Source organism: Dermacentor variabilis, chromosome 2, assembly GCF_050947875.1.
Source record: "Dermacentor variabilis isolate Ectoservices chromosome 2, ASM5094787v1, whole genome shotgun sequence".
In the NCBI taxonomy this organism is placed as follows: Eukaryota; Metazoa; Arthropoda; class Arachnida; order Ixodida; family Ixodidae; genus Dermacentor; species Dermacentor variabilis.
Window position 1 is genome coordinate 219,753,298 of NC_134569.1, and position 144,179 is coordinate 219,897,476.

At 47.9% G+C, this 144,179-nt stretch overlaps 2 protein-coding genes across 3 annotated transcripts; both read left to right on the plus strand.

The window, feature by feature from the left end:
• Positions 1 to 46,995: 46,995 nt before the first annotated feature.
• Positions 46,996 to 53,453, plus strand: LOC142570695 (endothelin-converting enzyme 1-like). Its single transcript, XM_075679043.1, has 4 exons — positions 46,996 to 47,090; positions 51,760 to 51,969; positions 53,043 to 53,255; positions 53,430 to 53,453. Exons 1-4 carry the CDS (start codon positions 47,055 to 47,057, stop codon positions 53,451 to 53,453), a joined length of 483 nt encoding a protein of 160 aa, XP_075535158.1. The 5' UTR covers positions 46,996 to 47,054.
• Positions 53,454 to 54,728: 1,275 nt separating this feature from the next.
• Positions 54,729 to 116,397, plus strand: LOC142571185 (endothelin-converting enzyme 1-like). 2 transcript variants are annotated; one of them, XM_075679457.1, is made up of 7 exons: positions 54,729 to 55,041; positions 76,897 to 77,075; positions 91,117 to 91,313; positions 93,972 to 94,282; positions 98,336 to 98,575; positions 106,699 to 106,989; positions 115,665 to 116,397. In XM_075679457.1, exons 1-7 carry the CDS (start codon positions 54,778 to 54,780, stop codon positions 115,776 to 115,778), a joined length of 1,596 nt encoding a protein of 531 aa, XP_075535572.1. In that variant the 5' UTR covers positions 54,729 to 54,777; the 3' UTR covers positions 115,779 to 116,397. The 2 variants fall into 2 exon arrangements, with proteins under 2 accessions (XP_075535572.1, XP_075535573.1); XM_075679458.1 differs by lacking the exon at positions 106,699 to 106,989.
• The last annotated feature ends 27,782 nt before the right edge of the window (positions 116,398 to 144,179 follow it).

Sequence of the window (144,179 nt, forward strand, 5' to 3'; positions counted from 1 at the left end):
GGTTGGAAGAAAGCATTTAACATAATCCTAGCTGTCTTGTGCAGCCTACCTTTGCTCATATGCCCATGCCCTCGAAAATTCATGCGTATATCAGCGGATACAAGTAGACGCGATATAAGGGCCAAGAACACTTCTACATTAAAACACGTGAGAGTATATTGTGTTTATTCATAGAACCACTGTTGAAATACTTATTGAAATAGCAGTATCTATACAATGCTGGCTGCGTTTTGCGGCAATGCTATCCATCATGCGCCCGTGCTCGACCTGAAGATGTACTTGGTGGATCGGCCCCCGATAACTGGCTCTCGTGCACTTTCAGCCCTCCTCCACTAAAGCATGACGTCATCCTGCGTTCATGCATCATCTGATCAGGCAGCTCGCTTTCCTCCTTCTCCCCTTATGACCTGTGTTGTTTATTCTGCCTCTGCATTTTATTCAGCAATATATGAAATACATATGTTAAAAAATGGAGCACGCTTATGCTTCGCGTTTAAGAGTGGCACGTGACAGCATTCAAAGATCCCTGACTGCTTCTCACACTTCCCGGCAACTGCAGCATTTGTACCTGTGATGTTTACCGGGAAACGTCGGCTGCGAACGCTAGCCACGAAGGGGGGCTTGCTGGAAGAAATGGTGCTTCCAGCGTGCGGCCCGATGCGGCGTAGGCGAGCGCCATCTGGAGGCATTGCAAGGAACTGGGCGCACCACTCCGTCGCGCCCGAGATACTCACGAGACGACGCCTGCAAATGGCGGACTCCGTTGGCGGTCCATCAATGGTGAAGCGCTGGGAAAGGCGTTTCTTTGAGTTTTCGCGTAACATAGTTATATTATCTCGTATTGTAAAATTAGAATCCGCCACTATCATGTCTGTCCGTTTGTGTGTATGTCATACGTTACGATTTTTCGGCGTATTTCAGATTGAGGCATTCAATTAAGTCGCCTTCTTGCGCCAAATGGAGGACCTTCCCAGGTAGCACAAAAGAGATACGTAACGTTTTCGTAGCGTTTATCCAAGACGATAAAAACGGGTTAAAGAAGACACGAATGAGAGAACTTCGGCGGGAAAACGTCGGATATCTCTGCTAATGTCCGGCTTAATTACTTTCTTGAGACGATCTAGAGCAGGTCATCAAGACGTATTCGAAAAGCTGGTCTAGAAATAGGATTGGGAAAGACACAAGTAATCCCTTTGCTAAAACTATTCGTAACCAATTTCTAAACGTTTTTAGGACGTTATCAAAAAGCTGGTCTAGAAGCGGTCTTGAAAGGTTTACGATCATCTGAAGCTAATTTTCGCGGGTGACGGGCGCGATCAGACATCGTTGTTCAAAACACGCGTTTAGTTTCGCGTCACGCGACTGGCCTATGCCGCGCAGACGTCGTCAGCCGCACCCGTTGGCACGGCCTAGGCCAATCGCGTGAGGTGAAACTGATCGGGCGTTTCGAACAACGATCTCCAATCGCGCCCCAGATGAGTAGAAGCGTCGGTGTCGACTGTAAGAGTCATGGCGCAGTGCCAAGTACTGTTCCCCGCATGGCCGGCGCATCCTCTACCAAGTCGCACGAAAATGAGCCTGTTAGGAATAATAAATCCTTAATACCGCCTTTTGTAAGCTACGATGCTTACAACCACAATGGGAATGACATCCTGCAAAGAACAAATGGCCACGTCTTGGCAGGTGGCTAGATCAAGCCCTTCATGCCAAGAGTGCATGAAATTAGAACATTGTGACAAAGCAAGAACACTTTATTAAAATGTAATGCTTATGCAAGGTTCGAACAAACTGTGTGAGAAATGTAAATAGAAATAAAAGCACATCAACAATGACGAAAGTCGCAGAAAGGATTCGTAATGAACTCGAAAGTGAACATTCACTAGCACATAAACAAAATTCCAAGTACACATACAAAAATGAACAGAAAAACCTGGAGTGTACTAAAGAGTCTAATTTATCATAGTAAAGTACGCGTGCTATTAGATGGACTAGAGTTATGCAGAAGTGACATCGGAGCGAATGGAAGAAGTAGACTGAAAAATGCAAGAGCATGAATTGGATGGTAACTGCCTCCAAGCAATGTTACCAATCATCTAGAAGCTTGAAAAGATCACAAAAAGAAATACCACCGCATACCATCATAAAGCAGTCCTGTGACAGAAATTAAAAAAAAATGGGAACAATGCAAAATTGGAAATATTGCCTTTAGGATATATCAAAGAAGGTAATGGCGAGAAAAAATAACCATACAACAAAAAAGCAATAAAGTGAAATTAGTACAGAATACTTAAACGGGGGATTCAGTGTAACAAGTGAACACTACTGTAGTACAGCGAACGATGAGACAGTTATGCTGCATCTTGCCACTCCAGAACGTAGAAATGAATATGCAAGCCTCATATTAGAAACTTACATAAACATGGAAATAAACTGGAATGCACTGGAAGCTGCGTTTGTGTAACAAAGGAAGCAATGGTCATAATAAATAGTAAGTGTTTTATCTAAAAAGCCCTTTACAAGAGGCAAAGTTTTACCTCTCTGGCAAAAATAAAGTTGCAATGAATAATTTGCAAACCAGCAAATACATTAATTAGCACACTGACATGTCACACTTTGCGCACATCTCCAGTCTCCTAAAGTAAAAAGAAAGCACTCAGATTGAGAAAAACGTTTAACACATGTAGCCCAGAGCAAATTCTTTGCCAGTTCACTCACACTTTCACATCCAAAAACATTTGCCACAAAGTCCAGGCACAGTTCCACTGATGTTTACCAATTCACCCCCACTTTCACGTCCAAAAATATTTGGCACACAGTCCAGGCAGAGCTTCATAGATAAACAGCTTGAGAGCACCCTACTGATTATTGTGCAGTCCCGCTGCTGGAAATAGAACTGCCGCACATGCTGGTAGTGGTTTCAATCTAGACACACTTGCTGCCCTGGACAGGTATGTTCAGATATCTGCACTGGTGCTCTATTTTGTCGAAGTAGACACATTGATGCACTACGCTGGTAATTGAAATGTTTTGAATGCACAAGTATTGGCTTCACCAGAAAGACTTGCCCACATACCGCCACTGGCATATATATGCACTTGCTCTTCACTCAGTAGCATTGAACTTAAAGTGTTCCCTATGTGGGAGCCATGTGTAAAACCGGTGTCACACGACCACTCTCGATCGCGATCAAGCCCGATCCGGATCGAAATTATCGATGCGACTGGCTCACTCTCGTAGCTTGCGCAGAGGAGCCATCACGACCGAGAAATTCGATTTGTAACGGACTGGATAGCGGCTAAAAGAGCCCCGTGTGAAACCGGTACCAAATAATGCACAGACGTACGCTAGGAAAATGTGTTGCACAAGGACACAGAACTGCGACATGCCCTGTTGTGCGAAGCGCGCCAACAGAACACATGTATATATATATTAAAAAAAAACTGCGAGAGCGCTTCGCGAACTCCATGCGCACACATGGCACCCGCACGAACTCGGCAGGCCGCCGTAAAGCGCGAAGGGCGCACAGCGTACATTCCGACACATGTCCCAAACTGCAAACAATCGTACTACCTAAAGCATACAAGTTATTTTATACCAAGGGTATACTCGACTCACGTATGCAGTATGCACAAGCGAGTTATGCAGCGTACATGCTATATCCATTCGCCAAATAGTAAAATTGATAACAAGCACAAAGCTACAAGGGACTCAATACATTACTACCATTTGAGGCGTCAAATAAAATCGAATTTGGCCGTTTCATATATTGGACACAATATATGGACACATGTGGTACATGGTAATACCATGAAATACCCATCACGTGGCTAAAGGGGGCGAAAACACAATTGAGCACCTGAAGCGCAAACGATAAAAGCACGGTATGGTGCACGCAAAATTCTGTCAGTGCGCTGTAGCGCGAGGGAAGAAAATAGGGTGAGCACTTGACCTCACCTTTTGGGATACCGCACTAGTAGTGAATCATTAAAAAAAAGCCTGTTTGAACCAGTTCCCTTGTCTGCAACACTCTTGCTGAACGGGAGACTAAAATACCACGATGATGGCTCTATTGCGGAGATCGGCAAGGTGCGCACAGACAGAAATTTTGCCGCCTTTCTTCGCATTCTGCAAAATGCTTTCTTGTTAGGATCACGCATAGCGGCCGACCCCGACGCTAGGCACACACGCACGATTTCGTCCCTCTAACTTTCGTCCTTATACTGCCCTTAACGCCTTAATTACAGCGTCAGTGAAAAGGCGCCTCACATAACATGACAATGAACTTGAAGAGGTGATTAGTGCCCTCCACTCCGCGCCCTCCAATTGAAAACACTACTGATTTCCAAATTAAACTACACAAACAAATCGCACAACCCAAACTAATCACAGAACGTCGTTTTCTTGACAGCAAAGCACTGCAACACTTACATGACAAAGGGCAGCGGCAGCACATTCAGAACAGTCGCAAACAGACCATAGTGCCATGCGAGTGCGATAAGGTAACTATGCCCGGCTTCACGAATAACGTGGCCGCCTTGATCACATAACAATTGAAAACACTACTGATTTCCAAATTAAAACCACACAAACATATCGCACAACCCAAACTGATCACAGAATATCGTTTTCGTGACAGCAAAACACTGCAACACTTACATAGCAAAGGGCAGCGGCAGCACGTTCAGAACAGCCGCAAACACACCACAGCGCAATGCGGGTGCGGTGACGTGACGACGCCATGACGACGCGACTATGCCCCGGCTCGCCCGGCTGCCCGGCATCACGAATCACGTGGCCACCTTGGTCACATGATTTGACGACGGTATCGCCACCTTGCGCAAGGTTGGATCGCGTTGTTGGGTTGTTGAATATTGTAGAAGCCGCTAAAGAGGCTGACGCGCCGTGGCGTGGCGGTGGCGTTTTGAGTCGTTTGCAAAACGTATTCACCCCTCGTTTTTAAGCTGTCTGGCTTCCAACGTTATCAAAACGTATTCACCCCTCGTTTTTAAGCTATCTTGTTTGGAACGTCTTTGATGCGTCGATTTTGGTCAAAAATCCGTTTCAGACGTTGAATCCCTTAATACGACGTTTTCAAGACTTTGTGTGCTACCTGGGTTAGTATGGCTGGTTTGAAAATCGTTTTGTCGACAACGACGTCCGACGCCGGCTTCAGACACCATATTTTGGGGGACACCGGGCCCTTAAAGGGACACTAAAGGTTACCAGAAACTCAAGTTAAAGTGGTAGAGCAATGTTCTAGAACGTCTAAGGCGTCAATATAATCGCGAACAGAGCTTTAGTAACCGAGAAATTGAGGTAAATGCATGACACGATTTGAGACCCCCCAGCGACATTCCGGTACTAGCCCGATGACGAAAGGTCTCCTCATAATTTGTGTTACTAATACTCAACTACTCGTATTAAAAATATCATTTCATTCGATTATAAGCCGGAAAAAATGCTACTTGTCTACGTCTATTCGATTCTAGGAAAAAATAACATTTTGACGTTACCCTTCAGTAATATGGGTGTTCGAAAGGTTTCGTTTTCGCTCGACTCTGCGCCGCGCACGCTTTGGAGTTTCAGTAGTTTCGCTATCGCGTCGTGCTGTGAGGGTTCTGCTCGCGAAACTTTCATTTGGAACAAGCAGCGAGAATGCCACGTCCATGTGATGTCGTGGGAAGCCCTCGTTGCTTTCCCGCTCCGGAGAGCCGGTGTCGAGGCCGCCGTCGTAGTACGCAACGAAGCCGGCAGTGCGAGCCCTCAGAAGCAGGTCGCGCTCGTCGGTGCTCAAATCGCTGAAGTTCAGCCCACCATCGCGAGCCAATCTGTCGGTGTCAGGGTCCATTGCGACGAGCGTCGAAGTTAGCGTCATAGAATGAAGTACCAGCTTATGGGCGTCTTGCGCTGGAGTGTGAGGTATAGTAGCGGCGCCTGGTGGCGGTGCGGGAAACGACATCTGGGTCGTGCCAGCTTGGGTCGTATTGAGCCCTGGCTGTGGCGAAGCACGTTTCTAGGCCGAGTTTTGCGTCGATTCGCACATTTTTATGCCCTGTTGCGAGTGCGAAAAGGCTCGTCGCTTCTCATAGACCACGCCGACCACGCTGCGAGCTCGCTGCAGCCTATAGTTTAACGAAAACGGACTCTCCGTGTGCCGTGGGACGTAACGTGGGACGTAATTCGTTTCTCCTTCCGCTAGCCACCATACTCCCGCTTTCGCTCTGCTGTCGGCTCTGTCTTGGCTCTGTTTCTGGCCGCGCGTTCGCGTTTTGCGCAGAAAAGCCGTAGCGCCGTCTGCGGACGCCGTTCTACTCACCGATGGCGCAACGTCACTATGAGACCATGATGTCAGTTCTCCTCGATCGGAGGGCGGGCGATTTGAACTGCGCTAGAGGTACGCGGACGCTTCAGAACGCATTTTCTCTTAAAATAAGTCTCTCCTTGGCACGAAACAAGCGTTTCGAGGTTTCTGGGATGGTATTTCAACAGTCCACGTTGACTTAATAGTAACCTTTAGTGTCCCTTTAACGCTATCGCATTAAAGTTGGCTCCAGCAGCTTGTTAGGAGTACGTATACCTGGCGTAAACGTGGCACATTATTTATCGACGACTGGTCATGAATTGGACCATTCCTATATCGCATACTGAACGAGTATGTTGTAGTTCGAACACGTTCACAGTTCCTCAAGTCGTCTACGTGTCCATATTGCAACAGGCAGAAAATTGACAATTTTGGCACATACCAAGAGTCTCTTGCGCTATTCTCGTCGATACCACAACCAGCAGATACCCAATGGTCAAAGTTGAATCGCCTCCAGTTTGAAATTGTGATCGGTAGGCTGACGATCATTGAAACTAGGCGAAATTGGTAAATAAAGGCTACACTTCATCACCGAATGTACACCGAGCTATCGTTTCAGAGTTTGACTTTGGTCTTAGCCAGACAAAACTGACATCAGGCGCGAAAGAAAACAGTGAATGGATTGCGGTATGGGCCGCCTAAACTGTATAGTCATTTTGTATAGAATTTTTTTTCACTGATACATAGGGTGGCATTAATCAACTTACAATGTTCCTACACCGGCTAGCAGTCGACTTTTTTTTTTCTAAGCGTCTGAAGTACACAAACATTTCAACGAAAGGTTTTCTTCACGGCACCCATAGTCCCCATGTTTATATACACCGATATTTGTCCCCAATATATAGACCTTTAAGCTATATAAAATATCGTTCCTTGTTCTCGTTATCGTGGACATCAAGCGTAGCTTCACGGTTAAAAGAAGGACATGTTTTGGGGATAAAAAGAAAAAAAGAAGAGGCACTGGTGGCGATTTTTTGCCGCAACCTCCGCTACTGTTACGGCAACGCCGGTATTTTTTGGTGGGGATTAATTTAGGCGTGAATTGCCAGACATACCACTCAGGTCTACGACCGAATGGGTTATGTCAGCAACCACAGAGCGTCATGCTTCTAGCCACTTTAAGCTGGTTTGAAGAATGACGCAGCGGAGTTAGCAGCGCCCCCCAAGTGCACATCCCACGAATCGGAGCCATGCTCCGGGCAGGGGAGACACTTGTACCCTTTATGCGGTGGGTCTCCGCCGGCGGTGGGATTCGAACCCGCCACCTCCCGAAGCCGAGGCAGGCGCCCTAACCACTGCGCCACGACTTCGGTGACATTTCGAATGTTAACATCGTGTTTTGTGTGCGGGAACGCTTTCTCCCCCTTACCTACTCCGGAATCCTTTCGTTCCCTTCTCGCCTGAGGCAAATCTGCCCTTTTCATGGTGCGACGGCGCATGCGCCCAGGCCTAGCGGGTTAGTCGCGAAACATCTTGGAAGGGTCGTGCGCAAACCCGCGTGCCGGGAAGTCCCCTGTAAAAGAAAAGAAAAAAAGTAAGCGCTCGAACGCACGCTGGTACAAGCGCTCGTGTCAGGTATTGCCTTGAAACTCCACTGGTAGCTCGTCAGCGCGGTGCCGAAAATATGTGTAGCTTAAGACTGCAAGTCAACTTTTAAACAGAAAGCGACTAGGTTGTCGTATGGACTGCGCCGTGAGGCTACGTTGTTGCCGCCCTTCTTTGATGGCTGGCCAATTCATTAAGCAAAAGCCCTTGTGTTACACTTGGGCAACGCTTTAACATATCACGTTGAGGACGAAGTCTTGTTGCAAGGTCGGCCCTCACATGCTGGTGGTGGCAGCGCGCGCGTGGCTTCACGTACTCATTCAAGGCGCGGTAAGACTGGGTCGATACGAAACCGACAAGACGCTCACGTCAACGAGTGACCAACTGTTCAGTACAATGCGTCACTGAAAGCACACTATCATATCAGGCCGAACACGACGCAGCCGACGAGCGCGATTTGCCGCACGGCGACGGGCTTTCTTGCCAACAGCACCGCGAAAATCACTGCGCCGGCCAACGAAGCCTAAGCGATCGGCTATCAAACTGACGACGCGAAATGGCGACAGCGCCTTCGCTTGTGTATCTAATCAATCGCCGTCAAAGTGTGGAAAAACGTGCCTAAAAGTTGAAATGGACAAGATTCAACCCTCCCACGCCATCCGTGCACATGAAGTTTGAGTCAATGCTGATGCTGTTCAACGAATGTTAAGCCTAATGCCGTCGTGCTCGTGCACACACTTTTGGTGGTCTTGAGCTGAAAGGGAAGAAGTTAGAACGAATGAAAGCTTTTATAGCTCAGTGCTGTCGTTCGCGATTAGAAATGACTACACTCCACTTCGCAAGGCGCGTATACACTATAAGCGGCAAGCGGTGACACAGCGTTGTGCCAAAATCTGTACGCCACCGTTGCCGTATGTGTCCGTCCGCATTCGCTACGTAGATCGTTGGGGCAATATTTGCAGCTAAGCCGACACATTAGTCAATTCCAGAGATGCATTGTTTGCCTCTGCGTCAAGCGAGAAACAAGAGCAGGTGCATTTGGTTTACACCAGAAGAAACAACTGCCTCTCTCAGTTGTACTGCCTGTGTCAGCGATGGCGTCCAACTTTACGCGAGAGAACGACACGGTCTGTAAATGAGCACCTAATTTATGCGAACACAGTTTTCTCAAAAACGTTTCCTGGTACGCGCAAATTCCTGAGTATGATGGAGTTCAAAAAAGCGATAATCAGAAATAAATTAGCAGCCCGTAATATGTTATCTGGATCACAGTTGTCATTGTTGAAGTGGCTCGGCAGCTCATATTGTCGCGTCTACGGGTGGTAGAACTCGGCACATATGCGCAGCTATGTATGTTTTGCTACGTTCAGAGATTATTTCATATCAGCGATGCACCTTTTACAGAATATCTGACGCTCAACGATCTGCGCCTGCAGATGTCTATGCAAACAAGTTTACCGCTTCGATAAATCAGGCGTAGAAGGCTGCGCTCGAATACCTTTTGAATATGGGAAATGTGATAATAATGTTTAACAAAAATACCAAATGCGAGATTCAAGTCTAAAATGAGCGACCTCAAACTCCAAGGGAGCCTTGTCGGCAAAGGGAACTTCACGTGCCTTTATCGGTCGCACCGTTTGCACAACAGCGCACACAGGCCCCCTCACCCAGTAGTCATTGACGGCTTCGTGGCTTCCACGAACGACATTCTGCCCGGAGAAAACATTATTAATGATTATCGATCCGCGAAACGCACACATGAAGCGCACTCACCGTGGGCGCAGGTACACAAATGAACCGGCGAAAGCCCCGACGCCCTTCGAAAATGTTTCCAGCTGTTTGCGGCAGAGGGCAGCACAGGAAAATGAAACGCAATGGGTAATTAATATACAACGATTTCTAAACGCTTCTGGCCCGGTAGTTCTGAAGGAACACTTTCGCTGGCGTACCGACGGCCTTTCACAACTGTGAATACATGCTCGTCAACCACAGGAGTACAAATCGAAGCACGCCAAAACGAATATAAGCGCAAATGTAGAAGAAATAAATGGACGCCACCTGCGACCTTTTCTTTTTTTTCTATTCTTTTGTTTGCTTGATGAAAATCTGTATTGGAACATTGCAACTGTTGTCGTTACGTTATTTGCATAGGCACTAATATGCTTGGAAAGCTTCCCAATCATATTAAAGTGGATCGATGTGTGCATTTTTTAATATCGCGGTGATGTACATACTCTTAATACATGTTTGGACTGTTGATCTACAAGGCGGTAAGAATTGCTCCTCAAATTACAGCGTAGTTGACCATTTCTGGGCACAATCGATCACGTAAAAGCAACGCACAGGCAAAAGCACGTAACTTGCTAGTAATTACGAAACTTTCTTCAATTTACTTCGTGACACACTATCCGCATACCGAATATAAGGCGACGAGCACTACTAATGCTTATTTATGTATATCTCTTAACCGCTACATCTCTTTTATGCGGCTTTGCTGAAGGCGTCCTTATGCACTAGTCTTGCGCAACATTATTTCATCAGCGCAAGAAACAAGTGCAATAGGCAAACACTCAACAAGGTTGGAAGAAAGCATTTAACATAATCCTAGCTGTCTTGTGCAGCCTACCTTTGCTCATATGCCCATGCCCTCGAAAATTCATGCGTATATCAGCGGATACAAGTAGACGCGATATAAGGGCCAAGAACACTTCTACATTAAAACACGTGAGAGTATATTGTGTTTATTCATAGAACCACTGTTGAAATACTTATTGAAATAGCAGTATCTATACAATGCTGGCTGCGTTTTGCGGCAATGCTATCCATGATGCGCCCGTGCTCGACCTGAAGATGTACTTGGTGGATCGGCCCCCGATAACTGGCTCTCGTGCACTTTCAGCCCTCCTCCACTAAAGCATGACGTCATCCTGCGTTCATGCATCATCTGATCAGGCAGCTCGCTTTCCTCCTTCTCCCCTTATGACCTGTGTTGTTTATTCTGCCTCTGCATTTTATTCAGCAATATATGAAATACATATGTTAAAAAATGGAGCACGCTTATGCTTCGCGTTTAAGAGTGGCACGCGACAGCATTCAAAGATCCCTGACTGCTTCTCACACTTCCCGGCAACTGCAGCATTTGTACCTGTGATGTTTACCGGGAAACGTCGGCTGCGAACGCTAGCCACGAAGGGGGGCTTGCTGGAAGAAATGGTGCTTCCAGCGTGCGGCCCGATGCGGCGTAGGCGAGCGCCATCTGGAGGCATTGCAAGGAACTGGGCGCACCACTCCGTCGCGCCCGAGATACTCACGAGACGACGCCTGCAAATGGCGGACTCCGTTGGCGGTCCATCAATGGTGAAGCGCTGGGAAAGGCGTTTCTTTGAGTTTTCGCGTAACATAGTTATATTATCTCGTATTGTAAAATTACAATCCGTCACTTCATGTCTGTCGGTTTGTGTGTATGTCATACGTTACGATTTTTCGGCGTATTTCAGATTGAGGCATTCAATTAAGTCGCCTTCTTGCGCCAAATGGAGGACCTTCCCAGGTAGCACAAAAGAGATACGTAACGTTTTCGTAGCGTTTATCCAAGACGATAAAAACGGGTTAAAGAAGACACGAATGAGAGAACTTCGGCGGGAAAACGTCGGATATCTCTGCTAATGTCCGGCTTAATTACTTTCTTGTGACGATCTAGAGCAGGTCATCAAGACGTATTCGAAAAGCTGGTCTAGAAATAGGATTGGGAAAGACAGAAGTAATCCCTTTGCTAAAACTATTCGTAACCAATTTCTAAACGTTTTTAGGACGTTATCAAAAAGCTGGTCTAGAAGCGGTCTTGAAAGGTTTACGATCATCTGAAGCTAATTTTCGCGGGTGACGGGCGCGATCAGACATCGTTGTTCAAAACACGCGTTTAGTTTCGCGTCACGCGACTGGCCTATGCCGCGCAGACGTCGTCAGCCGCACCCGTTGGCACGGCCTAGGCCAATCGCGTGAGGTGAAACTGATCGGGCGTTTCGAACAACGATCTCCAATCGCGCCCCAGATGAGTAGAAGCGTCGGTGTCGACTGTAAGAGTCATGGCGCAGTGCCAAGTACTGTTCCCCGCATGGCCGGCGCATCCTCTACCAAGTCGCACGAAAATGAGCCTGTTAGGAATAATAAATCCTTAATACCGCCTTTTGTAAGCTACGATGCTTACAACCACAATGGGAATGACATCCTGCAAAGAACAAATGGCCACGTCTTGGCAGGTGGCTAGACCAAGCCCTTCATGCCAAGAGTGCATGAAATTAGAACATTGTGACAAAGCAAGAACACTTTATTAAAATGTAATGCTTATGCAAGGTTCGAACAAACTGTGTGAGAAATGTAAATAGAAATAAAAGCACATCAACAATGACGAAAGTCGCAGAAAGGATTCGTAATGAACTCGAAAGTGAACATTCACTAGCACATAAACAAAATTCCAAGTACACATACAAAAATGAACAGAAAAACCTGGAGTGTACTAAAGAGTCTAATTTATCATAGTAAAGTACGCGTGCTATTAGATGGACTAGAGTTATGCAGAAGTGACATCGGAGCGAATGGAAGAAGTAGACTGAAAAATGCAAGAGCATGAATTGGATGGTAACTGCCTCCAAGCAATGTTACCAATCATCTAGAAGCTTGAAAAGATCACAAAAAGAAATACCACCGCATACCATCATAAAGCAGTCCTGTGACAGAAATAAAAAAAAATGGGAACAATGCAAAATTGGAAATATTGCCTTTAGGATATATCAAAGAAGGTAATGGCGAGAAAAAATAACCATACAACAAAAAAGCAATAAAGTGAAATTAGTACAGAATACTTAAACGGGGGATTCAGTGTAACAAGTGAACACTACTGTAGTACAGCGAACGATGAGACAGTTATGCTGCATCTTGCCACTCCAGAACGTAGAAATGAATATGCAAGCCTCATATTAGAAACTTACATAAACATGGAAATAAACTGGAATGCACTGGAAGCTGCGTTTGTGTAACAAAGGAAGCAATGGTCATAATAAATAGTAAGTGTTTTATCTAAAAAGCCCTTTACAAGAGGCAAAGTTGTACCTCTCTGGCAAAAATAAAGTTGCAATGAATAATTTGCAAACCAGCAAATACATTAATTAGCACACTGACATGTCACACTTTGCGCACATCTCCAGTCTCCTAAAGTAAAAAGAAAGCACTCAGAATGAGAAAAACGTTGAACACATGTAGCCCAGAGCAAATTCTTTGCCAGTTCACTCACACTTTCACATCCAAAAACATTTGCCACAAAGTCCAGGCACAGTTCCACTGATGTTTACCAATTCACCCCCACTTTCACGTCCAAAAATATTTGGCACACAGTCCAGGCAGAGCTTCATAGATAAACAGCTTGAGAGCACCCTACTGATTATTGTGCAGTCCCGCTGCTGGAAATAGAACTGCCGCACATGCTGGTAGTGGTTTCAATCTAGACACACTTGCTGCCCTGGACAGGTATGTTCAGATATCTGCACTGGTGCTCTATTTTGTCGAAGTAGACACATTGATGCACTACGCTGGTAATTGAAATGTTTTGAATGCACAAGTATTGGCTTCACCAGAAAGACTTGCCCACATACCGCCACTGGCATATATATGCACTTGCTCTTCACTCAGTAGCATTGAACTTAAAGTGTTCCCTATGTGGGAGCCATGTGTAAAACCGGTGTCACACGACCACTCTCGATCGCGATCAAGCCCGATCCGGATCGAAATTATCGATGCGACTGGCTCACTCTCGTAGCTTGCGCAGAGGAGCCATCACGACCGAGAAATTCGATTTGTAACGGACTGGATAGCGGCTAAAAGAGCCCCGTGTGAAACCGGTACCAAATAATGCACAGACGTACGCTAGGAAAATGTGTTGCACAAGGACACAGAACTGCGACATGCCCTGTTGTGCGAAGCGCGCCAACAGAACACATGTATATATATATTAAAAAAAAACTGCGAGAGCGCTTCGCGAACTCCATGCGCACACATGGCACCCGCACGAACTCGGCAGGCCGCCGTAAAGCGCGAAGGGCGCACAGCGTACATTCCGACACATGTCCCAAACTGCAAACAATCGTACTACCTAAAGCATACAAGTTATTTTATACCAAGGGTATACTCGACTCACGTATGCAGTATGCACAAGCGAGTTATGCAGCGTACATGCTATATCCATTCGCCAAATAGTAAAATTGATAACAAGCACAAAGCTACAAGGGACTCAATACATTACTACCATTTGAGGCGTCAAATAAAATCGAATTTGGCCGTTTCATATATTGGACACAATATATGGACACATGTGGTACATGGTAATACCATGAAATACCCATCACGTGGCTAAAGGGGGCGAAAACACAATTGAGCACCTGAAGCGCAAACGATAAAAGCACGGTATGGTGCACGCAAAATTCTGTCAGTGCGCTGTAGCGCGAGGGAAGAAAATAGGGTGAGCACTTGACCTCACCTTTTGGGATACCGCACTAGTAGTGAATCATTAAAAAAAAGCCTGTTTGAACCAGTTCCCTTGTCTGCAACACTCTTGCTGAACGGGAGACTAAAATACCACGATGATGGCTCTATTGCGGAGATCGGCAAGGTGCGCACAGACAGAAATTTTGCCGCCTTTCTTCGCATTCTGCAAAATGCTTTCTTGTTAGGATCACGCATAGCGGCCGACCCCGACGCTAGGCACACACGCACGATTTCGTCCCTCTAACTTTCGTCCTTATACTGCCCTTAACGCCTTAATTACAGCGTCAGTGAAAAGGCGCCTCACATAACATGACAATGAACTTGAAGAGGTGATTAGTGCCCTCCACTCCGCGCCCTCCAATTGAAAACACTACTGATTTCCAAATTAAACTACACAAACAAATCGCACAACCCAAACTAATCACAGAACGTCGTTTTCTTGACAGCAAAGCACTGCAACACTTACATGACAAAGGGCAGCGGCAGCACATTCAGAACAGTCGCAAACAGACCATAGTGCCATGCGAGTGCGATAAGGTAACTATGCCCGGCTTCACGAATAACGTGGCCGCCTTGATCACATAACAATTGAAAACACTACTGATTTCCAAATTAAAACCACACAAACATATCGCACAACCCAAACTGATCACAGAATATCGTTTTCGTGACAGCAAAACACTGCAACACTTACATAGCAAAGGGCAGCGGCAGCACGTTCAGAACAGCCGCAAACACACCACAGCGCAATGCGGGTGCGGTGACGTGACGACGCCATGACGACGCGACTATGCCCCGGCTCGCCCGGCTGCCCGGCATCACGAATCACGTGGCCACCTTGGTCACATGATTTGACGACGGTATCGCCACCTTGCGCAAGGTTGGATCGCGTTGTTGGGTTGTTGAATATTGTAGAAGCCGCTAAAGAGGCTGACGCGCCGTGGCGTGGCGGTGGCGTTTTGAGTCGTTTGCAAAACGTATTCACCCCTCGTTTTTAAGCTGTCTGGCTTCCAACGTTATCAAAACGTATTCACCCCTCGTTTTTAAGCTATCTTGTTTGGAACGTCTTTGATGCGTCGATTTTGGTCAAAAATCCGTTTCAGACGTTGAATCCCTTAATACGACGTTTTCAAGACTTTGTGTGCTACCTGGGTTAGTATGGCTGGTTTGAAAATCGTTTTGTCGACAACGACGTCCGACGCCGGCTTCAGACACCATATTTTGGGGGACACCGGGCCCTTAACGCTATCGCGTTAAAGTTGGCTCCAGCAGCTTGTTAGGAGTACGTATACCTGGCGTAAACGTGGCACATTATTTATCGACGACTGGTCATGAATTGGACCATTCCTATATCGCATACTGAACGAGTATGTTGTAGTTCGAACACGTTCACAGTTCCTCAAGTCGTCTACGTGTCCATATTGCAACAGGCAGAAAATTGACAATTTTGGCACATACCAAGAGTCTCTTGCGCTATTCTCGTCGATACCACAACCAGCAGATACCCAATGGTCAAAGTTGAATCGCCTCCAGTTTGAAATTGTGATCGGTAGGCTGACGATCATTGAAACTAGGCGAAATTGGTAAATAAAGGCTACATTTCATCACCGAATGTACACCGAGCTATCGTTTCAGAGTTTGACTTTGGTCTTAGCCAGACAAAACTGACATCAGGCGCGAAAGAAAACAGTGAATGGATTGCGGTATGGGCCGCCTAAACTGTATAGTCATTTTGTATAGAATTTTTTTTCACTGATACATAGGGTGGCATTAATCAACTTACAATGTTCCTACACCGGCTAGCAGTCGACTTTTTTTTTTCTAAGCGTCTGAAGTACACAAACATTTCAACGAAAGGTTTTCTTCACGGCACCCATAGTCCCCATGTTTATATACACCGATATTTGTCCGCAATATATAGACCTTTAAGCTATATAAAATATCGTTCCTTGTTCTCGTTATCGTGGACATCAAGCGTAGCTTCACGGTTAAAAGAAGGACATGTTTTGGGGATAAAAAGAAAAAAAGAAGAGGCACTGGTGGCGATTTTTTGCCGCAACCTCCGCTACTGTTACGGCAACGCCGGTATTTTTTGGTGGGGATTAATTTAGGCGTGAATTGCCAGACATACCACTCAGGTCTACGACCGAATGGGTTATGTCAGCAACCACAGAGCGTCATGCTTCTAGCCACTTTAAGCTGGTTTGAAGAATGACGCAGCGGAGTTAGCAGCGCCCCCCAAGTGCACATCCCACGAATTGGAGCCATGCTCCGGGCAGGGGAGACACTTGTACCCTTTATGCGGTGGGTCTCCGCCGGCGGTGGGATTCGAACCCGCCACCTCCCGAAGCCGAGGCAGGCGCCCTAACCACTGCGCCACGACTTCGGTGACATTTCGAATGTTAACATCGTGTTTTGTGTGCGGGAACGCTTTCTCCCCCTTACCTACTCCGGAATCCTTTCGTTCCCTTCTCGCCTGAGGCAAATCTGCCCTTTTCATGGTGCGACGGCGCATGCGCCCAGGCCTAGCGGGTTAGTCGCGAAGCATCTTGGAAGGGTCGTGCGCAAACCCGCGTGCCGGGAAGTCCCCTGTAAAAGAAAAGAAAAAAAGTAAGCGCTCGAACGCACGCTGCTACAAGCGCTCGTGTCAGGTATTGCCTTGAAACTCCACTGGTAGCTCGTCAGCGCGGTGCCGAAAATATGTGTAGCTTAAGACTGCAAGTCAACTTTTAAACAGAAAGCGACTAGGTTGTCGTATGGACTGCGCCGTGAGGCTACGTTGTTGCCGCCCTTCTTTGATGGCTGGCCAATTCATTAAGCAAAAGCCCTTGTGTTACACTTGGGCAACGCTTTAACATATCACGTTGAGGACGAAGTCTTGTTGCAAGGTCGGCCATCACATGCTGTTGGTGGCAGCGCGCGCGTGGCTTCACGTACTCATTCAAGGCGCGGTAAGACTGGGTCGATACGAAACCGACAAGACGCTCACGTCAACGAGTGACCAACTGTTCAGTACAATGCGTCACTGAAAGCACACTATCATATCAGGCCGAACACGACGCAGCCGACGAGCGCGATTTGCCGCACGGCGACGGGCTTTCTTGCCAACAGCACCGCGAAAATCACTGCGCCGGCCAACGAAGCCTAAGCGATCGGCTATCAAACTGACGACGCGAAATGGCGACAGCGCCTTCGCTTGTGTATCTAATCAATCGCCGTCAAAGTGTGGAAAAACGTGCCTAAAAGTTGAAATGGACAAGATTCAACCCTCCCACGCCATCCGTGCACATGAAGTTTGAGTCAATGCTGATGCTGTTCAACGAATGTTAAGCCTAATGCCGTCGTGCTCGTGCACACACTTTTGGTGGTCTTGAGCTGAAAGGGAAGAAGTTAGAACGAATGAAAGCTTTTATAGCTCAGTGCTGTCGTTCGCGATTAGAAATGACTACACTCCACTTCGCAAAGCCCGCATACACTATAAGCGGCAAGCGGTGACACAGCGTTGTGCCAAAGTCTGTACGCCACCGTTGCCGTATGTGTCCGTTCGCATTCGCTACGTAGATCGTTGGGGCAATATTTGCAGATAAGCCGACACATTTGTCAATTCCAGAGGTGCATTGTTTTCCTCTGCGTCAAGCGAGAAACAAGAGCCGGTGCATTTGGTATACACCAGAAGAAACAACTGCCTGTCTCAGTTGTACAATCTGTCTCAGCGATGGCATCCAACTTTACGCCAGAGAACGACACGGTCTGTAAATGAGCACTTAATTTATGCGAGCACAGTTTTCTCAAAAACGTTTCCTGGTAGGCGCAAACTCCTGAGTATGATGGAGTTCAAAAAAGCGAGAATCAAAAAGAAATTAGTAGCCCGTAATATGTTATCTGGATCACAGTTGCCATTGTTGAAGTGGCTCGGCAGCTCATATTGTCGCGTCTCCGGGTGGTACAACTCGGCACATATGCGTAGATATGTATGTTTTGCTACGTTCAGAGATTATTTCATATCAGCGATGCACCTTTTACAGAATATCTGACGCTCAACGATCTGCGCCTGTAGACGTCTATGCAAACAAGTTTACCGCTTCGATAAATCCGGCGTAGAAGGCTGCGCTCGAATACCTTTTGAATATGCGAAATGTGATAATAATGTTTAACAAAAATACCAAATGCGAGATTCAAGTCTAAAATGAGCGACCTCAAACTCCAAGGCAGCCTTGCCCAGGTAGCACAGAAGAGATACGTAACGTTTTCGTAGCGTTTATCCGAGACGATAAAAACGGGTTGAAGAAGACACGAATGAGAGCACTTCGTTGGGAAAACGTCGTATGTGTCTGCTAATGTCCGGCTTAAATACTCTCTTGAGACGATCTAGAACAGGTCTGCAAAACGTATTCGAAAAGCTGGTCTAGAAATAGGATTGGGAAAGACACAAATAATCCCTTTGCCAAAACTATTCGTAACCAATTTCTAAACGTTTTTAGGACGTTATCAAAAAGCTGGTCTAGAAGTGGTCTTGAAAGGTTTACGATAATCTGAAGCGAATTTTCGCGGGTGCCAGGGGCGCGATCGCACATCGTTGTTCAAAACGCGCGTTCAGTTTTGCCTCACGCGACTGGCCTATGGCGCGCCGACGTCGTCAGCCGCACCCGTCGGCACGGCCTACGCCAATCGCGTGAGATGAAACTGAACGGGCGTTTCCAACAACGATCTCAAATCGCGCCCCGGATGAGTAGAAGCGTCGGCGATGACTGTAAGAGCCATGGCGCAGTGACAAGCACTGTTGCCCGCATGGCCGGCGCATCCTATACCAAGCCACATAAAAATGAACCTGTTACGAATAATGAATCCTTAATACCGCCTTTAACCAAAATGGAAATGACATTCTGCAAAGAACAAATGGCCACGTCTTGGCAGGCGGCCTGACCAAGGCATTCATGCCAAGAGTGCATGAAATGAGAACATTGTGACCAAGCAAAAACACTATTAAAATGTAATGCTTATGCAAGGTTCAAGCAAAATGTGTGAGAAATGCAAATAGAAGTAAAAGTACATAAACAATGACAAAAATCGCAGAAAGGATTTGTAATGAACTCGAAAGTGAGCATTCACTAGTACATAAACAAAATTCCAAGTACACATACAAAAATGAACAGAAAAACATGAAGTGTACTAAAGCTTCTCATTTATCATAGTAAAGAGCACGTGCTATTAGATGGACTAGAGTTATCCAGAAGTGACATCGGAGCGAATGGAAGAAGTAAACTGAAAAATGCAAGAGCTTGAATCGGATGGTAACTGCATGCCTCCGAGCAATGTTACCAATAAGCTAGAAGCTTGAAAAGAGCACAATAAGAAATACCACCGCATACCATCATAAAACAATCCTGTGACAGAAATCAAACAATGGGAATGCAAAATTGGAAATATTGCCTTTAGGTTATATCACAGAAGGCAATGGCTAGAAAAAGAACTATACAACAAAAAAGCAATAAAGTAAAACTAGTACAGAATACTTAAACGGGGGAGTCAGTGTAACAAGTAAGCACTACTGTAGTACAGTGAACGATGAGACTGAGTAATGCTGCATCTTGCCACTCCAGAACGTGGGAAATGAATATGCAAGCCTCATATTAGAAACTTACATAAACATGGAAATAAACTGGAATGCACTGGAAGCTGCATTTGTGTAACAAAGGAAGCAATGGTCATAATAAATAGTAATTGGTTTATCTAAAAAGCCCCGTACAAGAGGCAAATTTGTACCACTCTGACAAAAACAAAGTGGCAAAGAATAATTTGCAAACCAGCAAATACATTAATTAGCCCACTGACATGTCACACTTTGCGCACATCTCCAGTCTACTAAAGTAAAATAAAGCACTCTGAATGAGAAAAAGGTGTAACACACGTAGTCCAGAGCCAATTCTTAGCCAGTTCGCCCACACTTTCATATCCAAAATATTTGCCACAGAGTCCAGGCACAGTTCCACTGATGTTTACCAGTTGACCCCCACTTTCACGTCCAAAAATATTTGGCCAATAGTCCGGGCAGAGTTTCATCGAGGAACAGCTTTAGGGCACACTACTGAATATTCTGCAGTCCCGCTGGAAATAGAACAGCCGCACATGCTGGTAGTGGTTTCAATGTAGCCACACTTGCTGCCTTGGACAGGTAAGCCCAGATATCTGCACTGGTGCTCCATTTTGTCGAAGTAGACAAATTGATGCACTACACTGATAGCTGAAATGTTTTGAATGCACAAGCATTGGATTCACCAGAAAGACTTGCCCACATACCACCGCTGGCATATATATGCACTTGGTCTTCATTCAGTAGCATTGAACTTAAAGTGTTCCCTATGTGGGAGCCACGTGTAATACCGGTGTCACACAACCACTCTTGATCGCGATCAAGCCCGATCCGGATCGAAATGATCGGTGCGATTCCCTCACCCGCGCAGCTTGCGCAAAGGAGCCAATCACGACCGAGAAATTTGATTTGTAACGGACTGGATCGCGGTCAAAAGGGCCCCGTGTGAAACCGGTATCAAATAATTCACATACGTACGCTAGGAAAATGTGTTGCACAAGGACAAAGAACTTCGGCATGCCCTGTTGTGCGAAGCGCGCAAACAGAACACAAATTGAAAAAAAAAAACCGCGCGAGCTCTTCGCAAACTCCATGCGCACACATGGAACCCGCACGAACTCGGCAGGCGGCCGACTAAGTAAAGCGCGAAGGGCGCACCGCGTACAGTCCGACACATGTCCCAAACTGCAAACAATCGTGCTACCTGGAGCATACAAGTTATTTTATACCAAGGGCATACCCGACTCACGTACGCAGTATCCACAAGCGAGTTATGCAGCGTACATGCTGTATCCATTCGTCAAGTAGAAAAATTGATAACAAGCACAAAGCTACAAGGGGCTCACTATATTACTACCATTTGAGGCGTGAAATAAAATTGAACTTGACCGTTTAATATATTGGACACAAGTTCCTCGTAAGACCATGAAATACCAATCACGTGGGTAAAGGGAGCGAAAACACAATCGAGAAGCTGAAGCGCAAACGATAAAAGCACGGCATATATGGTGCACGCAAAATTCTGTCAGTGCGCTGAAGCGCGAGGGAATAGGGCGGGCACTTGACCTTACCTCTTGGGATACCGTACTAGTACTGAATCATTAAAAAAAAGCCCATTTGTAGAAGTTCTCTTGTCTGCAACACTCTTGCTAAACGGGAGACTAAAATACCATGACGACGGCTCTATTGCGGAGATCGGCAAGGTGCGCAGAGACAGCAATTCTGCCGCGTTGCTTAACATTCTGCAAAATGCGACTTTCTTGTTAGGATCACGCATAGCGGCCGATCCCGACGCTAGGGACACACAAGCACGATTTCGTCCCTCTAACTTTCGTCCTTATACCGCCCTTAACTTAATTACAGCGTTATTGAACAGGCGCCTCACATAATATGACAATGAACTTGAAGAGCTGAATAGTGCCCTCCACTCGGCGCCCTCCCAATTGAAAACACTACTGATTTCCAAATGAAAACCACACAAACAGATCGCACAACCCAAACTAATCACAGAATGTCGTTTTCTTGACGGCAAAACACTGCAACACTCACATGACAAAGGGCAGTGGCAGCACATTCGGAACAGCCACAAACAGACCACAGCGCAATGCGAGTGCGATAACGCAACTATGCCCGGCTTCACGAATAACGTGGCCGCCTTGGTCCCATGCCAAATGAAAACACTATCGATTTCCAAATTAAAACCACACAAACAGATAGCACAACCAAACTAATCACAGAATGTCGTTTTCCTGACAGCAAAACACTGCAACACTTACATGACAAAGGGCAGCGGCAGCACATTCGGAACAGCCGCAAGCACAACACAGCGAAATGCGAGTGCGGTGGCGCAACCCTGCCCGGCTCGCCCGCCCGCCCGGCATGCTCATGCATGCTGCTCGGCATCACGAATCACGTGGCCGCCTTGGTCACATGATGTGACGACGGCATCGCTACCTGGCGCAAGGTTGGATCGCGTTGATGGGTTGTCGAATATTGTACAAGCCGCTAAAGAGGCTGACGCGCCGTGGTGTGGCGCCTTGGTATGCGCGTCTTGCGTGTCGTGTGCATTGCGCTTTTGTAGTTCTCGACCCGTGAATCATGTTGCGCAGAGCCAGACGCCGCGCGCTCTTCCATTGTTCTTTAGCCACGCCATCTGCAGCAAGAGTGGCGAGCTGGAAGTTGCCACTGGGCGTTCCGCAAGGCCTTTCAGTTTCCTCTCTCATTTCGGACGCTTTCCGCTTTCAGTGCCGCGTCATTGTGGTTACAGCATGTTAAAAAACAATCGCCGCTTCTATATAGGTGCGATCACACCACCCTCTGCGCCCAAGCGTGGCGAGCCTATAACGACGAGTTTCAGAAATATTAAAGCGAATAGCTTTCTGTCTCCTCCCCGTCGAATGTTTTCTTAGTTCAGTCGTCGGTGGTCGGTCGTCGGACTGATGATCTGCAAGGAAAACGCTCGCGCGCTCGTTCGTTCGCTCTCACGCTAACTATATTTCGCTCTCTCTCTCGCTCGCTTTCTCTAGCGTTCTTTTGTTCGTTCGCTCGTTGGCACTAATCGCTTGCATTAACAATCATCGACGATGCTTTCTGCAAATTTTTTTATGTACATTGTGCTCACAGTATAGAATTCGTTGGCACACTTCCTACGAAGCACCGTTACCAGAAACGACTGTACCGATGTGACCCTCCGTTGGCACCAAAAGTGATGTTCGCTTATTAACTCGATACTTTTGTTTATGCTGCATGTGACTTGCATGATTTAGCGCTCTGGAGCCAAGCTCCAAGTTGTTCATGGGTCTCACGGGGAAGCGCGTTGTTAGATGAATAATGCACGCTTATTGTATTGCATGTGCATGAGATATCACTTAAAATTTTATATGGAGTTAAACAAACACATACACACACTATATAAATATATATATATATCCAAGGGCTCGGACTGTTTATATTAAAGCCGCAGTTTTCATTATTCAGACGACTGGGCACAAAATGTTACCTTTATACCCACGAAAACTGTACAGCACTCGTGCCTCAGCCGTAAAAAAACATTGCGCTGTTCAGTGGTAAGGTATTCACATCACTTAATTGTGAATAAGAGGAAACACGGCAAAGGTGCTTTGTCCAGCGGGAATTTTGAAGCATTCGCATGCGACGCTGCTCATTTTCCAGGAGCTCGTTGCCACATTTAGTGATGACACCTTTGATATGCCAAACACACTGGAAGGAACCGGATAGTCATACAGATCTTTCTTCCTGTTGAAGGCTCGGCCGGCTACCATTGCCGTAAGGGAGGCTTCGATGTTTCTGTAGTCGCGCTCCACTTCCTCCTGGCGCAAAACACTTCTCCTTGGAATGCCACGTTCATTTGCAATCCTTCGTCTTTTCTGACGTGAGGTGAACACCACAAAAGAATTTCTTTTTCTTGCCGCACTCATTCTGATGTAGGTCGAATAGAGGAGCAATTGACACGACGAGTGCTGTTTGACAAGCGAGGAATTCTCCCGCCAAAAACGGCGCTGTCGAAAACGTACCCGGCCGGTAGGCTTGATAACTAAACAGATAGAGCGAGTTATGTGAAGTCGTTTTCAAAACGTATTCACCCCTCGTTTTTAAAGGGGTTGAGACACCAAATTTTGAGGCTATAAAATGCATGTTGTAGGCTGCTTCCGTATGCAAGGACACCCAGAACGAGGTATTGGACGCTGCAAACATTTCAAAATAATTTTAATTGAGCTCCAAAGAGTCATTAAAAACTCCTTCTCGTAGTCGAGACCCATCGCTAGCGCGGCAGTTACTACGTCACAGAGGAGGAACGAAAATATTGACGTCATAGCACACCAGCACAAAAACGTGACGTATGATGAGTATCGATGAAATGCCGATTACGGAGCCTGCTGAGCCGAGCAACCGAGCATAGCCTCCACTACGACCGAGCTACAGGCATATAGAAATCCTTTCTTAATGCAAAGAAGGGGCAAGGCGTCCAGACACGGACACAAGAGGAGAGAAGTGGACAACACGAACGCCGCACGCCGGCCCGCGAACGGCAAACTGCGTGCGGCGAGTTGCCCTGCGGACGGGCCTTTACCCGTTTGAGTGTAACACTAGCCGGCCGACTCCGAAAGGGACCAGGATATGCGGCGTTCGTGTTGTCTGCTTCTCTCCTCGTATAGTCGCGTAGTTCGGCAGCTCGGAGCGGACTCTCCTTCGCTTGGCCTTTCAACGTTACCGGCCCGTCCACGTTACCGGCACGGAAACTAGCCGCACTCCGTTTGCGTTCGCGGGCCCCCGTGCGACGGCGGTTTCGCTCGCGAACGGCGAGATTTTCTTGCCGTAGAGAGGACGGGCCCGGGACCCATTTGTGCGGCAGCCGTACGGCGAAGCGGCCAATCAGCGACCGAGGAGTGGTCGCTCTGGCATCGACGGCAGCTTCACCGCCTCGGATCGTTCGACGCCGCCGATATCGTCGCTAGGCCTTTTCCGGTTCACTTCAAAGCTAATGCTTACGGCGCTTCGGAATGAATCACCGACTCTCACAAGCCGCAATATTTTCTTACCATTGTTGTCGCTCTTCGCAATAATTATAATAATCGCGACATGCACTTCGAATCGCCAGTGGTTGACCTCTGCTGGCAGAGCGCGCGTATGCGCGAGCAGACGACGCAGCATAGTTTTACGTCACTATTTTTTGTGGGCCACGTGACCAAGCCATGTTGCGTTTCCTCCTCTGTGACGTCATAGCATCCCCCGGAACCCAGAAACCGAAACCGAAATCGCTCGGTATAATAATGCTATTATTAAATTATTTATCGCATATATATGAATCCCGCTGTGTGTATCGTGCTCCCTGAAGCATGACGCAACGTTTGAATCAACAAACGCATGAACGAAAATTTTGATGTCTCCACCCCTTTAAGCTGTTTGGCTTTCAACGTTTTCAATACGTATTCACCCCTCGTTTTTAAGATGTATTGTTTGGAACGTCTTTGATGCGTCGATTTTGGTCAAAAATCCGTTTCAGACGTTGAATCCCTTAATACGACGTTTTCAAGACTTTGTGTGCTACCTGGGTGTCGGCAAACGGAACTTCACGTGCCTTTATCGGTCGCACCGTTTGCACAACAGCGCACACAGGCCCCCTCACCCAGTAGTCATTGACTGCTTCGTCGCTTCCACGAACGACATTCTGCCCGGAGAAAACATTATTAATGATTATCGATCCGCGAAACGCACACATGAACCGTGGGCGCAGGTACACAAATCAACCGGCGAAAGCCCCGACGCCCTTCGAAAGTGTTTCCAGCTGTTTGCGGCAGAGGGCAGCACAGGAAAATTAAACGCAATGGGTAATTAATATACAACGATTTCTAAACGCTTCTGGCCCTGTAGTTCTGAAAGAACACTTTCGCAGGCGTACCGACGGCCTTTCACAACTGTGAATACATGCTCGTCAACCACAGGAGTACAAATCGAAGCACGCCAAAACGAATATAAGCGCAAATGTAGAAGAAATAAATGGACGCCACCTGCGACCTTTTCTTTTTTTTCTATCCTTTTGTTTGCTTGATGAAAATCTGTATTGGAACATTGCAACTGTTGTGGTTACGTTATTTGCATAGGCACTAATATGCTTGGAAAGCTTCCCAATCTTATTAAAGTGGATCGTTGTGTGCATTTTTTAATATCTCGGTGATGTACATACTCTTAATACATGTTTGGACTGTTGTTCTAAAGGCGGTAAGAATTGCTCCTCAAATTACTGCGTAGTTGACCATTTCTGGGCACAATCGATCACATAAAGCAACGCACAGGCAAAAGCACGTAACTTGCTAGTAATTACGAAACTTTCTTCAAATTACTTCGTGACACACTATCCGCATACCGAATATAAGACGACGAGCACTACTAATGCTTATTTATTTATATCTCTTAACCGCTACGTCTCTTTTATGCGGCTTTGCTGAAGGTGTGTTTATGCACTAGTCTTGCGCAACATTATTTCATCAGCGCAAGAAACAAGTGCAATAGGCAAACACTCAACAAGGTTGGAAGAAAGCATTTAACATAATCCTAGCTGTCTTGTGCAGCCTACCTTTGCTCATATGCCCATGCCCTCGAAAATTCATGCGTATATCAGCGGATACAAGTAGACGCGATATAAGGGCCACGAACACTGCTACATTAAAACACGTGAAAGTATATTGTGTTTATTCATAGAACCACTGTTGAAATACTTATTGAAACAGCAGTATCTAAACAATGCTGGCTGCGTTTTGCGGCAATGCTATCCATCATGCGCCCGTTCTCGACCTGAAGATGTCTGAAGGCTATCCGCGTTCTGTCTGCAAGGAAGTGTCTTCTACAAGAGAAACTTCGAGAACTGCGAAACAAAGTTTTACTCGTCGTACCAACAACTATGCGAGAAGAAATTTTGTATGCATGTCACGATGAACCGACATCGGGACACATGGCCGTGAGCCGCACATTCGCCAGGATTCATCTGAAATAATGCTGGCCTAAGTTATCAGCATCAGGGCAGCACTATGTCAAGACTGGTCGCGAGTGTCAAAGGCGCAAGACTCCATCTGTAAAACCGGCAGGCCTTCTCCAGCCAATAGAGCCACCAAAAGCTCCTTTTCTACAAGTCGGTATGGACCTCCTTGGACCCTACCTAACATCATCTTTAGGCAAAAACTGGATAGTTGTGGCTACGCGCTATCTGACCCGTTACGCAGACACTGATTCCCTGTACAGTGCAACGGCTGTCGAAGTTGCAAAATCTTTTGTCAACAATATCGTGCTCAGGCAGGGCGCTCCCACAGTTGTTATTACCGATCGTGGAACAGCCTTTACTACGGACCTAATGAAATGCTTGCTGAAAATGACACATACTGATCATAGGAGAACTACGGCGTACCACCCTCAGCGGAACGGTTTAACTGAACGCCTCAACAGAATACTGACTGACATACTTTAGATGTATGTCGATGTTGAACATAGGCATTGGGATGAAATATTGCCGTACATCACCTTCTCATAATACAGCTGTTCAAGAAACGGCACGAGTCACTCCGTTTGAACTTCTATTCGGCCGAGCCCTAACCACAACTTTGGATGCTATGTTGCCGTTAGATTAAGAAAACAGCAACTCATCTGACTTTGATGATTTGTTGCAAAGAGCCGAGGAGGCACGACAGATGGCAAGGTACCGAATACGCCACCAATAACCCATTGACTCCAGCCGGTACAAAAAGCGCCGTCGGGAATCTGATTATCAGCCTGGTGACAAGGTGTGGATATGGACCCCAGTGCGACACCGTGGAGTGTCTGAAAAGCTTCTTTGCCGATTCTTCGGCCCTTACGAAATACTTCGTCGTATAAGCGACGTCACTTACGAAGTGAAACCCGCAGGACACGAGCCCAAGACGGCGCAACTCCACGGAAGTTGTGCATGTTGTCCGCATGAAAGCCTACCAGGAAAGGTAATGAACAAAAAAAAGGGAGAGCCCACAGCAACCCCTACTTCCTCTGACGCATCGGGCCGATGCGGTAAGGAGGGGATAATGCCGCGACAACTTGGTTATATTCACGTTGCGCTCCCTTCGTATTGGACACTGCACGCCGTACCGTGTTGTTGTTCAGCAACAGGCAGCAACTTTCGTGGCACGGGTAGCCGGTTGGACACGGTTCGCATGCGCCACGCGCACAAGGTGTCACGCGAGAAGAAATAGGATGACGGTTCGAGTCCAATTTGAGAACGCGACTGCCGGAGATTTCTTCACGGCCATAGTGACTTTTACTTGTAGGCACAAGTTCGCCCGTAAAAAATATTGTTTTATTAACATCGATACAATATATACACTTTTACACTTTTATTATCGTCGTTCCGCCATCGCTGCCACAACATTGTCGTCATGTCGTTGTGATGACCCTGATATGGTATAAAGGTTCGTGCACTCAAAAGGTTATGACGGTTCTCTTAGGCGGAGCCTCCGAGAAACCAATTGAGGACAAAACCGTTGGTTTGAACACACACACAAAGACTTTTGATCCAACTAAAAAGAGGCATAAAGTAAATAGAAGGAAATAGAAAGCATGCCTAAAAATGAACACTCAAGCAGACATTGCGGCAAGGAACACACATAGGGCTTGCGTGCGGTTAACGAGTGCGCGAGTCCGGGCTTGCCACGAGGGCAGGACGCGTAACAGTCTTCACGCGGCGACGCGGCGACAGGCTGGCGAAAGGAGTGGCGCCGGTCTCACCATAGGTCGCTGTGTAAGCTGACTGACCGGGCGACCGGAGCGCGCCAGCTCTGGCTAGGCGAGGTAAAGCGGGCGGCTTGGTGGCAGGAGTAGACGGCGGCGGCGTTCTGGCCGGGCAGCTGGTTGTAGAGCTCGGGCCCGTAGCCCGACTGCTCTTTCCCTGCCCACGGGCACAGAAGCTCGAACGCCGGCCTCAGGCGGCACGACAGACGGGGGTGGCGTTCTGGCCGGCCAGCTGGCTTAGAACTCGGGCCTGAAGCCCGACTGTTCTCGTCCTGCCCACTGGCGCAGAAGCTCACCGGCCTTGAGCAGCTGGCGGCCCGCTCAGGTAGACGGGCGACGCACAGGAACAGGTTGGCAGGAGGCTCCGGTCGGGTGAAGTCCTGGTGGGCTCGGGTCGGGAACCCGACGGCCCGTCTTCAACGCCCGCTCCGGTGGTTGACCTCCTCCTGCCGTCGCTTCCTGGGACTCTCCTGGCGTCTCCCCGGCGTCTCCCTGCGTGTCCTCTCATTCTGCCAGCGCACCATGCTTTTTCTTCTTGTCTGGCCGATTTGGCATTCTCGGATTGGCTGCCTGACGCCCCGTGGTCTTTTCTAATTGGTTGCTTTTCTTCTTTTTGCTGTTTTTCATGCGCCGCGCGTTCTCGTGCCGGACGCTCTTCGGCGTCGTTATTTTCCTTCTTCCACCTCGGCACGCGTGCACTCAGTGTCGTCTGCTCCTGACCGTCCCGATCACCGCACCATGTCGCGCACCACACATCACAGTCGTCCTTGTTACGCTACCGTGTTACCATCGTCGCCACTGCAGTCAGGCGATCGCATTGTCGTTATACCGTCGTCATGATACCATCTTCGTCCTTGCATCGACGCGAATCCTTCTTCGCAATTTTATTATAATTAACCTGTCGCCATTAAATCGCGGTTATGCCACCATTGTCGTGCTACTTTCGTCATCGCACCATCATATAGTTGATATCATGCAACTGTTATACCATTAACGTCATACTCTCTTGGTCGTGCCATCGTCATGAAGCCAAATTCCTCATCCGACAGACGCCATGGTGTCGTCATGCAGCCATCATGATGCCATGGTCGTCATGCCATCGTGGCCATACGGTCATCGTTATACCATTGTCATTTCATTATTGTCCGCGCTGTCCTTTTAACAGTGTCGTCACTTCAGTAACGGTGTTCTATTGTAGTCATTCCGCCTTCGCCAATCCTTAGTCGTCATCGTTGACCAATCGTAGTAATTACGCCGCTGTCGGTTTCAAATTGTTGTCATTGCGTCGTCACCAGATAGTCGCTATCATTAAGTCATTGTCATATAACCGTCGTTATGTGGTCATGGTCGAGCAATCGCCATCACCTAGTTCCTAACGCCATCGTCGTTACACCATCGTCATCATTGAGGAATCGCGATTTAATTGCCGTTGTACCGTCTTTGCCATATCACCTCTTCCTTTCATCGAAGTCAATAATTCATACTGCATAGGTGTCAGAGTCATTGTCATGCCGTCATGCTCATGGCCGACTTTGGCGAGTGAGTCCCATAGTAACGTCGGGCGATATCACAGTATGTCGCATATATCCCAAGAAACGCAAATCTCAGCGTGACCATTACATGTTTAATAAACGTGACTTCATAAATAAGGGGCGTAGCTACATTGCTACAATACTAATAGCATTACCATCGACAGACATTGTTGATAAGTTATGTTGTAATTTTCTCGACTAATTTCTCCGCCCTTATTCGCTCTCGTTACAGAGCTCCCACTGCCTGCTTTTGCATTCCTTTCTTTATTTGCATCAACACGCCCTATGGCATAAGGTAAATAAGCAAATATAGTTCTGTTTCCTGCATGAAGTCCAGGAGCGACCGGTGCAGAGGTCCGTGTGTCAAGCGCGTTAGTTCAGGTGGCCGACCTGGGTGGCAGCCAAGACGGCTGGTGGGTGCGTGCCTCGTGAAGGCCCGTACAGGTCCCCAGTAGGTGATCCTGCGTTGCCTCTGTGGCAGGGGCAGCGCAGGAAGGGCAGAGCAGTGGGGGAGGCTGTGTACCGGACGTCCAGTTGCCCGCATGGCAGGAAACAAGGCAGCGCCCAGGCGGATCCTCCTGAACGCAACTTCCTCTCGGCGAGTCAAGCCACCGGGAAGGCCCGATCCACGCGGAGAGATGAGTGAACGCGTGGAGTACCGGAGTGATTCTTTGTGCAGGAGAAATTTGTCCTTTGGTAACAGACGAAGTAGGAGCAGCTGGATTTGGACTTCCACTGGATGGCAGGCGGTATCTGCGACCAGTCGGACAGGTGCAGACCGACGGGTGAACGCTACCCGCACAGGACAGGCGCAGGAGTCGATAAGTCTGTGTGTGAGGCTGCGTCAAGAGAGCTACTGACTTTGCATAGCTCTACAACAGCCTGAGTGCAGTCTGCGTATATAAGCAATCTATTCCGCGACAAGTAATGTAGCTTAGGTATCATGGCTTTTAAACCATCCTGCATAGCTGCGAGCTCCGCCAATACGAATGGAAACGGTGCCTCTGAAATATAGGAGCATGTTTGTTGCTGGTCGGGTAGCATGGGACATACGAGGATTGTGTGCAAAACGCAGCCATCGATAGCTGCGTCTATGTACACTTCTAGTGAGTCGCCGGTGGCTGTTAGGGCGGGATTCTGTGCTACCTGATGGTTGTACTGTCGCAGGCGAGTCAGCAGTCGGTTGTCGCTGGCCTGTGTCTTAAGCCATGGCGGAATTTCTGGCAAGGGTGCGACAGGCTGTGGCAGTGTTGGATTGTAGTAGTGGGCTAAAAATGCCGAAGCAGGTACAGCTTGACTCTATAGGTGGTGAGTCCTTCGACAATGGGGCACAATTTCATCGATCGTGTTTAGCTGCACTTTCGCCTGGAGGGTCGGGACAGGGGTGAGCCGAGGAATGCACGTGATGATCCGTATGGACTCCCCCGGTTCGCGGTCTTAAGTAGGTCCCAATCTCTCAATGTGAGGTGTTGAGAGAGAGAGAGAGAGAAACAACTTTATTTGCCACTGCAGGGTAGGAAGTTAGGGCAGGTAGGCCTAGTGTGGCTCCCAGATGGGGACGACGTCTTGGGCCCACGAGACGAGTGTGAGGCGTTGAAACTGAGCTTTATAGAAAAGCCAAGGCTGGAGGATTGACCCCACCAAAACGCTGGCCTTTCAGGAATATGCACCCCGGGTATTTCGAGAAATGCGGCGGATAAGATTGCACTGCTTTCCTTCTCGTGGTTTTCCTCTGCCCCTATCTTCTCTTTTATTTTGCTTAGAAGTGACTGTGCTGCTGTAGGTTTCTCTTGAGCGGATGCGGATGAATGGCCCGGTACACAGGGTGAGGAGCCCAGACATAAACTTGACACTGAATGCTTAGATAGAACCGCGTGTTCAAAGGTGCTGGCAAGCACAGTGCCTTCGTGCACAGCCCCTGCTATTCTTGCTCAGAAAATCAGGACCAATCTACTTTTCACAGACGTAGGCGTGCGGCTGCAGGGTGCGAAGGTTTCCAGCTATGGCATTCTTCCAAGCTTGCAATCGGGCACTGCTATTCGGCAGACTGAGCACTGAATACTTAATTTTGCAGGTAGCATAGCCGCTGATGCATTCAGGTAGAAAGCCCTCCTTGCCCATATCTGCGAGGTGTCGTCTCTTTTGTTTGCTACATGGCGCAACGGCTAAATCTGTGCTGCTACTTCGTCAGAGTGTGGCGTCTGCGAGCGCGTCAAGCAAATGAAGTTGTTCCTTGTGTTCACTTCATGCTCAAGGTTTCTTCTACAGGGAAGCTGTTCACGGCTAGGGCTACGTGCATTTTGGCTCTGCGTCAACAAAAATGTGTGCCGATCCTGATTATTGTGCAGAAAAGGTCCAAACGCAATAGCTCATACCACTGTAGGCTCCGGTGCTGGGCTCGGCACCATGCAACGTGCTCTTCAACTGCCCTTGTCAGACCTGGGACCCAAAGAGGTCCCAGGCACAAGGATAACAGCTGTTTTATTTCAGTTTCATCCAAAATAGAAAAGAGGGTTACACAGAACAAAAAGGAAGAGAAAAGATTAGAAGAACAATCAGAAGGAACTCAACACTTGTTTCAGCGTACATGAGTTAGAGCTTGTTAGCGCTGAGCTACGTGCTAATTTTAAATGTCGTGTGAGACAGAGACGACATCGCTCAAAGCCGATATTTTAAAGCTTTTGATAGAACCGTGAGAAGATCTTTCGCACTACAAGGTCAGTTTTTCGAGTCCCAAGAGCCCATGCCAGCAACGATGATAGCATCAACAGTCACGCGCCCGTACCGCCGTGCCATATGTTGTCGCGCTGGCTCGTATTGGTGGCCTTGGCGCCGCGGGATTCGGTGAAGGTTTCTGTCCGGTTATCGAAGGGGCAACACACATCAATAAGAACTGCCTCCTCTCCGCGTGGTATGATGAGGTCTGGTCGGAGATTAGTGTACCCAACCAGCCGATTCTCGTAGACGACGGTGAAATGATACCAGCTTGTAGTGCGAAGCCTAAACAAGATCTTGTGGCGTGTGGTGTACATGGCAGTATTTGTACGGACTTGCTATGTACATGGCTAGTCTGTCCGAAACGTCGCGCGTGTCTATTTTCCTCCGGCTCCTCGAGGCGGCTGTTCGGTCGTTCACGCGAATGTATCCAAAAGAATTTAGTACCGTTACACTGTGAAGAAGGATAACCAGCGAAGCTGCATTTGGATGACGATATTCAGAACTATACAGATTTCTATGATTATTGCTATATTGATTCAATAAAGACACATAGGCGTAACATCGTGGTTGTTATCGTGTTCATTTTCTCTCATTCGTTACAAGAGGGACCATAGCTTTGGGTCGTTGTGGTACACCGCGATCGGTTGTACTGCTATGCTAGATAAGTTCTTGTCAGAGGTTCGGTGACGCGTGGTCGGCACATTAACGTCCGGGCAGCACTCAATTTCAAACCGGTTCAACAGGAAGGAAACAATTCACTTGCCGTCGGAGCGCGCTAGGTCGACGTCAAAGTCGACGATTGGTGGGTGCACTATTGCGCTTCATTATATTTTTAGACCCTTCAATGGGAGCGTAGAAGCGCAGACATCCGAGGTTCTATATATGGCCATGAAGGTCATGGGCCATAACATGGTCGATAAGATAGGATTCAGAGGGATCGTGCTGACTAACATCTCGCGCAAGCAGTTGGACGACTACATATATATTTTCTTCCATTCTGCGCTGCTCTTGCCCACGGGCACATATTTCATCAAACCCTAGCCCCCCCCCCCCCTATATACAGCTTCACTGTAAAGCCAAGAAAGACAAGTTCCCATTTTCAATTTTGAATTTCACTTCTCTTCTGTGGTTGTAATAGGGAGGCCGCGTATATTCCGGACTCCCGAGGAGGAAGGAACCTACGAAAAGCGACGTCCCGCATGCGCTTGGTGTTTTGCGCACGATCTTCTGCGGTGGTGTTTGCCAGCCATTGACGCCGATTGCATGCTCGTCTCTGTTCCTGCTGTCACTCTTCTTAGGCGCGCTGCTCCTCGAGAGTCCGGAATACATGGGAACATGGTGGAATTAATATAATAAAAATGTGGAGGACGCTTAGGCTTCGCCTTTTTTTGTTTGAGTGGAACGCGCTAGCCTTCAAGGGAAGCTGAAAGGTTTTAAAAAAAAAAATGTGTGAACATGTGCACGTAATGGTTTTCAACCCTCCGAATTCGAATATCCTATCGAAATTTAGCGAAAGATAGCGCAAATATATTTTATTTCGACGAAAAGTGCAGCAGCGGACACGCCCAGCTCGCGCGTCTCGTTTCCGCCTGTGATTGGTCGGGCGCCTCGTGACGTCAACTCTAGTGAGCGACCGCTGCCGCTACACATGAAGCGCGGTGCCAGGTAGTTTGGTGCTGGAATGGAAAATCAAGAGGTAATGGAAAATTTAGAGAGGCAGCGTTTCTCTGAGGAGTTCGGCGTTACTCCCTACATGTACGAGCCGATTGCGAAGAGCCGGCCTCTCGAAGAAGCAAACGAAGCTGGTGCGAGCAGTGCTTTCGACGCGAACGAAATCGAAGTCTTGGGATCTCCTCGTGTTGGAAATGCTCTTTGGTGAGTATGTTTTTTGCAAAGCGATCTAGTGATCTCGCCGATCTTTCGCCGATCTAGTGAGCTCGTTTCCGGTCAAACAACTGTAGTGTTGTGTTCCTGCATGCCTCCTCGTGGAACGTAAGCGGGGATGCGATCGTCGGCATTTGTGCGCTGTCCAAAGCTGTCGGCAATCTACAAAGACGGTTTAAACGCGTGAAAAGCTTCCCGGTTGATGCAGTACGTGTAGTGACCTTCATCTGTGCGCCATCCACACACTACTCGTAACCGAAGTCGTAAAGGCAGCGAATTCCGTCGGCTACGTGAGACGGTCGGTTTCTCGCTGTGCGCGACAGAAGGGGGGAGCGTAGCGTTCTGGCGTGCGCCGGCTTTCCAGCACATGCAAACTCTACATTTGCACGGCGTTATGGTAGCTGCATGCAGGCTGTTTTACTACACACGTGCACATAGAAAATTCGCGGCGCTTTGCGACGAAACCTGCGTCAAGGGCGGGAGATAAACATGCACCTTGCGTTCAGCGTGCGAACACGAAGGAGCTCGCAGTAAATCAAAATCCAGGTTTGGGCGAGTTCGTGTATTCATAAGGCCTTCCAACACCAGTTATCATCAGTCAGTCCGCACTCGTGCCGTCTTTGTTTTCGTTGCTCCGATCTTTTCGCTATGCGTTTAGAAAGCCTACTAGTGCCAAGTAAACCTCTCTCATTCTGTGGCCATATACAGCAACTGCGCAGGCCGAATTGCAGGGCTGGCCTTATACTACCACTCTTCATACACGCAGACGCACCAACAAAGGAATGCAGGGTCGATCGAAGCAGATTACGATGGCACGCACGCAGAAACAAGCACGGTCAGGCACGGTCGCGCAGGCTGCGAAGGAACAAAACACTAGAGTTGACGTCACAACACCGCGGTTTCCGGTCTCCGCTAGCATCGTCAGCGTCAGCAGCAGCGCGCGGCATTCGACGGGGGGCGGAGCTACAGCGCAATTTTATCCGACGATTACGTCGCTCCTAATTGAAAAAGAAGACCCCAAATTTTACCTACATGGTTTATAAGGTTCCCGCATCCGTATATGAGCGTCTTATTGAATTCGACAGACTCTTCAGCTACCCTTTCAGAGATCCCGCACTGCTTCCAACGCCTGCCGGCAACTGCAGCGCATGTAACCGCAATGTTTACCAGGAAACGGTCGCGGTGGACGGTGTGCACGAAGGTGGGCTTTTTGGTCGAAACGGCCTTTTTCAGTGGTCGCGATGCGGCGGAGGCGAGTGCCAACTCGAAGCATTTCAAGGATGCGCGTGGGCGTTCTTATTCGTGGACTCTGAGATATGTACGCGCCGGCGTGCTCAAATTGCAGACGCCGTCTCCGGTTCGTACATGGTAGAAACACTAAAATAGGGGTTTGTTTGAGCTTTTGCGTTATAGAATTATTTTTTCTCGCATATTCAAATTACAATCCGAGACTTATCATGTGTGTAGGTTGTGTGTAAGTCGTAGATTACGATTTTTCCACGTATTTTAGCTTGAGAAATTCAATTAGTTCACTGAATTCATTGCGTTACAGGAACGGCCTGAGTATGTATGCTCCGAAAATCTTGTTGCCGATACGACGTCGGACGCCGAACGCGGGAGGCGCGCGCCGCTACTGTATTTTCTGCGACGCTGGCTCCTTAACGCTATCGCGTTAATAACAGGGGGGATACGAGAATGCGAATGTGCACCTATCGTCACGATGACCACCGATTAAGACAACAAATCTGTTACTTTGTTCAAAATTCTGTGTCATCCCTGTGTAGTAGGCTAAACAGCTGCACTACGTATCCACCTTCACAGAGTGGAATGGCTCATGATTGGTGCACGGGACCATATGCGTGGCAGAAAATGCGCTAGGAAAGATTGAAGAAAAACTTTTTCTCCCGGGAACAAGAAGATGTGGCTACAAATTGTTGGAAACAAGAAAGGAATATGTAGCAGACTGCGTCCTTCCGTGTGCTATCAACCACACAGCTGAGAAAGAGATGGCCTACCCAGTTTGTAGACTGCAATTAAGATCCAAACAGGATTTTTTTTCATATATAAGTAGATTAGAAGATTCGCATAGCAGTAAACACAAGCCCTTACTCGTATTTATTTCGCATGAGCATTCAAAGGACTCCCAGATGTGTCTATACCGTTTAAGTATCCTGTTTTTCTATCTATTGACGAGTGCTTAGGTGCTGCGATGTTAACGTGAAATTCGATCAGTCACGGGGCGCGTGATCATTGCTACGCTGCGGGCGTCGGAGCACCTGTTCTGACACTGTGTCTGAAACCATCTATACACGAAAACAGAGAGGTTATTGGTAACGCTTGTGGGACACAAAATCCTCTAGTAACCTCGACGCAAGCGCTGGGCGTGGCGGCATTGATTCGGGCAACATGCTTAGCAGAACTTTTCTCTCATGCTGCGGGCAGCGACGCTTCTCTGAAACCAAGCTTTCACCAGCGCCTGCGTTACTTGGACAACTATGGCGGACCTGAGCTACGAGCATGGCGAGCATTCATCGGCACCTGCTTAATGCAGGGTCGGGACCGACCGACCCTTCCGCGCATCAAGGGTCCAGACATCGCCTCCACCTCAGTGACTTGAAGTTCTTGAGTGAAAGAACTTCATTGGAGGTCGGACGAGTACGGCCAACTCCCACATCAGGACCAGCAGATATAACCCACCTGACCCGTCGCGCGCGCGTCAGACAGCCAGGATTTGCTTGTCTAGAGCAGGGCTACGCAGAAGCGAGTCCCACTCCTCCTTACTGAACTTGTGGTACCTCGACCCGCACTCCCAGAGAATGTGTGCTAGCGTGGAGGTCTGCCCGCAAGATGGGCAGGCGTCGTCGCGATATATGTCGGGGTAAACTTCGCGTAGAACGGCCAGACACGGATATATGCCGCTCTGTAAGAGTATATATGCCGGTGTAAGAGAAACGGCTTGCGCCCTCTTCAACTTGTTGTGAGGGGATGAAAATGCACTTCTATACATGTAGAAAAAATTCGTAACCTCGTATGGGGGAAGAGATTCGGCAAAGGGAGTAGGGTGAAGGCGGGCTGTGGGGGAAAAAGAGTCTGCGCTCCTCAAGAAGGGGGCGCGGTCGGTAAGGTCGTGCGCGGCCTCGTGACCACACTCATTGAGGTTTAGGGGAGCACCCTCGACCGACTCTACGTGAGCGGGAAACCAGTGAATCGAATGATGTGTGAGAGCATACGGACTCAAGACGCTAAGAAGACGAACAGGTTGCTCGGCGATGCAGCCCTTCTGAAAAACCCTCAGTGCCATTTTGGAATCGCTATAGATCTCGGACCCGCGATGTGGGTTCGAGGGGATAACGGCCTGCTCGGCGACACATGCCTTTTGGGACAGCTATAATAACCCCTGATGAGCTCTGCTTCACCAGTGTATATGGAGGCAGCGATTCCGGCAAGATGCTGAACAGTCCTTTTACAGCGAAGCTGTCTATGGCTAAAATCGAGGATTTTGTGGCGTTCATGTGAAAAAACTCTCGCCTCCCGGCCACGCCGATCGCATTTACATGGGGTCGAAATGCGAGAACACTTGTGTACATAGATTTAGGTGCACGTTAAAGAACCCCAGATGGTCAAAACTTCCGGAGTACCCCTCTGCGGCGTGCCTCACAATCAGATCGTGGTATCGCTACGTAAAACTCCATAATTTATTTTTTTTAGTGAAAAAGCCGACAACAAAAGCAAATGCGAATCGCAGCTTGCGTCGGAGCTCGGTTTTACGGCCACCTGTGTGTAAAACGGTGCTCCATGGCAGCTGTGTCTCTACGAATCTGTGACGTAGTGTGTGACGCAGTCTGCGCCTGATGAAGCGACCAACGGGGATTGTTGGTATCGTTTCGCTCCACCGTTGCTATGGGAAGGCCACGCGTGATCCGTATATCTGAAGAGCAGCTGCGCGAGGGATGTACTGTTGATGTGCTGCCAACCCGGCAGCCCGCGAAAGAGAGCGTGCTCGCGATGTGATACGTAGGCGACGAGCGAAAGCCGACGACGCATATCGCTACGCCGAGAAAGCCGCAAGGAAGGGGCGCGGTACCGGGATTCGACTGCGCCTATGCAAGGTTCAAAAGAGATTCGCTCGATTGCAAGTTCGGATTAAGCCGCCGAGTATGTGATCGCCTATGACCGACCTCTACGAAATCAACGGCACACCGTCGGAACAGCGACGGCAGTAGGCGGTGGATGTGCTGGCGCGATGCTTTCCCGCCGAGAACGTTGGGGAGTTTCGAGTCTGCAGCCGGAGTAAGGAGGCGCTGATAAAGGATAGCGTGCATCAGTTCAATACAACGCGTATAAAGAGGATCTGCTAAAGTATGCGGCTCCACGGTTCTCAATAATGAATGGTTACGTGTACCTGCATGTAGCGGCGCATATTCCGAAGCCCAAAGTCGATCGCATCAGCTTCGCTGGTCAGCCCCCTTCAAAGAGTGGAAAGTCTCATGAATTCTTTACCTAATAAAATCTAGATATTGTAGTGTTCATCAAGATATGGCTACGTGAGCAAATAAATATATGGTAGTAAGTTCATTACATTTGGCTATAGCGCATTAAGAAAGATATGGGTATCAGAGGTGGTGGTGTAGTCATTTTTTAAAGGATAACATGAAAATACAGCAAAAATTCCGGATGTAATCGACGTTCAATGCATTTATTGCATAGCCTACCATGAAAACGTTAGATATATTTGGGCTGCTCTGAACAGACTTCCTAGATCCCAGGTTATTGCTTCAGATTATTTACAAGAGTGCATGAACGAACATGTGAAACCCGCTGACCATATTATCCTGTCAGAAGATTTTAATTTGCCAAATGTTGACTGGGAAACAACTCGCTCAACAGTCATAACGTTATTTTAGGTGTGGCTATGCTGGACATTTCATTTTTCATTATTTTATTGCAGTTAGTAGATTGTGCGGATGACAGAAAGAATTGTGCGTATGACACCATTTATGAGACATTCGCCGTCACACTTGCTGCAAAAATGCAGTGTTGTTCCACATACTTTCTTAACAAAACGACGTTTCATGCATTGAAGCACGAAAGTAAATGGGTAGCCAATGAATTTCTCCGCAAAGTTTGTGAATTAATTTCTCGAAACTGGCGTCATGCTGAGAATCTGTTCTCAGTTGATCCGTCTCACGAACTCCCTGGCCAGAACTTGTAAATTGCAATATGTGCCATACGGCAATTTGTGAAAAACTTAATTAGGGAATTTTTGTAACTTAGTTGATTATGCAATAAAATTTTTGCGCAAATAATGTCTGCCCCTTCGAGTAGCCCAGCTCATGGACTACAGTTGTGCTATCTGCCACGGGTAATGGATGGATGGATGGATGAAAAACTTTATTGGGGTCTTTTAGGGCACGCACTAGCGCGCAGCTGGCCACTCCCACGTCGGGACAGAGATGCCGAGCCTCTCCGCCGCGTCGCGGGCCCATTGGACAGCCCATAACTGTTCTTCAAGGTTGACACTGTGCAGGACCGCCTCCCAACGTGAAGAAATGTTGCTTTCATCGCCGCGTAACGCGGGTCATCGCCAGAGCATGTGAGGTAAATTCGCTAAGTCACTGCATAGTGCCCATGCATTTGTTGTCTGAGTTTCGGGGTACATCTTGTGAAGAAGTATGGGGTTGGGTATGCCCCCGTCTGTAGAAGCCTTAGTGTCAAAACCTGAGGTCTATTGAATTTGCAGTGTGGGAGGGGGTAGATCCTCGGAGCCAAGTAAAAGTGCTTAGTATTTTCGGTGTACGGGGTAGGAGAGTCCCGATTGTCAGTACCCCCAGCGTCACGCTGCCCGGTAGCTACGCGGTTGATGATCCCTCGCGTAGCTCCGTGGGCCGACTCGTTGAGGTTGGGCGGGGCACCCTCCATCTGTCGCATGTGGGCTGGAAACCAGATCAATGTGTGTGGCTTGATCTACTTGCTTCCTAGTATCCCTAGGGCCAGCTCGGATTTGGTTCCTTTGGCAAATGCCCTAACAGCTGATATCAAGTCACTGTAGATTGATGTCCTCTTGTTGTCCAATAAGGACATTGCTATTGCAGCCTGCTCTGCGATCTCAGAGGACGTCGTTCGAATTGAGATTGCATTCGTCATTCCCTTTCATGATCTATGCTAACTACAGCGAAGGCCTGTCCGTCGGCGTAGCGCGCAGTGTCTACGAAATAGTTCCCCGAAGCCAGTTCACGAGCCTTTTCCAGGAGAGCCTTCGCGCGCGCCCGAAGTGTTCCCACGTTGTGTTCTGGATGGACGTTTCGTGGGATCGGGGCGACAATGATGCGATCCTGCTGCTCTCGAGGGATGCTACAGAACTTTGTTTTGATTACTGTGCGGGGAACGCCCAGCTCTTGTAAGATGTGTCTTCCAGCTTGTGTGGTAGATAGCCTGACGAACTGGGCCTTCTCCTGGGCTTCCGCTATTTCCTCTAGCGTGTTATGCATGCCAAGTTGAAGTAAGCGTTCCGTGTGAGTGTATATGGGGAGGCTGAGAGCGCTCTTGATTGCCTTCCTCATTAATGCGTTGAGCTTACCCCGCTCCGATCTTTGCCAGTTGTGCATAGCCGCGACTGTCTGGTTGTTTAAACCACTCGACTCTACCATCATGCCGAGAATGCGGATAGCATCCACCCTCGGAATATAGCCTCCGTCTTGGTGCGCACACTTATGTCGCATTCGGCGAGTGGTTTCCATCCCTTTGGTTTCGGGCATCTGCGCTTGGGTCGATAATATAGCAGTTCTGACTTGTGCGGTGAGCACCGAAGGCCCGTGCACTTAAGGTATCTCTCAGTAACATCAATCGCCTCTTACAGGGCCGTCTCTACCTGTCCGTCACTACTTCCCGTACACCAGATGGTAACGTCATCTGCGTATATGGTATGACTGATACCGTCGATAGCAGAGAGTGTCCTGGATAGACCAATCATGACGAGGTTAAAGAGGGTTGGGGATATGACTGCCCCTTGTGGCGTCCCTTTAGACTCCAGCTTGATTATGTCTAAAGTCAGGTCCCTGACCTTAAAGGGAAGCTGAAACGGTTTTCAATTTCCATGAATTGCTGGGATTGGGAAGAACAGACCTAATAATTTACGGTTCCGAATTTTTTTTTTCGTTTTGTTGATATAAGGGGCGGAAATCGCTTTCTAAATCACCCGCGCGGACACGCCCCCATCGCTTCCCGGAGCGCCGGGTGAGGTTGTTGCCAGAGGAGAGAACCGGCGAGAGCGACGTCATGGGCGGAGACCGAGCGAACCGAGCTGCGGACCGGCGTGCTGACATGTGCTGGCATGCCTCTTTCCGTCCTGCGCTTTACTGAACGACGCTACCAGAGATCTGCCGCCGCCGCCGCCGCCGCCGCCGCTGCCGCTCACGTTTGTTTTGCGATTTTCGTAAACTGTTCTTTCCTTCTGTGCTGCGTGAGTGCCTACAGCCAAGGGCGCCCAACATGCCCTCGTTCTGTGCAGCATTCGGCTGCGCGAACACAGGCGGGCGAGGCGATGTGGTTCACAGGTTCCCGAAGGACAAGAAGCTTGCAGCGCAGTGGGTACGTGCGGTGAGGAGAGATAACTTCGTGCCGACGAAATCAACTGTGCTGTGCTCGGACCATTTCCGCGACAATGACTATCGGAGCTTGACAACGATGCGGGCAATCGGTATTCCAGTTAAATCGGCGCGACTGAAGCCCGGCGTTGTTCCGTCTATATTCTCCTACAAGAGAAACACCTCGCCACCTCCAAAAGCGGCCTTCGCCAAGGGGAGAAAGCGTGAAGTAAGGGTTTTAATGTGCACACGGGCAATTTTTTACCAGATGATCACCTTAGTGTCGAAGAAACGGTCTACGACGAAGCGAGGTGGAGGCACAGCCGGGAATATGCACCTACGTGCAAAGTGCTTGCCGTTTTCATCCTGTTTTGCCTCTCCGCTTTGTCACGGAACACTGTACTACAGCTGTTTGTTCGGTGCTGTTCTGGTACGGTGAAATAACTGGCCGGGGGTACGCTTGCGCATTCAGTGCTACTTGTTTGTTATTCGTCCTACCTCGCGGAGCCCGCAGATTTAGCTGTTCAGCATTCGTGTTCAAATCGCACGACATGAGGCGTTACGGTAATATTTTCGTGCTCGCGTTAGAGTAGTTGAACTCGGCGTGTAAAAACTTCGTTCCGTAGATTTATACTTATACGGCTGCTAACAGGTTCTTTTAAAAGAATTTTCTTTTCGGTATTTTTTAATTGCAGCCCGTCGCGGCAGCTTCACGTGCATGCTCGCGCGAGCAAACGCCGCTGGCACGCTGCGAAGCATAGACGCAAATGCGCGCAGTAATAAATTTTGGTGACCGGACTTCGAGCGTAGCTTTCACAGCGTTGCACCTGAGGTATCAAATGGCGTGTAGGCTTGCCTAGTGACATTCGACGTACGGTTCAGTTATCGTGTTTAACACACGGCGGTGCTAAAACTGCCTAATATCTTTATGTCAACACTAGCATGGAGCACGCATACCGATTCTTGATCGAGCCACACTCGCAAAGTCGTCGAAAAATTGTATGAATATTGCACATATAATACCTCTGGTCATCTCTGGATGTATATGATAAGCAACTTCCATGACTGTACCTCACAGCACTACATGTGCGCGCTTTGAAACGCGGCACTTATGTTCGCGATCGTGTATCAACGCTGAAAAAACCACGGGACTTTAGACAAGCAGCGGCAAGGTGCTTGACATCGCGGAATTGCACCCGTGTTTAGAATCTAATGATAAGTTAGTGCTTCGGCATTCTTCCAGCAGCATGTTCCCAGTGACACTTTAGCGCATTTTTTCTCCCGTCATTGCAACGTGCAGCTACATGAAAAAAAAAAAACATACGTACTAGCTAAGATTTCCAGCGCGCGAGAAGGTGCACACATCGCTCTCGCTGTTGGCACACTCAACATCGTCGTTGCCGCCGTTGCCGCCATCGTTTTCCGTATCGGCTGTGGGTTCAAACATGTACGGGGAAAATACAAGCTGTCGGCGACAGCGAGAACGTTCCATCTTACAACGCAGCTATGAAGCCAGAACAGCAGAACCGCGTGCTACCAGAGAGAAAGGAATGGTGCTACGCTCTGAAACGGAGACATGCGGCGACGGCGCCGACCGGCGACTACCGCCAACGACGTCACAGCGGCCCCGACCAATCACGGGCAACAGCGGCGTTCGCGCGATGCCCTGAGGCGCTGGTGCGCGTTTTCTTGAAAAAACAGCCGCTTGCGTTTGTTTCCGCCCTTTTTAAACCAGATATTCGTGTTCAGGGGACACAAAACTGTAGAATGCCGCAGAGAACTCATTTTTTCCGAAAAGTGTTTCAGCTTCCCTTTAAGGGCGGCTTCTCTATCTGACAGAAAAGATTTCATGTAGGAATGAAAGTGCTTCCCCAGGTTAAGGCTCGAGATTGTGTTTCTAACGAACGAGTGAAGAACGCTGTCGAAGGCCTTTTGCAGATCTAGACCTAGTATGGCTCTCGTGTCCCACGTATTACTGTCAATAATGTGATGCTTGCTGAGCTTCATCGCGTCCTGCGTCGAGACTCCGACCATGAAGCCGATCATGTTGTGTGGGTAAATGTCGTGGTCCTCCAGGTAGCGTGAAAACCTGTTTAGGATTGCGTGCTCAGCAACCGTCCCCACGCAGGATGGGAGCGAAATTGGGCGGAGGTTATAGAGGCTGGGCGGCTTGCCTGGCTTGGGGATGAGAATGGTGCTGGCCGATTTCCACATTTCCGTGACTTTACCGCTGCTCCATCCTTGGTTAATGATGTCCGTTCGGTATTCGTTGGACTTCTCGTCCAGGTTCCGTAGAGCTTTGTTTGTGATCATGTCCGGACGCGGAGCCGATCTGCCGTTGAGGGCATGGAGCGCCTGCCCGATCTCCTCAATCCCGAATTCTGCGTCGAGTTCAGGGTTCTCGGAGCCTTCGTAGTCAGGGGAAGGTGATGTAGGGCCCGATGCGACTGATAGGTACTTCTTCACTAGTTTGGATAAAATTTCCTTCCTCGAATATTCTCGCTTAGTTGTGTGTAGAGTGCGCGCCAGTGTGAAGCGTTGGTTGGTTTTAGTGTGCGTCTTCGCGAGGAGATGCTTTAGGAGGTGCCAGGTGCCCCCGTTGCTCATCTGCCCGTCGATCTTGTTACACACCTCATCCCATTGTTGTTTAGAGAGGGCTCTGCAGTGTTCCTCTATAGCTCTGTTGATTTCCGATATCTTTTTTCTTAGCCTGCGGTTGAGCCGTTGTCCTTTCCACCTGGCGAGGAGGGACTGCTTGGCCTCCATCAGGTGAGCCAGACGGCTGTCCATCTTTTCCACTGGGAGGTCGGTACAAACCTCTTTGGTGGTAGCTTTGATGTCTTGTCTAACCTGTACAACCCATTGTTCGAGGCTAGGCTTGTCCTCACTCTCCGTTCGCTCTTCCCTAATTTTGCGAAATTTGTCCCGGTCTGTGTACTGGAGCATGCGCTGTCTCTTCTGCTTCGACGTGGAGATGCGTGGCCAAAATATAATGGTTGCTACCAAAGTCTACCCCGAGGTTCGTCCACTTGACCGCTGCATTGCTCTTGACAAAGGTGAGATCCGCTGTCGTGTCACGGCTCGACGATGTTCCGCATCTGGTGGGGAACGCTGGGTCCGTGACTAGCATCAAGTTTAGGTTTATAGCCTCACGCCAGAGATCCTCCCCCTTGTTCGTGTTATATGGGTAGCCCGAGGTGTGGTACGGCGCGTTGAAGTCACCAGCTATGATCAAAGAGGAGTCGCGCGCTAGTTGCGTGGCCTTGGTGATTAGGGCTTTCAAGCGTTGTCTTGGAGCTTTGCGACTACTGTAGACATTCAGGATGAATATACTTTCGCGGTTAGTTGCGCTAGCGATGATCTCTATCATCATGTACTCGACTTTATTTTGGGTCATCTTAAGGTCGTGAGTGATGTGGGTCAGCTTGTTGCTAACCAGTACGGCGATCCCCCGTCCTTCTTCATGCTTTGCTACGGGCATGTAGCCAGACAGCTTGACGTTAGATGTGAATGTTTCTTGTAAAATGATAACATTTGGCTTCTCTGCGTGTGAGCGAATATATTGTTGCAGGGGAGCACCCTTTCGAAGGAAACCCCTGCACTTCCACTGCCATATCTTGAATCAGCTAGTTTGCGTGGCCATCATATTGCTCTTAAGGTGCTGTGCTAACCTTTGGAGGGCCGATCAGCCCCGAGCTGTAGCTAGTCGATGCTTTTTCTGGGGGTGTAGAAGCTTTAGGCACCAGCACATGTGCTACAACGTTTTCTAAGAAGGATTCAATTTTGCTGATCTGCTGATTAGTGCGCTCCTCCATGGAAGCCATGTTGCTGTGGAAGAGCGAGAACTTTTCATTTATCTGCTTAATGCTGTCACTGAGAGCGGAGAGCAACTCGCGAATCTCCGATTTGGCCCTGCCTGGTGCTCTTTCTCGCTCGTTAGCGATTGCCCTCTTTTTAACGGGCCTCTCTGTATCGATCTTCTCAACCATGGGGACTTCCATTTGCTGGGGAGCGGCCGGTTGCTTATCCGTATCGCTCTTCTCAACCATGGGGACTTCCATTGGCTGGGGAGTGGCTGGCTGGTTGTCAGGCATGGCGGGTTGACTGCCCTTCTTAATCTCGGCAATTTCTGTCATCAGTCGAGCTACTGTGTTCTTGATCATCTCGTTTTCGCGCTCAAGTTGTCCTAGTCTGTTGATACCCCTATCATGCTTTGGCGGTGAGTGACGGGCAATTTAAAAAAAAATTGAAGTGTTCTCTGAAACATCTAGTATTTAGCACTCGTACGACCAGTAAATTGTCACAGCGGAAGTTATGTGCATGACTGTCAATAAAATATTCCTATAAAATATTTGCAACCCATGTGTGACATTTCTTACATTGCTGGTTTGTGGCAAATCGCTCGGGCAACCCAAACGAAAAAAACAAAGATCGCTCCTTCGCGCGCGGGCCGCATTCCAGAGAAGAAGCAGAAGAAGAAAGCCCGATAGGCGTTGGTTCGTCCGCCCTGCTATTGTAAAAAAAAGTCTTCTAAAATGTTGCCAGTGCCTTCTGTGGACGTCTTCGGACGGGTGAGTATACTCTGCCCTCCCTGCGCCATGCTTTTTTCACGCCGTGCGCTTTACAATTCAATTTAGCAATCGTATATCGGGTAAGCCGCGCAACTCGGTCGTACTTCAGTGCGGGCTTCCTGAACTATCAAAAGCGAATTTTCAACTGACAGAACTATCCGAAAGCAAGCACGTGCCCAGTCGGCTGCTTTGAGTTGCACTTCGCACATTCCGTATGCTTGCAATCTCTTGTGGGTTGATTTAATGAAGGGTGGACTTCAGCTAACCACACGCCTCAGAGGCCATTTGTTTATTTTCCAATTTAACCGTTTTCTTTTTCAAGGCGCACGTGATGTATGGCATCTACTTCCCTGATTTGTAATCTGCCTGTCAGCAGGAACAGTGCTATAGACCTACACCATGGTTGTTGCAAACACCGACACGCGCCGTCACGTTGGCTCTGCCCGCATTCCTCGCCTCCGCTCGCACGCAAGCACTGCACTTTCTTTCCCTTGCGGGTGGCATAAGGGCGTGAGGGGGGGGGGGGGTGTCCGAACTTCCATTTGAATATGTAACGCGCTAGTTGGGGACTCCGCATTCATTTGGCCCTTTGAGGTTTTTTTAATGTACAGACGTTAGACGCTTACTGTACAGACGCTTGCTGACTACTGCGATCACGGCCGAAGACACTTTCGATTGTTCCGCAGATTGTCGTAGTAGGCTTATTTTTTGCCAACACGATTAACCTAGGCATAAATTGTTTTCCTTGAGGTCGTCGGTTCGAATAGCACACAAAACATACTACTTGCAAGCCAGCCGGGCGTCTCGCTGGGACTGTCGGCGTTTGCGTTCCGTCTGCGAAACGAAATGCCGTCGGATAGCTGCACGCGATCACGCCAGTGGTTCAGTACTGGGCGCTGCTTTTCGGAAATGCTAGGCGCGCACGTTCCACGTAATATTGTTCCATTATGTACTATTTTGCATAAAAAACAACCTGTAACCGATTTTCATGTCACCGTGAGCGGCGATACAAGCGATCGCTTCTGCTGTGTGATGGTACCAGCGAGGTACCGGCCCTACGGTGACGTAGGGTGCGTAGGCCAGCACAATCTGCGCTGCTGGCCGCGGTCATACTATAACGATATCCGAGAAATTACTCATTCGGACGGCGTCCGATTCGAGGCAGCATTTTTCCAGGACTTTTTCGGAAATTGTTTGGGTGGATGTTAGAGCGGACTAGTTGGACGCCGGACCATAACGTGTCTCCTGCTCTTAGGTGCAAAGCATCACCGAATTTGTGCTCTCATTAGCGTTTGCGTGAATGACAAACTCCGTACATATAATTGTACGCGCGTAAATTTATTTACTCGCTTAAGCATTCGCGCTGTAATTGACGCACATGTGACCATGCTGCCTGCGTATGCGTGCGTGTGCTAAGCTATCTGAAATGCTAATGTGACGTGCTTTCAGGTGCATCTACTCGCTCAACCTACATTCAAGGCTAACCCTAATGTAGTTCTCTCACAGCGCGCTACGAAATTGCAATGACGCGCCACTGACGATCCTACGCCGCCTTGTTGGCTAATTCACGTCACGCAAACTAACACAGAAGTTTAACCCTTACGAAATGTTGGGCGCATAAGCGATGAGCTTTTCTCAGAATCTAAATTTCGCCTTTTACCGCGGGGGTTCATTGCTTGCGATGGTTTTGATCAACAAGAAATTTGTCAGAACTTGAGCAGCTTCCGTCTTCTGGGGCAGCGCAGCTCGCCGGCACACTGCGTTGCCTTCGTTGTAAAAGCGTCGAATAAGCACCGCACATTTAGAACCGCACACGCATTCGCGAAACCGAGCGGCTGCTCGAGTAGGTGCGCCGGCTCGGAAGTGGGATGCCTGCCATGCAAAAATCGCTTCCGACTACAGCGTGACCGCGTGTTCCCGTTGTGTAGGTCTGTATCGCCCAGTCATACCTTGTATTGGAGATCCACTAGAACATTAGGCGAACGACGCATCAGCGATAAAAAGATACCCTCTAACTCTATTTTAAGTTTTCACCTTCACGAAGGCGAGCGAGTTGCTTAAGATGCGTGAATGATGAACAAGCATGCATGTGTCTCTGAGCTCGTCAGTCAGGAACAACGCGTCGCACTTGCTATTTCGGAGGCTACCTGATAGCTAGCTACGCAATATCTTGTTACGCTTCATGAACTGTTTAATTAGTATTACGCGTGGACCCTTTTACGCGTATGACGCGAGGATTGTAAAGACGACAAATAGCAATTTATCTGACACATTATCGAACATCCAGGTGATAATTCGAGCGCAAACGCGATGCAGCTACGTGTTAATGTTCTGTAAAGACAGAAATAGTGTGCTGAGTTATGAACAGCTATTCAGCAATAAAATATAGGCTCGCCAATGTCAATGTAAATGGTGGAATTCCTCTTTCACCAGTATATAATCATCACGGGAAGCTACTTTCTGGTTGTGTGCAGCACGTCAAAGGTCGATGCATTTCGGCAATTGGAGCCTTAATAGAATGCGTGCAATGGTTAGGCTATTCCCTCAGACATGTTTCCTGGCACGTGATCTCACGTAATACAGAAGGCAAGGCTCTGGATAATCAGGCAGGGAGTGACAGTAGCGCCAGGTTAAAGTGGCCCGAGCTCCGGCAACAAGATCGTCAAATGACTGGGAATGTGGTGCCGCCGAAGTGGAACAATGGCTCCCATGCCTTTCATGGCGACTGTGCAGGCATTGAAAATTTTAGGAGGCTGTGACTGATTAAAACCACACTCGGTATTACCAGGCCTATTGAAGTTCCGAGCACAAAACAAATCTTGAAATGCAGCGCCAAACAAACACCAAGTTAAATTTTATTAAAGCCACGATTTCTTTGCAAACGTTCGCAGACATTCTTGGCTATTGCTGCTGCATCGACAGATGTATCTGCAAATTGCTCATTAAAACAAAATTGCGCTACATGCCCGATACCGGGACTGATCTTCGGTCGCCCAGCACAGTGGCCTGATGCGCTTTTACTAATATACTATAACGGCACGTAAACCTCCACTGTGCCAACACCAACAGGCGATGATCGGCGCTTGTGTCAGATTGCGCAGTACCGGTGCGGGAAACTGCATGCGCACGCACTAATTATTTTTATGCACACATAGAAAGAAATGCAGGAATGAAATGGCCATATTTAACGCATTTGATTTTGCTCTTAACGAAAGCGTCGCCTCTCATATATTCCAAAATGTGCGTTGGATTTGCACGACGTTTCTTAACGTCCTTATAGCCCCGTAACCTGTCATTGAGACAGCGCCCGGTTTGTTTATCGTAAGGTTATCCACAAGAAATCCTATGCACGACAATTCAGGGACGTTAAATAAGTTTGACTCGAGCTTACGCCGAACTTGTGGCCTACGCACTGTTCTTGCCGCCGATCGAAGTACTTATCCTGCCACAGACACTTGTAACAACGCGTGGTAAGCAGCATCAGGCAGGTGTTTGCGATGGGTATCAACAATAAAACGGCTGAATGTTGGCTGGCGTTCTTCAGCACATTCCACAAGTACTGGTTGATGCACGATGATGTCATCAAGGAAACTCAAATATTCGGCTACTGAGCAGAGTCACCTAAATAAAGGTTTTACCCCGTTGTAGGGCATTCTCGCATGTACGCTGTTATAAGGCATGGGAGAACTGATCACGCCTTTTGTGTAATAGTGATGAAGACTGCAGTCCTCACAAACTCGGCACATGAGTTCCCGCTTGGGATTAAACATTGTCTAAAGATCAGCCTTGGCACATCGAACCAAAGGAATATTTCAAGCAACCTTGATTCTAACGCACATATGTAAACGATTAAAATTGCAAAACACCAAGGGAACGTAGGGTAAGGGCGCGCAGGTGTACGGATGTAGAGCTTTGAGTTATTGCTAATATACTGCAACACGATTACTGGGACCTGACTGTCTCAACGAAATATCAAGTATACCCGCTTGTGATAGGCAGCACGACGCGTCACCGACACACTTTTCCTGGTGTTATAATTGACGCCACTAATCACACATAGCCATATCTGGTCCTTGCAGCAATAAGATCTATAAATTATCATTATCATTGCTCCCTATCCCTGAAATCACATAGATCATTAACTTTATTCGCAGAAGTCGGTTCCTTCTCTGGCCCTCGAAAAAAAAAGGAAACGAATAGTAAGATTTTCACACAGGTATAAATGCGGCTTGACCTTGCAAATTCATTTTCCACGTTTTCTCTTCGCAAGAACATGTGTTCTGTTTCACTTTCACTAAATATTTTCATCTTGCAATCTTTGTTTTGTCATTTTCAATATTACATGCGGTGTTGACCAATGTAAAATATATTAAGATATATTAAGTTTCCGCTCTGGCACGGCAGTCTTATTTATTATTACAGCAGTTATTTCACGACAGCAAGCGTTTTTAAGCCCGCCTCGTTAATCAAGGTCATTGACAATAAAAGAAATAAACATACGTCGCCAACAAGACAAAGTATTTTCAAATAAAAGACTTTTCGGCTTCAGGCCCTCTACTTACTAAGATATGTCACTCTCACACGAAGGACAGTGCGATTCGCTGCGTGTTCGCGACCGTATTTTCCTTGGGGTCTCACGAGTACTCTCGACGCGTACCATCGCTTCCAGCTCAGCACGGAGACGTCGCTGCGCCAAACGCTGACCACGAAGCCCGAGCGTGTGCCGCATCATCGCGAGCTGCTCGCTTACGTGGCCTCCGTGGGGGTCGTGCTGAGCGTGCTGGTGGCTGCCGTGCTGCTCGTCGTGTACCAGAGCGAACGAGGCATGGACACCCTCTCCCTGTGCGTCACCGAGGAGTGCAAGGTTTTCGCCGAGCAGGTGCGCACCACGGTGACAGAAGAAGCGCAGAATACAGGAGAGAGAAAAGAAACAAGCGCGCATAAGCCAGGCAATACCAGTAAAGTACTAGCGTATAAAGCTATATGGACTTGTCTCGAGCTGCCGCCTCATTCGTCAAAAACTCGCCAAGGCAGGTGGAATCCGAAAGCTTCTGGTAATACGTGAAATCTTTTTCCGCCTATTGTGTACGCCCTATGTTATAAACATCACTAGTTATTTTCTTTTCTTTTTTTTTGACACGGGCGATCTGCATGTATCACGCTTGGTGGTGTACAGAGTAATATCGCCCAATGTAAATCTAATGTTTAGTAAAATTATTAGATCACGCATTTCTAGGCGTATTTGAACGTCCGCTTCTGTGGCTTGCGCACAATCACCTCGCTTTAATTTTCATAGAGTAAATGTAAAACGGGCTTAGTGTAGCCATTAGCTGAGGGTATCGTGATCATAATTCCACTTACGCGTGCTAGAAAATAGTTGTGTATGGTAATGAAAGATCGTCTAAGCTGATTTACGAAGTACACAGATGTGTGCCATTTACGTTTGATATCGGTGTCTGTGATTGTAACTACAATTTCTTAACTTGCGAACAAGCACACTGTCGTTGCAGCATGTAAAACCCGAACAGTTATCTTAATGATGTTACAGTTCATCATATCTTCGGCATCTCACATGCGTATTATGTTTGGTAAGTACTACATTGATTCATATCAATATCCCAAGACACTGTGGGCATGTTTACAGATAAGTATTAGTTGCAAAACAGCGATATTTTTAATATTTCTACGTTTGCGGGGTATCCGTATATTCTGCGCTGAATGCCTGTCTTGAATTTTGCATCAGGACTAGAGCCAACGCTTTTAATGTTTTCGCCAAGTGGCGTGGTTTTTCGATGATATTAATTGGCGTCCCCTTTATTTTTATTGTACAGTCACACTCGCCTCTAACGGCACCGGTTCTGCGAATGTGTTCCCGGCTTTTTGCCCCGCAATACTCCAAACGTTTGTAGTTTATCTAGACTCATATCATCGCTGTTGATACCACCCTCTTAGGTGTCGTCATCACTCAACCTGTCGGCGAATCCGTGCCGCGACTTCTACGAGTTCACTTGCGGGAACTGGCCAAAGGCCAACCCGGGACATGCATCCGAGGCGTCCCGCATCACGGTGGTACTCATCGAAGAAGCCGGCAGGCAACTCGTGCTACAACCCATGCTGGACGTCGAAAATCAGACTGCCATTGCCAAGGCTAGCAACTTGTATATGGTAAGAATCATGCCGTATTATTCGCTACCTAATAAACGTAACACGTATGCACGCTATATTCGCATGACTGACGCAGAACCTTTCGCCTACGGGACACTGAGGCACCATAGTTATCACCAGGAGTTATCCTAGGACGGAAACCGATAATTTCAGTGAACTTGTGCATCGTTATAGCCATCACAGAAGGATGAAGATTAGACGCACTGCGTAAAGGCGTAACAGGGAAACTGTCAGGGGCGACATGAAGATGGGTAGAGTGACAAGCGCTAAATCGTTTCGCCAACAAGCCCCCGTCGCAGCATTACAAAAGGGAAAACCCCTTTAAAAAATATAACAACAAAACTTGAAACCATATTAGAGTATGATAGCTAGCTTGGCTCGCTCTTGCTAACCGGACAGCCTTGTGAATATTTAACGTGCTGCGCTTTTGCCCTTGCATTCAGGACTCTCTGTTCTCTGCAAGCGGCAATAGAAATACCGTACGTCACGCCTATCCTGGGAATGACAGTAGGTAATCAGGCTTCCAGCTGCTTCGTGTATTTCAACTGGTCCAGCGTGAACGACAACGTAAAGCAAGTTTAGTTGCCACATGGAGCAACGGAGGTTGACAAAAGGAATAAAAATTGGGATTCTTTACGCATGTGAAAGAAACTTTTATCGTGGAAAGATAATAAGACAATTACTGGTTCATAGTTGGTGGTGGGTCTAAGAATGTGGACTTGTGAAAATTGTGGGGCTTCGTAAAAGATAAAAGCGTGCCGTCAAAGTAGGCGGTATATACTTTCAAAGCCGTCTGTAAATGAATTTGAAACATACCCATAATTTTTCTGCGCAGAATATTGCAGAATATGACGATTTTATTGACCTGCGCTCTAGCTCAAGCAGTGTTTATTCTTTAACCAACACTTTTGCCTTGTTTTATTGTATTCACATACGCGCGCATTTCTGCTCCCTCAATATCGAGACGGGCCAGTAAGGAATTCTGAATAGACAACTAAGTAAATGAATGAATATATCCTGCCATACCGTTTCATAACGGTGCTCCTAGTTCGCAGCGTTTGGTATTCCTTCTCCGCATCCCAATTCTTAGCTACCCAAGTTGCCTACAACTTCGGCTTGGACGTGTGCTTAGTGATTCAATCTACCTCTGGCTAGACATTGGCGGCGAGCGGCTGGAACTGTATTCTTTGAGTATTCCTGCTTACCAACATATGGTTGCTGTACGAAATCTGTCTTATTGGTATGTGGTAATTGGACCGTGCGGTTAAGGATTTTTTGTGCAGGCCCTATCGGGAACGCTCCCAATACGGCGTTATTTACCTGAAAGGAGAAATTGCGAAGTAAGGAAAGAGTGCATATTCCCTCTTATGAGAGACCGGCATAGGGCGGTATGCAGGATGCGGACTCCCGATTGCGCCAACGATTTGACACAAGGAGATTGTGCTTCCAATGGCGCCCTCTGCAGGGTTGCCTTCAAGGCGATGACCAGATAGCGAAGCTTCGTTACGAGTTGCTGCCGGAGATGCACATCCACTGGCCGAACGCCAAGGGTGACATCGACCCCTTGCGGCATTTGGTAGAGCTGGGCATCCAGTGGCAGGTGCCCACGTTGCTCGACGTGCGCGCCGATGATTACGTGCAGCTGTCGCAGAAGCGCAGCCCCGTCTTCGACACTGTCACCATGGACTGGTGGCAACCGGTGTTTCGGCGCCTCCAAGAGCGGGGAGGGTACGCGGACTATGTCCGCTCCTTCTACGAGGCTCTTTCCGATGATAGAAACGAGACGGTGAGTTAAGAACTGCACAGAGTTATTGGCCTTACGCGTGGCTCTTACTGTTATCTCCATTGCCACTGCAGATGGCTAAGTACTATCTATTATTTAGGCAAAGATAGGTGTAGTTTTCAATAATTTTTTTTTAGCATGTCGAGTGCTCTGGTGTCGTTTAAAAGCCTTGATAAGTGATTCCCATCGGCCTGTTCCTATTTAACTTCTACAAACTGATACCTTTCAAGCTTCTGGTCTCTTGCGGTGAACACATCGAAGACTACAGCGGAAATAAGAGTACCAGTACCTTTGGCTGAAGAGCAAGAGCTGGTCGCTTTGAGCAAGTTTGCGAAATGGATAGGCAACGCTCTAGCCATATCTTGACAATCAGCGCTTGGGAACAGTTAAATAATCAGAACGGAATAAGCTTGGACGTTGGTGATTCGTCGTTATACGAAATAGCGCGGTAACAACAAAGGACGGTTCGAGACAGGACCAGCGCCGACTTTCATCTGTTTTATTGCGAATCCTGAGCATATATATACACCTGTCTGAAACTGCGAATCGAAAGAAAGGACGTAGAGGAAGGAAAACTACCACGTGCCGTCTACGCACGGTCAGGGTGACACGATCCTGCTTCGTCTCTAGCGGCTTTTCTCGTTTGAAGATTAAAATGGCGCGTGTATATATATGCTGAGGAGTCTCAAAAAAATCTTAGTTGAAAGTCGGCGCTTCCCCTGTCTCGACGTGCCCTTTGTTCTTACCGCACGATGTATTTTGTATAACGGCGAATTATCAGAAAATGTGCACTTATGAACGCTGTGTCGGTCCCATATATACTGGGCTCTTGGGAGTTAACCTAGGTAAAACACATCACAACCTGTTTCCTCAGTAGAAAAGCACCGTATCAAACTACACTGAACCATGCAGGTCAAGTTCTAGAATTGTGTTTATTGGTCAGGTTTCTAAGTTTGGCGTTTCTGCAGCTGACTGCCTCTTTGATGATCGCCCCGCGTGTGTACATATTACTTTCTAAATTGAATAATATCACTTACACTTGTTGCTGAGGGAGTTGGTTGTTCAGTACGACATAGCTATTAGCGGCACAAAGAAAGGAAGACAAAGGAAGGAGGGAGTACAAAAAAACATGGCAGTAAACTTCAAATTCATTATTCTGAGAGCGATGTAAAAAATTACAACAAATGCACATGTGTAAAATGGTTGCGTCTAAAATTGCTAGCAATATTTGAAAGAGCTCCAGCTAATTACTCCAAAAAATAGCGGTCTCGGACAGCTCTGTAAAACGCTCCACCAAAAGATGGAGGGCCTGAAGTGGGAAATGAGCACCTTTGTCCAATAACGACGCTACTCTGCTGCAGCGCCGTAAGCTTACCAAGCTTACCCATCACCTTAAAAAGAGTCGCAACCAGATCTGGTTTGCCTGTAGTCTCGGTGCCACAAAAACTGGCTGGACTGTATACGCGCATCAGCCGCTTTGAAAAGAACCTCGAATGCCAGAAGAAGCATGCCAGGCCTGACGTCAAATGCTCGACAAGCGTACATTCCTTGTAGCACTGATGTGCACACCTGAACAGTATCACTTTAGCGCGCATGATGGTTGTTACATATGTATGTACCGACTGCGGTAGCTCAATAGCTATGGCCTCCTGCGGCTAAACATGAGGTCCAAGTTTCTATCCCAGGTCGTGTCGGTCACATTTATATTGCAGCAAAACGCAAGCCCTTTCCTCTACATAGATTAACGTGCTCGATAAAACTCAATTGCCCACAAATTTTTTGCGGTCAACCTCCCGGATTAACCAATTATTCCCTTGGGAAATTAAACTGCATATTTTTATTCGGATTTTATGTCAGGCCTACACGTGCACTTGCCTTTTGTCAAGGAGTTTTAGTTGAGATCTGTGGCCGGTAATAAACAGCATTACAAATGTGCCTTATAGTGCACGCGCATGAAGTAACATGTTTTTTTTTTCATTTGACATAAGTGGGAATAGTTCGGCCATGGGCAAAATTGTTTTTGACCTCCTCGATGAAGTGAAACTCAAGGCTGGTGTATTATAGGTATACCAACAAATGCTACTGCTGAGCCACAAAAACAATTCTGCTGGGAACATAGAGATGCAGACATCCTCTCGATGTTAGACTTGGAAGGAAAGGGGGGAAGAGAAAGCAGGCGATGCGTTTATGTGGTGTGGGTGCGTTCACAACACGCCTCGTGTATATATATATATATATATATATATATATATATATATATATATATAGTTATAGTTATAAGACGCCACCAAACAAAGACACCAAGGACAACACCGGCGAAAATACTTGTATTTACTAATTTAAGTAAATAAATTATAAACTAATCCAGTTGAAAGTGGACGAAAAAACAACTTGCCGCAGGTGGGGAGCAATCCCACGTCTTCGCATTACGCGTGCGATGCTCTACCAATTGAGCTGCCGCGGCGCCGTCTTCCGATCTACTTTGGCGGGTATTTATGTGTTACTACAGAACTAGCCCGGGGAGGCTAAGCGAGTGCCACCACTCACAAACCTTGGCGGCGGATGTAGAACATCCTTTCTGCCGCAGGCGTCACGAGTACGTGATCTTTTTGGGTGAAGGCAACTGCTCATTAAACCCACATGTGCTACCTGAAGGCATCAATGGTTCCGGATTCGAGAGCCTCGCTATGTAATGAACAAGAAGAAAGGGGGTTAACCAAAGAGCCCAATTTTTTAAATTGTATTCTAAGAAGCCAAGAAAGGAAGACACCAAGGACCACACAGGGTAAATAACTTGTACTGACCTCAAGTAGTACGTGGTTTATTTAGGCCGGCCAGCTATGGTGCCGCAGCCGCTCCGATCGAGCGCGCAAAAGGATTCTATTCTCGCGCTACACGCACGTGAACCGTCTTTTTCACCGGATATTTAGGCGATTGTCGCACCCCTATAGGGCCCCCTTACTAATGCGGAGTGGAATTGATATATGCGCAAAAGCCAGGCGTATAGAAAGAAGAGAGACTGCAAGACTATATGCATGAGTGGCAATCCATAGCGTCTGTTAAGAAGCCCAGGTAAAGTCGGTGTTGCAGCGAAGGGCAGGTATACCTCTCTGATTGTGCCGGCGAAGAGTGTCTAGATACAGGGCACATTGGACAGTGTTAGTTTAGCGTTTGCAGCCGAACGTAAAAGCAGCACGTGCATAAATAAATAACGTCATCCTCACTGCGCATGCTCGGAAAGTTATTCGATTTCTGCGGTTTACGCGCGCTATGATAACGTACGCTATTTGGCGAGTTTAACGTCCGTAATGTTTACAGAGGCTAAGAAATAGCGTTGTCGAATATAGTGGCATCCATCGCGTAAATTCTCGTGGTGGATACGCTCTAACTCGCGTTGATCGCCAGTGACTATTGTAATGAGCTTTCGCTTTCCCTAAACTCACATGAAAGATTAGTTATGAGCGCATAGCGCGCCCATTTTCTGAGATACTTCGGCGATTCTGGCGCCCATACACCTTACGAGACGCGACCACATGGCAACAGCGGAATGGTCGCTAATGGACCGTCTGGGCTTGGATAGGTTTGGCACGAGGCACCAGACGGCCCCCTGTTTTATAACGTTTTCCTTACGTTCGTGTTTCCGTAAGGTAAACTAAAAGACTTGAAAGGACACGCACCATAACGTCCCGAAAAGGTGTTTACGTTTAACGTGCGTAAGGCGACAAACGCTATCCTCAAACTTTCTAGTGTCTTTTACGTTAAGGACGTCGTCTTACGTTGTTGTCGTCTGCGCGTCCAGTGCCGTCGCCATTTCAGGTGTGGGTACGCTTGTGCAGAGCGGCGTATTGTGACTTCCAGCTAGACCTTGATCACCAGATGGCGTGGTCAGACCAGCTGCCGCTAGTTTGGCGCATAATTTGCCTGACCTTTCGTCAGCTTGGCGCGGAAAGGAGATGCTGTCGTCGTTTGTAGTGTCTGGTTCACACAATCTGAGAGAGATGCACCAGGCAGTATTGTTAGCGCAGTTTGGGAGGAAAGCGGAGTAACACTGATGCCGCAGTGCGAAATCGCGAACTGGCGTAGGTTCTCGTAGATGCCCGGGCCTGGTAGAAGTCGGAGCTCTGAAATAAGTCTGTCTGGCAGCTCACTCCTTGGAGAAGTGATTCTCGAGCTGCAGAAACCAGATGACGGAGCTGCTCCTCGAAAATTTCGGTAGGCCACGCATCCTCGGATTGTGCGAGCACAGAACATCGGAAGGCTCGCCTGCTGCTGCATGTGGCGAGATCTCGAATGCTGATAACATCAGACTTGCGGTGGTTGCAGAAGGTCTCTCGAATGTTGTGCTTGTGTCGTCAGCGTGCCTCCAAGAGTGAAGTTGGCCCCTAGTGAAGCTGGCAGGAGGGCCGCTGAATCAATGATTATTGAGGTGGCCCCGAATGGAATGCGGACAGCTTCCGGGAACGTGCAAGAAACGAGACCGGTGGGCCGTACAAAAGCTGAGAGCACTTGCATTTCGTCCAATAGAGTTCCCTGGAAAGAGTTGTCGCGCTGCTGCCTTTGAGATGGGGAGGAGGCTCATGGACGGAGTAGAGGTATGATGCTGCAGCCAGCGCGTGCTGACGATCGTTACGGCGCACACAGGCGATGTGGGACAAGATGCGGAACGATGCGACGGTTCAAATGACAAGAGCTGTTATGACGGAGGACCGCTCGGGGGAGACTGAGCACTTGAGCTGACGTAGACAACAAGGACGGCTGCCCGCATGTCTTTGCAGAAGTCGCGGCCAGGGCTTGGCAGACACAGCCTGGAACGCAGCCGGAGCCTGGAACCTTGTTAATATCGAAGTGGCAGTCCAGCTGGACCAATCAGATCTCCTGTATGTCGATATAGAATTCCCGGACATTCTATAACTGCGGGATTTCTGCCGGACTACGTGAGATCACTTCACTCTCGCCTTGGTCCAAACGTCATGGCCTTGGGTGACGCTGGCATGGCTGGGATCGGTCGTTCGGTGTCACCAATTTGCGGGAGGCGGCGCGAAGAGGTAGCCGCTGTAGCCACAGTTTATTTAGGCCAGCCAGCCATGGTGCCGCTGGATATATGGAGCGGCTGATACTGCGTCCACTAAGGTCGACCGCGCCAGCGTATTCCATTCCCGCGCTTCGTGCATGTGAGCCGTCATCTTCACCGGCTCTGGAAGTTAGTCGCGCACCTACACTCTATTTGCATTTTTTATGGCTTACACAGAGCATATTTTTAAATTGTGATGTCGAATTTGACTTGGTCATAACACTTTGACTTTGTCACAATTTAAAGGGCTAATTTTAATAATGTCATAAATCACCCAACGCGTGTAACAGCCAAAACATGAACTCTGGACTTAATGGTAAAAAATCATGCTACAACTTCCCATTCTGGTTGTATAGCCGTGGATGTAAAGTGTCACCTACGTGTATTTTTAAAAGGTAAAAAAACTATTTCCTGATGTTTTTTTTTTAAATCAAGGTGCCAGATAATTTCCAAAAGACGACTTGAAACATTTAGGGGTGGCATTGCATCTGTAGATTGGAGTCCAGTTTACGAACAATGTACGCCTGAAAACGGATACGAAGAATTTCTTCTGCGACAAAGTTTATTGTCGTTCACAACATTGTGGAATTAACGCTAGGTATCCCAAGGCACTGCAAGGGCTGTCCGTAGCACGGGGCTCGCTCGCGATCACGGCACGGTCTTCCGTCTTCCTCTTCAGTCGGTACATACAAAGGGGCGCATCTGGTTCTTTACAATGCCCCGGGAGCTAAGCGTAGCCATCCTGGCGACTAAGAACGCGGAGAAGATGAGCGGGTAATAATAAGGTTTCAGGAGGTTGACATGTACTGTCTCTCGCCCACGACGGCGCAGGTATGGTGACACTGTCAGCGGCTCGACGACGTAGTTGACCGGTGAAGTGGCCTCGATGATACGGTATGGACGTTCATAACGCGCCAGGAGTTTAGAGAAGAAAGGCCAGGAGTGTGAGCTGGTATCCAAAGCCGCATCAGCGAACCAGGAGCAAAGTCATGCGGTGGTTAATGAGTACGGTCATGTCTTGCGTTTTGACGTTCGTGAGTCTCAATAGTCAGAGCACGTGCCAGCTGACGGCAATCTTCAGCATATTTGACGACTTCGTAACGCGGAGTATACTCTGTAGCGTCAGGTTGGTGTGGCAGTATGGTGTTTCGGCCACCCCGCCGTCCACAAGTTGCGCGCAGAGCAGCGGTTACGAGAGCGATCGCAACAACCCGGTGAAACATTCACCCATTATATCGAAGAGGTTCTCGACCTGTGCAAACGTGGGAATGCTTCTATGCCCGAAAATGAGAAATTGAAGCACATTTTGAAGGGCACCGCCGATGACATTTTTCAAATGTTGATCGCCAAGAGTCCGCGCACCGTAGCAGAGCTCATAAACTTGTGCCAAAGCTACGACGCGTTGAGGAGGCAGCGCGATTTGACCAGGCACACCTCAGTGGCTGACAAGGCCCTCTCTTCCATGACCGTCTTCCCTGATCGCTCCCCCCTGCTCACACAAATCCAAGCTGTCGTGTGGGAGCAAATTGCACGTCAGCTTTCTCTACTGCCCTTCGCTGAGCTACCCCAACAGCAGCCGCTGCCGTCACAACCTCCTACACAGCTCGCCCCTACGCTCCGGCGGGTTATTGAAGAGCAAGTTGCTGAGGCTATGCAGCATCAGCGCCGCGCCACCTACTTACGCATCGGTCGCAGCGCAGCCTCCTCGTCAACCACTCGTTACGCTACATCCACTGCCGCTACCACCCGTTCGTCATCCCGTTCATCGACCTGCTCCCGCGTTTACTAATCCTTGGCGTACACAAGACAACAGGCCCATATGTTATGCCTGCGGTATTCCCGGCCATGTTGCACGACTCTGCCGCCGCCGCATGCTGCATTCTGATGGGTTGGTGCAGTCGCCTCCCTACGCGGACGTGCAACCTTTTCAAGAAACTTATTTTAGTAGGCAGTCGAACAGGCCACCAGCCGAGCGCTCGGTTCTTACACGTCGTTCGCCTTCTCCGCGTCGCCACTCGTTATCCCCCTTGCGTCGGCGCCCTTCACCCACGCAAGAGGAAAACTGAACGCCGCAGTTCAGGAGGCAAGAACTGCGTCTCCATCGATCTGTACAAGTCCTCCATTGTCGCCTTCGAACGTTGTCGACCTTACTGTTGACGGCGTCCCTACCGTTGCGCTAATTGATACTGGAACAGCCGTGTTTGTCCTAAACGAACGCCTTTCTCGCGCCTTACGAAAAGTTACGACGCCACTTTCTGGGTTTTCTCGTCGCACAGCAAGCGCCCAGCCACTTCAGCCTTCAGCAGCATGCACAGCTAGAGTTGTTATTCAGGGCGTTCTCTATATTGTGGAGTTTGTGGTTTCTTAGTCCTGCTTTCACGACGTGATAGTTGGGTGGGACGTTCTTTCGCGAAATAACGCCGTCATCAGTTGTGCACATGCTGCAGTCGAATTCTTCACCTGCTTGCACAGTTCCGTTCTTCTTTTGATATCGGTCAGCCTACTCTGGGTCGCACATCAACCGTCAGCCACCACATCGACACTGGCTCCAACGCGCCATTGTGGCAGCGCCCGTACCGCGTGTCCGCCAAGGAACGTCAGGTGATAAGTGAGCACGTGGACGACATGATTCAGCGCGGCGTCATTCGACCCTAGAATATGCTTAGACTTTAGAATATGATGCCCGTGGGCATCACCGGTGGTTCTCGTCACAAAAAAAAGATGGTTCTATTCGGTTCTGCGTCGATTATCGCCGTCTTAATAAGATAACGCGAAAAGACGTCTACCCTCTACCACGCATTGACGACGCTCTGGACAGCTTGCAAGGAGCTGAATTTTTTTCTTCGTTGGATTTACGTTCGGGCTACTGGCAGGTCCCGATGTCAGCAGTTGATCGCCCTAAAACTGCATTTATTACTCCAGATGGTTTATACGAATTTAATGTGATGCCATTTGACCTATGCAATGCGCCTGCTACGTTTGAACCAATGATGGACAATATCTTGCGCAGTCTAAAATGGAGCACGTGTATGTGCTACCTCGACGACACCGTTGTGTTCGCCCCTGATTTCAACACGCATCTTCTTCGCCTTAGGCAAGTGTTGACGTGCTTGACCAACGCAGGCCTGCAAATGAACCTGAAAAAGTGCCAGTTCGCCGTGCTCAAGCTCATGATTCTAGGTCACGTCGTATCACAAGACGGCATTTGCCCCGACCCATCAAAACTTCGCGCTGCGACAGAGTTTCCGAAACCTAAGACACTCAAAGAACTCTGCGCCTTCATCGGCCTCTGTTCTTACTCCACACGCTTTGTTCGCAATTTTACCTCAATTATATTGACACGTGTACTTATCTTTATCGGGCAACCACGTTTCGCCGCCTAACAAATGTAATCGCACAGCGTGGGACGCGCCTGCATGTATCCGAAGTTTCTAGAAAGTTATCGATGCTTCTATCCGCTGTCTGTTGTCGCCGAATCTTATGTTATCTCATTTCATCACCTGACGCGAATGGTGTAGAACTTTGTGGAAGGCACGCGGGTCCGAACGATTAGTCTGGAACATTCGACGACTGCTCTATAAAAGCCGACGCGCTTGACCCGCTGATCAAATTTTCGACGATAACCGACCGTGTTCGCCGCTATCGTTGTGCTATAAGTGTAGCCTGTTTCTGTGGGCACAGGTTCGCCCAATAAAAGTTAGTTTTGTCTTTCACAGTATTGCTACTGTGTTCTTCAACGTTACCACCACGTGACATCTGGTGGAAGTGCTTGTGCGTTCATGTAGCGAACGCCTCCGCAAAGCCGCGATCCAAGCCCGAAGCCCGAGGATAAAACCAACATCGCCCAAGACCAGCGTGCTAGCCGCCGACTGCAAGGACTGCCCCCGGAGCACGGACTTCTACCTGAGACGAGCGGGAAGATTGCCACCACTTATTCCACTACAATGGCATCCCCAGCGTCCCCCGTCGTGCTGCAGCAGCCCAGGGAGCCCCCGACGTTCCGCGGTTCCACATTCGAGAACCCGGAAACCTGGCTCGAGATGTATGAGAGGGTCGCTGCATTTAACAGCTGGAACAGCGACGACAAACTGCGACATGTCTTCTTCGCATTGGAAGACGCTGCCAGGACGTGGTTCGAGAACAGAGAAGCCACCTTAACGACCTGGGACGTTTTCCGAAGCGGCTTCCTGCAGACATTCACAAGCGTCGTACGCCGAGAACGAGCCCAAGCACTACTAGAAACCAGAGCCCAGGCAGCACACCAGCATTGGTCCAACCATGGCCCAATGCTGGCAGAAATTGGTACCAATGTTGGACCAATGTTGGCATATTGGCAAAGTGCAACCCAATCCAATGCTGGCCCAGCGTTAAAGCCAAGATTGGACCAATGTTATGCCAATGCAGCAGCCATTGTGCTGCCAGCGTAGGACCAGCGTTAAAGCCAAGATTGGACCAATGTTATGCCAATGCAGCAGCCATCGTAGGACCAGCGTTAAAGCCAAGATTGGACCAATGTTATGCCAATGCAGCAGCCATCGTAGGACCAGCGTTAAAGCCAAGATTGGACCAATGTTATGCCAATGCAGCAGCCATCGTGCTGCCAGCGTAGGACCAGTGTTGAGCCATATCGTTGCGATTATTAATGCCAGCTTTGAGCCAATGCCCTTTGCATGACGAATATTCTAGACACGCTGGCTTTATAGCACGCACACATTCTTACCGCAAACCTTTTGCTAGCGGCATTTTTTGTAGCAATTGTCCCCTTACCGTCTTGCTCATTAGTAGCTGGGAAAGCTCGACAAAAATATGTCAAGAAGCAGAAGTCATATATGCTTACAAATAATAATAAAAGAATACTGATATTGATGTTTATGACATTTTATTTGCGAGTAAATTTTCACAAACAGGCATTTTCCGTGGACCTAGATGGGTGACGCTCGGTTATCTTCAAACAGTTTATTTAGAGGCACTGCCCTCAGGATAGGAATTGGGCAAGGTGCCGAGGACGGTGGGCTTGCCAGGGGTTTCAGGGCAGGGAGCTGACGTCGGTAGGCAGGTTGGTCAGTGCTTGGATGACGGCGGGCTGATCACGCCCCCGAGGACCACGATAACGCGGTGGTTTCGTTGAAATTGCTACCATATCCCATAGCGACTTCACCACTACTTGGAGGAAATGCTTGCACTGTAAAATAAAAAGAAACATTATCAGAAATGTTGGTATGACAAATGTATGTGGCAGCGTTTTCATTTGAAAAATCGCCATACTGCAACAATATTATAAGTCTGAGCAGAGAGTTCGAAGGGGTGAATCAAGAAACTTTCTTGCAAGAGGTTTGTCAGGTAACGCTTCTTAATATTTCGACATATATGGCATATCTTGTGCAAGGTGTAACGTAATATTTAGAACAGACATAAAATGCGCAAGATCCGTCCGCCTTGTTTACAGCCCACACCTAGTCAGCGTAGCACTTTATAATAAAGAAATTGAAGCAAAACCTGCTACAGCACAAGAAGCCTAGTTTCAGACTGCCTAGACACAATGCGGCCTTCGTGCGAAATTTTTAATGCGGAAACCGAGAAGTTCCATCAGGAAACACTAGTAAAAGAGGCATTTATTATGCGAAACGAAAGAAATACTGTCGGCTGGAAATGATGCTTGACCTAGAACAGTGAGAAGAAGCGTGGTTCCTCGGTATCACTAGCAGGATCAGGCGGCGCGCGTGGCTTGATAAAATCATAGTCCTGGAATTTGGGTGAAATTTTCAGAGATTTACACGTGGTTCTACTCCGGGCACTATTCAAAGGCTGCAAATAAAAAGAGCTATGTAATTACAGGCACTCTACATTAGCCAGGCCTGTTTCAGTAATATATAAACCGCGTGATATTGCTTGGGTGATATTGCTCCTTATAAAACTTATAACATGCGCAAAACAAATGGACTCACCGTTGTAAGCTCCATGCTTCTGTGTATCCGAGTTCATCCCACATCGAAGACGGTGGCCACGATCGCCGACTTTTTTTCTAATTCTTGTTTCGCCTATATTAATTCTAACACTCACAAAAATTCGTGGCCACATTGCTGCGTATTTCAAGATGTAGGCTTCTCAGTAGGAATGACGACCGCAAGCGAGCATTTTTCACGAGAGGAGTGCGCTGGCAAGAACGGACAAGACGGCAAGCACTCAGGTGGTGTTGCACCCAGTCGGCGTGCTAGCGACGCATAGAAGGAAAGAGTGAAAGGAAAGGGTGAACGAAGAATATGGGCTAAACGCCGCTGTCCCCCGCTGGACCTAGCCCGACCGCATTTTGGAGCGGCAGCGACGGAGGGCGACAAGGATCACAATAGTGACTCCGCCGCTTTCCCTCATGCTTCCGAGAGCACCCAATTCGACACAGCAGCTATATGGCTGTCTGAACGCTTGACTGATAGCATTGACCAGGCTCACGTGGGTGCGCGGGGGAGAGGCAAGTGGGGGCTGAAGGACGGAAAGCTAGGCCGAAAAAGAAAATCCGGAATGCGCCGTGCCTACTAAAGGCAAAGTCAAGAGGTTGTTGACACGCAAATGCCAAAACGTGCAATTAATTTTTTTTTCTGTCAGGGGGATTCATACAAGGAGCTTACTACACATGCACGAACAAACAAATAAATTAGAATAGGAGCATGATGTTTATGTCGCCGCAACATGCCATGCATGCAAAACAAACAAACAAAAGTTTCACTAATACATATGCGCTCCATCTCGATGCGATATAAAACGGTTCCATCAGCTCTGAGGCACTGTAATTCTCGATTCTCCTCAGAATCCTGATCCACCAAAGCCGCGGAGCGTACATGCAAAATATACAATGCGAAGGCAAATTCGCAATACCGTTGCTTCTTATGGGATGCTCATGTTCTTATGCACGATCAATAAAGCAGCGGCTAATTTTATGCGACTTCCCATGCTTGCCACAGGGTACACTGGCTTTTCTCTTTAGGGGACGCATTTCGCGAAATGAGAAGTGCAAAAATGGCGGTGTACCATGCATGGAGTTGACATGGGAGAACATATTCCTGGTTCCTGCGCAGTTTGCCTGTGATCAGTGCATTAGTTTTCAAAACACGTTGTTCAATCTCAGCAAGTCGTAGAGCACTAAAAGCCGACAAGGCGAAAATTGGCTTATTACGGGCCAATGTCCTGCAAAGAAAGCCAACTAGTAACCCATATTGGCAAATCCATACGAAAATCGGTCCAATAATTCCCGCCTGTTGAACGGCAGTGCCAATATTGTTTACTGACTGTAATGTGGGCCAACATTGGATCTCTATCAGAATGGCACAGCCAATATTGTTTACTGACTGTGTAATGTGGGCCAACGTTGGATCTCTATCAGAATGGCACAGCCAATATTGGCGCCACGCTGTTATCCTTAGGCCATCATTGGGCCAGGAATCAGAATGGCACTGCCAATATTGGAACCACGCTGTTAATCTTAGGCCGGCATTGGGCCAAGAAGTGCCAATATGTTTCCAACGTTGGCCCAACCTGACGTGCCGCCTGGGAGTGCAGCTGCCTAATGAGACCACCGCGATTTTTACAGAAGAAATGAGCCGTTTGTTCCGCCACGCCGACCCGCATATGGCCGAGGAGAAGAAAGTCCGCTTACTGATGCGTGGTATAAAGCAGGAATTTTTCGCCGGAATGGTAAGAAGCCCACCGAAGACCGTGGAAGAGTTTCTTCGTGAGGCAACGAACATTGAGAAGACACTCGAGATCCGAAACCGGCAATTCGATCGCCGCACGAACTCTACAAACTACGCCGGGGTTCAATCACTGGCTACCGACGATCTACGCGAGACTATCAGAGCGGTCGTACGGGAGGAGCTGCAGAAGTTCCACCCAAGGACGCAGTCCCAAGTGGATCCAATCGCTGAAATCGTCAAAGAAGAGGTTCAGCGATCGCTTGGAGTCCCTGAGGTGCAACCACGTCACCGCAACTTCAGCCGGAAGCGATGACCTACACCGCCGTCGCCCGCCGCCAAGGCTCCCCTCCGCGACAGCGCCATGGCCCTTTAACGCCGCAACTCCGTCGTCCACCGCCGCCGCCGCCGCCAGCACGCCCACCCTTTGCCCAGCGCAGCTACGCGAGGAAGACGGACATTTGGCGAGCCCCCGACCACCGCCCGCTCTGCTACCACTGCGGCGAAGCCGGTCATGTGTCCGCCGATGCCCATACCGCGACCTGGGATTCCGAGGGTTCGCCGTCGATGCACCGCGCCCTCGGGAAGGTGAACGCCCTCGTGACATCTTAGACTACCTCGCCGTTACTCAGTGGAGCCCTCCACGACCGTCCCGTTCGCCATCACCAGGCCGGTACCTGTCGCCGCGGCGCCGACCATACACTGGCCCAGCCCGGGGCCGGTCGGCGAGCCCATATCCGGAAAACTAAAAGCAGCAACCGATGGAGGTGCGGTTGCTGTTCGTCGAACTGACGAATATCCTCCGCCGTCGACGAAGACGACAACGAGACCATCTCGACGACATAACTACACGCCGCCGTCCCGACGAAGTCACGAAGCCAAGACCACCGACGAACGACGACTTGACCACGCGACGGTCCAGCTTAAGTTCAACACGACGCAGCCGTGATCCGACGCCAAGACCTAATTGCAATGCCTGACAAAGAACCACCGACCTCGACGTGCTTCTCGACGGCCACGCAGTCACCGCTTTAGTGGACACAGGAGCCGGTTACTCCGTCATGAGTGGACCCATCGCCGCGCAGTTGAAGAAAGTTAAAACTGCATGGGAAGGCCCTCAAATTCGGACCGCTGGAGGACACCTCATCACGCCGACTGGAATCTGCACGTCAAAAATAACCATTCATGAACGGACTTACCCTGCCACCTTCGTTATCCTCCAACAGTGTTCACGAGACGTCATTATCGGTATGGACTTCCTGGACCAACACGGCGCAATCATCAACCTGAAGTCGAAGTCAATAACGCTGTCGGAAGATGAAGCGATGCCGCCGGAGAGCCCTCGTAGTCACCGCGCCTTGAGTGTGCTCGAAGGTCAAGTGAGCAGCCCGCCTCGCTCCAGCATTGTTATTTCGGTGGGCACTGAAACACCCGCTGACTTAGAAGGCGTCATCGAAGGCGACCAACGTCTACTGCTAGACCGTGAAATTCGCGTCGCAAGAGCGATCGCTCGATTGCATGGAGGGAAAACCGAAGAGTTGCTGACAAACTTCAGCCGGGAGTTCAACCACATCAACAAGGGCACGACGATCGCGTACATCGAGGAAATTCTGGAAACCAGTAACGCGTTTGTCCTCTCGGATTCCGCCGCATCTACCCCGACGACAGTGGTTCCCGAACCAGACTACGACATTAATCCAAGTCTCCCCGTGATGAAGCAACAGCAGCTCAGAAATCTGCTCCGACGATACAAAGGCTGCCTTTAGACGTCATCGAGGATTCGACAAACACCAGTCGCCAAGCATCGCATAATCCCCGAGGAGTGCGCTCGACAACTCCGCCAGAGTCCTTACCGAGTTTCGCAGCGAGAACGTAAAGCTATAAGAGAACAAGTCGACGAAATGCTGCGCGACGACATCATCCAGCCGTCGAAAAGCCCGTGGGCATCCCCTGTTGCCCTGGTGAAGGAAAAGGACGGAACCCTACGTTTCTGCGTCGATTATCGTCGTGTGAACAAGATCACGAAGAAGGACGTATATCCCCTCCCACGGATAGACGACGCATTGGATCGGCTCTGCAACGCTAAATACTTCTCGTCGATGGACCTGAAGTCTGGCTCATGGCAAATAGAAGTAGACGAAAGAGATCGCGAAAAGACCGCTTTCATCACCCCATACGGCCTCTACGAGTTCAAGGTTATGCCATTTGGACTGTGCTCGGCGCCTGCAACGTTCCAACGTGTGATGGACACGGTTTTAGCCGGATTGAAGTGACAGACCTGTCTCGTTTACTTGGATGACGTCGTTGTCTTCGCCGGAAATTTCGACGATCACCTTAGGCGGCTTTCAACAGTACTAGAGGCCATCAAGTCATCAGGGCTTACTCTGAAGCCAGAAAAAGTGCCGTTTCGCTTACGATGAGCTTCTGTTCTTAGGCCACGTCATCAGCAAGTCTGGAGTCGGCCCCGACCCGCAGAAGGCAGTGCGCAGATTTCTTAGCATGTGTGCCTACTACAGGCGATTTGTCAAGGACTTTTCATGCATCGCTGAACCGCTGACAAAGCTAACTAAATGTGACGTCGAGTTCAAGTGGGAAACGCCGCAGGCCGACGCATTTCAAGAATTCAAACGACGCATGCAGTCGCCGCCCGTACTTGCGCGCTTCGACGAGCACGCCGATACCGAAATACACACTGACGCCAGTAGCCTAGGCCTCGGTGCCGTCCTAGTCCAGAGGTAAGATGGACATGAACACGTGATTGCTTACGCTAGCCGGTCGTTGTCAAAAGCGGAAGGCAATTATTCTACAACCAAAAAGGAATGCCTCGCCATCGTTTGGGCTACAGCGAAATTTCGCCCTTACCTCTATGGCAGGCCATTCAAAGTGGTCAGCGACCATCACGCGTTGTGTTGGCTAGCTAACTTAAAGGACCCTTCAGGACGCCTGGCACGGTGGAGCCTCAGACTGTAAGAATACGATATCGCGGTAGCATACAAGTCCGGGCGAAAACACTCAGATGCCGATTGCCTATCACGCGCGCCCATTGACCCGCCGCCGCAAGATGACGAGGTTGACGACGCCTTCCATGGCATAATAAGCGCGGAAGAATTCGTCGAACAACAACGAGGGGACTCGGAGCTAAAAGCCCTAGTCGAGTATTTGGAAGGGCAAACCGACGTTGTCCCTAAGGCATTTAAGCGTGGATTATCTTCGTTGACGCTTCAAAACAACCTACTCGTGAAGAGGAACTTCTCACCAGTCCGCGGCAACTACCTTCTTGTTCCGTCGGCGCTGCGTCCAGAAGTACTGCGCGCCCTACATGACGATCCGACCGCTGGGCACCTCGGTGTCTCCCGGACGCTATCGAGGATACAAGAAAGGTATTACTGGCCGCGCCTAACCGCAGATGTCGCCCGTTACGTCAAGACATGCCGAGACTGTCAGCGACGCAAGACACCACCGACAAGGTCAGCGGGATTACTACAGCCGATCAAGCCTCCTTATCGCCTTTTCAGCAGATCGGGATGGACCTTTAGGACCGTTTCCGACATCAACATCCGGAAATAAGTGGATCGTCGTGGCGACGGACTATCTCACCCACTTCGCTGAGACTAAAGCTCTACCGAAAGGCAGCGCAGCCGAAGTGGCGAAATTTTTCGTCGAGAACATCCTGCTGCGACATGGTGCTCCAGAAGTCGTCATCACCGACAGAGGAGCGGCTTTTACAGCAGAGCTCACGCAAGCCATTCTGCAATACAGCCAGACAAGTAACAGGAGGACAACTGCCTACCATCCGCAGGCGAATGGTCTCACGGAGCGCCTGAACAAGACCCTCGCCGACATGCTAGCAATGTACATCGACGTTGAACAGAAGACCTGGAATGCGGTCCTGCCGTACGTAACATTCGCTTACAACACGGCGGTGCCAGAAACAACACAGATCACGCCATTTAAGCTGGTTTACGGCAGGAAAGCGACGACGACGCTAAACGCCATGCTGCCGCACGTCACTGACGAGAAAAATCTTGACGTCACTATCTATCTTCAGCGCGCCGAAGAAGCCCGACAGCTCGCCCGCCTGCAAATCAAGAACCAGCAGAGGACCGACAGCCGACACTACAACCTCCGACGACGCTTCGTGGAGTACCAGCCCGGCGACCGTGTTTGAGTTTGGACCCCTATACGCCGACGAGGACTGAGCCAGAAGCTTTTGCGTCGCTATTTCGGGCCGCACAAGATCATCCGACGTACTGGCGCACTGGACTATGAGGTCGTGCCAGACGGCATTTCGCTATCACAGCGGCGCCGCTCACGACCTGAAATAGTCCACGTTGTGCGACTCAAGCCGTACTACTAGCGTTAGTGAACTTTGGGGCTTCGCGTAACTGACCTTTGGACTGTTTCTTTTCGTTGTTTTGTTACTTATGTTTAATAAGTGTCCTTTTGTGTTTCGCTCTCTTATATTTGTAGCATCGGGACGATGCTTTTTAAGAGGGGGGTATTGACACGTGTACTTATCTTTATCGGGCAGCCACGTTTCGCCGCCAAACAAATGTAATCGCACAGCGTGGGACGCGCCTGCTTGTATCCGAAGTTTCTGGAAAGATATCGATGCTTCTATCCGCTGTCTGTTGTCACTGAACCTTATGTTATCTGATTTCATCACCTGACGCGAATGGTCTAGAACTTTGTGGAAGGCACGCGGGTCCGAACGATTAGTCTGGAACGTTCGACGACTGCTCTATAAAAGCCGGCGCGCTTTACCAGCTGATCAGATTTTTGACGATCGCCGACCATGCTCGCCGCTATCGTTGTGCTATAAGTGTAGCCTGTTTTTGTGGCACAGGTTCGCCCAATAAAAGTTAGTTTTGTCTTTCACAGTATTGCTACTGTGTTCTTCAACGCTACCACCATGTGACAATATCACCTTTGACACAACTCGTAAATGGCGCCAACGACCTAGCCTCCTGGTTTCCTGCTTGCGACACTGCGTTCGTGACCTTACGCCGTCTCCTGACGTCTCCGCCTATACTGCGACACTACGACCCCACCGCCCCAAATGAAGTGCACACCGATGCCAGTGGTATTGGCCTTGGCGCTGTCCTTGCGCAGCGCAAGCCTGGCTACTCCGAGTACGTCGTTGCTTACGCCTGTCGTGCGCTGACCAAAGCGGAACGCAATTATAGCGTCACAGAAAATGAATGCTTGGCCATCGTTTGGGCACTCGGCAAGTTTAGCCCTCATTTATATGGCAGGCCTTTCCATGTCGTTACTGACCATCACGCCCTTTGTTGGTTATCCTCTTTAAAAGACCAGTCTGGACGCCTTGCCCGCTGGGCTCTGCGCATTCAAGAATACGATATACACGTCATCTACCGCTCAGGTCGCAAGCACACTGACGCTGAAGCTCTGTCCCGCTCTCGGCTGCCAGCCGACAGTATCCTCGGTCGACATCGCCGCCTGCGCATCGGAACAGCGCAAAGATCGTTGGGTGGCCTCTCTTCTTGATCTCCTTTCTGGCTCGCCTGCATCTCCCAGCTCCCGCTCCCTGCGTCGCCAGGCTGCCCACTTTGCTGTCCTGGATAACCTCTTGTATCGACGCAACTACCAGCCCGATGGTCGCAAGTGGCTCCTGGTTATCTTTAAGACTTTGCGTTCCGACATGTGCACGTCTTTCCATACTGACCCACAATGTGCACACGCAGGCATTTTGACGACGTATGACAGCATGCGGCAACGTTACTACTGGCGAGGAATGTTTACTTTTATCCAAAAGTTTGTCCGCTCGTGCCCGCAATGCCAACGCCGCAAATCTCCGCCTCATCCAGCCCACGGTTTATTACAGCCGCTTGCGTGCCCTGCTCGTGCTTTCGACCGTGTGGGAATTGACCTGTACGGGCAGCTACCACTAACACCCGGTGGCAAACGATGGATTATTGTCGCAGTTGACCACCTTACACGCTATGCCGAAACCGCTGCTCTACCTGCAGTGACTGCCAGTGACGTTGCAGCCTTTCTGCTCCATCGTTTCATTCTTCGTCAGCGTCCACCTCGGGAGCAAAAACACACGGCATAGAGGCCGTGTGTTTTGTCGCACGTGGTTGAAGCACTTCTTGCTCAATGCCGCATAGTTCACCGGACCACCACGGCGTACCATCCTCAAACCAACGGGCTTACGGAGCGTTTCAATCGCACCCTAGGTGATATGCTCGCCATATACGTTTCATCGGAGCATACAAACTGGGACATCTTCCTCCTATTTGTCACGTACGTATATAATACGGCTACACAGAGTACTACAGGATTTTCTCCATACTTTCTTCTCTACGGTCGCTATCCTTCCCATACCATCGATACGGTTTTGCCGTATACACCAGACGCATCAGAGTATGCTCCCGTTTCAGCCGTCACCTGATACGCCGAAGAATGCCCTCAATTAGCCCGAACCGACCAACAACGACAAAAAGCCAATCGTGATGGCGACGTTACGAATCCGAAGTTCGCTACCGGCACACTTGTCTTGTTGTCCGTGCCTGCTATTACGCCTGGACTTTCGACAAAACTTCTCTCGCAGTATGATGGACCATACCGCAACGTCGAACGCACCTCTCCGGTCAACTATATCATAGAGCCGCTTACACCGACATCCGACAAGCGCCGCCGTGGACGGGATGTTGTTCACGTTCACCGCCTGAAACAATTCTATGACCCGCTCGTCTCCACCTCGTAAGTCGCCAGAATGGCTCCGCTTTTGCACCGGGGGTAATTGTAATGAGGAAGAAGAGCAGAAGGACAAGGCCAGCCAGATCGTCTGTTCCGTGCCTGCAGTGGAACCAGTGGGCCAGCCGGATCGCCAGTGTTTAGCATGAGCGTGAGCCGTTCGGGCAACCAGCTATACCTGCTCTGCGTGACCTTCCTTCTCGATTACGAACAGACGCTACCAACTGAACCGTTCAAACACTCCATTACACATTATATTTTTTCGTATATTGTAGAATGATATAGACGTACGCCCTCCCATTAATCAAAATAATTACTAGAAGCACTAACTGGAATATTAAGGTTCGTCCTCACGTCAGGCTTGCCGATAAATTGAATGCCTGGGACATGGAAAGGTGAACAGTGAATAGACTTAATATGCCCCTTCTCTCACTCATGACATTTAGGGGCATGCAACCAGGGTTCCACGGTTTCATTATTTCCAGTATAACTGTATAAATGCAATTCAAAACCCGTATGTGTCATTCTTATCAATCCAAATGACCACCAGCAGCAATTGCCATTGCATTATTTTGCCCGTGCCAACAAGATCGTCAAAGGATGACACGATCTATTCGCCTAATATTCGCCTAACCTTAACTGGGAACCTCATATTTCGACCATGTGTCAAAAAGCCATAGGCAAACTTACCTTTTTAAAAAGGAGACTGCGTGCAGCACCACCACACCTCAAACTAAACGCGTACAAAACACTAATAAGACCATGCCTAGAATACGCTGATCTAATCTGGAGCCCTCATCAAAAATGCCTTATAAATAAAATAGAACGCATACAAAAATTAGCAATTAGGTTTGTATATTCGGACTACAAAAGGCAGTCCAGTGTCTCGGGTCTGCTAGCAAGGGCTAACCTAAAACCCCTCTCGCAGAGAAGAGCAATTTCGCGACTAAAATTCATCTATCAATTATACCATGGTCATTTCCAAATAGCACGTTCTCATTACCTCCAAGATCCTCCAAAACGTTCAACCAGACTTAATCACTCCAAAACAATCTATCTTCCCCGAAGTCGCGTTAATGTTCACAAGCATTCCCTTTTTCCGTCAGCCATTTCCCAGTGGAACAAGTTAACTAACGATATTGTGTGTTGCAATAACATCGACTCTTTTATTAACTGCATTCAGTGTATTGACTTGTCATCGTGATTCTTTTTTTCATTGCGTCTCTGTACCACTCCTGCACGGGCCGTGAAGGGCCTGTAGTACATTCAAATAAAAAAAAATTAAACAATACAGTGTCAAGCGTAGTGGAAGCCGGCAGGCAATAAGTTAAGTACCACGAATAACAACAAGAAAGATATCGTTAATGCGTGAACTAACGTTCTTGGGTGCCCATACGTTGCGTATCACGCTGCCTAAACAAGACAGAAACATCTGTCCGTTTAGTCTGATGCAGAATCATTCACGGCTAAGTATATGAGAAGCAAACGTCGCATGTGTTGATCAGGCGTGCGTAAAAGATGTTGTTCAATTAATCACATATATGCGTATTCCAAGAAATGCACGTGATAAGGTATAGTTCCTGTGTTGTTGTCTTTGCCCTTTTATGGCACCATCAGAGTTGGCTGGTTTGATTTCTACAGCTTGCATCGAAATGCACCCGTGGTATTTGTAACATTACGTCACCATTGTTGCTGCGTCAACTTTTTTACCGCATGGTTCTGGCTTTGTAAGATGGAATGGGTGCGCTCAAGCAATTCTCTTGTTTACAAACTTGACCGCGGATTGATCCAGAGCGGACGGGGACGCCGTGTAACAGGAAGGAAGTGGTAAGGGGGGGGGAGAGGGCAGGGAGTTGGCGAGGTTTCATGGTGTCTTGCGCTTTGAAGCACCAACGACTTAGTGTACACGCTGGTACAGCGGACTCGCATTCTTCGTTTTTCAGTTGTGGGCATAAATATGTCCAAGGTAGAGTTTGCATTTATTAACTTCGTAGTCGTCACCTCAATTCCTACCTATATGCATAACTTTACACTACGATATTAAGGCAGGTTAGATTTTACCGAAACAGATAATAGCATTCTCATAAATCAACCGTTATCCAATGTTGCAGAGCCGAGTGCCTAATATTCGCATTGTTTCTTTAGTGACCCCTAATTGTATGTAACCGTTCAGATGGCTGAGATTTTTTTCCTGTTTCGTGCCCTCACAACAGATACGCTCTTGACATACTTGAGAATTAAAATTTTGACTATAGCTTCGCAAAGTCTTAGCCGGTGGGTCGTACATCCAATCTCCACAACAGAAACAACAATATTCCCGTATTTTGTTTATGCGTCCTCTGGTGAGCGAAGTTATCATTGTTGCCATTAAATATTTCACTGCAGGCACTGAACATTGTGGTTGACGCACTGACACGTTGCGAGCTGTTTCTGATGGAGCACAAGGGGGCATGGCACACGTACCGTGATGGTATCGTGGACAAGTATGAGCTACAGGATCTCCAGCGCCGATACATGCCCGGTCTCAGCGTGGACCGATGGGTGAACGCGATTAACACGCAATGGTAAGCGTGGCTACTACGCAAATTTTCGCAAGTGCTTGATTTAGGTTACAGAGCCACAGATTTTCAATTATTCTTGAGACACCAACTACGGCATTTATCATAATCCTATCAAGGATGTGCGACTTCAAACCACAGCATTGTTTTTTTTTTCGGAAGTGTTGGCATCGGGTACTGAAACATACTGATATTTCCATGTCGGAATGCAACGCATAGCCTGTAGTTTCTCACTAATATATTTTGCTAACATTCTTTTCAGCTATGGGTCTACAGGAGCCTGGCTCTCGAACAATATAAAGAAAGAAATTTACGGCAGTGCATTCATTCCAGCTCGCCCACGTGTCAGTGATTTTGGAAGTTAAGAAATAATGTTTTCTCTAGCAGCGGAGCACTGTCGCTGTACACACCACAATACTTCTTGAAAATGAATCTCTCGGTTTTGAGCCGGTATGAAAGCTCAGGCTCTAAGCTAAAGTACTCACGCAAACACTAACACAATGCCAACATAAGTAAACGGATGCCTAGTGAGTATTCGGGAAGCGACGGGGGAACATCGGCAAACTATCTTACAAGTATAGCAAGGCATAGCATTACACTTGGTATCGCACGCAATACATTAACAAACTCAGATATGATGAATAATAAATCTCTAAAAAATCAATATGAAATCATGTAAGCAATAAACAGGAGAAGTAATGTCTCATTAAGTATCGGAACAGGAACGACCCGTAGCAAATGTGTCAAAGTTTCTTGCACTTATGTTATAAGGACGGAAACAAGCCACGAACAATAGTCGAATAAAGTGATTTTTCAAGATATGTGCTGGTCTGCTGTTCATAATGGCTAGCTAGTTGCGCCGAAGTTGTTAAGCTGTTTTGACGCACAACTTATACTTCGGAAGTAGATCGGTGGTTTAGCCTGTTAGTTAAGTGGTGGCTAGAATGACGAAGAATTCAAGCTTATGCGCACTTGCCGGCATCATCTCTGTGGCTCTGATGGGCGCGTTGTCCTACTTTATCTCCTACCGTCTTCCGAGCTTACACTGCGATGGTGTTCTTCAGCATGGAGCCTTTGGCGGCATCATTCTTGGGCTGCTTGAGACGCCTGCAGCAACTACCAGTCTCACCAATACACACCGATTCACAATCGCGCACGAAATATTACATACTATGCGAGGAGATGGCGCGATCCAGCGGATTCTTCACATTGCTGAGGTAATATTTGGAGAGACACTAAAGTATGTTTGTTTTTACGTTTTGCGCACCAAATTGCGACAGAACCTTGAGGCATACTGCAGTGGAGAATTCTGGGATAATTTTGACCATTTTGGGTTGTTTAATGCGCAACTGAGATTTCTGAAAATTCAGTCACATATAAAAGGACACAACATAAATTTAGAACTGATAAAATGTATTTTAGAAAGCTCTATATTGGTGAATTTTGTGGCAATAGCTCAAATAATGAGATAAAAAGTGAAGGCGAAAGTAGAATTTAGTTTAATTTGGCCCCGAAACCTCAGCACTTGTACGGCATTGTAACTTCACGGATTTGACGATACCTTTTCTTCTGTTGAGAGGCTGTGCCCCAGTTAACCTTCTCGAGCACTGCTAAAGGTATCCTCGGCAAGTCCCAGTGGTGCGCACTGGGGCGACGGTGATTAAATGAAACGGAGCACAAGATGCGCGCAGCTGCGATCGGTCGAGGATGCCATGAGGCACGTCTATGACCCGCTTACATGTCAGTGTAGACCACCTTTAGTAAAAAAAATGTAGCTTGGAAAGAGCAAATGCCGTCAAAGCTATGACACCGCGGCTATCTGGTGCCGGAATTACGACGTGGCATCACCACCAGTCTTTCTCTTAAAATGCGTGTTCTCTGGTTTTACGGGCGTCTTCTCGCGGACAGAGTGGCTTTTTTGTTTGTTGATTTGGCAGGGTACTTTACCACCTCAGGTCAGCAACTTTTTTTCTCTTTATCGTCGCTTTAAGCTTTCTTACCGGTAGACTTGCGAACTTTGCCCACCACCCAGACGGCTATGACTTTAATTATCAATTAACTCTATTTCGTAAAACTATTATTCTTTATCGATGTCGACCTTTAATTTAATCGAAATATTCGATTAGACCTGTTCGATTAATCGTTTTCGATTGACAGGTGTGCTGCGACAGGTGACAGGTGCGATTGACAGGCTTGACAGGTGTGGTGCGAGAATTTTGAAATCGTACTGGAATGGTGGTGCTCGAGCACTGAGTGTACGGCCGTGGTAGTGCGACTGTCCACTTTTTTTCCGAGTCGCGAGTGATGCCGACAGAAGCACGCCGCTCGAAGCCGCGTGCTTTAAATGCCTTCGCAATTCCAGCATACTATAGCAGCCGAGTCGCTGATCATCGGGCCACTCGCAGTCCACTAAAGACGCTGTACAGCATGGCCGCCGGTTTGGAGCATGTATTTGACATAGCGATGGAGTTCATGACCATTCCAGGAAATGTATAGCGTCCGAGCATCTATTCTCGCCTGCTGGTTGTGCGACCATTCAATCTGGGTGTCAGTTTCACCCAAACACCGCATCCGATTAGTATTTCTTCACGCTGTAGAAAAAAGCTTGTGCCTTAGATTGCTAAACCACTAATTTTCTTCTCCCCGATGCATATTACAATTTCTCGCAGATTTAAATTGGACAACACGTTTCACTTTTGCCATTTTTTCTTCTTTCCTGTTTAAGTTTGCTGTACAGGGGTTCACTAGTGCTTCGTATCTTATTTCATTCTACACTAAGTGCCATTTTATAAAGAAGCGCTAACTCACGAAAGAAGCTGGGTTTATTAACATGCTTCAAGGCGAGCTTCAGACGGGGCAAAAACGCGCTTCTTCTCTTTCTCGTTCCCTCCGCTCACACTTGTTCTTCCACTCATGCGACTACGTTTACCGCAATAATTCTCGCCTCCTGAACAAAGCCCGCCGGTCGTGTCTCTAAAGATCTCGGAGTAAAAGCCTTCAGACGAGCGACGAGTAAAACCTAAGTCTTGGCAGAGCGTCGTCCAGTTGCTATGAGGCGCTCCAGTTGATAGTTTACGGAGCTGGTCAACAACAACGAACGGGCCAGTATAGTTGGCGAGTTGTTTCGCGGACACAGGTCACGTTTGCTCAACGGACACCATACCAAGACTAGATTTCCTGGAGAATAGGTTACATCTCGATGGTGCCGGTCGTTTCGTGCTTACCGGTGTTGTGAAGACAGAGAACGCATGAAAGCAAAGCGTCGAGATCCTTCAGCGAGACACATAGCCTCGGAGAGTGAGAGATCCTCGCGGGTAGAGAAAATATGCTGTCCAATGTGTGACGCGTCGGACAAACCTAGCGGAGGAAAAACGATCTGTAGCCAGTAGTTCCGCGCTTTGGAGTGTTTATGGTGTATTGAATCAAGAGCAAAAAGTCGTCATTATGGTCTGATGTGACGTACATGGACAACATGTCGACCAGTGTGCAGTTGGTACGTTCAATCAGCCCATTCGTTTCCGGCTAATACGGTGACGAGTGGCAAAAGCTGGAAGCGCACAACCGAAGAAGCTATTTTACGACGTGTGCAGTAAACTGGCGGCCGCAGTCGTTGACGATGACTTGATGAGCGCCGTGGCGGAGAATGATCGAGTGTAGCAGAAAAAGGGAAACGGGTGGCGGCGGTAAAGCAGCCGTCTCGCAGTGCCGGGTCAGACGGTCGGCAGCAACGATGATCCAACGATTTGCTTTCGATGAGCGGGTGAAGGGACCCATGAGATTAGGATTTTGAAACGAAATCAGCGCTGTGTCAACGAGTGCGAACACAACGTTGGTTACCTGGCCGATAGCGTCCCAGTCGTTGTACTTGCTTACTCGTTGGTAATGTCTCAGCCAGTCGTCCACATCTTCAACTGCTTTTCCGGCGAAGACCCGAGGTTCTCGGCACATCGCCACGTGCCAACATACATTGATCTCGGAGCGGCAGGCATCGGACCCTAAGCGTGTCCATCGCAGGACATATCGGCAGGCGAAGGTAATAGTCAGGCGAGGCGAATACTCTAGCGAATAATAAGTGGTTCCGGCTCTGTTGTTACTTAAATTGTCCCGCACCTCCACGAAAACTGCTACGTTAGAAAGAAACGGGTTTTTGTTTGTGGGGATTACTTAACAGGCTTCAAGGCAGGCCTATATAAGACAGGGCACTCTGCTCACATTTCATCTACTTCCACTCATGCGACTACATATACTGTACTAGTATATTTTTAGCTTTTCAAACGCCACTAGTGCCGGCTATATTCAGTCTTTAACAAGCTTAAGATTTTTCTTTATCAAGCGTTTATGCTCGTGTCTTTCAAACTTGTTTCCACCTTTTAAACAATAAAATGGGCCTTACAAAAGTAGATAACTGCATAAGGGATCGACGTTGGGCTAGTTGGCGTCCATGTTGAAGAGAAAATTGGAGGACGCTTAAGCTTCGCCTTCAAGAGTGGAACGCGATAGCGTTATCGCACCCCATTCGCACCGCCCACTCAAAACGATCTACGCGAGCCAAACGTTGTGATCGGCACGGAGAGCTGAACCGCGACGCGCCATGAAGGCGGACGCGATCATGGGTCGAGTGGCGCGCCACGTGTCGGGGCAGAGCCGTACATTTTGAGGAGGGGGCCTTCTGTGTTTTCCGCAAGATGGCTCTGCGTGTGCGCCGAGTGCACAAGAAAGGTAGCGCAAACGTACTTCGCTACTCGTGTAACTGCGAGTTCTGTAATTTACATGCTCATAATTACCGATATACACCGCAGTATAACTTTCTACGGCACGTTTCTAAGGCAACACCTCATTTACTAGAGGCACTTGTGCCCCGCCTTGAACTATGGAACTCGTGGCTGAGTGTTAGCGTCTCCGACGCGCACTCCGGAGACCCTGGTTTGATTCGCACCTAGCCCATCTTGCAAGTTGTTGTTATTTATGAATTGCCTTCCTAGATTTTTCGCTCACGGCGAATGCCGCCGACGCCGACAACACCGGCTTTTCTGCGACACGAGCTCCTAAACGCTGTCGCGTTAAAATAGCGCATAGGACAAGCACAAACAATGATCGACGACACAATGATGACTACCCTTTAAGGTTTAGTCAACGCATCTGTTGTCGATCTTTCTTAGTACTCGTCTCCCGCGCAGTTTCCCCGTCCAAAGAGATAGCTGTTTAAACCTTCTTAAAACTGCCTGACAAAAATTTCCATTGATCATTTAAAAGCCGCGCATCGAAAACGATTAGTTGAATAAAGGATAAAATGACAGCTGATTCATTGTTAATCGAAGAAAAAAATTCACCAACCATTACAATACTACCTAATGCGAAATTTGAGCGCAGTCCTATACGCGTACTTATTTCGCGACATATTGACGGGCACGTATTCTCTGTTTCGCGCGGCACGTTCAAAGTGGGGCGAAGTGGGGCTCGATGGCATGGAAATGAAAGTGGATGAAAAAACAACTTGCCGCAGGTGTGGAACGATCCCACGTCTTATCATTACGCGTGCGAGGCTCTACAACAGATATTCGCCTAATACGAAGACGTGGGATCGTTCCCCACCTGTGGCAACTTGTCTTTTCATCCACTTTCATTTCCATTAATTTGAGATTTCTTTGATTCATTTATTACCTATAAAGAATTTCTCCTATGTTATCCTTGGTGTCAATGTATGTTGGCTTCTTATGATATGCTTAATAAAATCGGGCACATTGGTTAACTTCCTTTCCTCTGGTTAACCTTTTAGTTCATGTATTTTCCATTGACGCAAGTCCGAGAAAAAGTGGTTATACCCACGCTTAGCGCGCAAGTGCTTGAGGACACACGGGCCTAACGTTTCTGTGTGCTCTGTCGTTTTTCTTCCCGTTCGGAAGCAAAGCTTTGTAATTCTAACCCCCGTATGCATCCCCCGCATGCGTCCCCAGGGGGAGGGAGGAGGTACCATGGGCGACTTACGTTTGTATCGTGAACACAGCCCGTGGACAGGAACGGAGTCATGTAGGGGGGAGGGAGGAAAGTGTAGCGATGGTGCTGCAGCTATGGGGACCGGTATGGGAGAGGGTGAAAAATTGTGGCGACGCCTGTGCAGCAGTTGAAACAGATAGGGGACAATGTGAAATAGTTTGGCGACAGCGCCGGCGCACGTGACCTGTGCTTCTGTGGTTATAACGTCACGCGGTCTGAGGTGTTGGCGAGGCTGCAGCAGTGGTTGCGGCATATGCGTGAGGGTTCCGGTGACCGCGGCGGTGGTTGTTTGGGTGTAGTGTGGTGTGCTATGCAGGTTAGCAATGTAGGCGATTAAGTTAAACCTTCCAGCATCGACAGAGAATACTGGCATATTGAAAAAACTTCGGTATGGATTCGGAATCGGTACACATCTGGGTAAATTGTTTGTCCTTACTCAGTTTATTGAAATACCCAGAGCAGAAAGGAGTCCACTATATGTGGCTTTTTAGACATCAACCAAGCGTATAACAAAGTAAACCGCAACATAGTGTGTCATATTGCTACGGAACAGTATTTGCGATGACAAAGAGACGAGCAGGGGTGAAGACGACGACGACGATTGGAGGCTAGCGCGGGCAGTTGTCCCTTGGCCAAGTGCGGCGATTTCCTTGTAAATATATTTGTATATAGCTTTTCGTAGGCTTCTTCCTACGTAACATATCTGTTGGTGATGGACGTTCCCTGTACCTCGTCACGGAGCTTCGCAGTGGACGGTACGTCGAGCCTTCCTTCATTGCTCCCGGCGACGACAACTCGACTCCCCCGGCTCCGACACCTGCTGCCACTTCGACGACCTACATCACTCTCCCCGCTCCTCGTGATCCTGGCGCATTCTCGGGCAAAGATCGGGCAAACGTCGAGCACTGAATGAGCCTGTTCGAACACGTCAGCCGCAATAACCTGTGGGACCCTACTATCATGCTCGCCAGCGTAGTCTTTTACCTTGGTGGCACACCTCGAGTTTGGTTTCGGACGCACGAAGATGAGCTCACCAGTTGGGATTCGCTTAAGCAAAAGCTCAGAGACTTGTTCGGCAACCCCTACGGTCACCAACTTGCCGCGCAGAAGGCGCTTTCCGGCTGTGTGCAGACGTCAACAGAGCCCTACGTCACGTACATTCAGGACCTCATGGCTCTGCGCCGCAAAGTTGACGCACACATGACTGAGTCCGACAAGGTCTCCCACATCCCCAAAGACATTGCCGATGACGCCTTCAACTTGCTCGTTTTTAACAACCTGGCGATGGTGGATGCAGTTATAAAACAGTACCGTCGCCTCGAACTCGCTAAAAGCCGAAGTATCAACCAGCCGTTTGCCCCTCTGCCCAACACCCCAGCGACATCTTTCTGTGCCGACGCTCCTCGTCCCAACAACAATGGCAATGTTACCAGAATGGTCCAGCGTGAGGTCGAGGCCGCCTATCCGGCTGCCTTCGAACATAGCCCCTCCAATGCACCTGCAGTCACGGTTTCCCTGATCCAGGCAGTTGTCCGCCAGGAGTTCGCAAACGTGGGTCTTCACACCATCTGCTCGGCCCATCGCCGTGATACCCACCCGGCTTCTTCGATTCCGCCCCGTCCCACATCTTCTTATCCACCACGTTTCCGCAACCCGTCTGAATGGCGCACTGCAGACGACAAGCCCATTTGTTTTTACTGCCATCGAATCGGGCACATTTCGCGGCACTGTGGCAGTCACTGGAGTTCCCCGAACCGGTCTATTTATACTGCCTACTGTCGCTGATCAGGTGGCCTTTCTCGTCCCTATGCTGCCCACTCCCATAATGCCCCCACAGATTCTGCTGCGCCGATCCACCCCTATTCTCTCTCGCCCTCGCCCCAACGACGACAATCTCGCTCCCCCCGCCCCGTCGCTCCTATTCATCGACTCCCTTCGGACGCAGCTACCAGCCGGAAAACTAGACGATGCAGCGCCTCGAGGTGACGCTGCACTGCTCCCTACGCCACCAAATCCTCTACTGACGTTGCCCATTCATCTGAACCTTGTTGACGTGCAAGTCGACGGTGTTTCTGTATCAGCTCTCATAGACACTGGGGCGCATTTGTCCGTAATAAGCCCTGTCCTTCATAACCGGCTGAGGAAAATAATCTCGCCCACTACGACGCCTGTTGTCCATGTCGCCGATGGTGGAACAGCCCCTGTAATTGGTATGTGTGCCGTCCGCGTCTCCTTCGCCGATCGCTCCACTATCGTGCTATTCACTGTCATCGCCCACTGTCCCCACGACATCATCCTCGGCTTAGACTTCGTCTCCGCACATTCTGCTCTCATCGATTGTTTCGCCAGTACTCTCCGCCTTGAGCTGACGGTTCTGGATGCCGCTGAACCACACACCCGTCGCCTCAGTTCCGTCGACTTCGTTCGCTTGCCACCTTCGGCACTGACTTACGTTGACTTCGTGTCGTCGCCACCAGTTCCCGACGGTCACTCCTTCGCGGCTCCGATGCAACACGTCCTCCTTACGCATGGGATCACCGTACCTCACACAGTTTTATCTATTACAGCGAATAGCGTCTACCTCCTAGTGGTCAATTTTGGCTTGACGACACAAGTGCTGCCATGCGGGATGTCTCTGGCCCAGCTATGCTCATTCGAGGATCACTCAGTAGCATCTATTGCAGTATACGACAATTCTGCTGATCCTCCTCTACCATCGCAGACGGCAACTTGTACCGTCGCCGACTTGCAGAAAATTATTGCGCCCGACATCCCATCCGAGCACGCGCGTGAGCTCTACCGCGTTCTGTTTTCCTACCACGATATTTTTGACCTTAACGATCGTCCGTTGGCCCAAACTACAGCTGTTAAACATCGCATTAATACCGGCGATGCTCCTCCTATTTATCGCCGCCGCTTTCGAGTATCACTGGCTGAGCGTCAAGTTATTCACGCCGAAGTTCGCAAAATGCTTGCCAAGAACATTATTGAACCGTCATGTAGCCCATGGGCGTCACTTGTTGTACTGCTGAAAAGGAAAGATGGCTCATGGCGCTTTTGCCTGGATTATCGCCACCTTAACAGGGTTAGCAAAAGGGACGTGTATCCCCTACCTCGGATTGATGACGCACTTTACTGCCTCCACGGTGCTCGCTATTTCTCCTGTACAGACCTCCGCTCCGGCTACTGGCAGATTTCCGTGGACGATCTTAACCGCGAGAAGACTGCTATTGTAACACCTGACGGTCCTCATCGATTCAAAGTGATGCCGTTCGGTCTATGTAACGCTCCTGCCACTTGTGAACGCATGATGGGCTCCCATCTTCACGCTTTGAAATGGTGCACGTGCCTGTGCTACTTGGACCACGATATAGTATCCTGCCCAACGTTCGCTGCCCACCTCGAGCGCCTCTCAGCAGTCCTGGACGTTTTTTCGGCGAGCAGGGTCTGCAACTCAACGCATCGAAGTGCCAGTTCGGCCGTCGCTGGATTACCGTCCTTGGACATCTCGTTGACGCGAACGTAGCGCAACCGGACCCAGGCAAGATCCATGCTGTTACGTACTTCCCTGTTCCAAAGTGTGTCAAGGATCTGCGCAGCTTTATCGGCCTTTGCTCGTACTTCCGCCATTTCGTGAAAAATTTCGCGGCCATAGCATGGCCACTAACCGAGCTTTTCAACAAAGGCGCCCCATTCCAGTCGGGCGATAACGACGCCTCTGCGTTCTCGCTTCTAATATACCTTCTCACAACGCCTCCCGTTTTAGCCCATTTCGATCCTTCTGCGTCTACCGAAGTCCGTACTGATGCCAGCGGTCATCGAATTGGCGCAGTACTGGCGCAACGCCAGCGCGGCCACGACCGTGTTATCGCTTACGCCAGCAGGCTCCTATCGCCCACGGAGCGCAACTATTCCATCACCGAGTGTGAGTGTCTGGCCCTAGTTTGGGCGGTGGCGAAGTTCCGCCCATACTTATATGGCCGACCCATTTCTGTTGAGACAGACCATCACGTGATTTGCTGGTTATCCTCAGTGAAAGATCCTGCAGGAAGACTTGGTCGCTGTGCCTTACGCCTCCAAGAATATTCGTGTACTGTCACCTACAAATCTGGCCGACTACACAAGGACGCTGACTGCCTGTCTCGCTACCCGGTAGACGAGCCTGACGACGCCGACAGTATTACCGCCAACGGCATTTTCTCTGTGCCTGCCTTCGCTCACAACGCCCATGAGCAGTACTGAGACCTATCACTGCGAGTACTCATCGAGCGTCTGCGCTCTACTACACGTACCGACGCATCCGTTCGCCGATTTGTCCTCCAGGGTGGCATTCTGTACCGAAGGAACTTCCTCCCTGACGGCTCTGATCATCTTCTTCTTTACGTGCCAAAACATCTACGACAGACTATTCGCTTTGAGATGCATGGCACACCTACTGCAGGACATCTTGGGGTAGGCCGCACGTACCACCACGTCCGCCGCCGCTTCTATTGGCCTGGTCTCGCTTGCTCCGTCCGACGCTATGTTGCTGCCTGTGATCCCTGCCAGCGTTGAAAAACACCTCAGGTGCTACCTGCCGGTCATCTCCAGCCGATCGCCGTCCCTGTGGAATCGTTATTTCGTGTTGGATTAGACCTCCTCGTTCACTTTCCCACGTCATCCTCTGGGAACAAATGGGTAGCCGTCGCAACTGATTACGCCACCCGATACGCAATAACGCGGGCTCTCCCTAGCAGTTGCGCCACTGACGTCGCGGACTTTCTCTTGCGTGACATTATATTACTTCATGGCGCCCCGCGACAGCTGCTTACTGACCGTGGTCGGAACTTTCTCTCGAAAGTTATCGCCTACATTGTGCGTTCCTGCTCCATTCAACACAAGCGGACTACCTCATACCATCCTCAAACCAATGGCCTGACAGAGCGGTTAAACCGTACTGTTACCGATATGCAGTTCAAGTAACTTTCCAAGGACCACCACGACTGGGACATTGTTCTTCCTTACGTCACATCTGCATATAATTTCTCCGGATTTTCTCCAATTTATCTATTGTACGGTCGCGAACCAACATTGCCCTTTGACACGGCACTTCTTCCTGCTGCGATCTCAAGAAGCGAGTATGCGCGTGACAATTTAGCTTTAAAGAATCAGGTGTGATGGTATTCTTTCTTTCTTTCGTTCTTTTTTTCTTTCTTCATTGATTGATTTATTTAAGACAATGCACACATTGTCTTTAAGACAGCGAACAGAGAGTCTCACTACAGGGTCAGGAAATACCTCGGGTAAAACAATATAGATAGATATGTTGGTATATGGATGAACGAAGGCAATATAAGAACTTCTGTTTGGCCTAGTTGATGTTCGCTGCATATCATAGTGACCGCAAATAAAGACGGGGACAGTAGAAGAGAACACAACAGCGACACGGGCGGTAGACAGATACATGGAAAGACGCACATGGAAACACAGGTAAAAACAATAACAGCAAACGGGAAGAGAAATGCGGCCAAAATGAAACACAGGGCGCTATGGGGATCCAATAGATACGAGGTGCTTCGGGATATGTGGAAAGGTGCAATAGTCCCAGGACTTGCATTCGCACATGAAGTTGCTTGCTTGAAATCAAGGGTACAATCCGGACTCGACGACAACCATAGGTGAATGGGACACCTCACATTGGACGCATGCGGGAAGACAAATTAAGCTATGCAGGGTGATAGGGGCTGGACTAGTTTTGAAGTGAGGGAAGGTGAGAGTAAAATTGATTATGAAGAACGACTGAGATTATAACTAAGTAAGTAAATGGGAAGGAAAGGTTCGGGTATTTGTAGAGGAAGAACGTTCATTCACAGGGGAGGAAACATGAAAACAAAACATCAAGCGGGAAGTCGGAGACTGAGACAATCTCATGGGTGGGGGCACTTGAAAAGAAACCTGCTTGTGTAACTACTTAGGAGGGAAAAAAAACGACGTCATGAAAGAAACAATTTATATTAACTGAAAAGGAAGCTCCTTACTTTTATTAGCAAGATCAGGTCGCCTAAGAACACACACTTATAAAGCGAGATACAACAAGGCAGAAGAAGCGTGTGCGTGCTGCGGTAAAGCTAGGGAAACGATGGAGCATGTTTTATTAGAATATGACCATGTCTGCCCAGCGGTCGACTTAGGCACCGCCGGCCTCTTTGAAGCTTTTGGGTTCAGCGAGAACAGAGGGAAAGCAAACACGTTCTCAATGAGGATTAATAGCAGATGATTGAAAGATAGGCGGAAGTAGGGAAAAGACATACAACGGTGGCAAAAAAACAAAGTTTCCAGTAGGGGTTCAGAAAGCATGGTGGTAGGAATTCTTCCCCTTTTCCTTCGAGATAGATAGGATATCAGGCAGCATAATAGCATGGTGGCGCAACCCACCGTTCCGTTCAAAAGCGGATGCTCATAGCGTCCGTCCGTCCGTCCGTCCGTCCGTCCGTCCGTCCATCCATCCGTCCGTCCGTCCATCCGTCCGTTCGTCCCTCCATCCGTCCGTCCGTCCGTCCGTCCGTCCATCCATCCATCCATCCATCCATCCATCCATCCATCCATCCATCCATCCATCCATCCGTCCGTCCGTCCGTCCGTCCGTCCGTGTGGTGCCGTACGGAAAACATGTATGCGCAGTGACCACGGCGACGCTTGTGTGGGCGTAGTGCTGCAATATAAGAATAAAAATGTACGATTTCTTAATGCATGGAACCTATGTATTCAGCCCATTTATGTAGCCTAAACAGCTTCGCTGGTAATCCATCCCCATATGAATTTTCCGCCCCCACGAGTCCTTTGTCGGATCACGAGCCAACAAGCCCGTCAGACGATCTTCAGAAATACATCCAGAACTCTGAAGTTATTGTCGGTATGTTGCGAAAACAGTGCATACAAGGTAAATATACCTGGTAGCGAAGCTTCCATGGGAGCCCATGCGTTCAAAACATGGCGGTTCATTGGCGGTTCATGGGGCTTAACGCCATCTGTATGTGGTGGGAACATTTCCGGCGGAACAAAAAAATAATATGACGTCATATCTGTTAAAAGGAAAAGTGACGTCATTTTGTTTTCGAAGGCGCGAAATTTCTTCTGTTGGCCTGCCTTTGGAACTATATATTCAAATGCCCCACCATTCGACTTGAAGCGCGTTTCGAGCTTTCAGCGCGGAAAGCGATGCAGGAAAATGCCAGCCGTACGGTTGTCGAAATCGCACGCCTGCACAGACCATGCTTTCTTTGGAGGCCGACGAAAGCCTTAGGTGCAGAGTGCTGATCCTATCGTCGGATGCCAAGCCCGTCGGCCGGCGCAATCGCACGAAAACAACCACAGAATTATCTGGTAGTCGTAACTCACTACTTTTGACTGAATAGGTTAAGAAGCGATGAAGTTACGCGCCTCACCGAATTCAGACAAACTTCGGATAGCAAAAAAGCACAACGTGTGAGGGGGGCGTATTTCAACAGGTGAAGTTTACGAGCGCGGCTTTCTGCACATTTCAAGAGGTGCATTGCATTGCGAGTGATAGTGGCGTCAAAGCCCTCTGTAACGATGGGCGCTGAAAAAGAATATATTTTAATAATAATAAATAAATAAACTAGTATTTTCTTCACTCGTCACGAATATATAAAATTGACCAGGAATTTTATTTTTGTTGAATGAATCTAACTGTGCCTCGCTTGAATTAAAAAACGCTTTTTTCTTTCCCAAACTTTGTTCCCTCCAAACATAGTCGCGCTTCAATCGCTGCTCCCATAACCCCCCTTGCTGATGTCGGTGACAATTTGCACTGAACCGCCTTTGGCCCGAAGCTTCGCGACCTATTTGGATCGACCTTGGTGCATATTTCAGATTATCAGATAGGCCAACGATATAATCGGCAACCCTTCAAAGACTGACTGGAAAACCGATAAAATAATAGAAGAGCTGATTATTTCCAATGTTATTGCATATTTCTCTTTTCAGTATTTGGCGTCCTTCCAATAATTGCAAACCGATGTCTATCCTATATCGCCGCGCATATCTCGTGCAGGACCTTCAATGTCACGCCAGAAACAATAGTGTACGTCATCGATCCGGTCGCACTGGAAAGCACCGCCTTGTTACTGTCTAACTTCACGTGGGTCGAGTCCAACCTGCTGATTGGCTGGTACGTTCTACAGAAACTTGCGCCCTCCGTCAGCCCATACTTCCGGGAGCTTCTGGTGCCTGCATTTGAGAACGATACCGGTAAGCGATTTGCGCAGTGGTGCAATTCGAACTTTGCCACCGCCTGCTGATATGCTTACCAATGTGTGAAAAACTGGTCATACTAACGCAGGTACCCGAACTGGCAGGGCTAATTAGCCCTCACCAGCAAAGCACACAGCTCAGAAGCGTGCCGTCATAAAATAGACTGCATATAATGTTCCCTACACGCGACCGTGTTCTATAGCAGAAAGAGAAATAGTAATTCCTCGAAATGAGTGCGCTTAGGAACTTAAAATATTTCACGAGTTAACACGTGGGGTTGCAGAGCCAATGGTTGCTGTGAATGAATCGGTGGACTTGGTCACCTTGCAGTTCATATTGTGTAATAGTGAGTGCAGGGCCGACCGTACTGGCTCTATTATAGAAGCGTAACATATAACATGCGAACAACGCACATACGTTAGTAAGCCATCAACAGACACATTCTCTCCACGCAACGGTGGTTAGTAGACCAGATGCATCTCAGCAGCCGCTTAGATGTTCCACGGGTGCGGCAGAGGGCCTGAGCCAGCTGGACAGCTACTCAGTCTCTGCATCCATCAGAAAGAATGCACTTCGGTTCCATTTTCTTTTATTTACCCCGTTGGCCGAAATTTTCGGAATCAGTCCTACAGCTCGATGTCTTCCATAATATGGCGGCGCAACGTGATTTTGACCACACAGGGTCCATTGTTGGGTCCAGAGGACAATGAAAAAAATAGCAGAAAGTGGACTATGAAACACGAGACTTATATACATAAGGCAAATCACATTTCTCATCACCCACTCAGGACTTAAGTGGGTTCCAGTCAGACCATGACTTACGCTCACATATGCGAAGCTGTCGTCGCATTGTGGTGTTTCCTGGACAGGCCGGAACGCCAGCTCATTGACGGATGTTGTTATTGTGGTTATAATCACCTCTTGTGCTCGCGCGTTAGAGCGAGGGGTGGTATCAACATCTTGTGACGCTTTCCTCAACCACAATTGAAAAAAAAATTACGGGATTATTTTCGCAGAAGCAAAAAAAAAAGGTCAGCGAAAGCTAATGGTCGTTTTTACTGACACTTTTCAGCAGGAGATATGTAAAACAGGTTATTTACAACAATGTTTTGATGTGCTTTATTTGAAGTCGAAAGGTGGCGTCAGCAAGATGCGTGTCTGCGTCTCCGACGTACCACGATTCAACAAGGTGCAGTCGTTCGACATAATATTTCTGCGGAAAGCCGCAAGGTAGAGAGCAGTAATAAAATAACTTTCAAGTTGCTTCGAGATGCCGCGACTTCCCCTTGCCATCTGCTAGCCGCCTAGTTAGCTGAGATGTTAGAGCGGCTTCCCCGGAAAGGCCGTGGTCCCGGTTTCGAATCCCGGACCAGGGCGAATTTTTTCAACAGGGAAGCTTTTCTTTCGAGGAGCGAGTTGGGTTTCCTTTGTAGCAATTGCTGCGATTTGTTGGATGTCTCATTTTCCCTTATTTAAAGTGTAAGTTTAGCAGCCAGCTAAAACTCTAAAATGAGTTTCCATTATAAGCCGGAATTAAAATGCGCAATGCTGCACATAAGTGAGTTGCTATAGGTTGTGCCGTACCTTGGCACTCCTTTCAATGCGCTTGAATCACCATGGAGACGATCCGAGCCGGAGAGCGTAAATATTGGAAAGCGCATCTAGTCTCTATTGAAGTGGTGTATAGTTAATATTTCCCACTGCTGAGACTTTTCGTAGGTCTAGAAAGCAAATAAGTGGCGTTCTTTAAAGTCCCTACTTCATGCAAAGCATTAACACTTACGAATAGCGTAAGACCTTTGTAGGAAGAACAAAGAAATCTGAGCGGCTCGATTTTTCGTTAGGCCCAAGCACATGAACTAAAAGACAGTGAAGACAGATATAGCATTGGGCAAGTTACGTGCTATATTGATTGGAAACAAGGAAATATTGGGCAAATGGAAATGAAAGTGAGCGAGAACTTAACGCCGCACGATGGAACAGAACCCGCATCTTGCGCTTACATCAATTAGGCTCTACTACACCAGCCATCCTACCCATGTTCTCGGATGGGTTGCGTTATGTGTATAAGTTTGTGTAATATTAAATCTAAGAGTGTTAGCACTAGCATGTTAGTGCTCGAATGTTTTTCCCAAAATATATGCTAATAATAAGGTGTGTTGGCACGTAGCAGAACCTGTGAATATAGGAATACTTGCTGTATCAGTTGAAAATCAGTTTTCTGACTGCGGATAGCTGTATCTCTGAATTCGACTAAGCATACTTTTTTTCTTTTGAATATCCAAGTGCGATAACTTAGAGGCATGACCATTATTCGCAATTTCTGAACTTATGTTGGCCCTTACCGCAGGCACTGCCGGACTGGAGCACGCGTGCGTCTGTCTGATGCGGATGCGTGCTCCCCACCCCCTCTGTGTCCCAGACAACAAGCTACGAAGCGCCCATTCAATTTTCGCTCACGGAATTTTAACACATACGTTCTCTGGATTTGTAATGACCCTTGCTCTAAGGGCGCACCTTACTGCGTACTTTACTTTATCTTAAAGGAATAAGCTACTTCTACAATGACTATCCTTTCTATGCTGGTCCGTTGGGACCGTATACAACCTGTCCTCTGGATACTCAAAAAATCAGGTTCGTGTTTATTTATCACAGGCACGCTGGTGACTGTGCAAACGGGGCGCTGCATGGAGGTGCTTATAGATGTGATGGGCGTCGTGCCCTTCTGGCCGGAGATCCACAATCGGATCGTACTGCAGACACGCGACATGGCTGACTCGCTGTTGTATAGCGTTTCCACGGCGATCCAGCATAGCATCAGTGACAGCGAGTGGATGGACGCCGGGAGCAAAGAAGTGGCCCTCAACCAGCTAACCAAGATCAAGGTGGTGCTGGGAATGGCCCGGGAGGCGGAAACCGAGAGGATTCTTACCATGCTCTACGCCGACGTCCCCGCCGTTACGTCTGTACGTGTGCGCAGTAAGGCATCGCTCCCGCTAGTGTTGAATAACCATTTCATTGTAACACATCCCTCGCAAAGCATTGCGACAATCCTTCTAGTTCGAGTGTTCATGCATGAGTGCTGCACCAGTTATGCGTCCTAGGTATAAAATATGCTGGTCGAGTATCGACAACCTTCACGACTCAGCTACAATGCACAATATACAGCTGTGTCACAGCTCGCGCAAAACACCACTTTGCTCAGTCCTTTAGTCATCATTTTTTTCAGTTACGCTATCTTTCCCATATTTGTTCTTAGCTACTGTTTTACTTCCATTTGCCTATCATCTATGCAGCATTATCGTATCCATATGCACAATATTCCACATTTACTGCCTGATGTTTCTTGCTTTACACTTTTAGTTATAAGAGAGCTAACTCCCCTGCAAAATAATTTCGTTATGGCTATGAGTTTTGGTGTTGCCTGCTCCCTTCTCATGTCCTTTGCTCTACAGGTACAGATATGCCAGTAGTTTTGTTGAAATCTGGCTTAAGATATGTGTATTAAGATTTACGTATACCAAGCGCTAAAGTGGACTGCTTGTCTCGTCACGTTTTCGGACGATTGAATTGAACTGACGCCGTTCCCAGAAAAAAAAATGCATGCAAGCCATCAACGATGATGCTTAATGTAAGCGAATAGATCTCACGAACGAACGAATGAACAAACCAAAGGACGATAGAAAGAGAAACCCAGCAACATAGGGATTGAGCGAGCGACAGAGCGGACGAACGAAGGAACGAGCGTTTTCTTTACCGAGTGCGATCACCGACCACCGCAGATAACCCAATTATAAAGACGGCCGGAAGAACGAATGACAGCTATTCACTTTTAAAAAGCACATGAGCATTCCAATATGCGCGTGGAGGAGTTGAAAGATTAGCTGCACCTCTCTTCCCATTTCCCCGTATCAATGAATGGCACAACTCTCTCCTCAATTTCCACTACGGCCTTGCTGCACTGCCACAATTTAGATCTGCTGGATTGTTAAGCCACACCAAAGCTTCGCTGATCTTATTTACAATATGTCAGGTGCTATCCCGCTCGGCTACCCGCAGGTGACCATTGCGTTCTGATGGCTATAACACTCCGACAGAATCCCTCAACTGCAATAAATGTCTAAGTTATTGGAGAACATTCATACACGCGCTTTAAGCTTGCGCTGCTGAGCTCGAGGGCGCGGGATCAAATCTATGACGCGGCGGCCGGAATTCGATGCGACAACACGTGTGTACAATGCTGTGGGTGCATGGTAAGAATCCGAAGTGATAGAAGTTTTTCCGTAATCCTCCGCTACGGCATGCCTTACAGTCTCAGCACTTAGACCACAGAACATAATTTTAAATTCAATATATTTTATTCAACTGACGTTACAGTCAATTGAGCGGAGCATGATGGTGCCACCGTTTTGCTTCTTCGCTTTTGCAGTAAAACGAATTCTGCGTCGTTGGAGAACATATAGCCTTCCATGTGCAAGGGGCTCATGCGCTTCGATAGAGTGAGACCACGACAGCGGAAGTGCTGTCGAGCTCTGTTATTGCGATAGCAATCATAAAGACATTCCGGGCTCATTTCTGCCGTGGGCATCGCCGTGAGTTTCCATGTAGAGTCAAACGCAGTAAAATCGTCCCCGTGCACCGTATGCTGTATGCGTGAGTGAAAGCCTGCAAGGGTGAGGCGGCGATCGAGGCTCAAACTCGCGTGCGCGAGGGAGGAAAGTGGTGAGGAACAGCGCCGTCTTCCGCCGCGCCAGCCCCTCCTCCCCCGGGGAGAGAGAGGCAGGGGGGGGGGTTTAGAGAGGGGGTTCGTGTTCTAGTTCGAGAGGCCAGGTTGGCCGCGCGCGCTCGCCCGGGCCTCCGTATTTTGAAAGCCACCCGCGACGGAAACGCAGTCCGCCGTGTGCTGTGTTTCAGCGGCTTAGTTCGCATTGATACGAGAGGCAGCGTGAAAGTCAACTGGCTCTCTGGTGCTGTGCCGCTTCCTCACCCCAGCGTTTTAACAGCAAGTTGCCGCGAACATCGAAGGAGATGTGTTCATGTTTGCGTGTGCGCCCATGACACTATGCTTGGTAATTTAGTTTGTGCGCCTATGTCTGTCATGTTTATATGGCCGGAAAAATTCCTATTCTTAGTTTATATAGCTGTCCACTAATTTGCCATCGCGATCGATGCTCCGCATTCGGGAGAAACTTCGTCATTTAGCACGCATTCCGCGTCCCTTCACAACTATTGGCGCGAGGCTGAGGATAGATACTCGCTTACGATGCAGTAGGCGCGGGGGGTTCATTTCGCTAATACGTTAACGTGGTCATTGTATCTGCGCCACATAGATTGACCAAAGAGGGGCAGGATTGCGAAACAAGCGTACTCGCTTCTAAAAATGTGCATGTCGATTATAAAGAAATTGCGAAAGAACAATTACAATGCGGATGTACATCTTGGCTTTGTGACTTACGTTTGCGACAATATGCTTGCTTCTGCTTCGCTTTGGTTCCACTGACACACACACACACACACCACACACACACATATATATATATATATATATATATATATATATATATATATATATATATATATATATATATATATATATATATATATATATATATATATAGACGTGCGTACACACACACACAACAACGGAAGCTTTAGCTGTGAGCCTCGAAGGCAGGCAAGTTTTCGAAGGCACGTTTTCAAGCGCATCTCCTGCCGTTGTAAACAGTGACTAGAAAATTTCTCCAATAAAATCAGTGATGTCTCTGTTCTGTAATTAATTTATGTTTAATTCACTGGTAGGAAAATTGCATAGAAAAGAACAACCTTGTGCGGGCATGGCCTGGCCTGTCGAGTAGATATAAAAAAGCAAAATAAAACAAATACAACAGCAGCACGTTCAGAATATAGAGAAACTGAAAGAAATTAGGAAAACAGATGTCTAACCAATCATTTATATATCGCGACCCATTGTAGCAGCTTAGTGGCTATGCTGTTAGACTGGTAAGCAAGAGGTCGCGGGATGGAATGCCGGCCATGGCGGTCGCATTTCGATGGGGGCGAGAACACCCGTGTACTTAAATTTAGGTGCACCTTCAAGGGGCCCGAAACCACCCCTCGGGCTTGGTGAAATAACATAGTCCGCGGATAGCGTACGCTGTTGTGAACATCTCAGCCAAATTCTGCTGTCGTACGCGGTCCGTGGAGCTTGCAAGCGGAACGCGAAGTCACCTTTTTCTCCAGCGCTCTCGGTTCTGAAACCCCATGCTCCTCCTCTTTTCTGCGTGCTTTATTTCCTCATAAAGCACACTTTGGTCGCCGCGCTCGGCTACACTGCGGCCGCCATGAGGTGCCGCCACGAGTCCAGTGGCTATGCGCACTGTGGCTCTCTGAGGACAGCCGCATTTGGCTTACGTTTAGCGCGGCATAGGCACCAAATCGGAAATTTGAACTGCACGCCACGGTGACGTTTCCGCCGTAGCCTTCGCAGTGGAAGGCATTGGAGGAGGAAGGGGAGTACAGCTGAGACCGTCTTTGGTTGCCGATAACTCAGCTTCTGCTGAACGCATTGAAGTACTTTTTGCGTCAACGTGGTTCGGAAATAGCCTATCTTCACTTCAGATGCATTTCTCCACTTCGAGAAAAAGCGGTTCAGGGCCCCTTTAACGAACCCCAGGCAGACAAAATTTCAGGAGTCCTCCACTTCGGCGTGACTTATAACGACATCGTTGTCTTGGCATGTAAAACCCCATAACTTAAATATTTTATATATCGCGAAACAACAAATGCGCCATAGAAGTTTCAAAATGTTACATTTGATAAGAAATGACAAAACATTTTTTGTAACTGACTAATGAGCAAGAATGTTTAATGTATCACGGGCGTCCAACGTGTGATACTGATTGGGCTGTTCTTTTGCGTCTGGCTATCGTTGACGTTCGTCTTTTTAGCTACGCACTTTCTATGTCACTATAATGGTGTTAGCTGACACGACTTCGAAATGCAACTTTATGTGCGCGCAGGACTTCCTCACCTCGTGGAGGAAAACTCTGGAAGCTATGCGGCCGCACCTGATTCTCCCCGATGGCTACGCGGACGTCTATTGCCTCAACCCGCTCTGGCACGGTGTACGCTTCAGCGCCGACACGGACACGCTGCTCATATCCGTGCACGACATGTTTATGCCGTACTTCCACCACTCGGCGCCTAGGGCCGTCAACTACGCCGGCCTGGGAGCACTCATCGCCCGAGGATTAATGCAGGTGCGAAAAGGGGCAAGTAAAATTCATGCCTACAGGTGCAGTTTCCTAACGCGCTCATGCATTTCTGGTACGTTCATACAGTAGCTTTCAAGCACTCTAGAGTATTCTGACAGCCTGCTTTACAATCGCTTCATAGAAATCCAGCGCTCCGAAAGGAGTCTGTCACTTTTTTAGAGCGCCGCGCTCCAGCTAGAAGCGCTCTGATGCGCAATCATCGTCAGCGTTGGAGCACTACCCTGACAAGGCCAAGTATGGGCCACGTGGCAGCTGCGCTTGGCGAGGCGGCAGGTCCACACTATGTTTTTGAGCCACATTTCTATACAACAGAAGAGGAGCTGACGGACTTCGCTTCTGGAGTGCGACTGGTCTTGAGCGCGGCTGGAAGTTAACCTCGGGCGTGCTGTGTGATGCTCCAACCTAGAGTGTAGTCCACAATCCGAGTGGGAGCACCATAGGCACATGCCGAATCTACCATTAGCGTATACATACCTTCAGCTACGTGGAAGCTTTGGCAACTTTGTTCCTTCAAATAAGGAACAAATACGCATGTGTGTAGAAGACATTACAAATCTTTCTCGTGGTATGCAGCGCACCCCAGTTGGTCTGCGGTTTGTACACCATAATTGCTCTGCCCTTCTTTCACACTTAGATTTTTCGAACGAGATGCAGCGTACCATAAATGTGAGCATAAGGGGGCATTAGCAATCAGCATAAGTCAGTAACTTCTGAAATTTGTAATAAACTTCAAGCAGAGGTAACATCTGCCTTGGTCTTGTAATCGTTTGGTGCTCTATATTCAAGGTAGGGAAAATGCGTTACTGTGCATTCAGGACATGGTACTGTATTCTGAAGAAGCTGCGGTAACGAACAACACAGGGAAACCCATTCTCAGTAGCAGGTAAAGGTAAAACCAGATTTCTAACGTAGGAAACTATAGTATGTAGTGTAATGATATTGCTACGTGTTTTAGAGGGCTTTGCAGGCGTTTTGGTGAGGCAGCTAAAATTGAAGTATACTACCACGGCCAGCGCAAAAACTACCTGGTTTTCCTTCTTTCCAAGCGCTTCCTCTATTTTCATCGAGTTCGACGAGCTTTAACATCTCCGCTCTCTCAGACAAAGCACCTCGAGCGAGTCATTCCGCTTGCCTTCTGGTAAAGGGCTTCAACCGGGCAACATGCGACACTTCGTCTTCGATGAGCATCGACCACTTGAAGTGACACTATTTTGTTGTTCACCTCACTGGGACTATCAAGGACAAGAAACGGTCCGGTATAGTTTTTAGCAGCTTTTGCAACAGACCATGTTTGCGTGCTGGAGCCCACAATAGCACGGAGTCGCCGGGTAAATAACTAACGTGTCTGCGTTGAATGTGATAGCTTGCTTTGTAATCGTCTTGTGAGACTAGCGTACACAAACAAGCCGGCGGGCCTCTTCTGCTCTACGCAGTTTCCGCGATGGAGAACAGTCGTCATGAATTGTAAAAGAAATCCGATTGTCCCGCGTATAACGGGGCCGGTGAGCACGAGAGGCGGATAGAGCTGTAGCCAGTGGTTCTTTGTTTCGAGTTGTTGGAATCATAGGTTAAGAACAGCAATACCTCAGCGAAGCTGGTGTGATGCGAAGTGACGTACATGAACAGCATGTTGATCAGTTTTCGTCAAACATTTGCTTTCAGCGTGATAAGCTGCTCAGCGCGTCAAGTTTGAGGCATACAAAGTGAGTAGTTTTTCTGCAGCACTGGCTATGGAATGGCGAGCACGGTCTAGGGCATAAAGTGAGAAAGCTGGTGGGTGGTGGTGGGCGCGAGTGCTGCCGTCTCGCACGAACGGGTCAGGTAGTCAGCGCGCATGATTATCTATCGGTTGTCTTCTGAAGGACGTGAGAATTGCTCCACGATGTCTACGCTAACTTCTCCAACAGGGTTAATGGAAGGCTTCACTCGCTGTGGGTGACGGACTGGAGCTCAGGTGGCTCGCTCGTGCCTCTGGCGCTGAATACAATTGGTCACATAAATCAGTCGCTTTGCGTATGTGAAGCCAGTAATATCGTTCTTTGGTGTGATGAAGTGTTTGCGTGGTTATCAGGCAAAACGAGGCAGCGTTGTTGTGCGTGCCACCTGTACTCAAGTGGAACAGGTCTATAAGTCGGAGGATGTATTTTACTCTATCCCTCACAAGGCCCTGTTTACTGCCGTCCGAGAGTGCATAGAAAAAAAACGAATCCATTTCGTTTCAGAACAATGCCGGAATTTCCATTGACGATTTTTTAACCCTTTTAGAGTTTTACTTGCAATCGACTTTTATATTATTGGACCAGTAGTTTTTTCTGCAGAAAGCCGGCATTTGTATGGGATACTGTGTGGCGCCAGTACTGTGTAATATTTTTGTCTCCCAAATGGACAAAGGTTTACATCAGGTGTTACCGGCTAGGCACGTTTTTAAAGCTTTTATATACGTGGATGATTTTTTGATATTTTTTTGTAAGGATGGAAGTTTGAACTTCGAATAGAATGTGCATGATATTTTATTCATATTCCGACAACATGGAAATGGCTTGCAATTCACCATTGAAGTGCCTGAGGGGAACCACCTACAGTTTCTAGATATAAATATTGAGTTTTGTGCGGATCGCGTTTGTTGGGCATATGCACCTCGTGCAAAGAAAGGGCTTCTGCCATACGACTCTGCGCATTTGAAATTAATAAAACGGCGGATAGCTTCACTTTGCCTGAAATCCGCCCTCGGAAAATCGTGCTCTTACAAGATGCAGCTTAGCTTCCAGACCCAATTGGCCAGGCTGTCTTCAGCTAGATTCCCTGACTCGATTGTGATGGCAGTCGCTGAAAGCCTGCTACAAAAAATGAAGAGTGCGGCTGTGAGAGCTGGGGAAGATCCCCGTCGAGATGAGGTGCTGAGGCCTGTGGTGGTGCCCTATGTACACAAGATGGCCCACAATTTAAAGAATGTTGCTAGCAGGCATGGGGTGCCGCTTGTGTTTTCAGCCCCCCAAAAGCTAGGAAGCCTTTGTTCTCGTATCGAAAAAATACGAGACGATAAAAATGTATGCGGCACCAAGCATGCGCGACCGTTTATGAAGTGCACCTAAGGCGTCGTGCACGAAATCTCCCTCTCATGCGGCCGCTCCTACATAGGGCAAACTGGGCGCTGCGTTAACGACCGAATTAGGCAACATGAAAGAAATGTAGAGCAAGATAAAGAAGAGTCAAACATTCCCAAGCACTATAAGTCCTGCCCGTCACGCTCTTGTGAGCCATGTTTTGCAGGGGCGCGAATTCTGGCAAAAAGTAAAGATCAAAAAGCTCGGGAAGTAATTGAAGCTTTCTTTATCGGAAAGAAAGGAAGCATGTGCTTCAGCGACCCGTCACTATCTTTATATATGGCTGAAAAGAAATATTTAAGCAGTTCGCTTCCATATCAATCTTGATGTGATTGTGGTCCTTTCGTCTAAGACGGGTATATAAGTGTGTGGGGTGCCTCTGAATAAAAGAAGTTGTAAGTGGCACTCTGTCCCATCTCCTTTCTTGTGTCGTGTGTGTTCTCGCGCCTAGCACCCAAGATGAATATAGAGAGCGGTCGGTTAGAAAGCGGGAAGGACGTGGCCAGTGACTTATGCCGAAAAGAAGGGTGGCGGTTGCGAAATTGCGCGATGTGGCCCGTAATACCGCAGCTGCAGTACACAGGAATAGGTCCAGACCCACGCGGCCGTTCGACGTAATGACTCATGTCAGAAGGGACTGGATAGAAGTTTCGATCTTCATGGCACCGCGTAACATGTCGGCGGTTGTTGAGAAAAGGAAGTGGAGCGCAAACGCCTTCCACCGTTTGAGGGCCGCTGCAGGTATCCGAGGTCGGATCGCACAGCAGAAGACAATCGGCGTCTGCCAAGTTAACCGATAGGAGCGACGGGGATAGGGTTGGAGCTTTTCTTTCTTTAACACATGCGCTCATAAAGTCACCGCGGCCATGGAACATTTGCAGACACCGAAGCAATGTTTCCTCTGCAATCTCCCGTAAGTTCGACGAAAGATGGTCAGTCGAGATTGCGTTTGCACTAGGCACTGTCGCAACGCTAGGTCAACGGCCTAATGTTAACACGACAGCCTTAAGGGCCCCGTGTCGCAGCGTATCTGGCTTCGGCATCCTGCGTCCAGCGTCGGCTGTCGTCTCGGCAAAGATCATTTCAAACCACGCATACCAAACCACGCAGGCCCTCCATGTAGCGCAAGCAAGTTCATAAAATAATTGAATTTCTCAAGGTAAAATACGCCAAAAAATTATAAAGTAAAACTTGGGCACAACAGTCAGACATGATAGCGTTCGATTTTAATTTGAATATACGAGAAAACTTAATTCTGTTACGCGGAAAATCAAAACACAAATAACTTTTCTAGCGTTTCTAGCTTTCATAAAGCGGCTATGGCCTCCGAGATGTGCACATACCGGCGCGCGCAAATCTCAAAGGGCATAAAGCAGCAGATCCGGTTTGTTGCAACACCTGCCGCTCGACTCCGCCGAATCGCGGCCCACGCAAGAGGCCGCGTTTCTACCAGGGAGCTCACCTTCGTGCATAGCTTTCGCCGCCAGCGTTCCCGGGTAAACATTACGGTTACATAAGCTGTAGTTGCCGTAATACGTGATAACCAGTCGGGAACAATTGAATGCTATGGCGTTACGCCCTCAAAGGTGAAACTTAAACGTCCTCCAATATTCGGTGTGTTCTCAAGTGTACTGGTTAGAATGTTTGGAACTGTCATAGTCTGCGTGAGGCATTGCACTTGGTCATATATTAATGTGCGGAGGAGTCAAATTAATCAGGAGGGACTTCAAAGCCACGTAACCAGCCTTCGCTAGCCAGCTCTACGCGATAGCATCCCTACGGTTTTCATAAATCTCTGGGCTGCCTAGTGAACCCAACATGCGGCCTTGAGCTCCGTAGACTCAGATGACGGTGCTTCTTTTCTGGCAGGTATTGCTAGACAGGCACTTGTTCGAGTGGTTTGCCAAACGCCGTGCGCACATTTTGACCCGATACGCTCGCTTAAATTCGGACGTTCATTGCAACTTCTCGATACATTTATCGCCTGCGCAAGAACGTGCGTCATGCTGCAGCCGCACGACGCTGTCGCACCCCTTGTGTATTCGCAACAACGTGCGCCCAACGCAGCTATTGTCACGTGTGGCGCCGACTTGTCCTGCCGTAAATTTTATCCCGCAAAGCCCCTCTTAGTTCTTCCCGTGCTCGCTGAAACAATGTAACGATTCCTTTCGCTTCCTTCAATTTTTTTTTTTTTTTGCTAATCAACCATTGCAGGCCTACCGGTCTCGGTGATAACGCGGGTGGAGGCCACTCGTACAAATACTCAAGCGCGAAAAGGCACCGCATTAGAACGGCGTCGTTAGATTATCTTGGCCACGATTCCGCATCTGACCTGAGTAAGAATAGCATTGGCTCTCACATCTCCCATTCCAATAGCGTCGATTCTCATCCCGTGGAGGGACCGAATGTACCCTGATATGTCAGTATTTATGCCAGTACTGAAACACACCTTGAAAAAAGAATCGATGTCGTTTACAAAGCGCACTGGATCGGCGCTCTTATAAAAGGTTTATTGGTCGCTTGTCCTTTCTAACAGATAGGCTTCGATTCAGTTCATCACGTTTGAGTACCTCTTTAAGCACTATACAATACTGCAGCCCGCAGTATTATGAAAGGAAGTAATTTCTTCAGCCAGGAAATATTTGTTAAACTGCGGATACAGGTGCAAGAAAGTAGATTATTGTAAGTCGATGTAGTAATTATCACACATTTTTACCTGATTATTATATATGTAACATTAAGTGTAGCTACAGCTCTACAAAACCATACGCAAAACTAGCTCGGCCACGAGCTTCACACAGTGGAGCTTGGATGATCTGACTGAAAGTTTAACGTCACTATCTAACCAAGCCGCAGATACATTGAGACATCCCGAAAAATTCAGGAGCCGTTCCACCCTGTGGAGGTGGGGTACCAGCGAAGCTGGTATGGTGGTATAAATTATGTTCGTATAGAGTTTTCTTGCTGTGTAATTATACATGCAGTTATGTATATGTCATTTAAGCGAATACAAAAAAATATCAGGCGCGCACTACTTCACACACTTCGTCATACTTACACAGGGCTACTGCCGAACGACATTTATGACGACGCCCTAAAGACGCAGGTGTTGTCGACGCCACTGCGACTGAGCGCCGTTTATACGCAGGTGGCCGCTGAACCAACCCTCGACGCTAGCGACGATATGCGCTGAACGGGGGTTTCTATAGATGAAGCGCCAAAAGCGACTGCACACAGGAAGAAATACAGACAGGACAAGACAATAAGACCGGAGAATCTTCCTGTGTGCCGTCACGTTTGCGCTTCATCTATTGAAAGCTATGCACCAACTAGCCCCACAACGTGTTTTACTGCTGAACGGGGGCGCACTCCAAAGGCGTGCACGAAAGAAAACACGCTTGTTTGCAATTAGCGATTGAGCATACTTCCCAGTTAATTACCTGAATAAAACATGGAAGCGCTAGAGTATTATTCTAGCGGACAAACACGCGGCTGTCAGTTTCCCTCCCGCAGAAGCCAATGTATTGACGGCAGGCGAGAATTCCGAAATATTTACAACTTCACTTTGAGCTAAGTAATTAGGAAAAGTAAATCAAACTCAGCGTAGTGTTAGAGTAGTCTTAGCGGCTAATTGAGAGAATTTGTTTCGGGATAGTCTGGATAAAAGAAGAGTTACAGCCGTTTTCTGTGACAATACTCCCTCTGTAGATGGCAATGTATTTGGCAGCAGACTGCAATTTTGTAACATTTACTACTTCGCTGTCAGATAATTGCGAAAAGCAAATTAAACCGCATAATAATAGATTCGTCTTAGCGGCAAATTTCAGCATCATTTTTTCCGAGATAGCTACATTACATTGAGAGCTACAGAGCATTGGCGAGAAAGTTGGCTTTGCGGCAAGACGTTTTCTGTTCGCCGCCACGAATTTTCCGGGAGATCGCCATGGAAAGTTTCGCTCTGAATTCAGACAGCGCAGGCTTTTCATTTTTACTATTTGAATCATTACTGAATTCATTTTGGAGAAGCAATCACTGATTCGTATAGTTTAGCAACGATCGCACGCCGTAATTTTCAAACCTCTGTTAACGAGCCGTAAAACAAATATTTCTTCCAGAACAGTCGAAAAAATATTTCATTTGACTTTGTATTAGGTGATTGTCAGTGTAGGGCTTACAAACTGTTCCTCATGTAGTGCACTTTTTTGTTTTGATCCTTTAGCGTGTCATCACAAATCTTAGCTATGCGCAGCAAGCACTGTCCGCATTCAAACCCAGTCACCTAATGCTAATTTGTAGGTGCATAATTGCTATGAATTGTCAAGGTTCATGCATGACAACATAGTCGTTGATGGATCGCCAGAAGTTCTAGTGAAAAATACATTACTATACGTGGATACTGCAGCTGTTCATGTCCCGATACTTTGAATCCACAGTTGTCCGCCGGTGTTTTTGTTGTTGTTAAGGATGGAAAAGCATCAAATAGCCCATCGAACGAAGAAGCCAGCGGTGTCTGTAACAGCGAACGAACGATCGCTAACTTCCCATTGGCTGCGACGCCAGCGCCACGAGCTCGCGAAGCGCGCTCGTGCTGCTATGTACCGTTCGTACCGCTACGGAGCTCTCGTACGAGCCCTCGTACCGTAGCGCTCGTGCCGCGATGGGGTGTGACGCATCGTCGACGGCCGCAACCCGGGCAGTAGCGAAGCGTGGCCGTCCATGTCAGTGCACCGCAGGCGAAGTAGGGAGCCGAGGAACGCAGCATAACGAGCGAAGAAACAGGCAACGAAATCTTACTATCGTCAACTCCCCCAATACACGGTGGGCGGAAGGAGCATTAACGCAAACATTACTCGCAGCGCAGAACTCGAAAGACCGCTCAGCGGCGTTGGACAGTAACGGTTTCACATTGAGAAGTCATGAGAAGTGCTTAGGTGTCGTCCGTTTTTTTGTTTTCACTTTGCTAATTAAAGGTAATCTCATTATCGTTATCACTGCAAACCGCAGATCTTCGACCCATACGGGCCGGAAGGGGCACTGGACAAGTGGTCCGCTCAGTCTCGGAAGGCGTACGCGCACGTGCACAGCTGCCTGAACTCCACGTACGGCAGGAGCTGGTTGGCGCATATGCGGAGACGCCAGTTCGGCGACACGGCGCCCATACGCTCACTGTACCGAGCGTTCCGGCCCTCGCAAACCAAGGGGCGGCAGCTGAGCAGTCTGCGGGAATTCGACCCGCAGCAAACGTTTTTCATCGCATTCTGTCACGCCCACTGCGTCAATGATCCCAAGGACCAGGTGCGGCATTACCTTTTTCCCATACACATATTCATGCACCACGGTTGTCAAGCAAACATTGCAGTAACTAATGTTAAATAAGGCGCTTTATTTACGGAAATGCCAATAATAAGAGCCACATGATTTCTGTATTTATGGCATTAAGGACAGATGCAGAAATAGCTTTGTAGAATCGCGACTTTACCAGGAATTCCTAGGGGAAATAGCCCGTCAAAAAACGACGCAATATTCTTTCGCTTGCGCTCCAAATGAGGGTCAAGTAATCCACAAAAGCCAAGACGGGCTCACTATTTCATCTTCTGTAACGAAATTGGTTAAATTACATTCAATAAAGCGTGATAAAATATAAAGTAGATATCCAGAGCAATTTATGTTTTCTTTTTACGAGATAAATAGCTTCTCTCTAAGCAAAACTCGATTACGTGGGGCTCCCAAAATAAAACAAGGGCACCAACAATATCTCGCTATGGACAGGCCTAGCCGTAAACTCTTATAATACAGAATTTTAGTGCGTCCGGTATTACGACAAGCGCGGCCAGTTTGGCGGATGAGCGGGGGCGTAAACGTGAGCGGCAAGATTCGTGGCGCCAGCTGGTGGTGCAAACCTCAACCACATAAACACAGAGCCAATTACTATACTCTGCTTTGCTGCTGGTGTAAATTTTCGACAGCAGGTAATGGTGTTCGCAATTACGCCGCTGCGAAAATTTGCACCAGCAGCAAAGTAGAATACAGTAGGTTACTGCAATTTTAGCTCTGTGTTTGTGTGGTTAAGCTCTACGCCACCAGGCGGCTGCACCGCTCACCTTTATGCCACGGCCATCCGGTAATCCGCCCATACCACCCCGTTTACCGGAATAGCGGATACGCTAAAAGTATCTATTGGCTAAATATTCCTAGTACCTCAACTGCGATACATTATACCGGCAGCTCTGCAACATCAAAGTCTATGGACAGTCAAGACAGGATGGCGCAAGGCAAGCAGAATAAGTCAAGAAAATGCACAATTACAGGGAAGTTGAAGGGTCTGTCGAATTCAATAAGACGCTCATATACGGATGCGGGAACCTTATAAACCATGTAGGTAAAATTTGGGTTTTTTTTTCAATTAGGAGCGACGTAATCGTCGGTTGAAATTGCGCTGTAGCTCCGCCCCCCTTTGAGCGAGCGAGCGGAGCGGAAACCGGAAAGCGCGGTGTTGTGACGTCAACTCTGCTTCGTTCCTTCGCAGCGTCCGCGACCGTGCCTGACCGCGCTTGTTTCTGCGTGCGTGCCATCGTAATCTGCTTCGATCGACCCTGCATTCCTTTGTTGGTGCGTCTGCGTGTATGTAGAGTGGTAGTCAACGTGCGTGGTAGTCAACGTGAGTGGTAATTAACGTGAGTGGTAGTCAACGTGAGTGGTAGTCAACAGATGAAGGTCACTACACGTACTGCATGAACCGGGAAGCTTTTCACGCGTTTAAACCGTCTTTGTAGGTTGGCGACAGCTTTGGACAGCGCACAAATGCCGACGATCGCATCCCCGCTTACGTTCCACGAGGAGGCATGGAGGAACACAACACTACAGTTGTTTGACCGGAAACGAGCTCACTAGATCGGCGAAAGGTCGGCGAGATCACTAGATCGCTTTGCAAAAAACATACTCACCAAAGAGCATTTCCAACACGAGGAGATCCCAAGACTTTGCTTTCGTTCGCGTCGAAAGCACTGCTCGCACCAGCATCGTTTGGTTCTTCGAGAGGCCAGCTCTTCGCAATCGGCTCGTACATGTAGGGAGTAACGCCGAACTCCTCAGAAAAACACAGTCTCTCTTAATTTTCCATTACCGTCTCAGAAAAACAGCACCAAACTACCTGGCACCGCGCTTCATGTGTAGCGGCAGCGGTCGGCAGCGGCAGAGTTGACGTCACGAGGCGCACCGACCAATCACAGGCGGAAACGAGACGCGCGAGCTGAGCGTGTCCGCTGCTGCACTTTTCGTCGAAATAAAATATATTTGCGCTTTCTTTCGCTCAATTTCGATACGATATTCGAATTCGGAGGGTCGAAAACCATTATGTACAGATGTTCACTCATTTTTTTCTGGAAAACCTTTCAGCTTCCCTTTAAACAAGCCGTTCCTTTGTGCAATTCATTTTTGTGTGCCTTCGGTACGATTAGACCATCAAATAGAGACTGCAAGAAGCGATGTTATCCACTACTAGAATGGACGTCGCCAGCCTAACTAATTGCGCCGGGATTGGAGGAACTTACGGGAAGAGTGTAGATTTCGTCACCCTAAACAATAAATATGAATCCAGTGTGTGGCAGTAGATGCAAGGATGCATTAGCAATCTGCTTACAGATTACATTGCACGCTTTACCAAGTCGCGGATAAGCGGCAACAATTATAATGAACCTGAACCTGCAAGGTGCAGGTTTAGGAATAGGCAGAAGGCAAAGGTAATGTTCGATAGTGCCGGACGACAGTGTTCTTCATTTGTAGTCGGCCTACTGATGTTGAGATAAAGCAAGTTTATCCAGGGAAAATTGTCAAAAATGTCCCGGACGCATAACTTGAATTTTGGCAATGCCGTCCCCCGCGAGAGCGAAATGATAATAGTTGGAGGAGAGGAGGAGACGCCAAGGAGAAATTCGTTAAAATATTCGTGGTAACTTGATTACAGTCAATGAACTATTGTGAGCAATTGTTCGAAACCAATCGTAAGTAAAAAAAAAAAATATTGGTGGTTTGTGTTATAAGACCGCGACCTGATTGAGAGGCCCGCTGTAGTAGGGTGCTCCGGTATAATTTTTACCTCCCCGGATTCTTTAAGATACACCAACTGCACGGTAGACGGGCGTTCTTGGATTTCTCCCTCACAGAAATCCGGGATTCGATCCCGCAACCTTGCGCCGCCCGGCAGCGCAGTGCCATAGCCGCTAAAGCGCCACAGCGATTTCCTAAATTTTGTCGCCTGCAGTTATGTTCCCGTCTGAACATGCTGTAGTGGCACACCCGATACATGTAATGAAAGAAGAAAGAGTACAAAATTAGCCGAACAGTGGGAGACCTGATGGATTTTCTTTTTTTTTTCGGTAGCTTTCGGCAGCGCCTTATGTGGACGGGAATTATATCCCTTTCACGGAGCTTCCTCCACCATACGAATTACCACATATTAGGTCTGACAACGAACTTATACTCCACAGATGTGTAAATAACGAGTCGAATATGATTCTTCTGCAGAGCGGCGTGCTGATTTCCATTTAAATTTCGTACAAAGGAATTATTTTGACTGAAGTTTAGCTGGTTGGCACATTTTTATGCATTACTTGCAAGGTCCGTCCAATATAAAAACGCGAACTGGGTTTCATTTGCGGTCCGTTCAATAAAGATGTGTCGGTTCCACTGCGACGGATAGGCGGCGCCATCTGCTACAACTACGGTGAACATCGTCTTCTCGCTGTAGCCGTGACCGTGCCGTACTGTACTGTACAACCAATAAAATGCAGCCCTGTTCTATCGCAAATCTTATTATCTGGACACTGGTACTTTGCTATTTGCTATAACGTGCTTCGAAATAAGCACTTCAGCCAGATACTTACGGCAGTCAGCGAGGGGCGTTAATGGGCTGACTATTCCGTCCTTGCACCCCTTCAACTCTTTCTGCACCACAGTGTATGCAGTCCATCGGTGCTCCTCCACTTCTGTTCAGCACCCGCCGTGGTTGTTTAGCGGATATGGTGGTCTTCTAAGCACGAGGTTGCGGGATTAAATCCCAGCTACAGCGGCCGCATTTCTATGGGGCGAAATGAGACAACACCCGTGTACTTAGATTTAGCTGCACGTTGAAAAACGCTATGTGGTCAAAATTTCCGGTCCAAATTATCATGTGGCCCAAATATGTGCCTTTGGGATTTTACTTGATCGGGTATACGGCTGCGCAAAGCCAGGAAATGTGTCCCACGTCTTCTGTGCCACCTCCTCATCTCGAGCAGACGACTCTGTGACGGAGCGTCATCCGTATTGGTCGGCTCTTTCTTTGTTTTATAAACGCCCGTTCGATTGCCATGTCTTACGTGAGTGCGGCTCCGGCTCGCTTGCAAATCAGCACTCCTCTGCCTCTTCTGAGGCCGTTTGGAAAAAAAAGGGGGAGGGGGAAGGGGCTTGTTTACAGGTGTGTGCCTATTTCTCAACATTTAGCCTTCTGTTCTCTTAGCTCCAGCTTGAAATACTCAAGGTGCTGCCATATGGGTGCAATATGCCTAGAATGAAGATGGACAGTTATCGGAGCAAGGTGATGGCTACCATGTGTCGTTGCCGATGTAGCCTTCGTGTCCAGGAATCCCTTAAACTTTTTCTTGATTGGACGGTCTATGATGCATAATGAAATGCATGCTATGAAGTATCATTACTTTCTTATATGTGTACGCATTTTGTACTATGGAGCGGACAGCACGGATACCAATTTTAGTGTCTACGTCCTCTAGAGCAATGTAATACATCACGGAAGTAGTTTCAGCTCTACAGTTAAAGAAGCAGATGGGGAAACCTGAAAATATTATGGTCTTAGAATGGATGTGCCCATAGGGAGACACTGTGACTTGTATTATGGTTCGAGATCCTGAATGGAGGAAGACATTCGAATAAAAATTCATTGACCATTTAGCTGTATAGGCAAGAGACATACATCAGCATTATTTTTCAGCCCTTTGAGGTCCCATATTCATGATTTTAACCGCATTCAACACATCGCAAGGTGTTGCTCGGGAGCTCACTCGGCACATGTCCTGCCTCTTCGATGAACAGCACGCAACTGAGTATGGTGCGGAGCAGGCCACCATTACTTGCAATATATATATATATATATATATATATATATATATATATATATATATATATATATATATATATATATATATATATATATATATAGAGAGAGAGAGAGAGAGAGAGAGAGAGAGAGAGAGAACAGTGTATAATAGCTGTGCCTTACCAGTACTCACCTACGGGGAAGAAACCAGGAGTACTTACGAAAAGGGTCTTACTTAAATTGAGGACGACGCAACGAGCTATGAAAAGAATTATGGCTGTAACGTTAAGAGATAAGAAAAGAGCAGGCTGGGGGAGGGAACAAATTCGAGTTAATGACATCTCAGTTGAAATCAAGAAAATGAAATTGGTATGGGCAGGACTTGTAATGAGGAGGGAAGATAACCGATGGTCAATAAGGGTTACGGACTGGATTCCAAGGGCAGGGAAGCGTAGCAAGGGCGGCAGAAAGTTAGGTGTGCGGATGAGATTAAGAAGTTTTTAGGGACGACATGGCCACAATTATTACATGATCGGGATAGTTGGAGAAGTATGGGAGAGGCCTTTGCCCTGCAGTGTGTGTAACCAGGCTATGATGATGATGATGACAGAGAGAGACAGTATAATGTAGTTGCGGGTGACGTTCAGCATAGTAAGAATGGTGGGTCTGTCTGGTTTGTGAGGTTAGTGCGCTAATCGCTTTATTGGCTCCGCTAGACTCGATACGCTCCTTTACATGGCCAATAGCTTGGCGTAGCGTTCGAGAAGTTCTGCTTCTGCCTGCCTCGGTAGTGTTGTAATGACTCTCAGGGCCTCGTTGGGCAGCTACTCAAGCTTACTGCACAGTTATTTGGTAATATCGGCTCCTATGCATATGTAGATCACTTTAGATGTCGGGGCTACGCACGGACCATGCGCATGGAAGCCCGTGCATATTTCTGCAACGGCGTGTGCCTGTCTGTTTGGTTATGTGCAACACACGTTCTCATATGCGTTTTCCTAAACCACAATTTCATATTTTCTTTCTCATTAAATAATTAGGCTCTGGTTCCTGTAATTAAGTATAAGGGGCAATTTCTCGCTCCTTGTTGAAGAAACATTGTTAAATTTGAATTAGCAATTGACAGCGGCGCCCTCAGTTCTGTGACTTGAGTATTGCATAGGAGAAGATGACTTATGTGAACAGCAGATATGACCACTACCGCCCACAATGTGAACTTTAGACAGATTCAAGCATATCTGGTGCACCGCTGACTGCTTGCCAGTATATGAGTCTTGGCAGGACGGCCAAGAAAATGGTAAAGCTCGCTCAAACGATGACGGTGCCAAGGCTGCAGCTATTTTTTTTTTTAAAGTGTGGCTGCTTTTCCCATTAATGCTGCGGTCACGTGCACTCGTCTCTAGGAAATATGCAAGCAATCCGCCGAACACGACCTCCACTTGTGCTGCAATCAGCTGGACCAACTCTCCTGCCCCCGGTTTTCTGGCCGGTGCTTGCGACTAAATACTGCATGCCGCGACTTCCTTCGCGTTCCGTCTCGCGCGGCAGCTGGTGCCCCCGTTGAGAGCTAATGTGGAGAAGTTGCGGCCGGAAGCCCGAGCGAGCAAGACGCAGTCTGCGCGATAAACAATGAAACGGTTACCTGTGCGCTCGGACACCTATGGGCCTAGGTTGGTTGGCAATTGACGTCGCTGTAACGGAGACTAGGAAAGGGGCACATGAGATCGATGCGACGTGGATAGAAACCATCTAACAGGTTTAAAGTTATTTCTTTTTTTCAAAAGAATGACAATGCCTTGGGCGGCGGCAAATACACATCTGCAACGCGCGGAGGAGTTTTTTGTTATTAGAATGATAGTGCAAGGCTCTCGTGGTTAGTGTCCCAAAGGGACAAAGCGTATTCTATTTTGGGGGAAGAAAGGGTTTATGGAGTCGTAGATTTATGAGAATCTAAGAGAAACTATTGTGGTGGTGAAAACCAAGCTATTCTGGTCATGACTTCACCCTTTCCCCGAAGAAAATGAAAATTGTACGCTAAAGCAATGTCATTCTAAACGAATCAAGTATTTTACATTAGTGTCATCCTAATATTCGTGAAACCGTGAAGCTCATATCCTCTTTAGTAAAAGAAAAACAGTCAGGAAATTATGAAGACACTTTGTTTTACGTGTAGGAAATTCCCCAGAGATTGTGCATAAATACGCGAACACACACGACTAAAGTCATCGAGAAAGACCTCTTCGTCTAAAAATAATATGAAAGAGATGCGTGTTATGGGACGTTCTTTCAGTTTCTACGGCAACATTGTTATTAAATCCGCCAGCGATTTCCTACCATTAAGCACACCGCCTTTTACTACGATAGTATAGAGTACCAGAACACAACCGTTCAGTTCAGAGGATACCAATACGAGGCATCCACCGTACTGATTTCAGGGGATGAACTGTATCGAGCGTTAGAAAACAATTTCGCGCTTTCTTGTATGTGTCTTTCCAATTGGAGGATTAGAGTTATTCACTCGTTTATGAAAAATTGTGAGCTTTTTTCTCTGCATGCGTATCCGTCACAGGATGTTGCACCTTTTCCAATACAAAAAAAAAATGAGCCAACCCTTGAACTCAAGGTGCTCACGAAAGGCTGCCTCCGTGTAACAAATCATATTTAAATGCTGCAGCACTGAGGCTAATGATGATGGGCAAGCGTAGGGTGTCCTGCATATGTGCACCGCTTATGTTCGTTTATTTGAGACTCGTATCTCTTGTTGAAGCCGATTATGCCGATCAAATCTTCGGTTACATAAAATGTTAAAAGGGATGCGAAAGCATTCGAGTCCCTTTAGAGAAATGTTTCTTTCCACGCGTGCCTAGACCACGCAAGCCATCGCTTACGTCCTACGCGTGCCACGGTAAGGCCGAGTCAAAACGCGCCAAGAGTTTCAAAGCGACCTGACTTGCGCTATGACGCACGCATTAGGCACATCTTTAATCAGCCAGTACCGTGGAGCCTTCGTGGCGTCGGGGAAGCGTGCTCCTCTCCACCCACACCAAAATTTAAGGAATATTATTTTCAAGGCTACTGATTTGACTTGTGTAGAGAAAATTCATCAATAAATTTGACATTAACTATAGCGTTTTTGGTGTGTAGTTTCTTTTTTTACTTTCCGCCGTTGGTCATTTTTGGTAAGATCGCTCGGTGGCGACGCCGCCGACGCCAGATATTCGCGTAATGGGGCACATAACGCGTTCGCAATAAAAGGGCGATAAGGCGAAACGGCGAATTCATAAGCAGACTATCTTTGGCGTTTCATATTAAAAAGGGAAGCTGTCAGTGTGTCTCTTATCGGTGAGTTGTTTATTATTATTTTCACTCATTGACGACAACCTCTGAGAGCGCATGCTGCCGGTTTTGCCTATGTTTTGCTGCCCTCATGAATGGAAACGCAGCTCTATGTTGTCATAGCTCGCACAGTGTCACATTTCATCATCCTCCGGTATAGATTTCTATAGTACTCCGCTCCTACTATGTCGGTTAACTTTTAAAAAATATTTACGGGGTCTTACGTCCTGAAAGAACGATCTGGTTCTGAGGCACGACGTAGTAGGCATCTCCGGAATAGTTCGCACCACCTGGAGTTTTTGAGTATGTACCTAGATCTAATTACAGGGGTATTTAAGCATTCTCCCCACCCCATTGAAATGCGGCCGCCGTAGGCGGGATTTGATCCCGCAACCCCGTGCTCCGCAACTCAGAACCTTAGCCACTAAGCAACCACGGTATGTACTATCTCGGTCGTTCTCGCAGGAAAAAATAGCATCAGCAGGCCGACCAACATACAGCTCCTGCTGCGTGAACGCATTAGTGATGAAGTGTTCTCTCGCAGGCTGCCAGGGATCGGTGCAACGTTCCTCTGCGCAACCTGGTCGACTTCTCGTTTGTCTTCAAGTGCCCGCTCGGTGCGCCAATGAATCCACGTTACAAGTGCAACATATGGTGAAGAGGCATCTGTGGTTTCAGGAGAGCACCTTGTCCCTTCTTTAATTCGGCTCCCTTCATTTCCTCTGCAAGAACGATTGTCTCGATACATTTTCCGCACGGGGATTGGGGACCTGTTGTGCTTGTTTTGTTTATTTTCAGGGGTCAATTTTTACCGTCATCTTTGTGTCATTTGTTTAAGCTCATTGTATGCTTATTGATAATGCGCGTTGCCATAGGAACTGCTCAAATACAGCAGCAATGGCAAGGACGTTGTATCTCCTTCTTACAGAAATGTATTATCTTAATTTTTAATCATTATTTTCGCAGGTAAATTCTCAACGCAATTATTTAAAGACCTGAACCTCTTGCAGATTCAAGTTGTGCAGCAGAAGATAGGTTTTCCTTGCAAGTGATGTGTGTGGCCATTTGGGCATGGTGTAAAATTGTAGTCAGAATGGGGATTGAAATCAAAAGAGTTTACAAAACTTCTTCGTCCTGTGACTGTCGTTGACACTATTTGTTGCTTTCTATGTACATGATATTTACTCGATGAGTAAAAGACATAAATGAAGGCGTGAGCTACGTATTTCTGCTAGAATGACGCTGTTCTTCAAAAGGCTTTGGAATGTCTCGAAAAGTAATGCCGTAATCTATATGTAAGCTCTGCGCGTTCGCTGCCACCTTCGGGGACTTATTTTCTTTACTATAACACACCAGTTACCACCAATAAAAACGCTTTTTTAGGTTTTGATTCGGATGCTGTGATAAATGCCTACATGTTCGCGCGTTCTATCTTGTACGTGCGTGTTCTACAAGGATCCAAAAAACATAGAGGATTAAGGAATGCAAGATTACAGTTATGGTACAATTAGTATTACTTATTCTGTTGTTGTTATTGATAAACAGTAAAAAGCACTCTTAGATATTCTGCTTGCCTAGCCAAAAATTTTATATGGTTAATGATGACTACCAAGATAATTGCCGGCGCCGAAGTATTTTCTATATATCATTGTGAACCTTCGTCGGTTTCTGCAAACGAACATTGCAAAAGTAGGAAATCACGCCTGTCCGCCGAGAGATCAAAACGTAAGATCTTAATGCAAGCACGCAAAAAACGCAGATGCGAATTAAAAAAATGGGCCCTAGATAATTGGGGCGAGCTGTACTGTTGTTTAAGCCGTTTATAACAGACAGATATGCGTTCTCCGTGAATAAAGGCATGCCTATTGCTTAATTGATTTTTGATCTTTTGTAAACACCTTACATGACCCGGCGTTGTTGCTCAGTGGCTATGGTGTTAAGCTGCTGAGCACGAGGTCGCGGGATCGAATCCCGGCCACGGCGGTCGCATGTCGATGGAGGCGAAATGCGAAAACACCCGTGTACTTAGATTTAGGCGCACGTTAAGGAACCCCAGGTGGTCGAAATTTCCGGAGTCCTCCACTACGGCGTGCCTCGTAAACAGAAAGTGGTGTTGGCGCGTAAAACCCCATAATTTAAACACTTTGCATGTCCGTGAAAGCAACGCACTTTTCGACCTCAGCCCTACACCAACGCATTTATCAGCAGTAATATGACGTTGCCAATCGAAAGAGAAACACTACTAGTAGGCTACTTAGCAAGACGTAGCAGAGAAGTGCCAGATAAATCATTTAGACAAGTCAACAAATAAAACTAAACAACAACAAACTAAACTAATCACACGCATCGTTCCCTCGTGTCCGTTTTGAAACGTCTGGCGCGTGCGTCACGTGCCAGTTCCTTTCGGTGTCCCTTCTTTACAACTCGGGCTTTCAGACGATTTATTCGACTACACTGCATTTGGGATGGGCGCATATTTGCTTCAAGATACCACTAAAGCGTGTGAAGGCCTATAACGTTATAGAACAAAAAACAATATACAAAAGCCATATGACGCTTGAGGGGGTTACACCAGTGCAGTCTTGACTTACATGTTATGGGAACAATGACATTGGAGCCATCAGTGGAAGAAGTGGAGGGCAAAGTGACTCGTGAGCGCGAGCGGTAGTTCGAGGCTTGACTGGGCGCTCTCGGGCGCGGCCGGCCACGACTGGGGCCTACTGGCGCGGACTGAGGGACCGCGCGGTGCCCACTTCCTGTCGTCGCGTTGAATACGTCGCTTGGATCGCCGACATGCGTGCTACCATAGAAAGAATACCAATTTTGGAAGCCTGGGCGAATTTAGAAGATATCGCTGCACAGCGCGCAAAACGTGAAGTCGAGGTGAAGACAGGACACGGTGAGCACCGGCTTCACATCGAAGTATATTACACACGGGAGTGGAAACTGAAAACTACAGCACGAAAAAGAGTGCGAGTGCACGTGCGCGGATGAAGGATTCAGGGCGTAACACACCGCGTGTTGTCAGCAGATTTGCTGCACTCTTGGCTAGAGTCGGCAACGGTCAGCTTACTAACGTGTCACTATTTCTGTGGATTACGAAGGCTTTGATTGTCTCTCGTGTTGCTTGATCACTGCACCTGAAAATTACCATAGCCTCTAATAAAACTGGTTCACACCCGAATTAACATCGGTGTAACGCAAGGTGACAACGCTATCCCTTTGAGCGAGCAGTGGAGCTCTAAGCAGAATTGTAATGTACCAACCTGTGTGCCCGATATTATGCCGTTTATAGGATAAAGGGATGTCAGAGACCGCCTGATATCTACAGAGAACGAAGTGCCAAGGCATGTTTAGTAGTGCACTGAGTGAGTCGGCGTTTCCGTTTACTGCTCAGACATTTTGCAAGGTCATGCGGATAGCACTAACCTTATTCTGAGCTGAGAAAAAAAAAGATCCGCACTTTGTGGGCCAGCTACATCTTTCCAACGTAGCAATACCACATTAACATAGGGAATTACCTCTAACGGCATATTTTTTACCGTGTTCTCCTTGGTCAGCCTATGCTCCGCAGTTTTCCATCCTGAGGATGAACGTCTGCGCGGCATTGTGGGATCACAGCATTTTTACAAAGCCGAGTGGACGCACGAAAAAGCATTGTTGTGTTTTTACTAGTTTGGACTGTTCAGAGCTGAAATATGAGAGCTTTCAGGTTACAACAGCAAATACATCAACAATACGTAAGTGTCACGTACACAATCTGAAGATATAGATATTAGATCAAGTTGTCTTTGCGGGAAGTCCAAGCCAAGCCCCTGAGCCCAGTAAGCTTCTTGAGAACATCCACTAGAATCAGCCCTCTAAACTTTTCGTCCGCGCATGTGTCCGCGCATGCGTTTTGTTAGAATAGTTTTTCCTTTTGAAGTTTTGGGTGTGATAAACTTCCCTTGTAAGTCAGCGCTCGTGCTGTCATTACACAGTAAATTATTTTATAGGATAAGGGTGTAAAAAGGGTGCATTCACGTTTTAAAGCCTTTCTTACACCCTTTTTTCATTATATTGTAGTACTATACACCCTTTCAGTAGGCTGCTTACATTATTACCACCCTCCGATCGGAAGAAAGGGTGTTTGTTTATGCTTAAAAAGGGTGTAAGTGTCATACGCTCTTAAGCAAAAATACAGCCTTTGGGTCGTATCTTGCCACAGAAAAATAACTGTCGTCAGTCTTGTTCGCATTTCCTTTCTTTAACGCTGCGAAGCTGCTACTTCCAAATCGTGAACGGCATGCGCCTTATCAGCATGACAGAGCATTCTCGACAGGAAAGTAACGAGCGTAGCACTTTCAATAAAGGAAACCCAATAAAGACAGATGACGATTATCGTTCTGTGGTAACATACGACAAAAAGGGTTTACATTTTTTCAAGAGTGTATACACAAGTACAGGGTGATCATTTTTAAGCTTTATGGAACATTTAAAAATAGCCTGTTGCAGTTGAGGTAATTCTAGTCATTCAGCTGGATCATTCTAAGAGGCGGACGTTACTTACATGTGAAATAGAAACACATATTCAATTAGTTAAGAAAATTATCTTTTGATTACTTTACTGGACATATTACAATTCGCGAATTGTAGCCGGTGAGGTTGCAGGGCGTATCCACTTGTAATGAACGATGGCAGTAGGGAGATATGCGCAATGAAACGCTTTTAAGTACACAATGTTCCCCTTACCTTTTTAACAGTTCGGTCCTTTATGCATTCAACAATAAAAGTTACTGGAACCGCCACGTATTTCGTTTTACATATTTGGAAATATCTCGAAACTGGTGTCATGTTTGAAATCAATTTCAAGTGGAAACGCCTTGCAAGATCACCGTCTACAATTCGTAAATTGCAATACGTGCCGTAATCGACAAAATATTTATTATATTTTAAGTATTTGATTATGCGTTTGATTTCTCGTGCTAGTATTGTCCGTTTGTTTGAATAATCACGCTTGAATAATCAAACTTCCAATTTCAGGGTGGGCCAACTGAAATTTTGTGGTGTGCGAACTTGGATTAACCCATTCCGAGCTTAAATTTGGGAGTCGGCCAGCATAAAATTTTCGGGTGCGCCAAAATAAATTTGGTGGCGGGCCCAATGAAATTTTGGTGTGGGCCAACTTAACATTTGGGGGTGGGCCAAATTGATATTTGGGGGCGGGCCAACTTAAATTTCGGAGTGGGCCAACTTGAAGTTTGAAGTGGGCCAACTGAAATATGAGACGTAGTCGAGATTTGGGGGTGCACCAATTTGAGATTTGGCGGTCGGCCAACCTGCATATGGGTGTGGGACAACGTTAAATTTGGTGGTGGGCCAACTGGAAATTTAGAGGTAGTTCCAATTAGAAATTTCTTGGCGGCCCAACTTAAGTTTGGAGACATGCGTAACAACTTCATCAGAGTTTCTGCGTACTTATTCTCTCGAAATTGAATCAAAATGATTTCGTTCCTGCTCATCACCTGTTAATGAAATTCTGCAGCAAGATCACGCTTTATATTCGGGACCATTGTCTTAAAAACAAAAGTTCCGCTGCTAAGCAGACGAAGACGAAATGAGACACAAATGACATGTCTCTCACTACGTCGTCGTCTGTTTAGAGCGGTAGCTTTTGTTTTTAAGTGGTCAACCAACTACCTCAGCAACAAGTTCTTTTACATCGTATTTAATGTCACAATTTACACAGCTAAATAGTTTGTTTCTAAGAAAAAAGCCCGAAACTTGTCTTTTTTTATGGGGAAAGCAAACCCCTACCGAAACAAAGCTAGCACAAACTTCTTTCGCCGTCCGTTGGCCTCTGTAGAAAACAGTCGTTCAGGGAGTGTTGTCCTGCGCTGCAGAGAAGTAGAAAACGGGCGCCAAACCCCCTGGAAGGGCTGCTTTCGCAGCAGCCGATAGGAGGCGAAACAGATTTATGCTATCAGCTTTATCCGCAATTTTATTGCCTGAAAACTAGGCAATAACTGTTCCTGATTTTACATTAAACAATCCGGAACATCAAAGTCGATGTTCCTAAAACTCTCTAAGGTTTAGACTATAAGTTGGAAATCTAAGGCTCCCTATTATAGAATAGAAACACAGGTCCCTATTTAAACAGGTATAAATAGGCTAACGGTACTCGCGCTGAAGAGTAGTACAAGGAACTGTGAGTTTTGTAACGGCAACTGCCGCAGCATAATGTGAATTTCAAAGCAGAACAGCAAGTACTGCATCACCCACGACGCTCATGGCGGTCGGCCACAGGACACTCCCCACACCACCGTGGCCCACTGTGGCCACACTGCTGATACGTTCACTTTGTTCTTTCTGCTAAGAGACGAATGACGAGTGTCCTTAAATCTGAAGTTCGAAGCAGTATTCTCACTTGTTACTGTCGTATTTCTAGTTTCAGAGGGCACGACAGAAGTGCCCCTTCAGGACTGGAGGGACTAAAACGTGGTTTGCGAGTGCCTCGGCGTAATCTGCTTATTCAGTGTGCGCACTGAGAAACCAGTGCTGGCGTCTTGTTTATGTCCGTAATGCGCAAAACCGTGGTCACAAGGCTGTGGAACATTGGTGGAACGAATTTACCACGTTCGTTTGGTGAAAAGACCGTACCGCTTTGTTGAGCTTTGTATGCTGCCTCTGTCTCCGGACTGCGCCTCCGCAAGCGCAGTAATGTCCTCGGAGCTTCGTTTAGTGCCTGTGGTCGTCCTAAAGGTTAAACGGCCGCACACTATACAAGCGGGTACGCTTGACACACTGAAATCGGCAATTTCTACATACCCCATGATCGGTGGCAAGGTGAACTTACGCCATGCGAATTCAAGCTATGTTTTATTTCTGCTTAAAATATTTGTCACATGTCGGAAAAAAACGTAACTTATAAATGTGGAAGTCGTCGCGGGTTGTCCGCTTCGGTAGCGGTGAATCAGGCCAGCCTTAAGAGGAGGCTTTAGCTCAGGGGCTCCGGTCAAGATACAGGAGAAAGGGGAAATCGTTTTTCTCGGCAACCACTGCATTAAAATTCATAACGTTTGTTGAATTCAAAAGAAAAAAAGAAAATCTGGTCACTGTTGCTAGCAAATTTTCGATTAATGCGTCAATCTTTTTCACAAAATTTATTGAATATCGCAAATTATCAGGAAAGGAAACTATGAAGTTTACAACTGTAATTGAGAAATGAAAAGGGATTTAACAATTCTGTCAATAGCTTCTAACAGAACATCTAAAGTGGACAAAATGTATGTATTATACGTGGCTTTGAAATGTGCCATCAATACGTGAGTGGAACTTTTGCAAACGCCTTTTTAGCAGTCTAACAAATTTAAGTAAGGTAAACGCTAACGTATCATATTTGTACGCTTTAGATGATGTACCGGATTCAGATTACAGAGCGGCGATATCTGTTCTATGTTCATTCCACTTCCAACCATCACCAGAATTCAACTTTTTCCCTCAAATGAAACCAATTTTATTAAAATGGCTCAGTGGTTATCGCAGATAAACTTTCCCGCATTTCATGTGTATTCTAATTTGTGGCGTCGTAGTTGCGCCAGAACTAAAGCTCGATGCGTTTTCAGCTTATTCCTGACAGTGTTACATCGTTCGTGGTGTGTACAGTGCTCAACAATTGAAACGCGATACCCGGACCGAACGGCCGTCCGCCTTTTTGAGCCATGGGAGATCGCTAGATAATTGCCTGGGGACCATGTTGAGCCTCAATTCTTCACAATTCGTCATGCTCCGAATATCGCAATTTAATCGCTCACCACTGCCCATAGCGTGACAATACATTGCACTGCACTGAGCTCCCAAAATCATGCTTTTTTCCCTTGTGGGGGTAAGGTGTAGCTTTTGGCGGGAGTCAACTGCGGTGCAACTTGCTCCTGCCTTATGACTTCGCCGTGTAAATTCATGCAACAGTTCACTGTTGTGTCAACAATAGTTGAGTTGGATTTTCAGGATTTTAGTCAGAAGAAATTAGTCCCAGCGTTATAATAGCTTGAGTATTGATATTGTGACACGGGCTAACGAAGAAGATGTTGTCAGCTTCGTCGCAAGAAGACGACGCTCTGGACTTCGCGCGCTGTCTACCATCTTGTCAGCCGCTACGATTATTGTAAATATCCTGTAAATATACGTCTGACTGTTTTTAACCCCGTAACATTTTTGGTGGAGGTTGCGGGATCATTTCAAGACGGATTGACGCAGCGGGTGCTCCTTGGCTGCATCTACAATGCCATTACAAGGCGAGGGTCCTTCGGGCCCGTCAGCACCCACGCCCATCGTCATTCTAGCACAACCCCGCAACCCAGGAAACTTTTCTCGCACCGACGAAACTGATGTTGAAGACTGGCTTCAGCTATATGAGCGGGTGAGCTCCAGCAACCTCCGGGATCAGACCGTCATGCTCGCTAATTTGATATTTTACCTCGCGGGTATAGCACGCGTCTGGTTTCAGTCCCACGAGGAGGAACTTCCCAGCTGGGACGTTTGTAAACAGAAGCTGAAAGAGTTGTTTGGCAAGCCTGTTGGACGTCAGCGCGCCGCCCAAAAAGACCTCGCTTCGCGTGTCGAGACGTGCACTGAATCCTACCTCACGTACATCCAGGACGTGCTCGCTCTGTGCCGCAAAGTAGATCCGAAGATATCCGAACCTGATAAAGTTACACACATCATTAAGGGCATATCAGATGATGCCGTCCACCTCCTTGTTTTCAAGAATTCTTCCACTGTGCAAGGGATAATTACCGAATACCGGCGGTTTGAAAAAGCCAAAAGTTGCCGCATTGCCCAGCCATTTCCCGCTTTTCCAACACGGCTGCTACGTCCACCTGCGAAGATCTCCGCAGTCCGCCCACGCCCGATCGCTCTGATGACGTCCTACATATCATCCGACGTGGAATAGAAGCCGCATCTCCTGTAACAACCCCAACCCTTGGCCCCGACAATTGTCAGGCGACCTCCTAACTGACACACTCTTTCGTGAGCCAGGAATTGGCCAACATTGGATTGACCAACGTCTGCTCAGTTAATCGACCTGACTACACTCCGTCCAGTACTGTCATACGCACCCACAGCCTGAATGCCCCAACGCGGTATCGCAATCCGGCCGAATAGCGCACTCCAGACGACAAGCCTATATGCTCCACTTGTGGCCGTATCGGCCATATTTCACGCAACTGCCGGTCTTCGTGGATTTCCACCCCCTCGCCCTACCTCCCATCCCACGGCCCTCATGCTGCAGCGCGCTTCTCTCCGCAAACGCAGCCAGTACATTCTGCCGACACTTCTTTGCCTAACCGCTCTAGCCGCTCTCCTTCGCCACGTCGCCGTTTCTCCCAACCGCCCCCATCTCGCCGATCACCGTCCCCTCGCTCCTTCCGTTGTATCCTTCCGGAAAACTAAAGGGTGCAGCACCTGGAGGTGATGCTGCCAAACCGACCCGACGCAAAAATCCTCTTCTGGCCTTGCCCGTACATCGGAACCTCATTAAAGTGAACGTGAATGATGCACCTGTTACGGCTCTGGTTGGCACTGGCGCCCACATATCTGTGATGTTCAGCTTCGGAAACGTCTCAAGAAAGTCCTTACTCTTGCCCCGTCGCCTGTAGTCCAAGTCGCCGACGGCGGAACACCAGCCGTTATTGGCATGTGTCCGGCTCGCGTGAGTGTCACCGGACATCACACTTCTGTTTTATTTTATGTTCTAGAGCACTGCCCTCACGACCTCATTCTGGGCCTTGACTTTCTGTCTACACATTCCGCTTTGATAGACTGTTCTGCTGGTGTTGTGCAACTCACTCTTCCTGCTGCTACTGACCCTCCCGATAGCGCTCCGATACGGCTACATTCCACAGAGCATATTCGCCTCCCGCACCGTGCCGTTACCTACATAGGTGTCTCTCCCGTTCCACCTATACGAGACGCTGACTAATCTCCTAATCCGGATGTCCTGCTCTCGCATAGCGTCGCTTTTGATCACACCGTCGTTACCATTTAAGACAACGCGTCCTGCCTTCCCCTTGTGAACTTTGGACTTTTTACACAAGTATTCCCGCGCGGAATATCCCTTGCGCAAATAACGCCGGCCAGAGACTACAACATTTCGGCTTTAACTTGTAACAGCTCCTTGTGTTCCACTCTTGCTTCCCCCCTGTCCCTTCAGACTTGAATGCCCTAACAAAAATGATTGCACCCGACCTTCCGCCCCAGCGTGCTAATGAACTACTTGAAGGGGCAGCGCAAAATCTCGCCCAAATGTCGATCCTTCTAATGAACTACGTTGCCTCCTTGCCTCATATTGGGGTATATTCGACCTTGGAAAGCGCCCTCTAGAACAAACGTCTGTCGTAAACCATCGAATAAACAACGGTGATGCGAGCCCGATCCATCGGCGACCCTATTGCGTCTCACCTACTAAGCGACAAATCATCCAACATGAAGTTGACAAGATGCTTTCTCGAGACATCATCAAACCTTGCAGCCCATGGGCATCCCCTGTTGTACTAGTTAAAAAGAAGGACAACAGTGGACGATTTTGCGTGGATTATCGACACCTCAAAAACGTAACCAAGAGGGACGTCTATCCGCTACCACGCATTGACGATGCCCTGGATTGCCTGCGTGGAGCACAATATTTTTCGTCCATCGACCTTCGCTCCGGCTACTGGCAAATTGTCGACGACATGGTCCGCGAGAAGACAGCATTTATTACTTCCGATGGCCTGTATCAGTCCAAAGTGATGCCTTTCGGTTTATGTAATGCCCCGGCCACATTTTAACGAATGATGGACGCCCTCCTACATGGCTCCAAGTGGTCCACCTGCCTCTGTTACCTGGACGACGTGATCGCTTTTTCTCCGACTTTTGCGCCACACCTCGAACGCCTATCGACGATCCTCGCTGTTTTCCGTCAGGCGGGGCTACAATTAAATTCGTCCAAGTGCCACTTCGGTCGTCGGGAAATCTCTGTGCTCGGGCTTCTCGTCGATTCTTCTAGTGTACGCCCTGATCCCGATAAAATACGGGCAGTGAAAAACTTTCCCGTGCCAACATGTGCCAAGGATATTCGCAGCTTCTTGGGCCTTTGCTCTTACTTCCGTCGCTTTGTCCGAAATTTTGCAAACGTTGCGCGCCCTCTCACTAAGCTCCTCAGGAAAGACGCCGCATTCATTTGGGGCCCTGAGCAAGCTGGTGCTTTCACCGAGCTGATTGGGCTGCTTACGTCCCCACCCATTCTCGCTTATTTTGATGCGTCAGCTCCAACAGAAGTCCGTACCAATGCCAGTGGCCACGGTATTGGCGCTATCTTGGCACAGAAACAACAAGGGCGAGAACGTTTTATTGCCTACGCCAGCCGCCATCTTTCCCCTGCTGAGCGCAATTATTCCATCACCGAACGCGAGTGTCTGGTTTTTGTTTGGGCAGTGGGTAAATTCCGCCCCTATTTGTACGGCCGCCAATTCATTCATCACTGATCACCAGGCTCTGTGTTGGCTTTCGTCCCTCAAAGATCGTTCAGGGCGCCTTGGCCGCTGGGCTCTGCGCCTTCAAGAATACAACTATTCAGTTGTATACAAGACGGACCGGTTACATCAAGATGCGGACTGCTTGCCACGCCATCCTGTCGACCCTCCTGACGTTTCTGCGGCCGGCATGCCTGTCACCGTTCTCTCTCTGGCTGCTTTTCGCGATATTGGAGCCGAACAACGGCGGGACGCCTCCTTACAAGACCTTATTCAACGGCTCACTTCTACGACGCCCGATCCTTCTCTTCGCATGTTTGAACTCCAAGATGGTATATTGTACCGCTCTAACATGCGCCCGGACGGCCCTGTCCGACTCTTTGTTGTGCCTGAGCATCAGCGTCAGACTGCTCTCGCCCAGCTTCATGATGTCCCGACTGCCAGTCACCTTGGCGTGTCACGGACCTATGACCACGTTCATCGGCGCTTCTATTGGCCTAGTCTATACCATGACGCCTGACGTTACGTCGCTGCGTGGGACTTTTGTCAACGACGCAAAAGGCCGACCACACTCTCTGCTGGTCGCCTTAAGCCACTTGACGTACCATCAGAACCATTCTTCCGTGCAGGTGTTGATCTTGTAGGCCCTTTTCTTACGTCTCATTCGGGAAACAAGTGGATTGCTGTAGCATCAGACAACGCCACCCGATATGCAATCACACGGGCTCTTCCGACAAGCTGTGCAACCGATGTCGCTGACTCCCTCCTAGAGAACGTCATCCTTGATCACGGCGCCCCTCGACAGCTCCTCACCGACCGCGGCCGCTACTTTCTTTCTAAAGTCAACGACATTCTGCACTCGTGCGCGACTAAACACAAACTTGCTACAGGTTACCATCCACAAACGAACGGTCTAACCGAGCGCCTTAACCGCACCCTTTCTGACATGCTGTCCATTTATGTCTCGGCTGGCCATCGCGACTGGGACGTTGCGCTGCCGTTCATTACTTTCGCCTATAATTCCTCTCGCCATGATACCGCCGGCTTATCTCCATTCTTCCTCTTGTTTGGCCACGGCCCTACGCTACCTTTCGACACCATTCTGCCTGCTAGCCTGAATTCCACGTCCGAGTACGCCCGTGAAGCCATACTCAAAGCTCAAGGAGCACGCCATATTGCCCGACGTCGACTTGAGGAGTCGCAGGACAATCAGCGGCGCGTATATGACGCCCGCCATCGTAACGTCCATTACACACCGGGCACCCTGGTTCTCCTTTGGTCGACGTCGCGACGCGTTGGCCTCTCGGAGAAGTTACTTTCGCGCTACTCTGGCCCTTACCGTGTCTTGCGTAAAGTAACTGACCTCACATACGAAATCGCCCCTCTTGAGCTAACCGTGGCTCAGCATCGCTCCAACGTGGCCAATGTCGCACGTCCGAAGTTGTATCACTCGCCCGCCTCCTAACCAGCACCGAGCCGGTGCTGCCGCCGCCGGGGGTCATGTGACACGCTAACGAAGATGTTGTCAGCTTGGTCGGAAGAAGACGACGGTCTGGACTTCGCGCGCTGTCTACCATCTTGTCAGCCGCTACGATTATTGTAAATATCCTGTAAATATACGTCTGACTGTTTTTAACCCCGTAACAATATGTCACAAGATTGTCCACCTTTTAACATAGTATCCTTGTTTGAAGGATAGAAGCAATGTTTTATGTTAAGTGTGAAGATATTTCATATCCAACGTTGAACAACAATTCATTTTAGACAAAATTACGCGACCTTAACGTCTTGTGCTCTACAGGTCAGCACACGAAACATCAGTTGGAATTCGCTGGCTAGTGCCTTGAATGTGTTGTGCACTAACTGCTCTTGACTTGTATAGGTCAGCATAACCCTAATGGCAATATGTTCATCGGAGATAAGTAGCTGGGCGTATAGACAAAAACGTACAAATGAAACTGCTTAGTGGATCATGATTGCATATAACATTTGCAGATCCTAGAACCCCACTTCGGCGAACTCGTTGACCTCGCGCCTGTTGACGATATTGTGAATTTAGCGAGAGTAACTGCGCTGCGAGCAGACAGACAGCTACTGGAAACTGAGTCGTCATCTGCAAAGGTGATAAGCTGCATTGCATGTTCAACATAAGTGGTTTTGGTGGGGGCTGTAGTTTCTGTGAACTTTGACCCTACCTGTTCTTGGCTTTTATTCCATTTGCAGCAGTTGTAGTGTTAGGAGAAGTGGCACGGAAAGGTTGCATGTCGGTTTTCACATATAAAAATTTTAAGTGCTGCTCATTGAATGATCGTTAAGAGAACATGAATATCGTTAGGTCGTTGCATTTGAACAAGTTGGCAAAAAGTTGCATAGAAGTGTGCCTTATTTGGCTGACAAGTGTTGCGCAGATTAAGCTGAGCTGAGTACCTCTGACTTTAGAGATCGGCGAAATTGTGCTCACTTTTACGTCCCACCCACGGGCGTTCTCGTACAACACTGAAGGGCATGAGCCTTTGATGAGTACTATCAGAGTACCTTGACACTTTTACTGGTCAAAAAGCTTCACCGTCGTGTTATGGGAGAGTAAGGAGAGTGGAAGTTAGAGAAGCTTAGGATTGCAATTGCCTGGCTTATTTCATCGGCATAAAGACAAGTGGAATTTGAAGGGGAAGTGCTGCAGATTATTTTGGATGCATTCAGTTGAAAGAGGAAGGACTCAGGCTTCAATTGCGGCATGAGCTCACCAAAAGGCTGCCAATAGGCGGACCATCAATATAATTTTTCAGGTGAAGTACGTTGATATTGGTTATAGAATTAGTAAATGGCTCGTAGCGCTTGGTACATTTTTTAGCTTGCTCTAATGGAAGACTTAATGAAGCCATTATAATGAACTTGGTGTGCTGTAACTTAAGTCATATAACTAAGAGACTGCGGAGGAAGATGCCCTTAAAGGGACACAAAAGAAAAAAAATTTTCTTCTATACTGGTAAATCACCCTTCCACAATGTCAAAAACATCCATTTCCACGAGAAAACTCTTGGTCGGCCACAAACGGGGTAAAAACCAAAGACAGGTGACGCCACCGTCTTGGTGTTTCCACACCAGCCCGCTAGGACGTAGAGGATTTTTACTTCATCTGCTGGAACTCAGGAAATTATTCATCAGTAAAAATTGACGGCGTTGTGTTCTAAAGCAGCCGAAGGCAGAATGTAAAAAGTTTCGGGATTCTCACTGCGCCAACGCTGTCAAAATTCGACAGATTACATGGAAATCTGTGACGTCACCCTGACGTACCGACGTGCGGGTCTCTCCATGAAAATTAAAAAAAGGCTACTTTTACTTTCATTTTCTCTTCTAATAATCAATCATAGGGACATCACCGAGAATAGTTTCCCAACGATGCTTTATCATTTTAAATGTATTCATTGTTTCCCTTTATAGTGTCTCTTTAACAAATTGCAAGATGTCCAAATTGAACTGCCTTTGTCCCAGTTTTACTTTGAAATTCTTGGTGCTCCTTAGAAATAGTGTTTTATTTCCTCCTGCGAGATGCTACTACCAACTTAACAATGTATTTTACTAAGCTGTGATTGGCATCCTTATCGCGATTTTTTCATGGCATTTCACTTTCTGGTGCTACAGAATGTGGTTTACAATGCTTATTCCTACAAACCCGAAACTCCATTCCACATGAACACAATTTGGAACATTCATTTCAAGTCATAGACAGTCGATTTATACAAAAAAAAAACATTTCTGAACACTTGATATAGTGTACATGTTTTGTAATAGCTTTAACTATGTACAACTAAACAGTTGCTCCAGCAAATAAAAAATTCTACAGCTTGCTTTACGATAGCTTTCGCGTGCTTAAATAATTGAATGCGTCAGACTGAGTGTATCACAAAAGGTGTGTAGGGCTGGCTCTGGGGAAGGGGGGGAGGGGGTGGAAAACAATCGTAAAAACATAATTGAATAAATGGTAAAGATATGACTCTTTGGTTGGGGCTGTATCTGAGGCTTTTTGCCAGGCAGAAAGAATATCAAAATTTAGTGGAAATTATTTTCCCTGTCTCTCGCTATTCAATCTAGCACAAATTTGCTAATTTGCCAGATGTCCCTGCTGCTGCAACTATTAAAATTATTTGTGTACATTTGAAGCACCAAACAGCTGTGTCGTCGCTATAAGTGCATGAGGACATAAGTTTATTAAGATTTTTCTGAACGGCATCTGTTCCAAACAAAGCTGGAATTCCTCAAATGGCCAGTCTTAGAAACAAGTCTGAAACTCAATAAACATGTTTGGGGGGGGGGTGAACTTTGGTCCTACTGAGTTTCAGCAGTGATTTCTCCTACACTGAATGCTCTTACACTAAATGTGGGGAGAATTTTTTTTCTATACTGGGAAAGCGACCATGCTTGAATTATAGGTGTTGGTGGAATAATGCTGCGTTCTGATGAGCTTGTCTACCGTCCAAAATGTTTGCAGTTAAGCCTGCATGACTACATTATATTTGCTTGCTTAAGCATAGCGACCCCTTTGTATTGCATTGCCGGAAACGCATGGATACGCGCCATTAGGAGTAAGCTTTGTTTGATGTAATTCCAGGATACAAGGATTCCGCTCACGACGTGCAGTGTATTCTGGCTACAACCTGGAAGAGGCAGAGTTCCCTCAACTCTGCATCGTAAAAGAGGCTGTTCATGAAGAAAAAGGCAGATAAAGGGATTGTCGCAATCATGAGTGCATTTTTCTAATGTTGAACACTGCATCTGGGCCTAACACTGCATCTGGTTCAGTACAGTCCACTTCGAGTGAATTCTCGGCATGACACAATTTAGGATATTATTTACCGAACTTTGTGAAGACATGCAGTGAACATTCCAGTTGAAATTGTGCTTCAATGCATAAAAGAACGTTCCACTTACTTTCTCTTAAGAAAGTAAGTGAAACCACAGTAAGTGTGCCGGCACAGATCCCGAAATGGTTACAACCACACAATTCATTTCAAGGGGATTTACCTTGAAGTCTCGTCTGCTAAAATGTGTTAATTGCAGTATGTACCGTAAGTTGATTAGTTAAAAGCCTAAATAAGCTTGGGTAATTGAACGGTCACGCATTTAAATTTTTTATGCAGTTAATATCTGCCTCTTTGAGTAGCCCACCTCATGGAGTATAATTGTGCTATTTGCAACAGGCAATTCTTAAGCCTTCATGAGCGCGATCGCTCAAACACCGCGTATATCAACCACAGTAATAAATACAGTGGTCCCTTGAGTTACTGTGATCCATTTGCATACTGTTAAGCACTGTGAGACATTGCAAATGAAGTTTGCATTGTATGACTGTCCTTGTATGAAGTACAATAATGTTTATTCACATTTTGATTTCAAGTAATAATATGTTTCCTTACATACGTAACAAATTAGTTAGTTTGCATTTTTGTGCAAGCGCAGTAGGGGTTTCTTTTCCATGCTTTGAGTGAAGCCGAATACAATAACAGCTATATCCTCAAAAAGACATGGTTGCGTCCTTAGGAACAACAATATGGTGGTTGTATGTGTATGAATGTACATATATATTGCACATCACCGTGATGTACTCTACATATATGTCACCCTAACGTGTATACGACATCACAACGTATATGCCACCCTAAAGTTGCAAATTAGCACCCATTTTGTAAGGTTAGTTTCTAGCGCACCCTGCAAAAGGCTGCCTATGTAAAGGAAATGTAGCTTGTTGCGAAAACACCCCAACCGAATCGTGTCACCCAAACCTGCGTTTATTTTTGCTGATTTACCACCCGCTGTGAAGGGTGCAGAGTTAAAGGTACAGCCCCTATACTAGGTGTGTGAAATAGCCTGCACCGAACTTTAAAGTGGTACCCTTGATAGATGAATGAGACCTTTGGTATATTGAATACAGTGCCGGACATGCAATTAGTTTTTGTGTTCTAGTTAATTTACAATGGCCATACGTCTGTGTGCTAATGGGTGGAGCATGGCCTGTTTTTTATACCAAAATGGGATACGTATATTTCTGTATTGAGGAGGCTCTAAGCAAGGCAAAACCGCAATCTGCATAAGTGCTTACTGTCTATCCTTCCACAAAGGTTTCAGTTAAAGGCAAGGAATGGTTCCTACCCAAAAAAAGGCAGGAGACTTCAGCGACTCCTTTTGCTGGTAACTCATTTACTGTGGCAGCAGCATTCACCCACAGGGAAGGCGATCTAAGGATCTTTCCACGCTTTCTCCTCAAATAATTGATTGCGGCAGAAATGCCTTCCTCGCCGCAAAATCTGTTTCTATAGTTGTGATGGATTATTTAAATAGTAGTTTAACGGGCAGAAACCGCGATGTTATTATGCAGTTCGCTGCAGTGGGTACTTCGGAATAACTTTTACCACCTGGCGCTCTGAAACGTGCACCCAATGCACGATACACGAACGTTTCTTTTTTTTAGCATTGCGCCTCTCATCGAAATGCAGCCGCCGAAGTCGGTAATTGAACGCGACTCACGCGTTTAAGTGCACAACGCCACAGATACAAAGTCATGGCGGCGGGTTTTACTTGAAATGGCTAATGTAACCTGTGTTGAGGCACCTTGAACAGTTAGTAATTCCTTTCTTTGTACTTTCATGAGGTGGCATTGGTTTTAGCAAATGAAATTCCAGAGTGAGAGAAGCATGCAAGCACAGGCAAACACCCCATATCTGGCACTGGCGTATGGGGTAACGGGCTGAAAATTGAGAAAAAGGGAAGGAAGAGCACCAGTGGCGGACACACTCTGACCGTCTACAAACGGTCGCAGTGGGCGCGCCACTGGTGCTCTCTGTTCCTTTGTAATTATTCTATTAGCAAGCGACCTTGCCCTTGAACAAATATTTCGATGTCAGTAACACCGTCGTTAGAGGGACGGCTCCGAAGCCTGCCATTAAGGCGGTGTAGGCGTTGGGGAGTTGGAGGTACCATTCCAGACATGCGAGAAGCATCTTTTCATCACTTCTATACTGTATATATTCCGTAACTTTTATACAGGGCAGCATGCTGTCACGTCCAATAAAGGATTCTCGGGGAGTAGCATCAACGGACTTGTCTTCCACTGCCAGGACACATTGCCACTACACCATGAGTTATTCCAGCATGTTAGCAGCTTTCTTCTCGTCTTTTGTCCTATATGTCCAAAGGCAGCATAGGTGATACCAACAGAGCCTGGAGAGGGTTATCGTTTAGACCCAGGTAAGAAACGTTCCAGGTCTTCCATGGTTAAGGATATGACCATTTCTGGTACCTATGTCGCCGCGTTAAGAGCATTGTCACTCCTAGTTGCGACAGGCTTGCTAGCTATTCTCGCACAATTTTTTCCCCCTGATCAAGTGTTGTCGGGTCGTGATGGAGGGCCAAAGCTTCAAAAAGTGGTTATCTTCTTGATAGGTGACAGCCGTGAGTGACAGGAACTTCTACCGCTCAGGCTCCAGTTTATTGCATCGTTGAGTGTTATTCTGCAGGAGTCCTGCTTCTCTCAGGTCGAATATTGCCTTACTGCACCGGTACTGTCTTTAATCGCGACTCCGAATGACACGCAGTCTTTCGAGTTCAGTATGAAAGACGGTTTTACTGGACTACAATAATAAATTACGCTTGCCAGCTTTCATTTCTTATGTTATGGTATTGTCCAGGCTGCAGGTGAGGCCTCCCTGGCAAGCCTCTCTCATACGTAACTTAAACATAGTCCAGTCAGGTTCCTTCAAGACACCAGAAGGGAAAAAGTTAATTCATATATAGTTATACAGGGGGTTCCACGTAAATTGAGTCAAGGATGAGACATGCAAATGTCAAGTACCTGAACCGATTCAAGGTAATATTATTGGCCGTCGCATGGAGATGCTTAGATTGTCTTTTGCATACCGCCTAAATAGATAATTAGTTCTAATTTGGTCCAAACTGCATTATGTGCGATGTTGTTGTGCTGACAGGGCAGGATTTCTCAAATGCTTTAACGATTTCTTTGTAAATATCGCAAATACAGTATGCTCTCCTATTAATTCAACAAGCACGTCAATTCACCAAGCACCAGGAGTGTCGATGTCGATGTTTGTGTCCCCTACAACCGAAAATGAAATAATTTCTTTATACAGAAATCTTGAAAACGGTAAGGCTTTAGATATTAACGGTTTTCAAATAAAACCTCTAAATATGTTGACCCCAATCTTAACCTACATATTCAACCTTTGTCTCAGCAGTGGAGTATATCTTAAGGAGATGCAGATTGCAAAAGTTATCGTGATATACAAAGGAGGCGATACCTCTGAATTGTCAAATTATAGGCCAATTTCTATTCTACCGGTAATTTCTAAAGGCATAGAGGAAATTATTCACATGAGAATAACTAATTCTTTAGATAAGCATTCCGTTTTGTCGAATTATCAGTTCGGGTTCAGACCAATAAGATCCACTGAGTTGGCTCTGCCCAAGCAAAAGGAACTCGTCATAAAGGCATATGAAGACAAGCTCCTTGTCTTCGAAAGTTATATTGACTTTTCCAAAGCCTTTGATTTAATCAATCATCACTTGTTAGTAAATAAACTAAACAACTCTGGTATAAGAGGGATTCCTAATTCTTTGATACGGTCATACCTTCAACATCGTAAACAAATTGTAGCACAGAAGGATGCTCTGTCTGATGGCCAACACATAAAATCGGGCATGCCGCAAGGCAGCATCTTAGGCCTTTTGTTGTTTTTAGTTTACTTAAATTATATATTATACACTAAGCTACCGGTGAACCTTACTGCCTACACTAATGACCTTAAGGTGCTCATTACGGGTAGTAGAGAAAATGACTTATCCTCTATAGGTAATGGGTTTTTCCAATACATGTGTCAGTGGTCGCAGGAAAATTACATAAAGGTGAACACAAACAAAACTAACGCCTTGGTATTTCGAGCGAAAATTAAAGTTGTAAAAGATATTATGCTTAGGTTTGGGGACAATTATATTGAAACCGTGCGTACTATCATATGTCTGGGAGTAACCTACTCGGAATCGCTTAATTGGGATGCCCAAATTAATAACATACATTTAAAAATGAACAAAGAGAATGGGGTGCTATGTCGTCAACGGTATGTGCTATCAACAAGAATTAAACTATTAATCTACAACGCTTTCTTAGTTCCAATACCAAACTATTGCCACACTGTCTGGGGCACACGTACGAAGCATAATTTATCCAAGATTATTGTTACTCAGAAACGTGCGATAAGATTATTTGTTAACATACCATGGTATGCCCACACTGAAAGCTATTATTCCGAGTTTAACATCATTCATGTTTTTAATCTTTATACCTTCAGATTATTTCTTATGTACAGGAGTGCTATTAGAACGAAGAAGGCAGATGTGTTGACACTATTCAGCCTTCAAAACCATGTGCCCATGTACAATGTACGCCGTTGCACCGCTTGGTCTACATCGTTTTGTCAGACTGTGTACCGATTTCAATCAAGCGCCTATAAACTTCCCTGTTACCTTAACACACGTGAACGGAATAACATGTCACTGGAAGAAATATCGAAAAATAAGTTAATTAGTGTTCTGCCTCTCCTGCATTAATGTATGGTGTCTCGTTCATTTTTTTCTATGTCGCGCTATTGTTTCTTACATCACATAATGTTAACAAATGCACTAAGGCTGTTCTCAATTTTGTACCTATATTTTCTTACTGATCCCTACTGTATTTTTGCCCTTGTACTTTCTCAAATTTCGCAATGTATTCCAATCTTTCCAGTATTTCTCTGCGTTTGTCATGACTAAGCTGTTTCCTCGTCATGCTGTCATGTGGGGCGTAATGGGGTGTTTTCAAGCCGCTGCATGCGGCTTTCACCCTTACGTCCACTCTCATTCTGTATTCTGCTAAAAGAGAGAAATAAAGGTTATTATAAGCAAGATAATTATAAGTATGTAATTTAATATTCAACTTCTTTTTATTATAATTACCTGAAAAGTGTCAATGAGACAATGGTAGAACAACGTTAGAAACTCCCGATACACCTTTCTGTTGCCCAATACGTGCTACATAAAAGTGTTTTTCCGTGCATAAAAGGAGCCCGCGAATAGATGCAAAGTGCCTCGAGCGGCTAGTCGCGCGCCAAGTTCGCATGAATTCGCCGGCTTCTTTCACGTTCGAAAAAACATTTTTCAAGAAAAACGTTTCGCCACAAATAAATCGCACTTAGAAACAACAGCACCAAGTCGAAAACCCTTCGTTGTCACTTTCCAACTTTGTGATTTCCTTGAGCGAAGAAGTCCGACTAACACTCTGAAAGCGTCCTGAGTTCATCAAATACAGAATATAAAAAAAAACTTTGTTTCCTAATAACATGACAACAGAAAACTACAAGGAACAGTTAGCGACAATCAAAAGATGATACTGGTGCCGCAGAAGCTGTTGAAAATGGCAATCACTCAGCGCCTCAAGGATAGAGTCATGGTTCATATGAAAACGACATTTCAGCAATATCGCCCAAGAGAAAAGCAGATATTACGCTTATCCTGCTTTTGCCAATATAGGCGACCGGAACTTGCAGGATAAAAAAGGAACCGCATGAATTTACGGCGTGAAGGCACTCAGCTCATATTCTTGTACAGCTAAAGAAAAGTAGTGTTGGCCAGTTATATGCGTAGTGCGGATGACCGGTACTTTGCTACCACAATTGCTGAGTGCGCACCGGGATTCGAACCACGAACCTCTCGCACGCGAGGCGGGTGTTCTACCTCTACGCCAACGCTGCACCTCAAGTTTCTACAACTACGACCAATAGTGGCTACTCTACTGCGCCGGCTATGCGTCTTCTCAAAAGATAGAAAATACCAGGCGGAATGCCTCGCTGACAAATTCCGTTGCAGCTTACCCACCGCTGTAAACACTCACACTCACACTCGCGGAGACCAGGAATCGCGTCGTAGTCGCGATATCGCCTCCCATCGAGCCAGATGGCGATGGTCGTTGGGTTACCGATTTCGACCCAGTGGTTTCTTCAAATTAAATTGTTCTATGCGGTTGCGCCAATCTTGTCGCTGTTCCGACACCACGCAACTGCGGGCCTCGGCGGTGTTTGAGCCTCGGCCGGAGAAGCAGACCTGAACAATACATTGGGCAGAAATTTCACTAGTATAAATTACTTTTGCGCAGGGTTTTCTGAACACTGTTGCATAAAGTAAAATTGTTATTCGAATATTGGGGCAAGGTCTGAACCACATGATTAACAATGTTGCGAGCCTAGTAGACCATTATCAGTAGCTATCACGTGTAGCATGTTCATATTTCACACTCTTCCGCAGGTATTAATTTGTGTTGGCTGCTATTTTTGTAATTCTAACAAACTATGTGGCTATGCGTACATGCCTTGCTCGTGTTACTTATGACGCTCACATTGAAGTCACAGCTATCATGCAGATTAGGTATACGGCATTCTCGCTACTTACCGAGTGAATTTCTTATTTTTCTTGTTCCTACTAAGACTTCCTCGGAGGTTACCCTCCTAGCAGCCGCTCTTATACACGCGGAAGCCACGTAGCGTGGTTGCCACACGAGCTTTTATATTGCCGCAGAGAGCTCTCCACATGCCAGGTACGAGCACTCTCGTGAGACACCTTTGCAAGCGTCTCATCGCTAAAGCCTATTACTCGTCGCATCGCCGTTAGAAGAGCGCCAGCAACGCCTCGCGCATGGCGATACAGCGCGTGTCTCCCGTGCACGCGCTCACGGCAGCGCCCGAGTCTGCCGTCCAGTGAGAAGCCACGGCGTGGCTCTTGGCCTTCGGGGCGCGTGAAAAGTGCGTTCGGCGGAGAGGTGCGGTTGACTGTGGAATAGGCTGCTGTTAACTCTTCTTTTAAAGGTGTGTGAATGCTTAATATTGGGTTTCCGGGCACAAGTTCGCCCACAATAAACCAGTGTGTTTAGTGTGCTTCATTGAAGAGTGCTACAATATTTTATGCAGTGAGAACTTCGCTGAAGATGCTGTATGCATGATGAGAGGCATATTTCTCTCCGGCTTAGTGTTCAGCCAAAACTTTTGCACCGACGCTTCATCTAGTGTAACTGCTGTGAAAGTTTTTTTTCTCTTGCTTTATTGGAAGTAAAAAAAGGACCTTCTGTGAAACCGGACCAACTCTATGAAAAGGAAGGTGCTGATATCATAGTTCAATTCGAATTGTCAACCTGCGTACGCATAGCAACTTTGGTAATACCTCTCTTTCATTTTCGTATATCAAAGTTTATTCATTAAACAGGGCGCTCTGTGTTCTGCATTCCGCACCTACATTGAAGCACCAAGAAAATTGCGTTGAGGTGTTTCTCTCGGCTACAAGAAACTATGTTAGTAAAACATCATTCCGGATTGACGCAGATAACTTCGTCGACAATTAGTGATGACCGTTTTATCTTTGCTCTTCTAGGATCGTGGTCCAGATATCCTTACAGCCTTGCACACCTTTGGAAGTGTGGACGGTTGGCCCTATTGGTATGGCCTAGAAAGCGGTCCTGCTGCGCTACTGCCGCAGATATTTTTGAGATTTGTTTGATACGTTGAATGGCTAATCATTATTACGAATTATAAGGTTGCCACTGAGCACCTTGTTTTTATTGTACTAAACCTGTAAGAGCAGTGTCTGGAACACTTGTCACTAACCCTTGAGATATCTAGGGAAGACAGAAGGGTATCCTTTTTTAACATGATTTCACATGCGACTGTTCCTTTTAGTGTTATCAATGAGGAGCAAATAAATGTTTGCTTTTCAGCTCAGTGGAACCTAAGCTGTGTTGGAATCTCAGCGCTGACGCCCGTTGTTGCAGCTGGGTCGCAAGCCCCAAGGGTAGCGTTGGCCTGGCGGCCTGGGGCACAACTGGAAGCATCCGAAGGTCCTGGCAAAGCATGAGTCGACTGCTAACAGAACAACTTGTTTATTCTATCATCGCATAAGAGCGGGCGGTCAGGTCGACCGAAGTGGAGAGACGGGAGAGCACGTTACTCAACAGAAGAAATCGGAGCCTCTCTCGGCGTCCGGGGGCAGCTGCTTTTATACTCTCGCAGTTGAGGGCAAGAAGGAACGCCTCTATAGACGCGCACGTGACTGCGCCGCTCGGAAACGTTGAGACGAGTAGGTGACGCATCCGCCGGGTCGGCGCCCATCTGACCTTCTCGCTTTACAGTTGGGGGAGCTCCTCTCCCCGGCTGCCGCGCTTTGACAAGCGTGGGCACCAACATGCACACACACACACACGCGCACACGAAGACACGTGGCATTGGAACATGCCTGGACGCGCTTGGCGGGGAGGCGTATCGGCGGCGCTGAACGGGCCAAAATGTCCGCCGCTTTGAACGAAGCCCCGGCGTCCGCTGCATCCGCGCCGGCTATACCGCGCGTCGTAGGCGAAACGTAACAGACCGCCCCGCCGGCGGAAGGAGATCCCGATGGTCAGGGGACTGCATCCGCTGTCCGGAGGGATGTCGCTCGATGATGCTCATAACCGAAGTCGGGCGTCCTTCGGCGTTTCTTGAGCGCAGCGCACAGAGAAGGCCTCGTTCTCTCGTTCAGGTTCACACAGGACACTGCAAAGTGACTTCGGGAGAGTTGACATTTTTGTTCTCGTTCCCGGCAAGCGTTAGAACTACGCCGAAACTCAACCGCTCAGTCAGCAAGCACGGCACAACCCTCACTAAGCCCTGCCAGGCTCTTTCCCCTTTTATACCACTGCCTAGTTCCTTACAGTAGTCTAGCAGCACTCAGAACGCGTCCACAAATTGGAAAATTGCACTAGAAAGCACATCATCACTTTGAAACACTAAACAAAAGCAATATGTTAAAGATCCTGCCTCAGGAAGAAAGACATCAGTAATAAACAACTCTGAGGCTGATTCCTACGTTAGGGGCTTCGACTTAAGCCATCGGCGTTACCGTTGAGACTCCCCTTTTTGTAACGCACCTTAAAGGAATATTGTTGCAAAGCGAGGCTCCAGCGCAGGAGGCGGCCATTTGTGAAAGAGATGGTCTGCAGCCATTGGAGAGGGCAGTGATCCGTCTCGAAGCATGCGAGGCGGAGATCGCAGCGAGCGACCGTACACTAGCTCAACCGGCGAAAACCCCGTAGCCGCATGCGGCGCGGTCTTTAATGCAAACATCACTCCAGGCAGACACAGCTCCCAGTCAGTTGGTTGTTCAAACCACAATGCTCTCAACACGCGCTTCATGACCGAGTGGAGCTTCTCAAAGAAATTCGACTGTGGGTGGTACACTGAGCTGTGTAACAGCTTTACCCTACACCTTTCGAGAAAAGTTGTCGTCAATGCGCTAGTAAACACTGTGCCCTGATCTGATTGGATTTCCGCAGGAAAACCAACTCGCGCAAATATGGACAGTAGTGCATTGACTATCTCAGCTGAGCTGAGTTCTTTAAGCGGCACTGCTTCAGGGAACTTTGTCGCTGGGCAGATCACAGTCAAAATGTGTCTGTACCCCGTGGCTGTTACCGGCAGAGGTCCCACTGTATCAGTAACGAGCCGTCTAAAAGGCTCCGTAATGATAGGTACCAATTTCAACGGTGCCCTCGATTTGTCCCCTGGTTTGCCCACCCGCTGACAGGTGTCGCATGTCTTCACAAAGTGGTCTGCGTCCCGAAAACACCCTGGCCAATAGTACTCTTGCAAGAGACGGTCCTTAGTTTTCTTAACTCCTAGGTGTCCGGACCACGAACCCCCATGCGACAAGCGCAACAGATCCTGACGATAGCATTGAGGCACGATCAGCTGATCGAACTCCACTCCCCTGCGGTCTAGATACTTCCGGTACAGGACCCCACCTCTTTCCACAAAGCGAGCATTTTTCTTGGCGATACCTTCCTTGACAATGCAGCGTATGTTTTCTAGGCTGCCATCCTTCTTTTGCTCGGCTATCAAAGCCGAGCGGCTGACTTTTAGCAACCTATTAAGTCCGTCTGACGTAGGCGCGATGAGCAAATCTGCAGATAGCTCTTCTAATTTTCCCGTGTCGGGCATTTCCTCTCCAGTACCTGGTGCCTTCAACGCTACAGGCTCAATTTTATTCAGTTCGGGCGTGCTCTGAATATCAGCTTGCTGCGCCTCTGACCCTTTTTCATTGTTTGACAACGTCGGCCCCGCAACTACCGCCTTTGCAGCGAGCTCCCGAACCTTCGATCTGGTTAAGGCCCGAACGCTAGCCTCACCAAACAAAAGCCCCTTCTCGCGCAGGAGGTGATCGGACCTGTTCGAAAATAGGTACGGGTACTCGGGGGGCAGCATAGATGACACTGCGGCCTCCGTCTCGAGTGCTCCGAAAGGTCCTTCAATAAGCACTTTTGCTACGGGCAGACACACGCTAAGAGCTTCCACGGCTTGCTTGATCCATGCGCACTCGCCCGTGAACATATCGGGTTCTGCGTAAGAGGGGTGAACTACATCCATCGTAGCTGCGGAATCGCGAAGCACTCGGCACTCTTTCCCGTTCACGAGGAGGTCTCGCATGTAAGGCTCGAGAAGCTTCATGTTCTCGTCAGTGCTGCATAATGACAAAAACACGACTTTTGTTTTTGTTTCCGGACACTGCGCCGAAAAGTGACCTGGCTTCTGGCACGTATAACACACGCGCGCTTGCCTCGTCTCGAACCGCTTTCTGCGTTCGGCTTCGGCTGCCGCCGTCTCCTTACGTTCGGTCGGACTGCTTTCACTCGCATCCGCACTACGTGTGTCGCCCCTTGCTCTCATGGGTGTGAACTTTGGCCTCTCAAACTTGGAGCCAAATTCACCCTTTTGACCGTCCTTAGCTCCGCGAGCCCGACGCGTCACAAACTCCTCGGCTAGCTCGGCGGCTTTAGCCACCGTACAAACGTCTGGCCTATCCAAGACCCAGTACCGCACGTTCTCAGGTAACCGACTATAAAACTGTTCCAGCCCAAAACACTGCAGAACTTTCTCGTGGTCACCAAACGCTTTCTCTTCTTTGAGCCACTCCTGCATGTTTGACATAAGCCTGTAGGCAAACTCTGTATATGATTCACTTTTGCCTTTCTCATTTTCCCGAAACTTGCGACGGAACGCCTCCGCTGACAGCCTGTACTTTTTTAGCAGACTCGATTTCACTTTGTCGAAATCCTCTGCCTCCTCTCTCTTCAAGCAAGCGACTACGTCGGCCGCCTCGCCGGGTAACAAAGTGAGCAAGCGCTGTGGCCACGTTTCCCGAGAGAACCCCTGCTTCTCGCACGTTCGCTCAAAGTTAACGAGGAACAAACCAATGTCCTCTCCAAGCTTAAACGGCCGCATCAGGTCAGTCATTTTGAACAATACTCGTTCTCCTGCACCGTGTGCCTGACTTCCATTACGAGCGCGTTCCATCTCTAACTCGAGACGCTTCATTTCCAAAGCGTGTTGACGATCGCGCTCTCTTTCTTTCTCTTGTTGCTCTCGTTCACGCTCATCTTTCTCTTTCTGTTTCTGTTCTTTAAGTTCACGCTCCTGTCTTTTTGCCCTCTCCTCAATGGTCTCAAGGCATTCCGACAGCTCGTCATCCTCCACTTCTAACTCAAGAATAGCCCTTAGCAGTTCTGGTTTTCTGAGTTTGTCTGAGACATCCAGACCCAACTCTCTTGCAAGCTCCAGCAATTTCGGTTTGCGCAACGACTTCCAATCCATGGCTACTCTGAATGCTGCTTTCTCTACTGCCTACTATTGTCTTGCCGCAAACTAACCCGGCAGCAACGACAACCACAATTACCAGCTCTGTTTCTGACACTAACAAAAGCCTGGCAAAACTCAGAAGAAGAAAGTCCCGCACTCACCAAACCTCGCAGCCAAGAATTCAGCGCAGTCGTTCCGCTGCAGGCAACCAGTCATCACACAGGGCTCGTTGCACTGCTCCCGGATGGTCGTTGTGCTGCTCAGCATACAGTCAACTGCATATCTTCGCTGTTGGCCTCCGTTGTCGCGATCCCACCGCTGCCACCAGTTGTTGGAATCTCAACGCTGACGCCCCTTGTTGCAGCTGGGTCGCAAGCCCCAAGGGTAGAGTTGGCCTGGCGGCCTGGGGCCCAACTGGAAGCATCCGAAGGTCCCGGCAAAGCATGAGTCGACTGGTAACAGAACAACTTGTTTATTCTAGCATCGCAAAAGAGCGGCCGGTCAGGTCGACCGAAGTGGAGAGACGGGAGAGCAAGTTACTCAACAGAAGAAATCGGAGCCTCTCTCGGCGTCCGGGAGCAGCTGCTCTTATACTCTCGGAGTCGAGGGGAAGAAGGAACGCCTCTTCAGAGGCGCACGTGATGCGCCGCTCGGGCACGTTGAGACGAGTAGGTGACGCATCCGCCGGGCCGGCGCCGGTCAGACCGCCTCGCTTTACAGTTGGGGGAGCTCCTCTCCCCGGCTGCCGCGCTTTGACAAGCGTGGGCACCAGCATGCACACACACACACACGCGCACACGAAGACACGTGGCATTGGAACATGCCTGGACGCGCTTGGCGTGGAGGCGTATCGGCGGCGCTGAACGGGCCAAAATG

Coding starts and splice junctions, on each gene's coding strand:
- LOC142571185 (XM_075679457.1), top strand. CDS start 54,778: ATGCACATCCACTGGCCGAACGCCAAGGGTGACATCGACCCCTTGCGG. Junction 91,314..93,971: donor TGCATTTGAGAACGATACCG/GTAAGCGATTTG, acceptor TATTTATCACAG/GCACGCTGGTGACTGTGCAA. Junction 98,576..106,698: donor TCGCCCGAGGATTAATGCAG/GTGCGAAAAGGG, acceptor TGCAAACCGCAG/ATCTTCGACCCATACGGGCC.
- LOC142570695 (XM_075679043.1), top strand. CDS start 47,055: ATGTTGCCAGTGCCTTCTGTGGACGTCTTCGGACGG. Junction 51,970..53,042: donor GCAAGGTTTTCGCCGAGCAG/GTGCGCACCACG, acceptor CCACCCTCTTAG/GTGTCGTCATCACTCAACCT. Junction 53,256..53,429: donor AGGCTAGCAACTTGTATATG/GTAAGAATCATG, acceptor GCATCGTTATAG/CCATCACAGAAGGATGAAGA.